This window comes from Aquarana catesbeiana, linkage group LG04 (genome assembly GCF_042186555.1).
Source record: "Aquarana catesbeiana isolate 2022-GZ linkage group LG04, ASM4218655v1, whole genome shotgun sequence".
Lineage (NCBI taxonomy): Eukaryota > Metazoa > Chordata > Amphibia > Anura > Ranidae > Aquarana > Aquarana catesbeiana.
In genome coordinates, this window is record NC_133327.1 from 513,051,399 (window position 1) to 513,195,577 (window position 144,179).

At 44.3% G+C, this 144,179-nt stretch overlaps 1 long non-coding RNA gene across 1 annotated transcript; it reads left to right on the forward strand.

Moving 5' to 3' along the window:
• The first annotated feature begins 17,861 nt into the window (after positions 1-17,861).
• LOC141141561 (uncharacterized) lies at positions 17,862-102,458 on the forward strand. The gene is made up of 4 exons (XR_012244131.1): positions 17,862-18,083; positions 95,079-95,147; positions 96,685-96,916; positions 98,805-102,458. It is a non-coding gene; the product is annotated as an uncharacterized lncRNA (long non-coding RNA).
• The last annotated feature ends 41,721 nt before the right edge of the window (positions 102,459-144,179 follow it).

Here is a 144,179-nt window from a genome sequence, read left to right on the forward strand (position 1 = left end):
CTTTGCACTTCCTGGTTCTCCTCCCGTGGGAGTAGGCGTGTTTCTAGCCTCTCCTAGACTCCTGGGAGCTAGTCTCAGGCTTCCCAGGATGCCACTGAGCATGTGCGGGAACGAGCGGTGAATTCACCACATCCAGGAAATAAATGCTTGTGGGCTTCAAATGCCCACAATGAAGATGGAAACCGCCTGCAGTGAATAATATAAGTTATTCTTTCCGACGAAATCTGACACAGGCGGACATATTACACACAATATGTGAGTATGTAATGCTGAGAAGAAACGTTTGTGAATGAACTCAAAAAAAAAAAAAACGATAGATAGGTGGACCCCCGCTTTAAGTTGAATGTGTTTGTAAGTCGGAATAGGTACATTTTTTAAGTGTAGCTCCAGCCAAAAAAACTATTGTTAAGCTTTTTGGATAGCATAGGGAAGGTTAACACCCCTGTAATGTTTGTTTTGCTGTCTGTGCCCCTGTTCAGAAGATTTCACCTCACTTTCTGTCCCTGTGACAATTGGATTTTGAAAATTTTGGGTTGTTGTGGAAACAAGCCTTGGTGATAAAGCATCAGTGGAGGTACCTTTTTTCCATAATAACTCTTACAGGTGTGAATTTCCCTTCCTATGGGTAGATTTCCTCTCACTTCCTGTTGTGTCCCTCTGTAAGTATGAGTCATTTGTAAGTTGGATGTTTGTAACTAGGGGACCGACTGTACTTGGTAAAGTTTTCCCGAAGCCTTGGCACGGGGAATGTAAACTATGCATAAGCTGCAATACTTATATACTTGTTTACTTCATATCGGGGACACCCCTGTGGTTTAACTGGTGGTGGGAGGGTTTGCGGGGGTCCCTGAGAAGCGTGGTTCCCCAGTGGACCTGCGGGTACCTTCATCAACAGATGTTGTAATGTATTATCTTCTCCCCCCCTTCCCCCGTCCTTTGTTTTTTATTTTGCAGGTTACACTGTTTATGTTTCTAGAAGGTCTGTGCCCTGCCAGGAGCTAGATAAGGAAGTATTATATCTTTTTAGGGCAGGCGGATCAGAATGGCTGTCATATGATTCACCCGGTTTTCATGAGGAAGCTGCAAGCCTTTCGGAGACGTTCTGAATTTTCCAGGGTGGAGGAAAGTCACTCCCCCTGACTTAGGGGATGAGGGCGGCAACACCTTCTCCCCAAGTTTTACTCAACGTAACGATATGTGCAAGACTTACTTAACATGCTCATCTTTCTCTGTCCTTTCCCCCCCTTCCTTCCACCCCCACTCTCTCTCCCATTCTACAGGTCAGCTCAGATTCATGACTGTCTAGGGGAGGTCCCAGCAACGACTCTCAAGCTCGAGACAGCAGAAACCATCCCAACACACTATCTGTTCAGATGGCCTAACCACCAGGGGTAAGCTTCCTTTTTACTTATAGTGTCTCTACCTCTCTGATCCCTGACAGAGCCTGCTATGGTACCATGTAAACTGCTCATCCTTTCTCACAATGCCCAGGGGCTAAACTCCCCCATCAAAAGGTGGAAACTATTCCACCAATACCACAGTGTGATAGGCTTCTCCAAGGGAGTTAACTACTCAGTTTCTGCAGTTGGCAGGGATCCAGAGGGCCGATACCTGATGACCACGGGCACAATAGATGGAGGGACCCACACCTTCCTCTCATATTACGCCCCCAACAAGGGCCAAGGGAAATTCTTTGAGAACATGCTTTCTAAATTGAGCCCACTCTTTAAGGGAACGGTGGTTGTGGGTGGGGACTTGAACATCTCTTTCGATTCGGTCCTAGATAAATCCTGTGCACAAAGATCCTTGGCTAGACGCCCCCCCAGACAAAGTCTCAAAATTGCTCAACAATTAAACGCTCTAGGGATGGTAGATATCTGGAGAAAACTCAATCCATGAACAAAAGATTACACCCACTATTCGGCCCCGCACAGGACCTATGCCAGGATAGATCACATCTACTTACAAGCTACCTCGATCCCCCTTGCTATACAGTCCCAAATTAAGGACACATCACTATTAGGGATGAGCTGAACACCGCCCCCCCGGTTCGGTTCGCACCAGAACCTGCGAACAGACCGAAAGTTCGTGCAAACTTTAGAACCCCAATAAAGTTTATGGGACTCGAACGTTTGAAATCAAAAGTGCAAATTTTAAAGGCTAATATGCAATTTATTGTCCTAAAAAGGGTTTGGGGACCCGGGTCCTGCCCCAGGGGACATGTATCAATGCAAAAAAAAGTTTTAAAAATGGATGTTTTTTTCGGGAGCAGTGATTTTAATGATGCTTAAAGTGAATAAAAAAGTGAAATATTCCTTTAAATATCGTACGTGGGGGGTGTCTATAGTATGCCTGTAAAGTGGCAAGTGTTTCCAGTGCTTAGAACAGTCCCTGCACAAAATGAGATTTTTAAAGGAATAAAAGTCATTTATAACTGCTTGCGGCTTTAATGTAATGTCAGGTCCCAGCAATATGGATGAAAATCAGTGAGACAAACGGCATGGGTACCCCCCCCAGTCTATTGCCAGGTCCTTTGGGTCTTGTATGGATATTAAGGGGAACCCCACACCCAAATTAAAAAAAGGAAAGGCATGGGGCCCCCAGGCCCTATACTCTGAACAGCAGTATACAGGCGGTGCAAACAAGACAGGGACTATAGGTTTGTTGTTAAGTAGAATCTGTTTGTAATTTTGAACTGGTACATATTTAAAGTGTAGCTCCAGTCAAAAAAATCTATTTTTAAGCTTTTTGGAAAACATAGGGAAGGGTTATCACCCCTGTAACATTTGTTTTGCTGTCTGTGCACCTCTTCAGAAGATTTCACCTCACTTTCTGTCCCAATGACAAATGTTTCTTGAAAATTTTGGGGTTTTAGTTAAACAAGGATTGGTGATAAAGCATCAGTGGAGAGGAGACACGTTTTTCCCATATTAACTCTTACAGGAGAGAATTTCCCTTCCTAGGGGTAGATTTCATCTCACTTCCTGTTGTCTCCTTCCGTTTGCAAATAGGAGTCGTTTGTAAGTTGGATGTTTGAAAGTAGGGGCCTGCCCTATATACTCTGCAGAAATTGGGGCCTTAGGTGTTGGTGTTGCCACAACACTGTAAGCCCTCACACTTACTCTTGGTGGGTGCAGGAACGGGCCGTGCTGTGAAATATTAGATCAAGAATTGTAATTACATGCCATTGTTGAACAGGGGCAGAAAAATTGGGCCTTTGGTGGTGGTGGTGGTGTTGCCACAACACTGTAAGCCCTCACAGTTACTCTTGGTAGGCACAGGAATGAGCCCTGCTGCAAAGTATTGCATCAAAAATTGTAATTACACGCCCCTGTTAAACAGGGGCTGAAAAATTGCCACAACACTGCAACCCCTCACAGATACTATAGTTGGAGCGCAGGAATGAGCCCTGCTGCAAAGTATTGCATCAAAAATTGTAATTATACGCCACTGTTAAACAGGGGCTGAAAAATTGGCCCTTGGAAAGTGGTGGCGGTGCCCAGAACCAAAAATGTTCAGCATGAAAATTGAGGAGGAAGAGGATTGTGACTCAGCATAACAGGATAGTCACTCAGCATCAGCATAGGCAGTCTTGAAGGGATCTCGCATTAAAAAAAAAATCAATCAGTTACATCAGCATCAGGTGCTTGGTAGCTGGTGATCCAAGACTGATTCCTTTTTATGAAGGTCAGCCAATCGACCGATTCGGTGGACAGGCGCACCCTGTGATCGGTTACAAAGCCTCCAGCAGCACTGAATGTGCATTCCGAAAGAACACAGGACTCAGGGCAGGCCAGTAGCTCAATTGCATACTGTGCAAGCTCTGGCCAGTGATCCATCCTCAAGACCCAGTAACCCAGAGGATTTTCGGTGAGAAAGGTGTCCAAGTCTGATCTTGCCCCTAGGTAATCTTGCACCATGTGAATCAGATGCTGGCGATGGTTGCTGGAACCGATCAGACCTTTGGGCTGCGGACTAAAAAATTGTCTGAACACATCGGTCAGACGGCCACCTTCTCCACCGCTCCTTCTGTGACTGACTAAAGCCTCAGCAACACGTTGTCCAGGAGGACCAGGAAATTGTAACCTCCCAGGCTCTGGAAACGCGTTGCACAAACCTTTCTGCAAGGCCTCCCGAAGATGTTTCATCCTCTGCTCCCTCTGCGATGGCAAGATAAGGTCCGCAACCTTACCCTTGTAACGTGGATCAAGAAGGGTTGCCAGCCAGTAATCATCCTTCCCCTTGATACCACAAATACGAGGATCCTTCCGCAGGCTTTGCAGGATCAGGGAGGCCATGCAGCGTAGGTTTGCTGAGGCATTCGGTCCAGAGTCCTCTGCGTCACTAAGAACGACATGACCTGCAGCCACCTCCTCCCAGCCACGTACAAGTCCATGGGTTTCTTCAGACTGTAAATGATCCCTTGAAGACTGCTGCTGATGCTGAGTGCCAGGCTCCACCTCCATGCTGACACAATCCTCCTCCTCGTCCTCTTCCTGTGTGATTGGCGGACATGCAGGAACACTGTGTGGATAAAGGGGGCCTTGAGAGGTAAGGAAGTCCTCCTCTTCCTCCCTCTGTTCTGCCTCAAGTGCCCTGTTCATTATTCCATGCAGCGTGTGCTCCAACAGGTGGACAAGAGGGACAGTGTCACTGATGCATGCACTGTCACTGCTCACCATCCTCGTGGCCTCCTCAAATGGTGACAGGACAGTGCATGCATCCCTGATCATGGCCCACTGGCGTGGGGAAAAAACCAAGCTCCCCTGACCCTGTCCTGGTGCCATAGTCGCATAGGTACTCATTGATGACCCTCTGCTGCGTGTGCAGCATGGCCAACGTTGAGTTCCACCTGGTGGGCATGTCACAGATTAGGTGGTTCTAGGGGCAGGTTAAATTCCTTTTGGAGGTCAGCCAGCCGAGCACTGGCATTATATGACCTGTGGAAATACACACAGACTTTCCTGGTCTGCCTCAGGACATCCTGTAAGCCCGGGTACCTGCCCAAGAACCGCTGCACCACCAAGTTAAGGACGTGAGCCAAACAGGGCACATGGGTCAGTTGTCCCTGTCGGAGGGCGGAGAGGAGGTTGGTGCCATTGTTGCAAACCACCATACCTGCCTTAAGCTGGCGTGGCATCAACCACTTCTGAACCTGCCCCTGTAGAGCTGACAGAATCTCTGCCCCGTGTGGCTCCTGTCCCCCCAAGCACACCAGCTCAAGCACCGCATGGCATCTTTTTTGCCTGCATGCTTGCATAGCCCCTTGAATGCCTACGGAGCACCGCTGGTTCTGAGGACAAATCAGCACAGGAAGGGGCCATGGAGGAAGAAGAAGAGGTGGGGGTGGAGGAGAGAGGTGTGGCAGAATTACCACTAGTAGAATTTTGTAGGCATGGTGGCGGAACAACCTCCAACACTACCGCACCCTGTCCTGCATCCTTCCCAGCTGCCAGAAGAGTCACCCAGTGCGCGGTGATAGGTAATGTCCCTGTCCATGCCTGCTGGACCATGAGTCAGCGGTAATATACACCTTACCGCTGACCGCCCTGTCCAGCGAGGCCAAGACACTGCCTTCCACATGCTGGTAGAGAGCCGGAATCGCCTTACGTGAGAAAAAGTGGCATTTGGGAACCTGCCACCGAGGAACAGCACATTCCACAAACTCACAGAAGGGGGCAGAGTCTAGCAACTGAAAAGGCAGCAGTTGAAGTGCTAGCAATTTAGCCAAACTAGCATTCAACCGCTGGGCATATGGATGGCTGGGAGTGAACTTCTTTCAGCGGTGCAGCAGCTGGGGTGGGTAAATTTGCCTGGTACAATCTGATCGGTGTACTGATAGCAGATTGCCAGCAAGTAGTTGGCTGTGACACACCTAATTTTACACCTTCATTCCTCTCAGTGCAGGTTTCAGAGAGGACTGAAGGTATAGTGGGGTTGGAGATCCCAGCTGATGAGGAGCAAGTAGCAGTCCGCTTTGTTCTTTGGTGTGGGTCTCTTAGGTACGCTTGCCAACGAACTGCATGGCAGGTCGACATATGTCTGGATAAGCATGTGGTGCCCAAGCGGGTGATGTTTTGGCCACGCGAGATACCCTTGAGACATATGTTGCAAATAGCAGCGGTGGGATCTGATGCACTCGTCTCAAAAAAGGCCCACACCAAAGAACTTTTGGAATAATGCGCAAAGACAGCAATGCCCTGCACATGCGGGGTGATGCAGTCAGTGTGCTGCCCTTAAGCTGGCCCCTGGAGGGAATCCTGCCTTGTTGGAGATGTGCCTCCTCCTCCTCTCGGGCACCCACGTGGAGTCAGTGACCTCATCATCTCCTCCTTCCTCATCACTGGAGCAAACCTGGCAGTATGCTGCAGCTGGGGGGACATGACTGCCAGATTGCTGTCCTTCTTGGACACCCCCTCTCTCTGGGCTCACGTTACTGCCTTCCTCTAGCTGGGTACCATCAACGGAGCCTTCAAAACGCTGGGCATCCTCCTGGAGCATGTACCCAACACTGTGGTCAAACAGTTCGGGGCACTCCTCTGGAGGACATGGTGGGGCTAGAGAAGGAGTGACTGATGCCATTGAGCCGAGGGAAGAGCCGTTGGCAGCTGCTTTGCCAGACAAAGTACCCTGAGCCTGGGTGAGAGAGGATGAGGAGGATGAGGGCGGCTTGGTCATCCATTCTACCAAGTCTTCCGCATGTTGCGGCTCAACATGGCCAGCTGCCAAAAAAGGACAAGCGTGTCCCACGGCCACGCGCTGATGAGGATGCACCGTCTCCATGACAAGCACTGTTGCCTCTAGACACAGAGCCTGCTTGCCCTCTTTTATTGGCTTGTGACTGTCTGCCTCTTCTTGTAGGCCTTCCAGACATACTAATGGCCTGCAGTGAGATGTAGCTGCACAAAGCTGGGATGTATATATATATACTGATACTGCAGCTAGCAGAATCAACTGCCTGCCTGTAGTATTATTAGTATGAGAACACCAGCAATTGTCTTCAGGTAGCTTTAGGTGCACACTGTGCAGAGGATACAGTACACTAACTGTAAATACTGTAGATGCCTGCCTGTGGTATTAATAGGATCAGAACAACAGCACCAATTTTCTTCTGGTAGCTTTAGGTGCACACTGTGCAGAGGACGCACTATAATAACTTGTAAATACTGCAGCTGCCTGCAGTACTAATAGGATCAGAAGAACACCACCAATTTTCTTCAGGTAGCTTTAGGTGCACACTGTGCAGAGGATGCACTACACTAACTGTAAATACTACAGCTGCCTGCGGTACTAATAGGATTAGAAGAACACCACCAATTTTCTTCAGGTAGCTTTAGGTGCACACTGTGCAGAGGACGCACTACACTAACTGTAAATACTGCAGCTGCCTGCGGTAGGATCAGAAGAACACCACTAATTTTCTTCAGGTAGCTTTAGGTTCACACTGTGCAGAGGATGCACTACACTAACTGTAAATACTGTAGCTAATAGGACTAATGGGATCAGAAGAACACCAGCAATTTTCTTCAGGTAGCTGTAAATACTGTAAAAATACCTGCCTGCCTGTCAGTAGGAAGAGAATAAAAGGAATCTAGCTAAACTGATTACAGTGTGTGTGTGTGTGTGTGTGTGTGTGTGTGTGTATATATATATATATATATATATATATATATATATATATTTATATATACACACACAACACCTAGAATGCATATATATACACAATACACTGTAGGTGCAGCTGACTCGCCTGCCTACTCTATCTGACTTAAATCAAATGACACTGTCTCTCTGTCTATCTCTCCGCCACCACCGCAACCCACTACACAAGGCCGCCACGCTGGCGACCTTATTTAGTGTGGGGCGTATACTAAACCCCCTGAGCCATAATTGGCCAAAGCCTTGCTTTGGCCAATTACGGCTCTCTGTACAGTCTGCTCTGTGATTGGCCAAGCATGCGGGTCATAGTGCATGCTTGGCCATTCATCAGCCAGCAATGCACTGCGATGACGTGCCACTCGAATTTGGCGAGAACGGCCCATAACGTTCTAAATTCGACGAACAGTCGAACATAGGATGTTCGAGTCGAACATGGGTTCGACTTGAACTCGAAGCTCATCCCTAATCACTATCAGATCACTCTATAATGTCCTTGACAATGGAGTGTACACGGGGAGTACAGCAGACCTACAAATGGAGACTGAACGAGTCATTATTGAGCAACCCAGTACACTGCACTCTGCAAGAGACATCGATTAAGGAATATTTTTGAACCAATGACACGGGAATAGTCTCACCCTCGACGCTTTGGGCGGTGCACAAGTCGGTGTTGAGGGGGGAGTCTGATCCAGTTAGCCTCTAAACTGAAGTGGTAGAGAAAGGCTGATACCCAAAAACTCACGGACAATTTCCTAGCTGCGAGCAAGGCACACAAACGTCGGAATCCCTCTCCAAACTAAATTTGGTCCATGTCCAACTGAACCTAGCCCCAACCACTTCGGCCGAAAAACATCTGCCAGGTTCCAGACAGACAGGAGCCAGGTTCTACTATCGATCGAACAAAATAGGGGACAAACTAGTGACAAAATTGAGCCCTAAGACACAGATCATCTCTACCCCTAAAATCGGAACAGTGACGGGGGATCTAACCCAGCACCCGTTCACATCATGAAGACCTTTCAAATCTTTTACCAAAAAGTATATACAGATAGCTCCCCCCCTTGCCTTCTAAAATAGAGGCCTTTGAAGGACATCCCCGTACCAAAACTTATTGAAAACCATAGAGAGCTCCTTGATGAGACCTCTTCGGAAGCAGAAGTTATGGACATAATCAAATCGCTTAAACAAGGCTCAGCCCCGGGCCCAGACGGCTTCTCTAGCGGTTTTTACAAAAAATTTGGCCCCCTGCTAGCTCCCTATATGACACGATTTTTTAACTCACTACGGGATGGAGCCCCCCTGGACAGAGATCTCAACACAGCCTTTATCTCAGTAATCCCAAAACCAGGGAAGGACTCCAGTGAGGTTGGGAACTACCGCCCGATCTCCCTTATAAACAATGGTATCAAAATCATGACAAAAATTCTGGCTACCAGATTGTCTAGTCTTATAGCGCAGTATATATACAAAGACCAGGTGGGCTTCATTAGGGCCCTGATCTGGTACGAAGAGCTATAGATATAATTTCTCTATTGAATTCCCAATGGTCTACTCTCAATAGACCTGGAGAAGGCCTTTGATTCTGTAGCTTGGCCTTTCATGTTTGAGATTCTGGAAAGATTGGGATTTGGCCCCCATTTCATGGGTACCATTCGCTCACTCTATTCTACCCCTAATGCGCAAGTACGACTTAAGGGTCATTACTCAGAAAGCATAAATATCAGAAAAGGCACCAGGCAAGGTTGTCCCCTTTCACCGCTGATCTTCGTGATAGCCATTGAATCTTTAGCCATAGCTATCAGATCAAACCCAGACATCAAGGGGGTTTCATGTGGTTCCCAGGAACACAAATGCGCATTATTTGCGGAAGATATGTTACTATTCATAACATCTCCCTTGGTCTCCAATCCTGTCCTTCTCAAAACGTTCCAACAATTTAGCAAGGTCTCGGGCCTATCCATTAATACCAAAAAGTCACCAGCATTCAACATTTCAATCCCTCCACATCTTCTAAATCAACTAAAACACAATCTACCCTTTACCTGGGCTTCCACTTCGATACAGTACTTAGGGATTACTCTCCCAGATAATATTAATAAACTTTATAAAGCTAACTACCCTCCGATGTTTCGGAAATTGGAGGATGACCTCAAAATCTTGGCTAGATGTGATCTGTCCTGGCTTGTTAGGATAAATGCGGTGAAGATGACCCTGATGCCACAGATTCTCTACCTATTCTGATCCCTACCAATTCCCATTCCCAAAAAGGAAATTACCAAATTTCAATCTAAAATAGTGGACTTTGTCTGGGGGAAGAAAGGTCACTGTCTCTCTAGAGATATCCTTTTCAGAAATAAAAACCAGGGGGGTCTGGGCCTACCAAATGTCTGGTGGCATTATCAAACGGCACAACTAACCCAGCTATCTGCAGTATACTCCAGGGTATCCAAGCCTGACTGGATTGCACTGGAGAGACAAGCGGTCCCTCACCACACAATAGATTACCTTCAGTGGTGCTCACCAAAATTAAAACCCCCAATATTAGCCCCTACCCTTTCCCACTCAATGGCCCTGTCGGACACTCTACATGAACAAGCCTCCTTAATCTCAACTCTAAAACCTCTATCTCACCTATTCCGTAACCCAAAATTCCAACCGGGGATGAATATTCAAGCCTTTAGATGGTGGTTGAATAAGGGCTTATTCAGAATAGGTCACTTCTTTACCTCATCGGGCCCTATTACCCTAGGGGTTTGCTTTAGCAAGCTTGAGATGCCTGACATGGAGAGGTTTCACCTCTCCCAGATCAGGCACTTCCTTCACTCCCTCTGGATGGATAAATCGCCCCCCCCCAACCCCACCATCTATGAACAGTGGTGCTCTAACCTCATGGATCAGAGGGGTGGTATTTCCTCACTAGCTCAGAACAAGACCATGCCTGCCTATGCCCAAGCTTGGGAGTCTGACCTGGACCTCCACCTGGACCCAGAGGAATGGTTCTACTCCTTCAGACACTCCTATAAAGGTATATTGAATACAGGCTTAGTAGAAGCAAATATTAAGTTACTCACCAGGTGGTATTGTGTCCCCACAAGACTAGCGAGGATTTATCCAGATGCTTCACCCCTATGTTTCAGGGGTTGCGGTCACTTGGGTGCCATCCATCACATTTGGTGGACGTGTCCGTGGATTCGCGGGTTCTGAAATAATTTTTTTGCTCTAGTACGAAAAGTCACAGGGACACCGATCCCCCAAGACCCTAAAATAGCGCTACTGAACCATAGAATCAACAACACTCACAAACACACGCAAGCTTTAATCTTCTTTATGTTACTGGGTGCCAAAATATCCCTGGCAAGGGTCTGGAAGAAACCAAGGGTTTCTATCCAAGCGACAAAACACAAGATCTCCTGGATAATGACCCAGGAACAGATGACAGCAACGCTCCTAGACAGGACTCAAAAGTTTTTTTGCCATATGGGAACCTTGGGCGATATACACCAGGGTGCCACTATATCCAGGTCATATTTCACCCTAAACAGCCTTTCCACTAGAGGTGACCTCCCCAGTCCTCCCCTCCTTCCCCCCCACTCTTTCTTTTCTCCTCTTCTTCTCTTCTCTGCTTCCTACCCACTACCAGGTAAGCTCCTGACGTGAAGGGACATCAAGGGCTGATGCCTGTTATTTAGCACAAGATGAACATATACTGAGAGTGTAGAATGAAGATATCCCCAGGAACAGAGGTAACCTCTACAAACGGAAAGGATACCTCATGAGTAGCCTGAGTACAGGGTCTGGGTACGCCTTCATATATACATGGGAGAGAGGTTAGGAGATGCTCAAAGGGCCCAGCAAGAGCCAAATGGGTCACAGTGAGATCCCAAGGGGGTGACCCGTGAAGCTCTCTGGTACCAATTTGGTATGAGACTGACTCTTCCGATCTCTCCAGAAGCAACTCCCATTGTCCCTAACATACATCCTCGAGCTAACTACATTTCTTTGTTACATTGTTTTAGCGAGGTTGTTCCCTATAGATCTCTGAAACATCTTCAGTAGCTGTTCAACTTAGAGGTATTAAAAATCCCAAGCTGTGCTCTTTTATACATTTATAGATCTTTTATATATAGTTTTTTGATTGTTGATGTACTATATATATGCCTTTATCCTTTCTGATAGGGTCATGTTGGCGCAGGTTATAAGATAACGATTGTAGAATGATCATTTGTACTTTTCTCTTAAAATTCTCAAACATTGAAAGAGAAATAATTGTTTTGTTTACCCTTACAGTTATTCAGGCAATAACCGGAACTGGGATAACTGATGATAATATTTTTTCACTTATCCCAATGATGTCTGCGTTTGACAGTGCTAATAACATGTTTTGTCTATATGCACATACCTTGCCCTTTAATTTTCCAAGCCTCAATCTTCATTTAATTAACACAAAAATGTTTAGTATGCACGTTACCCAACTAAAGTAAATACTTGCAATGTGTAGCAGAGAGATAGATGCATTATTATAAATTATACATTGAGGCTGTTTTTTAATTAAAGTAGAAGACTATAGATAGGAGATTCAGGGAAGGGAAAATATTTATTTCACCAATTTTCTTTTTAAGGAAGAGAAAGTACATTTTACAGAATTGTAAACTGTAAATGACTGAAATAACTTTTGTTGCAAGAAAATAATGATTAGAATGTACCTATTTGTGCTAAGGGGATCGCGGAAAGGTCACAAAAACAATGTGGAAATGTGCTAACCTGATACCAACTGTCCAATCAGTATAATTAATATTTTATCATAATTAAAACACAATGTTCCAGCAAATCAACTAATTATATAACACGATGTAAAGTTCTGTGTTCATTGAGGTTTAAAAATAGTGACAGACTCACAGTTAAAGGCATAGACATAGGCTCACTAATTAGTGCAAAGTCCCATGGACCAATGAACCATACGATGGCTTAGAGCTTAGCTGAGTTTTAAAAATCTGACTTAAAATATTACTGTAGTAATTATTAGGATTTACAAGATTGACATTCAGCTTTTTTTTTTATTTGTTTCAGAACTTCAGCCTCCATGCTATATTACTTGACAGGGGTTTACTATTAAGCAAAACAACAATCCATAATACCAGTGTGGAACTAATCTCCAGTGCCTGAATTTAAGCTGTTGCTCATACTTGTTATATGAATTTATATTATGTGTCATAATAAAGAACAATATTCTTCACTTTTGTGGTGGTTTTTGTAAGTCATTATCGAAAAAAAAATATTTAAAAAAAGGAAGATAAATATGTTATTATTGAACTGACTTTGTAAATGCTATTTGTCGGACTATTATGCCAATCATCTAGTTTCAGTATGTTTTGACCAGGTATTTAGATAAAAAGTTTTGACTTCACTAGCCATTAGTGGTGTACCCCAAAGTTCGTTGTTGGGACCCCTACTTTTTAACATATTTATAAATGATAAAGAGTTTGGGATTAAATGTACATTTTCAGTGTTTGCAGATGACACCAAGCTATGTAGTGGAATGACATCCTTAAAGGATGTCTCCAACTTACAAGCTGGCTTTACTGCACTGTATATCATTGGGCAACTATGTGGCAAACTATGTGGCAAATAAGGTTTAATATTGATCATTGTAAAGTTATGCTCTTGGGCCTAAAAGCATGCATGCACCATACATACTAAGGGGAGAACAGCTGGGAGAGTCAATGCTGGAGAAGCATCTGGGTGTTCTGATTGATCAGAGACTTAAAGTGTTTGTAAAGTCAGAAGGTTTTTCATCCTAATGCATTCTATGCATTAGGATAAAAAGCCTTCTATGTGCAGCAGCCCCCTCAGCCCTCTTAATACTTACCTGAGTCCCCTCTCTATCCAGAGATGTCCACGACTGCCTCGGCCGTCCTGGACTCTCCCTCCTGATTGGCTGAGACACAGAAGCGGCGCCATTGGCTCCTGCTGCTGTCAATCAAAGTCAGTTAGCCAATCAGAAGAGAGAGGGGCGGGACTGAACCACACCTCTGTGTCTCAGGTGCCCCATAGCAAGCTGTGGGGGCACTCACCAGAAGGGAGGGGCTAGGAGAGCCGAAGAGGGACCCAAAAAGAGGAGGATCAGTTGTTCCCTGTGCAAAACCATTTCACAAAGCAGGTAAGTATAACATGTTTGTTATTTTTTTAGCAAACATAAATTACTGAGACTTTATAATCACTTTAATAAAAGCAAGCAATGCCAAGCAGCAGTTTCTAAAGCTAGCAAAATACTGTACTTTCTTGTATTAAAAGAGGTATAGACTCCAGAGAGAAAGAGGGACATAATTGTACCCCTGTACAAAGCATTAGCAAGACTTTATGCAGAATATGTCGTTCAGTTTTGGACACCAGATCACAAAAAGGAAATTGGAGAACTGGAAAAAGTGCAGAGAAGGGCAACCAAACTGAGAAGATGCAAGAAGGAGCTGAGCTATAAGCAGAGATTTATTCTCTCTTGAAAAGAGGCGATTAAGGGGGGTAATTTGATCACCATGTATAAAAACATAGGTGGTCCATATAGTGAACTTGGTGTAGAGTTATTCACATCATCACAAAGGACGCGCTTTACACCTGAAGTAAAAGAGATTTAACTTCAACATATGGAAAGGCTTCTTTACAGCAAGAGCTGTGAAAATGTAGAATAGGCCCCCTCAAGAACTGGTTCTGGCCAGCTCAGTAGAATGTTTTAAAAAAGAGCTGGATGCATTCCTAATTGAACAAAACATAACTGGATATTACCATTTATAGGTAATAACACCAGATTTTTTGATCCAGGGAATATCTGATTGCCTTTCGGGGATCAGGAAGGAATTTTGTTTCCCCCCACTGGAGCAAGTTGGACCATGCTTTACAGAAGGATTTTTTGCGGCCTTCCTCTGGATCAACTATGGGTAAAGTATTCTGTATATGGTGGTTTTATTTTAATTTACTCTAGTTCTTTATTTTGTTCTATTGGTTGAATTAGATGGACTTGAGTTTTCTTTCAACCTGGCTAACTATGTAACTAGCTACATACAATGATTCTGAATTTAAAGCAGTGTTAATCCCAAAAGCAAACATTTATTATATAACAGTTTACCAAATACTAAATATGATGGCTTTTTTTAAGTTTAAAACTGATTTAATGAATATTCAAACTGCCAAACAAATACCATGCAACAAAAAGCAGCGGTACAGGCAGTGGAAAAGATACATAGTTATAGTGTTCTTTTGCAAGGTATTTGCGCAACAGAGGAAGAAATAGAAACTGATGCAGGGCTTGTGGACTCTAGCAGGTCTGCTAAAGTAGATGCAAACCCTTACTGAATGCAACGTAGGTAGCATAATGCTTTCTATCTTGGAAAACCTTTTTTTTTTCTTTTTTTTTTTTTCAACTTTTTAACTTTTTTCTTCCTTTGTTACATTTTAAAGCTGTTAATGTCTTGCCACTTCTTTACAACCTGTCCCTGTTCACATGCACTACAGTGATAGCAGGCTGCATGTTTCTGGCATTTCTGGGAAGCTCAGATAATACTACTATGCTAAAGCTTTTATGAGATTTTAGTGATGGGGTGGGTTTAGTGGATGGGTTACATCTACCTTACCAAACTGTGCTTGTTCTTTGAATTGCAGTGCCACGGTATGTATTAATCCATTCACCCAAAAATTCCTTTTTACAACCAGTAAATCTGTCCGCAACAACTAGTTAGCTCTTCAAATTTTTTTTTCCCCTTTTTTTATATTATATGTTTTATCCTGCATCAGGCATTGTTGCTGACAGTTTGCTTAAGAGCCTCCATTTTTTCACAGCACCTCTCTGAATCCTTTGAAAAAAGGTAAACACATTGTGCATCTGAAACATTGCACACCCTCATCCCAGGTGCAGCCCCTGGCACTTTGGTGCATCATAACCCCTTGCTGTATCCCCATATACCTATAAACCATAACCCCCTGCTGTATCCCCATATACCTATAAACCATAACCCTCTGCTGTATCCCCATTTACCTATAAACCATAACCCTCTGCTGTATCCCCATATACCTATAAACCATAACCATTTGCTGTATCCCCATATACTTAAAAAGTGTTTGATCCTTATTTAGTTAAAGTGGAAGTAAGCCCTTTTTGGAAACTTGTACCTACAGGTAAGCCTATAATAAGGCTTAACTGTAAGTACTTTGAGTATCTTCTAAACTTGCACTGTTTAGAAGATATTCACCGGCGCATGCTCTTTGAAGGGATGACATACTCGTGCTGTCCCTTCAGAGCTCTGTGCCCCGGTCCGTGACTCCCGCGCACATGACGTCATCGCGGCACGGCCAGTCAACCGCCCATAGGACACAAACCCAGAAGGAAGATCGGGTGAAGATGGAAGCGCCTTCAGCAGTAACAGGGAGATGCTGGAAGGCTTCGTTCTAAGGTAAGTATTTCTTAATCGCTTCCCGACCGCTGCACGACGATATACGTCGGCAGAATGGCAGGGGTGGGCAGAAGGGCATACAGGTACGTCCTCTTCAAGAAGCGTCACTGCGGGCGCACGCGCCCGCTGCGTTCTTCATGAACAGGGGTCCCATGGACTCGATGTCCGCTGGGTGCCCGCGATCGTGTCACAGAAAGGTAGAACAGAGAGATGCCTTTGTAAACAAAGCATTTTCCCGTTCTGCCTAGTGTCATGACAGAGATCACTGCTCTCCATCATTGAGAGCAGTGATCACTGTCATGTGTGTTGAAGCCCATCCCCCCACAGTTAGAATCACTCCCTAGGACACACTTAACCCCTTCATCGCCCCCTAGTGGTTAACCCCTTCACTGCGAGTGTCATTTACACAGCAATCAGTGCATTTTTATAGCACTGATCGCTGTATAAATGACAGTGGTCCCAAAATAGTGTCAAAAGTATCCGATGTGTCCGCCATAATGTCGCAATCACGATAAAAATCGCAGATCGCCGCCATTACTAATAAAAAAAATTAATATAACGCCATAAAACTATCCCCTATTTTGTAGACGCTATAAATTTTGTGCAGACCAATCAATACATGCTTATTACGATTTTTTTTTTTACCATATGTTGAAGAATACATAACTGCTTTAATGAATACATAACTGCTTTAATGAATATTAAAACTGCCAAACAAATACCATACAACAATAAGCAGCGGTCTAAACGGCCTAAACTGAGGAAAAACTTTTTTTCATATATATTTTTGGGGGATATTTATTGTAGCAAAAAGTTAAAAAAAATTACTTTTTTTTCAAAATTGTCGCTCTTTTTTTGTTTATAGCACAAAAAATAAAAAACACAGAGACGATCAAATACCACCAAAAGAAAGCTCTATTTGTGGGAAAAAAGGATATCAATCTTGTTTGGGTACAACATTGCACAACCAGGCAATTGTCATTTAAAGCGACCCAGTGCCAAATCGCAAAAAGTGCTCTGGTCAGGAAGGGGGCAAATCCTTCCGGGGCTGAAGTGGTTAATGTGCTCTTACAGGGTTTGGAAAAAAAATGTGGTTTACTAACGCTTTAGTTGTACACAAAATTAATGTTTTGATTTTCCTCTATAACATCTGCAGTGCGTGTTTGGTAGTCCTCTGTGATCCAGGTCTGACTCTTTTTATTAACAGTCATCTTCTCTGTCACAAATCCCCTATGCTGCACCGAAGGCCCTTTTGCCATCCCTGCCCATGTTTTACCGGGTCAGAGACAGTTTTATGAGAAAAATTAAAAAATTTAAATATGTAAAACATTTTTTTTAATAGTTAAAAATGATAAAACGTACATCTGTAAATACTGCTAAATTACATTAAAATATTGTTGGTGGGTGGGAAAATGTTAACCACTTCGGCTCTCACACCTGTTTACCCCCTATGGACCAGACCATATTTCACATTTCTGCTATGTGTCTGTTCATGAACTTTGTAATTACTTATGATAAAGAATTGATACATATATTGTTTTTGGGGGACAAATGGGACTTTCTCATGACCCTAAAGTCCTCTGAGAATTTTTAAAATGTATTTGCATTTTAAGTGGAAAAAGAATAAAAATCTGAAAAAAAATGTATTTTTACAAGTTTAATCAGTAATATTTTGATCACAAGTACCATTTATGTGAGGAAAACATTCATTTTATTCTGCTGCTTGTTCTATTCTATTTCTTTAGAAACACATGGAGGAGTGGCTATCCATTGGTGCGCAGCTCCTGTCTCTTTGGTCGTCCATTGGTGCGCTCCTGCCCCTTCGGTCATCCATTGGTGTGCAGCACTTATCTCCTGGAAGTGAGCTATGGAATTTACTCCTTACTGATGCCAGCTGGTCCACCTGGGAATCCTTAATAGTGTCCCTGCTGTTTTCTACTATGCCTGTTTTGACCCCCCCTGAGAAGGGCGGTCGCAGGCTTTTTGGTAAGCCTCCATTATCTATTGTAAGGTGACGGGCAGCAAAAGAGGTGGAGCGGTTCTTTCATTGGTATACCTTCACTTATGAACTTTTTTGTTGTCACATTATGTGTTTTATTATGCACATATTTTCTTTAAGAGCCCTTGCACACTGGAGCGGTTTGCAGGCGCTATTGCGCTAATAATAGCGCCTGCAAACCGCCCCGAAAGTGCCGCTGCTGTCATCCCAGTGTGAAAGCCCCGAGGGCTTGCACACTGGAGCGATGCGCTGGCAGGACGGTAAAAAAAGTCCTGCCAGCATCTTCGGAGCGGTGAAGGAGCGGTGTGTATACCGCTCCTTTACCGCTCCTGCCCATTGAAATCAATGGGACGGCGCGGCTATACCGCCGGCAATGCGCCTCTGCAGAGGCGCTTTGCGGTGGTATTTAACCCTTTCTCGGCCGCTAGCGGGGGGTAAAACCGCCCCGCTAGCGGCCGCATACCGACGGTAAAACGCCGCTAATAATAGCGGCGTTTTACCGCCGACGCCGCCCCCCGCCCCAGTGTGCAAGGGCTTTAACACATTAATTTTTTGTATGGACTTTTTTTTCACCTATTTTTTTCACTGGATATTTTTGATTGATGATACATATTTCACTTTAGTGTAAACATATATATTATGTTCACTTTGTAAATCATTGGTTTATTATCCGGCGCTGCACTTTTATTTATACATATATGATTAGAAATGTTATTTGATTGCAAAATATATAGTTTATATAGTGGCGTCACTAGGGTTGGTGTCACCCGGTGCTGAAAAAATTGGTGTCACCCCCCTCCCCCCCGCCCTCCACCAAATATAGTCCCCCCTCAGTACAGACCCCTCTCCGCTAAGTACAGATCCTGCAGTATAGATCCCCCTCCCTCAGTATAGATCACCCTCACTAACAACAGACCTTAACCCTCAGTGCAGACCCCCCCATCAGTACAGACACCCCCCCATCAGTATAGACCTCCAAACTCAGTGCAGACCCCCCATCAGGGTAGAATCCACCCCCTTAGTGCAGACCCCCCCATCAGTATAGAATCCCCCTTTAGCGCAGACCCCCACAGTTTAGACACCCCCCCTTTAGTGCAGACCCCCCCATCAGTATAGAATCACCCCCTTAGTGCAGACCCCCCATCAGTATAGAATCACCCCCTTAGTGCAGACCCCAATCAGTATATAACCTCCCCTTAGTGCAGACCCCCCATCAGTATATAACCTCCCCTTAATGCAGACCCCCCATCAATAGAGACACCCCCTCTTAGTGCAGACCCCCATCAGTATAGAATCCCCCTAGTGCAGACCCCCATCAGTATAGAATCCCCCTTAGTGCAGACCCCCCATCAATAGAAACACCCCCTCTTAGTGCAGACCCCCCATCAGTATAGAATCCACCTAGTGCAGACCCCATCAGTATAGAATCCCCCCTAGTGCAGAGCCCATCAGTATAGAATTCCCCCTAGTGCAGAGCCCATCAGTATAGAATCCCCCCTAGTGCAGAGCCCATCAGTATAGAATCCCCCTAGTGCAGAGTCCCCATCAGTATAGAATCCCCCTAGTGCAGATTCCCCATCAGTATAGAATCCCCCTAGTGCAGAGTCCCCATCAGTATAGAATCCCCCTAGTGCAGAGTCCCCATCAGTATAGAATCCCCCTAGTGCAGACCCCATCAGTATAGAATCCCCCTAGTGCAGAGTCCCCATCAGTATAAAATCCCCCTAGTGCAGAGTCCCCATCAGTATAGAATCCCCCCTAGTGCAGACCCCATCAGTATAGAATCCCCCCTAGTGCAGAGCCCATCAGTATAGAATCCCCCTAGTGCAGAGTCCCCATCAGTATAGAATCCCCCTGGTGCAGAGTCCCCATCAGTATAGAATCCCCCTAGTGCAGAGTCCCCATCAATATAGAATCCCCCTAGTACAGAGTCCCCATCAGTATAAAATCCCCCTAGTGCAGAGTCCCCATCAGTATAGAATCCCCTAGTGCAGACCCCATCAGTATAGAATCCCCCTAGTGCAGACCCCATCAGTATAGAATCCCCCTAGTGCAGAGTCCCCATCAGTATAAAATCCCCTAGTGCAGAGTCCCCATCAGTATAGAATCCCCCCTAGTGCAGACCCCATCAGTATAGAATCCCCCCTAGTGCAGAGCCCATCAGTATAGAATCCCCCTAGTGCAGAGTCCCCATCAGTATAGAATCCCCCTAGTGCAGAGTACCCATCAGTATAGAATCCCCCTAGTGCAGAGTCCCCATCAGTATAGAATCCCCCCTAGTGCAGAGCCCATCAGTATAGAAGCCCCCCTAGTGCAGAGCCCATCAGTATAGAATCCCCCTAGTGCAGAGTCCCCATCAGTATAGAATCCCCCCTAGTGCAGAGCCCATCAGTATAGAATCCCCCTAGTGCAGAGTCCCCATCAGTATAGAATCCCCCTAGTGCAGAGCCCATCAGTATAGAATCCCCCTGGTGCAGAGTCCCCATCAGTATAGAATCCCCCTAGTGCAGAGTCCCCATCAATATAGAATCCCCCTAGTACAGAGTCCCCATCAGTATAAAATCCCCCTAGTGCAGAGTCCCCATCAGTATAGAATCCCCTAGTGCAGACCCCATCAGTATAGAATCCCCCTAGTGCAGACCCCATCAGTATAGAATCCCCCTAGTGCAGAGTCCCTATCAGTATAGAATCCCCCCTAGTGCAGACCCCATCAGTATAGAATCCCCCCTAGTGCAGAGCCCATCAGTATAGAATCCCCCTAGTGCAGAGTCCCCATCAGTATAGAATCCCCCTAGTGCAGAGTACCCATCAGTATAGAATCCCCCTAGTGCAGAGTCCCCATCAGTATAGAATCCCCCTAGTGCAGAGCCCATCAGTATAGAATCCCCCCTAGTGCAGAGCCCATCAGTATAGAATCCCCCTAGTGCAGAGTCCCCATCAGTATAGAATCCCCCTAGTGCAGAGCCCATCAGTATAGAATCCCCCCTAGTGCAAAGCCCATCAGTATAGAATCCTCCTAGTGCAGAGTCCCCATCAGTATAGAATCCCCCTAGTGCAGAGTCCCCATCAATATAGAATCCCCCTAGTACAGAGTCCCCATCAGTATAAAATCCCCCTAGTGCAGAGTCCCCATCAGTATAGAATCCCCCTAGTGCAGAGTCCCCATCAATATAGAATCCCCCTAGTACAGAGTCCCCATCAGTATAAAATCCCCCTAGTGCAGAGTCCCCATCAGTATAGAATCCCCTAGTGCAGACCCCATCAGTATAGAATCCCCCTAGTGCAGAGTCCCCATCAGTATAGAATCCCCCTAGTGCAGAGTACCCATCAGTATAGAATCCCCCTAGTGCAGAGTCCCCATCAGTATAGAATCCCCCCTAGTGCAGAGCCCATCAGTATAGAATCCCCCTAGTGCAGAGTCCCCATCAGTATAGAATTCCCCTAGTGCAGAGCCCATCAGTATAGAATCCCCCTAGTGCAGAGTCCCCATCAGTATAGAATCCCCCTAGTGCAGAGCCCATCAGTATAGAATCCCCCTAGTGCAGAGTCCCCATCAGTATAGAATCCCCCTAGTGCAGAGCCCATCAGTATAGAATCCCCCCTAGTGCAGAGCCCATCAGTATAGAATCCTCCTAGTGCAGAGTCCCCATCAGTATAGAATCCCCCTAGTGCAGAGTACCCATCAGTATAGAATCCCCCTAGTGCAGAGTCCCCATCAGTATAGAATCCCCCCTAGTGCAGAGCCCATCAGTATAGAATCCCCCTAGTGCAGAGTCCCCATCAGTATAGAATTCCCCTAGTGCAGAGCCCATCAGTATAGAATCCCCCCTAGTGCAGAGCCCATCAGTATAGAATCCCCCTAGTGCAGAGTCCCCATCAGTATAGAATCCCCCTAGTGCAGAGCCCATCAGTATAGAATCCCCCTGGTGCAGAGTCCCCATCAGTATAGAATCCCCCTAGTGCAGAGTCCCCATCAATATAGAATCCCCCTAGTACAGAGTCCCCATCAGTATAAAATCCCCCTAGTGCAGAGTCCCCATCAGTATAGAATCCCCTAGTGCAGACCCCATCAGTATAGAATCCCCCTAGTGCAGACCCCATCAGTATAGAATCCCCCTAGTGCAGAGTCCCCATCAGTATAAAATCCCCTAGTGCAGAGTCCCCATCAGTATAGAATCCCCCCTAGTGCAGACCCCATCAGTATAGAATCCCCCCTAGTGCAGAGCCCATCAGTATAGAATCCCACTAGTGCAGAGTCCCCATCAGTATAGAATCCCCCTAGTGCTGAGTACCCATCAGTATAGAATCCCCCTAGTGCAGAGTCCCCATCAGTATAGAATCCCCCTAGTGCAGAGCCCATCAGTATAGAATCCCCCCTAGTGCAGAGCCCATCAGTATAGAATCCCCCTAGTGCAGAGTCCCCATCAGTATAGAATCCCCCTAGTGCAGAGCCCATCAGTATAGAATCCTGCCTAGTGCAGAGCCCATCAGTATAGAATCCCCCTAGTGCAGAGTCCCCATCAGTATAGAATCCCCCCTAGTGCAGAGCCCATCAGTATAGAATCCCCCTAGTGCAGAGTCCCCATCAGTAAAGAATCCCCCTAGTGCAGAGCCCATCAGTATAGAATCCCCCTAGTGCAGACCCCATCAGTATAGAATCCCTCTAGTGCAGAGTCCCCATCAGTATAGAATCCCCCTAGTGCAGAGCCCATCAGTATAGAATCCCCCCTAGTGCAGAGCCCATCAGTATAGAATCCTGCCTAGTGCAGAGCCCATCAGTATAGAATCCCCCTAGTGCAGAGTCCCCATCAGTATAGAATCCCCCCTAGTGCAGAGCCCATCAGTATAGAATCCCCCTAGTGCAGAGTCCCCATCAGTAAAGAATCCCCCTAGTGCAGAGCCCATCAGTATAGAATCCCCCTAGTGCAGACCCCATCAGTATAGAATCCCCCTAGTGCAGAGTCCCCATCAGTATAGAATCCCCCTAGTGCAGAGCCCATCAGTATAGAATCCCCCCTAGTGCAGAGCCCATCAGTATAGAATCCCCCTAGTGCAGAGTCCCCATCAGTATAGAATCCCCCTAGTGCAGAGTCCCCATCAGTATAAGCACCCCTCTCCCCTCCTATAGCGCCCCCCCCCCCCGCACATGTCTATCTGCTAATCTACTTAGAGTGCACAGTACAGTACCTCAGTACAGCGTGGCCGCGGACGTATGCACACAGAGGTGTGTGTCACTTGGAGCTCCTCCTCCTCACTGGATGTAAACAGAGGAGGAGGCAGCTTCAGTCCGCTCCACGGGGGACACAGAGTGAGCGAGACGAGAGGCACAGGGCAGAGGGCGGTGTCAGCGGCTGCGGTTCAGCTATATATGGGTGTCACCCCTCTGGCGGGTGTCACCCGGGTGCGGTCCGCACCCCCCGCCCCCACCTTGCAACGCCACTGGTGTGCGCCGCTAAAGTGTTTGGGTTTGACTTGAAAAAAAGGTGGCAACCTTACTTTCAGAAAAAAAGCAGATTATGGCCATGGGGTTGTATGTTGACATTTCTGCTGCTGCCTGCCATTTCACCTCCTGTCCTTGGAAAAAGGCCCACAGGAAAAGGCCAAAAAAGCACCAATGGGGATTGAAATTAGTTTTCCAGCTCACACATTCAAATCTGGGTCTCCCTTTCCAGCTGCTATTATTTCTTTATTGTGAGACCCAGCTTAATAGCGATTAAGCAACCTAGGGTTATACTGCTGCCTACAGAAGAAATGGACACATTGAGGCTACAACCCTCCCACTTCATTCTTGCTGTGTCCTTAGAAAAAAATTGGTTTCTTTTCCTTCTGCTCTATTTTTTTTTAATTGAATTGGATGAATATTTTTTTTTACTATCAACAGCTACTGGTAGATTTATGTCAGATATGGAAATCCTGGAAATATATACAGTTATTTGTTATTGAGCACTTCCTACAGAAACTACTGGGGGGTGTTTGATGGAAATGCAATTTACTCCCTTGTTACAGATGTTAAAGAGGAACTGCAGTCTGTACACGTAATTTGAAATAAAAACATCTTTGCCATTCTGAAGCTTCCCTCTAACCACTTTGCATATTATTTTATACATACTGTGATTCTGTACTTGCCAAATATGCTGCAGAAATCTCCCTCCACTAAGTCTGGCTGCATCCATTTTAACTGTGGGCAGCTAAAGCTGCTGGCTGTTCACTTCCTGGTTTTACACAGACACACAGAGGCACATCTCCAGCTCTCATTGGCCCTCTTATGACTCATCCCCCTCTCTTCCTGGCAAACTCCCAAGAGTGAGAGAGCGAGAGAGCTGTGCATGATGTCATAAGCCTAGGCTAATGACCAGACAAGAAACAGGAAGTGGGCTGTATAAGATATTTACTGACAGAAAAAAAATGTTTTACTATCAAAAGTTAAAACAACAAGGGCAGAAGATTTAATAGATGGAAAGATGAAAACATGACTAAAGGTCCACTTTAAAGTGGACTTCCGCCTAAAAAAAAATTTAAAAGTCAGTAGCTACAAATACTGCAGCTGCTGACTTTTAAAATAAGGACATTTACCTGTCCAGGGCGCCTGCGATGTCCTCACCCGACTCGTCCCTCAGCTCTGGGTGGAGGTGACAGCATCTTAAGTAAGGGTATCAGGACGTGAAGCCTTGCGGCTTCACAGCCTGGTTCCCTACTGCGCATGTGCAAATCGCGCTGGGCGTTCTGAGTGGTCCCTGCTATCTTCTGGGACCTGTGTGTCTCCCAGAAGACATCGGGGGGGGGGACGGAGAAGGAGCCAGACATGGCGTAGATCGTCACAGATACTGCAGCGATCTTTCGCCGGAAGTGGGAGCAAATACCTGTATTAGACAGGTATCTGCTCCACCCCCCCCCCCCCCCCCATGAAAGGTGCCAAATGTGACACCAGAGGGGGGAGGAATCCGGACAGCGGAAGTTCTATTTCTGGGTGGAACTCCACTTTAAAGAGTGTATGAACCCAACATTTAATATTTCTGATATGTGCCTGCTGTACTGTGTACTTGTATGATAAAGTATCCTGTTTTCTTTGAATTACAAAAAAGGATAAATGGCGCTAGAACATACAAACATGCATATAAAGAGTCCAAAGTAAATGTGAAAAAACAAATGTGAAAAAACATCCAGGGTGTGATAGTCAATAAAATTATATATATATATAGAAAAATTGTATGTATATATATATATATATATATATATATATAAAAAAAGTCACTGAAATTAAAGATCTGATAAAAAGCACCAGCGGCAGCTCACTTGAGAGTGGAAGCAGGCAACTCTGAAAAAACAATGTAAAAAACAGCAAGAAGCGCCAATCTAAGTGCAGTATCATGAAACTTTAATGAGATAATTATAAACGGACAAACAGCCAAATGGCTACTCACAAAGATGAAATAGGTTAAGGCAAGGACAAGTAATGGGTCCAGGGACGTCCTCCTCAGATGTGGGCAAAGTGCATGGTGCAGGTTCTCCTGGAAGCGCTGTCCACGTTAGGATGTGCAAGTAGTCACCGGGGTCATCGCTGGGTGCTGGGCTGCAAAACGATGGAGGTGTCCGCAAAGACAACCAGCGTCTAAGCGGACATGGAGAGCCAGAGCCGTCGCAGTAGACAGGAACCGGAAGACAAGCGTGGAACGCAAGGCACTTAGTCCAGGAACCAACAAAGCGGAAGTGACGTATGGACGTGTTGGATGACGCGTTTCAATGCTTCCGCATTTTCTTCAGATCCGATTTGAGAGAAATTCTCAGGAGAAATTGTACCAGACTGGAAGATTACAGTTCTCAATGTACCATTCTTTCTAAAAAGTTCACAGATAAGGGTTATCCCCTTAGTACCATCAACGAAGCAGCCTCCTTCTATCTGACTGACACTTTACCCAACCCCAAGGCCCAGAAAACAGAACCTACCACTAGATTTATCACCCAGTTCCATTCTAGTCATAAAAGAATGGAACGGATCATTAAAAAACATTGGTCGATTCTAGCTCAAGATCCTCACCTAGCACCTTCCTTACCCGCTGTTCCTCAGTTTGCTTATCGGAGGGCCCCCAATGTCAAGACTAAGATTGCTCCCAGCAAAATCCCAGTTCAGAAAATATCATCTACATCTAAACAACTTACTCTTATTCCATTGTTAGGCATGTACCGATGCAAGAAAGCATTATGTCTTACTTGCCCCCATGTCACACATGGTCAGAAATCTTTCTACACCAATGGGAACCAATATATCCTAAAATCATTTTTCAATTGTTCCACCACCTATGTCATATATTGCATTTCCTGTCCCTGCGGGCTGTTGTATGTAGGCAGAACCATCAGGACCCTACGGGCCAGGTTTGGGAAACACAGAAGAGCAGTACAGGCCAATAATCCCCTATATAGTACCACTCGTCATTTTACCACCCATCATCAACAAAATATTGCAGACCTAAATGTGTGGGTTATCGAATCTATACCAGATCAATTCACTCCTGCAGAAAGATTCCAGCGCCTCTGCAGGCAAGAAACTTTCTGGATCTTTACTTTAAACAGTTTGGCACCTAATGGTCTCAACGAAGATATAGAGATCAATACAGTCATTTAGTTCAGTATGACCTAGTTTTAGGACTTATGCAAGTTCCTATTTCCCCTCTTATCATCATTTTCTCATTTATCATTACTTCATTTCATGTCATTCCCTTCCTTACTGCTACCTACTATTATTACTTTCCTCTCACTTTGGCCATACCCTTCCAGTCTATAGCCATATTCAGTTTCTGCTACCTTTGGGTATTTTTCTCCTACTCTGTTCTGAATTCATTAACAATAATATTTCCATCATGTGTGTTGTGTGTGTACATGGGGGTGTATACATACAAACACACAAGTTCATCGACAGGTTTTTAGGTTTTCATAATTTCTTATTTTTTAAGGTTACTATATTCCTCCATTTGTATGTAGATGTCCCCTTTTTTTAGGTGTAGTCAATATGTATGTTTCCTACATTTACACATGTGTGACTATTGTAGACCATATACAGTTTTTAATCAACTGCTCCCCTTTTAGGTTTCACTTTTTTTATATATATATTTTTATATATATATTTTTTTATATATATTTCTCGCTCAGATCTTTTTCCCATTTTTTCTCTTTCTTCTTTTTCCACTTATTATTATTATTTTATTATTTCTATTATAATAATTTTTTATATATATATATATATATATATATATATATATATATATATATATATATATATGTTTCTATATGTATATATTTTTTTCTTCTCTCTTTTTTATTACCAAGGTTTTTCTTTATTTCTTCCAACAACAATTTTTTATAATTTTCTTATATTATTCATTATTTATTATTTATTATTTTTACTTTATATTTTATTTCATATATTTTTTATATATTTTTGTATATTTTTAATATATATTTTTTGAATTTTATTTATTTTTGAATTTTCCTTATTTTATTTTATTTATTCATCCTTTTCCGTTTTTCTTTTTCTTTTTCTTTTCTTTTCTTTCTACCCTTTTTTTATAACTCACTTTCACATTTTTCTGGTGTTTTTGAACTCATTTTCTTCATCTCATTGTTATTGTATTTAGTATATCGTGTTTTGTTTTTAGCTGTTTGCCTAGTTACTGACTCCATAGCTCCCATAAAAGGACACCTGTTGTATTAGCCTATCGGATCTGAAGAAAATGCGGAAGCATTGAAACGCGTCATCCAACACGTCCATACGTCACTTCCGCTTTGTTGGTTCCTGGACTAAGTGCCTTGCGCTCCACGCTTGTCTTCCGGTTCCTGTCTACTGCGACGGCTCTGGCTCTCCATGTCCGCTTAGATGCTGGTTGTCTTTGCGGACACCTCCATCGTTTTGCAGCCCAGCACCCAGTGATGACCCCAGTGACTACTTGCACATCCTAACGTGGACAGCGCTTCCAGGAGAACCTGCACCATGCACTTTGCCCACATCTGAGGAGGACGTCCCTGGACCCATTACTTGTCCTTGCCTTAACCTATTTCATCTTTGTGAGTAGCCATTTGGCTGTTTGTCCGTTTATAATTATCTCATTAAAGTTTCATGATACTGCACTTAGATTGGCGCTTCTTGCTGTTTTTTACATTGTTTTCTTTGAATTGCTTCCTTTGTGTGAAAACCCTTGTGTTCCTGCCAGTCCCTTTGCTTTCCTATTTAAAAAATGACCACACTAAGTAATAGGACACACTGTGGTCAGTTCTCTACCTGTGCTGGGACCTCAGACTGCTCTCCTCCAATGATCAAACTTGTTAGACTTGATGGCCTTTCACTGGGAAGTTCAATGTGCTTTTGCTTCTCCTCCCCCCTGCTCTTATGCAGCTGGGAACAGAGGTAAAAAAGTCATTTATATTTTTTTCTTTTTATATCTTTGCACAGATGCTTTGCCTTTCATTTCTATTTTAACCTGAATGGGTTGTTTTACAAGGTGATTGTATACAATCACTTTAATCATGCTGCAACAAATTAAACTGTTTCCTTTGTTTCTGACAGTCCTTTTGGAGACAGCCAGGGTAATTTCACTGTATTTCTATGCCCTCAGCAGCCTGGCGCTGTTATGTTAGACCCCATTAAAATTTCCCACCACTTGCTTGCTGTCTGGAACTTATGTCCTGTACACACGACCGGTTTTGCCGTCGGAATAAACTCTGAAGGTTTTTCCGATGGAATTCCGCTCAAGCTGTCTTGCATACACATGGTCACACCAAAGTCCAACTGTCAAGAACGCGGTGAGGTACAACACAACGGGACTAGAAAAAGGAAGTTCAATAGCCAGTGCGCCACCCTTTGGGCTCCTTCTGCTAATCTCATGTTTATCTCAAGTTAATAGAAGTTTGGTGAGAGACGATTCGTGCTTTTCAGCTTTCGTGCTTTTCAGTCCGTTACTGCTCTTCAGTTTGTGCTTGTGGGTTTGTATCTGCTTTTCAGTGCGTGTAGTCAGTTCACATCTGTTTTTCAGTGTGTTCTTGTCCGCTCGTTTCTGATTTTCAGCTCACTCTTCACAGGCCTTGCTGTTCTTCAGTGTGTTCTGTTAGTTCATTCTGACCAGCCGACCGTTTTGAAGCCATGTTGTGAGTACGTACTCATCGTAGAGTTCGTGCTGTGTGGGGGCTTGGTGTTGGGGTTCATACTTGGACCCAAGCCCAGTCCATGAACAGGGTGGGGAGGAGTTCATGGACCAAGAATTGGTTACTCCAGGATGACCAATTCTCTCATATGCCTTTGCTTCGTGAGATCCAGGAGAATAATCCTGATGATTTCAGGAACTTTCTCAGGATGACGGAGCCCATTTTTTCACCATCTGTTGGCTTTGCTGCCCCTTATATTAGCAGGCAGGACCCCTGCATGCGGCAAGCCATCACTCCGAGCAGAGGCTAGTCGCCACGTTGCAGTACTTGCCGACTGGGAGAAGTCTGCAGGACCTCAAGTTCTCGACAGGCATCTCCCCCCAGGCTCTGGGGATCATTATCCCAGTGACCTGATCTGCCATTATTGAGATCCTGCAGAAGGACTATATTAAGGTAAGATTTCTCCTTTAACATCATATTATATGTATTTAATGTTTGCTAATGTATTGTATTTCTTTCATCATTCCCTAATTACCATGATTGTGATATGCTGTGAATGTCCCCTTTATCCCCATGCATGCTGGAAGTTTTTAATGCTCCTTTTTTGGCCTACATGCATATTTTCCTTCGCTAACCTCACCAGCATGCCCATATACACCTAGCCTAGTCACTTAACAATGTATTTTGTCAGCTCCATTGTACTGCTTTACCGTAAACACCCCCTAAAATGTGTACAAATGTTATTGTCCTTAAATTCAGGCAGAGTGCCAGTGGATTTTTTTTGGGGTCCCAAGCTCATTTAGAACCCCCCCTAAAATGTTTACAATGGGCCATCAGAGGGGGGAGGAATCTGATAAGTGGACCTTATATTTTTGTCTTTAAATACTCCTTAAAATAAATGTTATACTGATGTTGGCCAAGAATGTTTTTGTTTAATCTGCTTGCAATGTTATGTGCAAAAGTACAAATTTTTTTATTTCTGGTTTGACTCCACAATTTCCTTCAACGCCACAGGAATGGCAGACTGTGTCCTCCCATTTTGCCGACCGTCGTGCCACCACCCCATTCGGGGTCTTACTATTACAATTATAAGGGTTCTAATAGTATAGTGTTGATGGCGGTGGTGTCGGCACAATATGAGTTGCTCTAGGTGGATGTGGGGAAGAATGGCCAGATGTTGGATGGAGGAATCTTCACCCAGACCGAGTTCTACCAACGTCTCCAGACTGGCGGCCTGAAATTGCCACCTGCTGCAGACAATGTTGAAGGACTCCCGTTCGTCTTTATTGATGATTAAGCATTCGGTCTGGGCGAGCACCTGATGAGGCCATTCCCCCAGAGGACCCTCACCCCGGAGAGGAGGGTTTTTAACTACCAGCTGGCCAGAGCCAGAAAAGTCATTGAGAATGCCTTCGGGATAATGGTCAGACGGTTCCACCTGTTTCTGACAGCAAAACATATGGCGGAGTACAAAATTAACCACATCATCTTATTCTGCTGCATATTTTTAAGGAAAAATTCCCAAAATTATGTTGCCTCAGTTGGGCCTGAGGCCGGACTTCCTGCGAATCCCCTGACGGGCCTGGATACTGACCATCCTGGCTTGGCCCCCCAAAGCGCCTGTGAAGTTCGGCAGAAATGTGTAAATTATTTTACGGGCAGGGGGGCTATTGCTATGCCAGACAATGTCTAAATAAGTTTTTAATAAAAAATATGTATATATATCTGATAAAATCTTGAAATTTCTTTATTGCTTGTGTTTCTTTTTAGCTGTCTCCTAGGTTCTCCTAGTGCACTTGTAGTGCCAAGTGTATTTTCCTTTAGTAAATAAGCCAAATTGTTACTGTAAACACAAAATTACTTACAAAACTGGTATTAAGCATTGAAAGAAGAAGCCACACATTGTTGATTATCAAACTTTTTACTCTGTGCACATGTGCGTTATAAAATTTTTGGGGAAAATAATTTTTTTCTCAAGTTTTTTACAATTTTTTGTTTTTTGGTATAAACAGGCATGTTTCAAAACATAACATACACAACTCTGGAACTTACAAAGTTCAACGTAGAAAAAATTAAGGCAATATCAGACATTGTAGTATATCTAAAATTTGTTGATATTGCCTTCATCAGATGGGGTGATGTCACCCCTGTAAAAGCCAAATTTTGAAGATGCACGCAAGTTTGGGAGTCAAATTGGGTATTTCCTTCCTGATCCCATGCCTAATATCTATATGTGCTATCTCCCATCATGGGGGGATTAATGGACGTGTTTTTGGGGTGCAACCCATTCCTCTCACCTACTACAGTTACGAAGAAGGGGTTGCACCCACAAAACACGTACATTGATATCCCCTGATGGCAGATAGCACATGTTGACACATCATGTGCATCTTCAAAATTTGGCTTTTAAAATGTAAAAAAAAATTTGGTTTAGTACAACAAATGGTAAAATTGGTGGCATTTGGAAGATATTTAGATTCTCCCCAACACATCAGTCATGTTCTTCATTTGTTGTTCCATAACATTGAGTTTATTCCTTATGATGTCAATTTCACGATTCCACACCATGATGTCCTGGATTATCCTTTGTGCACTGTCACTTGTGAAATGTTCAGCTTGCTCTTCCACAACCAGCACATCACCTAAAAATTTGAGTAAAAACATGTATTATAAATATGCAGGCTTACATATATTACCTGAAGCTGGGGTGTCAGACACTCACCTGTTGTGGTGACAAGGTCGCCAAATTCCTCCACCTCTCCTTCCTCCAGATCCTCTGAGTGTGGTCTTGTGCTGAGTTCCCCTTCTTTGTGAGGTGTGGGGTTCCTGGTGTCCTCTGAGTGTTGTCCTTTGAGTCTTTTCTCCCCTAAGAGAATGAAACAAAAGGTATACTTAGCACACAGATATTTGAGTCCAGAAATAGGAAAATGAAACATTGCTGGGAAGTGGGGTACAATTGTCTGTTTTGGGCAGCGTTCCAAGCTGAAGACATGATTTTTTTACCTTACCAAAGCTGGAATACTTACCTTTTTGTGACAATTTTCACACATGGGGACACCCCAAGTATCCACTGGAGCACCTGTGTGGGACACCTTAAAAAGTTTGTTCTTGTGTACCACACTAGTGCTCCTGAGTCCAGGTGTGTAAACAGCCTGAGTGTCCTCTCCTTACATTACACTGAATCAAGTTTGCAATTCCTTCTAGTTTTAAACACATCTAGACAACAATGTACTAAACTTCTTTTAATACAAATTATCATGACCAAATGTAGTTAACCCTGTATCTGGCAAAAACATCATATTTAGTTGGCAAACGAACAATGTTTACTATGACCGATTACTGTGCCCATGAACATGGAAATTTGTCAGTTTACACCCGCCTACCTCCGATCTGATCTGACAACAAGAAATGATGGATGGGCCTCCATTCCCCTTCCTCTGGCCGGATCAGAGGGCACTTGGGTGTAAACAGACAGCATGAGCGGACATAGACCTGTCAGTTGCCTGCTCAGCTCAGCAAGGGATCCACGGACAAACCTCTGCTGAGAAAAACTGGATGGGGCCCCTGTGAAGATTGCAACTAGAGTGCAGATAATTTTTTTTCCTGCAACCCGTGGGACACAGATGGGGGAAAAAAATGAATGGGGTTTAAACTCTTTAATAATTTAGCCAAAATGGGGGAAAAAAAGTGCTTGCTTTATATATACTTTAGTTTTACACATAATTAGAACATCTAACAGTGTTATGTTATTGCAGGAGCTTTCCCCCCACTCTCTGTCTTGGTGTCACCAGGACAGGAAGTGGGGGAATCTCCCTCTGAGCATATAGCCAGCAATTGTTTATATATAATATGGACATTATAAGGCAACAATTGCAAGCTATTTCCCCACAGTGAGATTCCCACACTTCCTGTTCTGGTGACACTAAGACAGGAAGTGAGGGGAAATTTCATGCAATGATATAACCCTGTTAGATGTTCTAGCTATGGATAAAAAATGATGTATAAAGCAAGCACCTTTTTTTTCCATTTTGGCTAAATTACGTGTAGCGCACTACTCCCTTGGGAGCTGCTGTTAGTTTATACCTTTCTGTTAGTGGCGTTTTGTTCTCCTCCTCTGCACGAATAACATCAGCAGACAGTCCAGAACAATTGAACATTAAACTTTATTCTTTTCCTTGCAGCATGATAGAAAAGAACGTGCAATATTTACAGTCTGCGTCTTCAGGAAGTATGAGCTGCCTCTTAATCTTTAGTTCCTTTAATAGTAGTTCTATCCTTTTCTCTTAATGAACCGACAGGTGCCTCTCTGAAAAACACCTTGGAATTCGGATGTTAGAAGTACCAGGCTTCACCTGCCTATCTCGACTCCTGCAATCCTCCCTGGTCAGTTCAGGAAAAGTCCGGGCGCACCCCGATCTACTCCATCCTTTTAGCAGCTACTTCCCGCTCCGCATGTCCAGAACCATCCCAGCCGGTGACGTCTGACCCATTGCTCCCATAGTTTCTTTAGGTGACTTTTTGTGGATGAACCATCCAGCACTGAGGTCTCTGAACCCTCAGGCCTTCCGGTTCAAGTTCTTGCTATCCAGCATTGAGAGCATTACACTCCCAGGCCTTCAAGCCTGGACCCTTGCGGGTCACATTTTTGCTGCTTCACTCCAATCTCCCCTCTGGGAAAAATCCCATCTGACCAGATCCACCCCAGGAGCATTTGACCCCTAGTTCATATAGGCCTGATAGCCCCTGCCCATTCAAATTAACAATCGGTCCAGGGTGGCCCACATAAACTAACTGCATCCTGCATCCAACCCACCTTCCCTCCAGAACCTCTCACTGGAAGAACAGGGCATCACTCAAACAGAATACAGGTGGTCACCCCCCCCCCCTTTCTATTCTGTCATTTCTCCCAACCAATTTAACCCAACCAGGCCTAAACCAACAGGGCAAAACACTGGCAACTTTACCTGACACTTATCCTAACTAACTGATTTAGCACACACCTAAGTTGGTGGGGGCTACATACACCCCCTTCTTGAATCATAACTGTCCCCAGCTGTGGAAAAGGAATCTACAGCTGGAGAACAGTCCTACCTACCTCCTAACACGAGGCATCTCATATGTCCATATATATATGGTGATGTGTGTGTGTCACAAAATTTTACAAATGAAATATTTGCACAAAATTTACAGTTTCAACAATATACAATCGTCTAATCTATAGGTCCCTATAGCTATGTTCCATCCTAAGAGAACCAAGCCACTGCTCTCGAGAGAGAAATGCTTTGGTTGCTCTAGGCCTTCATTGGTGGTCTTCTCATAAACTCAGACAGCCGTCTTCTCCAAAGGGTACCTGTAAAGAAACACAGAACATCCTATTCTGTATACTATATACAAATCTGCATTTTGTTTGCATGGGTGACTCTACCAGGACTACCATCCCCTCAAAAGGAGTCTGGAGAACTCCTGCAGGATAGAGCCTGAGCAGACACGCCAGATTAGTTACACTTAAGTCCATAAGCCAAATACTTTCTGAGTGGCTCCAACGGGAGTCCCTAACAATTTTTTTTTCACAAAAACTAGCAAAGAGAACTGACAGGGACAGCAGGGGAAGAGTGTCCACACTGACCAGGTAGGCACTAAAGCTGTTGCCCTTTGTTACAAGTCAATGGGATAGCCCACCTTAACCCATCTGCGCACTTGCAGTCCAAGGCTAGTCCACCATATCTGTATAGCGCTCTACAGATAATACCGGGGGTCCGGCAGTCTTTTCCGCGTGTCTCCCTCCCCTCTGACCGAGATTGAATAACTTTTTGTATGCTGACCAGGTTTCTGAACCAAGACACAATCCTTGTATATGGCCTGTCCCTGCCGCCATTCTCTATAAATGTCCTGAAACCTTATCCACATCTCATGGTCAGGTGTCCTTTGGGGTTTAGGCACCTATAAGTGGTCCCAAATAAGATCCCCTTTCCATTGTTCCAGGGAAGCCTCCACAATCTCCATAATTTCCTCAGTCATGTAAGGGTAGTCTAACCCCCACTCCTGGGCAACCCTCTTCTGGACGTCCCTTTGGAACCGCGACAGCCATGGCAGTTCCTTAGTCCTTCCCTGCCCAGGCAGCACACTAGAGTCCAAGGCTTTAACAGCCCTTTGCTGATACGTGGGTGCCTTGTTATGAGGGGCACCTATGATGCATGTAGTAGGGGGTACTGGGGGTGCAGGAAATGTGGCTATGCTCTCTGGAGCCCCGATTGATGCACTTAATGAAGTGGAGCTTTCCACATACCATTCCTCCTCCTCACTAGAGCCACATTCCTCTGGAGAGGACCATACGAATAAATGATCTAAGGACTCGTACTTCTCCAGCACTTCTGGTGAACCCCAGTCCATGGCCCGGCCCTTGCTTCCCCTGCCCAGCTCACCTGAGGGGTCCCCCTCTTCTACCAGCAGCTCCTTCTGGACAGGTTCAGCGAAGGGCTTACAAGAAGAGGTCAGCATTTCAGGGAGGTTTCACGGGGATTGCCCAACATCACTAACAGCCCCCGGGTCCCTGACCAGACCACAGGCCTTCCCCACAGATCCTACCTGGACCTCTGGCGTATCCGACTCCTGATGGGCAGGCTGGAACTTCTCTGCTGCAGTCTCTGAGATGACTTGGCCCTCTCCGGCCCTCCAGAGGTTTGAGGCTTGAGGCGTGTAGAGTCCGATGGTGCTGTTTACGTGGTAGTAACATACCTCCTGCTATTCAGGTCCCAGCCGCGTAAATTGTAGGCCGCAAGCGATAACTCCCAAGGTAGGTATCCGGCAGCCGGGACAAAGCAAACACAGTCTCTCCACTCCATCGATTACTCCCAACGCTATCCCACTGGTGACTTCCAGGCGGATGCCGGTGTCTACGAGGACCTGTTCCTGCTTGTCAGTAGATTGCTGCATGCTAGTAAAGCTCTGTGCCATCTTCCTCCGCTGTGTGCACAGTGCATGGCACACTGGTATCTCTTCCTCCTGGGCGTGGCTCCACCCCCTCCTCTCGCTGGTCCAGCACCGCCAGGAACTGTAACTCTTCATTTCTACGATGCACGCCAGCGAGCCCTGGTGGCAGGCACAATAGAATTGCAGGTTAAGCAGCAATTACTGTTTCACAGTGAAAATGTCCTTTTGTGATGTCCCAACTGTAAGAGAAATGTTCCCTACTTGTCTCCAGCCATACCTCTCTTGGTGTCCATGTTTTATCCACGAATTACAGTGACATCCACAACTCCCGACCATATTCTCAACTGTGTAGCAGGATCGTTTTTGCAAACAGTGGTGGTGTTGGCGCTGTACCCACGCCAGAGACTTCTGTATGAATGGCAAGGTGCCGCATGCGATGGTCCCTTAGGATTACACGAAATACAGTCACTGATTTGCAGATTCTGTCTCTGGAGTTGCTAGGGGTAACGGACTAACAGAAAATTGAAAATCTCGGTGGGACCGCCATGTAGCGCACTACTCCCTGGGGAGCTGCTGTTAGTTCATACCTTTCTGTTAGTGGCGTTCCGTTCTCCTCACCTGCACGAATAACATCAGCAGACAGTCCAGAGCAATTGAACATTAAACTTTATTATTTTCCTTGCAGCATGATAGAAAAGAACGTGCAATATTTACAGTCTGTGTCTTCAGGAAGTATGAGCTGCCTCTTAATCTTTAGTTCCTTTAATAGTAGTTCTATCCTTTTCCCTTAATGAACCGACACCTTGGAATTCGGATGTTAGAAGTACCAGGCCTCACCTGCCTATCTCGATCCTGCAATCCTCCCTGGTCAGTTCAGGAAAAGTCCGGGCGCACCCCGATCTACTCCATCCTTTTAGCAGCTACTTCCCGCTCCACATGTCCAGAACCATCCCAGCCGGTGACGTCTGACCAATTGCTCCCGGAGTTTCTTTAGGTGACTTTTTGTGGATGAACCATCCAGCACTGAGGTCTCTGAACCCTCAGGCCTTCCGGTTCAAGTTCTTGCTATCCAGCGCTGAGAGCATTACACCCCCAGCCCTTTAAGCCTGGACCCCTGCGGGTCACATTTTTGCTGCTTCACTCCACTCTCCCCCCTGGGAAAAATGCCATCTGACCAGATCTACTGGCACCTTTACCTGACACTAATCCTAACTAACTGATTTAGCACATACCTAAGTTGGTGGGCGCTACATACGGAAGAGGTAAAACCACATTTTATTTTTACCTTCTGTGTCCCATTGTGAGGTCTCATAGAGACAACAGGTAGTGAGAGAGAAATGCCGTGGGAGACAGTTGCCACCAGACCCGGACTCCCCACTGGGAGGTTTCCTCTCTTTTCCTGCTCTGGGGAATCAGGGGTATGATGCTGTGTTCATACACTGCTGATTGTGTCTGTTCATTGTGTCTGTGCTGAATTATCCTCCTGGAAGTGGAGGACATGGGATGGGGGAGGACATAGATTGGAAGAGATGGGACTGAAGGAGGAGGACCTAGGATGGAGGAAATGGGACTGGAGGAGGAGGAGAAGGACATGGAATCGGGGAGATGAGACTGAAAGGGGAGGACATGGGTTGGGACTTGGTGGGACTGCCAGTGGGCGGGCCCTGGGGAATGTTGATGGTCAGGTCCGGGGATGAGGAGGGGCCCATGCCCAAAACTGTGTAAGGGGCTCCAAAACTGTGTAAGGGGCCCTGAGTACCGACAGCCTTTGCGGCTGTCAGCCTATAGTTCTCAATGAATTACCAGGTTGCTGTTGAGTCCTATAGTAGTTCATTGTTTTTTCCTGTCAGTATGAAACTGCCTGTCCATATGCTGTACAGGCAGACAGCTTACACTGACAGTCTGTAGGAGTCCTACATGGTACCCACGATCTACTAATCATGGGTGCAATAATTTCTAGGCTCCTACAAAAAAAATTGTAAATACACTTTTTTATTATCTGCAAAAAATGTGCATTTATTATTATTTTTTTAGCTTATCTTTTAATTCCACTGGCTGGAATTTGTGAAACAGAAATTTTTTTTATATAATAAACTTGGTACTGTAAGATGTTCTTTTGTTTAACCACTTCAGCCCCGGAAGATTTGGCTGCTGAATGACTGGGTCACTTCTTGCGATTCGGCACTGTGTCGCTTTAACTGACAATTGCCTGGTCGTGCGACGCAAACAAAATTGACGTCCTTTTTTTCCTACAAACAGAGCTTTCTTTTGGTGGTATTTGATCGCCTCTGCAGTTTTTATTTTTTTGTGCTATAAACAAAAAAAGAGCGACAATTTTGAAAAAAACACAATATTTTGTACTTTTTGCTATAATAAATATCCCCTTTTTTTAAAAAATGCTAATTTTTTCTCAGTTTAGGCCGATATATATTCTTCTACATATTTTTGGTAAAAAAAAAATCACTGTAAGCGTATATTGATTGGTTTGCGCAAAAGTTAAAGCATCTACAAAATAGGGTTAGATTTATAGCATTTTTATTATTATTATTTTTTTTACTAGTAATGGCAGCGATCTGTGATTTTTATCATGACTGTGACATTATGGCGGACACATCAGATAATGTTGACACATTTTTGGGACCATTGGCATTTATACAGCGATCGGTGCTATAAAAATGCATTGATTACTGTATAAATGTCACTGGCAGTGAAAGGGTTAACACTAGGGGGCAATCAAGGGGTTAATTGTGTTCCCTGGGAGGTGATTCTAACTGAAGGGGGAGGGGACTGACTAGAGGAAGTGATGGATCGTGGTTTCTAGCTAATAGGAACACACGATCTGTCACTTCTCTCAGAACAGAACAGGGAAGTGTGTGTCAGCCACGAGCATCAGCACCCCCTCTGTGCAGTGGGCGCAGGTGTCTGCTATCCCGATACCACGAGCCGACGTATAGCTATGACGGTTTGCAGGATCATGCCGCCTTGTCGCAGTAAAATGACAGCGGCTTATCGGCAAGCAGTTAAGATAAGTGTCAAGTGATATTGTATATACTTTATTATGGTAAAGAATAAAAGAATGGTTTCAGAATTTCCTTTTTTTTTTTTTAGATAAACATGAAAAACTGCATATGAATACCTTGCTTTTCATATGCAGGCAGTAGGTGGTGCAATCAGCTATTTTTCACATGTTTTCAGAGGAGTGGCTTATTGCAGCTTTCAAACAGGAGAAAATGTGAAAGTATTCAGCTTTTGCTGTGTTGTGGGTATTTTTTTTTTTTTTTGCTTTGTAAAAAGAGCTTTGTAGAACAACCTCTTTAGATAAATAGTAAAACAATTACATATAAATTGTTACTTTTGAAGATATATCAATTCAATAAAACTATACAAAATAAATCATTGTTAGGTACCTTGTGAAAGGAGGGGGGTGTAAGCAATTAAAGGTCTTAGCAGTCATCCTACCATCTTTAATGTCCATTCTATTTACATGTGCCAGAAGTTCAGCTTTAGAGTTATACAGGTGCCACCAACATCAATTACTTAGAAATGGTTGGTCTGACCCATTTATTTGACTAGTGGAAAAGGGTGTGTCAGGGGCTACTCCAAAATATTAACCCACGACAACAAGAATTGTTGTGGACTATCTCGGTACCCAGGGATTTAGACAAGGTAAATATAAAAAGTATACATTTATTGAAAAAAGAACATAGATAAAAAACATTAAGTACAACAATACATAAAATAGTTATTGCATACAGTTACAGGTGGTTCAAAAGAGAACAGATAAACCCCACTGATATATGGGGAGTAAAGATGTAGGTCCATACGTAATCCTCTACATGTTTCGTGACACAAGTAGCTTCTTCAGGAGGAATCGGCCATAAACATCTATAGAAAAATACAGCCTCATAATTATGTTATCGCAGATAATGAGAACAGTAGAAAGGACAAAGAGTACAATCTTACATAGATACATGAAATAAGATAATTTTGGAGTGCTATAGTCAGGCATAGCTTACCAGTGGGAGCCCAAAGTGGGCACCATACGGCACAATTTGAGGCAATCTAAATGGGTAATTCCCCCGCGGTGCAAACGGGAGGCACTAAAAGGTGCAATAACTGAAATCAAAAGATATAAGAAATATTCTAATGTAGGTCTAAGGGGAAAGGGAAACATCAATTCAATCAAAGGACTAACACACCCGATAGATAGCATGTAAGTAGTATGGCACACGGGGATCAAAGTCAGAACTCAAAACACAGCCGTGTTCCAAGGATAAAGGCTTGTTTGAAAAAAGGGATGTTCAGTAGGGATGAGCCGAACACCCCCCGGTTCGGTTCGCACCAGAACCCGCGAACGGACCGAAAGTTCGCACGAACGTTAGAACCCCATTGACGTCTATGGGACTCGAACGTTCGAAATCAAAAGTGCTCATTTTAAAGGCTAATTTGCATGGTATTGTCCTAAAAAGGGTTTGGGGACCCGGGTCCTACCCCAGGGGACATGTATCAATGCAAAAAAAACTTTTAAAAACGGCCGTTTTTTCGGGAGCAGTGATTTTAATGATGCTTAAAGTAAAAAAAAAAAGTGAAATATTCCTTTAAATATCGTACCTGGGGGGTGTCTATAGTATGCCTGTAAAGTGACGCGTGTTTCCCATGTTTAGAACAGTCCCTGCACCAAATGTCATTTTTAAAGGAAAAAATCTCATTTAAAACTGCTTGCGGGTTTAATGTCATGTCGGGTCATGGCAATATGGATGAAAATCAGTGAGACAAACGGCATGGGTACCCCCCAGTCCATTACCAGGCCCTTTGGGTCTTGTATGGATATTAAGGGGAACCCCGCACCCAAATTAAAATAAGGAAAGGTGTGGGGCCACCAGGCCCTATATACTCTGAACAGCAGTGCAAACAAGACAGGGACTGTAGGTTTGTTGTTAAGTAGAATCTGTTTGTAATTTTGAACATTTTTAACGTGTTTAGCTCCAGCCAAAAAATCTTTTCTAAGCTTTTTGGAAAACATAGGGAAGGGTTATCACCCCTGTGACATTTGTTTTGCTGTCTTTCCTCCTCTTCAGAAGATTTCACCTCACTTTTTTGTCCCAATGAAAAATGTTTTTTGAAAATTTGGGTTTTTTTGTGGAACAAGGATTCATGCATCAGTGGAAAGGAGAAATTGTTTTCCCATATTAACTCTTACAGGAGAGAATTTCCCTTCCTAGGGGTAGATTTCATCTCACTTCCTGTTGTCTCCTTCCGTTTGCAAGTAGGAGTCATTTGTAAGTTAGATGTTTGAAAGTAGGGTCCTGCCCTATATACTCAGCAGAAATTTGGGCCTTAGGTATTGCTGTGGCCACAACACTGTAAGCCCTCACAGGGCCCTGCTGTGAAATATTAGATCAAGAATTGTAATTACATGCCCCTGTTGAACAGGAGCTGAAAAATTAGGCCTTAGGCACTGGTGCTGGTGCCACAACACTGCAACCCCTCACAGACACTCTAGTTGGAACGCAGGAATGAGCCCTGCTGCAAAGTATTGCTTCAAAAATTGTAATTACACGCCCCTGTTAGACAGGGGCAGAAAAATTGGGCCTTAGGCACTGGTGCTGGTGCCACAACACTGCAACCCCTCACAGACACTCTAGTTGGAACGCAGGAACGAGCCCTGCTGCAAAGTATTGCTTCAAAAATTGTAATTACACGCCCCTGTTAGACAGGGGCAGAAAAATTGGGCCTTAGGCACTGGTGCTGGTGCCACAACACTGCAACCCCTCACAGACACTCTAGTTGGAACGCAGGAACGAGCCCTGCTGCAAAGTATTGCATCAAAAATTGTAATTACACGCCCCTGTTAGACAGGGGCAGAAAAATTGGGCCTTAGGCACTGGTGCTGGTGCCACAACACTGCAACCCCTCACAGACACTCTAGTTGGAATGCAGGAACGAGCCCTGCTGCAAAGTATTACATCAAAAATTGTAATTACACGCCCCTGTTAAACAGGGGCTGAAAAATTGGGCCTTAGGCACTGGTGGTGGCGCCCAGAACCAAAAATGTTCTTACAAGCTATCAGCGTGATGATTGAGGAGGAAGAGGATAATTACTCAGGGATAGTCACTCAGCATCAGCATAGGCAGTCTTTGAAGGGATCTGAGATTTCAAAAAAAATTATTCGGTTACATCAGCATCAGGTGCTTGGTAGCTGGTGGTGATCCAAGACTCATTCATTTTTATGAAGGTCAGCCGATCGACCGAGTCGGTGGACAGACGCACCCTGTGATCGGTTACCACGCCTCCAGCAGCACTGAATGTGCGTTCCGAAAGAACGCTGGATGCAGGACAGGCCAGTAGCTCAATTGCATACTGTGCAAGCTCTGGCCAGTGATCCATCCTCAAGACCCAGTAACCCAGAGGATTTTCGGTGGGAAAGGTGTCCAAGTCTGATCTTGCCCCTAGGTATTCCTGCACCATATAAAACAGACGCTGGCGATGGTTGCTGGAACCGATCATACCTTGGGGCTGCGGACCAAAAAATTGTCTGAACGCATCGGTCAGACGGCCACCTTCTCCACCGCTCCTTCTTTGACTGACCGAAGCCTCAGCAACACGTTGTCCAGAAACAGGAGTTTGTAACCTCCCAGTCTCTGGGAACGCGTTGCACAGACCTTTCTGCAAGGCCTCCCGAAGATGTTTCATCCTCTGCTCCCTCTGCGATGGCAAGATAAGGTCCGCAACCTTACCCTTGTAACGTGGATCAAGGAGGGTTGCCAGCCAGTATTGGTCCTTCTCCTTGATACCACGAATACGAGGATCCTTACGCAGGCTTTGCAGGATCAGGGAGGCCATGCAGCGTAGGTTTGCTGAGGCATTCGGTCTGGAGTCCTCTGGGTCACTAAGAACGACATGGTCCGCAGCCACCTCCTCCCAGCCACGTACAAGTCCATGTGTTTCTTGGGACTGATCCCTTAAAGACTGCTGCTGATGCTGAGTGCCAGGCTCCACCTCCATACTGACACAATCTTCCTCCTCCTCCTCTTCCTCCTCGTCCTCTTCCTGTGTGATCGGCGGGCACGCAGGAACACTGTCTGGATAAAGGGGGCCTTGAGAGCTAAGGAAGTCCTCCTCTTCCTGCCTCTGTTCTGCCTCAAGTGCCCTGTCCATTATTCCACGCAGCGTGTGCTCCAACAGGTGGACAAGGGGGACAGTGTCACTGATGCATGCACTGTCACTGCTCACCATCCTCGTGGCCTCCTCGAATGGTGACAGGACAGTGCATGCATCCCTGATCATGGCCCACTGGCGTGGGGAAAAAAAACCAAGCTCCCCTGACCCTGTCCTGGTGCCATAGTCGCACAGGTACTCATTGATGGCCCTCTGCTGCGTGTGCAGCCGCTGCAGCATGGCCAACGTTGAGTTCCACCTGGTGGGCATGTCACAGATTAGGCGGTTCTTGGGCAGGTTAAACTCCTTTTGGAGGTCCGTCAGCCGAGCACTGGCATTATATGACCGGCGGAAATGCACACAGACTTTCCTGGCCTGCCTCAGGACATCCTGTAAGCCCGGGTACCTGCCCAAGAACCGCTGCACCACCAAGTTAAGGACGTGAGCCAAACAGGGCACATGGGTCATTTGTCCCTGTCGGAGGGCAGAGAGGAGGTTGGTGCCATTGTCGCAAACCACCATTCCTGCCTTAAGTTGGCGTGGCGTCAACCACCTCTGAACCTGCCCCTGCAGAGCTGACAAAACCTCTGCCCCAGTGTGGCTCCTGTCCCCCAAGCACACCAGCTCAAGCACCGCATGGCATCTTTTGGCCTGCGTACTTGCGTAGCCCCTTGAACGCCTACGGAGCACCGCTGGTTCCGAGGAAGAGGCCATAGAGGAAGAAGAAGAGGAGGGGGTGGAGGAGAGAGGTGTGTCACAATCAGCATTTTGGAGGCGTGGTGGCGGAACAACCTCCAACACTACTGCACCTTGTCCTGCATCCTTCCCAGCTGCCAGCAGAGTCACCCAATGCGCCGTGAAACTTAGGTAACGTCCCTGTCCATGCCTGCTGGACCATGAGTCAGCGGTAATATGCACCTTACCGCTGACCGCCCTGTCCAGCGAGGCATGGACATTGCCTTCCACATGCCGGTAGAGAGTCGGAATCGCCTTCCGTGAGAAAAAGTGGCGTTTGGGTACCTGCCACTGAGGAACCGCACATTCCACAAACTCACGGAAGGGGGCAGAGTCTACCAACTGAAAAGGCAGCAGTTGAAGTGCTAGCAATTTTGCCAAGCTAGCATTCAACCGCTGGGCATGTGGATGGCTGGGAGCAAACTTCTTTCGGCGGTGCAGCAGCTGGGGCAGGGAAATTTGCCTGGTACAATCTGACGTCGGTGTACCAAAAGCAGATTGCCCACAAGTACTTGGCTGTGACACACCTAATTCTACACCTTCATTCCTCTCACTGCAGGTCTCAGAGAGGACTGAAGGTCTAGTGGGGTTGGAAATCTCAGCTGATGAGGAGCAAGGAGAGATCCTCTTTGTTCTTTGGTGTGGGTCTTTTAGATACGCTTGCCAACGAACTGCATGGCAGGTCAACATATGTCTGGTCAAGCATGTGGTACCCAAGCGGGAGATGTTTTGGCCACGCGAGATACGCTTGAGACATATGTTGCAAATAGCAGCGGTGCGATCTGATGCACTCGTCTCAAAAAAGGCCCACACCAAAGAACTTTTTGAATAACGCGCAGAGACTGCAGCGCCCTGCACATGTGGAGCTTTGGGGTGTGATGCAGTCAATGTGCTGCCCTTAGGCTGGCCCCTGGAGGGCATCCTGCCTCGTTGGTGATGTGCCGCCGCCTCCTCCTCCTCCTCCTCCTCCTCCTCCTCCTGCTCCTCCTCTCTCCTATCAGGCACCCACGTTGAGTCAGTGACCTCATCATCCCCTCCCTCCTCATCACTGGAGCAAACCTGGCAGTATGCTGCAGCAGGGGGAGCATGACTGCCAGATTGCTGTCCTTCTTGGGCACCCCCTCTGTCCGTGCTCATGTTACTGCCTTCATCGAGCTCAGTATCGTCATCAGAGCCTTCCAAACGCTGGGCATCCTCCTGGAGCATGTACCCAACACTGTGGTCAAACAGTTCGAGGGAATCCTCATGAGGACATGGTGGAGCTAGGGAAGGAGTCACTGATGACATTGAGCTGAGGGAAGAGGCCGCTGCTTTGCCAGACAAAGCACCCTGGGCATGGGTGAGAGAGGATGAGGAGGATGAGGACGGCTTGGTCATCCACTCGACCAAGTCTTCCGCATGTTGCGGCTCAACACGGCCAGCTGCCGAAAAAAAGGCCAAGCGTGTCCCATGGCCACGTGCTGATGAGGATGCACCGTCTCCACGACCAGCACTAGACACAGAGCCTGCTTGCCCTCTCTTATTGGCTTGTGACTGTCTGCCTCTCCTTCTTGGCCTTCCAGACATACTAATGGCCTGTAACTGCACTAAGCTGGGATAGAACACCTGTAATTTTCTTCAAGTAGCTTTATATACTGTAACCAGACAAGCCTGCCTGTCAGTAGGAAGATAACAGGAACGGATCTAGCTGAACACTGTGAGCAGGACGCACTGTACTAAATGTAAATAGTCTAGCTGCCTGACCGTGGTACTAATAGGATCAAATAGAACACCTGTAATTTTCTTCAGGTAGCTTTATATACTGTAACCAGACAAGCCTGCCTGTCAGTAGGAAGATAACAGGAACGGATCTAGCTGTACACTGTGAGCAGGACGCACTGTACTAAATGTAAATAGTCTAGCTGCCTGACCGTGGTACTAATAGGATCAAATAGAACACCTGTAATTTTCTTCAGGTAGCTTTATATACTGTAACCAGACAAGCCTGCCTGTCAGTAGGAAGATAACAGGAACGGATCTAGCTGAACACTGTGAGCAGGACGCACTGTACTAAATGTAAATAGTCTAGCTGCCTGACCGTGGTACTAATAGGATCAAATAGAACACCTGTAATTTTCTTCAGGTAGCTTTATATACTGTAACCAGACAAGCCTGCCTGTCAGTAGGAAGATAACAGGAACGGATCTAGCTGAACACTGTGAGCAGGACGCACTGCACTAAATGTAAATAGCAGGAACGGATCTAGCTGAACACTGTGAGCAGGACGCACTGCACTAAATGTAAATAGCAGGAACGGATCTAGCTGAACACTGTGAGCAGGACGCACTGCACTAAATGTAAATAACAGGAACGGATCTAGCTGAACACTGTGAGCAGGACGCACTGCACTAAATGTAAATAGCAGTAACGGATCTAGCTGAACACTGTGAGCAGGACGCACTGCACTAAATGTAAATAGCAGGAACGGATCTAGCTGAACACTGTGAGCAGGACGCACTGCACTAAATGTAAATTGCAGGAACGGGTCTAGCTGAACACTGTGAGCAGGACGCACTGCACTAAATGTAAATAGTCTAGAAGATAACAGGAACGGATCTAGCTGAACACTGTGAGCAGGACGCACTGCACTAAATGTAAATAGCAGGAACGGATCTAGCTGAACACTGTGAGCAGGACGCACTGCATTAAATGTAAATAGTCTAGATAGAAGATAACAGGAACGGATCTAGCTAAACTGAATACAGTGTATATATATATATGCAACACCTGGGATGCATATATATACACAATACACTGTAAGTGCAGCTAACTGACTGACTGTTCTGCCTAATCTATCTAACTCAAATCAAATGACACTGTCTCTCTCTCTCTCTATCTCTCAGCACACCGGAACACACACTACACAGGGCCGCCGTGCAGGCGGCCTTATATAGTGTGGGGTGTGTACTAAATCCCCTGAGCCATAATTGGCCAAAGCCACCCTGGCTTTGGCCAATTACAGCTCTCTCTACTGACGGCGCTGTGATTGGCCAAGCATGCGGGTCATAGTGCATGCTTGGCCAATCATCAGCCAGCAATGCACTGCGATGCCGCAGTGAATTATGGGCCGTGACGCGCCACACGAATTTAGCGCGAACGGCCCATAACGTTCGCAATTCGGCGAACGATCGAACAGCCGATGTTCGAGTCGAACATGGGTTCGACTCGAACACGAAGCTCATCCCTAATGTTCAGTGGTCAGACGTGACCAGCAACAGGTCCCCTAGAGCCATTGGGCTAAAGAAACAGGTGCAATGAGTACATGTAAAGATATGAGCCGTTAGTCCACATCATAAATAATAGACCACAAAATGTGACAATAACAGCAAGTGCCAAGCAGCTTCCTGTCATAAAAACACAGGTAGCGCTGGCAGTAGCTGAGCAGTCTTACTTTGGGATGCTTGTAATAGAGCCTATTCCCGGGTGGCAGCCATCTGAATGAGGGCTGTCCTAAGCATCCTTTTAAGAGCCTCCAACACGGCCCACGTCACCACGCCGGCTGGCACCGGCGCCTGACGTCACTGGGTCCATCTCGCCCACTGCGCATGTGCGACGTGCGCACATGCCTGACCCTCACAAAAGAACGGCCAAAGGCCTTCATCAAGGGAAGAAGGGGAGAGCAATCCACAGAATGGGGGCCAACTTCCTAATGGAGAGATGCATATCCGCCGCTGGGGGGAGTATATCACCTCAACCCGCTGTTGATCCCATGGCAAATCTTGCCTGACAACAAGATTTCAACAAGAATCAGTTTAAACAAACAGCGAAGAGTTGTGTGTGCCAAAGCAATGACCGCAGCAATTATTGCATCCCAGTCAATGCCAAGGCACACATGTTATTGATAATAAAATCAATTTATCTCCAGTCATAATCTCACCACAAAGGATAACAAAGGGTTTTGTATGGATCCTAAAATTGAATAAAGAGTATTTATCCACTTCAGCCCCGGAAGGATTTACCCCTTTCCTGACCAGAGCACTTTTTGCGATACGGCACTGCGTCCCTTTAACTGACAATTGCGCAGTCTTGTGACGTTGCACCCAAACAAAATTGACGTCCATTTTTTCCCACAAATAGAGCTTTCTTGGTGGTATTTGATCACCTCTGTGGTTTTTATTTTTTGCGCTATAAACAAAAAAAGAGTGACAATTTAGAAAAAAAAAAAGCAATATTTTTTACTTTTTGCTATAATGAAACAAATTTCCTTTTCAGTTTAGGCCGATATGTATTCTTCTACATATGTTTGGTAAAAAAATCGCAATAAGCATATATTGATTTTTTTGCGCAAAAGTTATAGTGTCTACAAAATTGAGGATAGATTTATGCCATCTTTATTATTATTTTTTTTTTATTAGTAATGGCGGCAATCTGTGATTTTTATCATGACTACGTCATTATGGCAGACACATCGGACAGTTTTGACACTATTTTGGGACCATTGTCATTTATACAGCGATCAGTGCTATAAAAATGCACTGATTACTGTGTAAATGACACTGGCAGGGAAGGGGTTAAACACTAGGGGGCGATCAAGGGGTTAAGTGTCCCCTAGGGAGTGATTTTAACTGTCGGGGGATTGTCTCACTATCACTAGAACATGACAGATATCACTGCTCCCGATGACAGGGAGCAGTAGATCTCTGTCATGTTGCTAGGCAGAACAAGGAAATGCCTTGTTTACATAGGCATCTCCCCGTTCTGCCGCTCCATGACACGATCACGGGACCCCGTCAGAATCCGCGGGCACGATCATGGAGTATGCGGCAGGTGCGCATGCACCCCGCCGGCGGCACGTGAGTCCACAATGCCGCAATGCCCAGCCGTGCCATTGTGCCGACGTACATCGTCGTGCGCTGGTCGGCATGTGGTTAAGGAATATGTACTTCACAAATCACAATGAACACTCGTCATGATTATCAAAAGGACAGGTGAATGAGCTGAGGGGAAAGAGTGACAGGAGGGGCGGAGGGGGGGGGGGGGGAGTGAAGGAGGAAAAAAGAGAAGAAGGAAAATACAGAAATAAAAACAGGCAAGAGGCAAAAGCCCAAAGAACAGTAAACAGAAACCAGGAACAAAAACAAAGCCAGAATCAGGAAATAAGCCATTCACAAGAAGGGTTTATATGAAAGGACTTCATTAAAGAGGAAGTAAACCCTGATGGGTGTTACTTCCTCTTTGTTTCCCTGCAAAGGTAAAGCATAATGGGCTACTATGCTTTGCATAGTAGCCCATTATGTGACACTTACCTGCAGGAGAAGCCCGCGATGTCCCTGTCTTCGTCGCTAGCAGCGAGCGTCCATTCTTTACCCCTTTTCCTTCCGGGGCTGTGAACTCCGGCTCTGTGACTGGCCGGAGTCGTGTGATGTCACGTGACGTCAATCCCGCACATGCGCGCGGGAGCCGCCTTTAACGGCATGACCCGAGCTAGAAACGGCACAGCGTGCCCTTTCTAACTCTGGCGCATGCACAGAAGAAATCGCCCTAAGTGATTTGCAGGTCTGGGAGATATTTCAAGCACCTACAGGTAAGCCTTAATCTAGGCTTACCTGTAGGTTAAAGTGATTGTAAAGGGTTTACAACATCTTTAAGGCCCAGAGGTATAAGAGCATTGAGTCGCTCGATCCAGATAGTTTCACGTCTCAGGATCGCTCAATCCCAATTGCCCCCCCGTGGGGCTTCTGGAATAATTTCCAGGACCAGGAATTTAACAACTTCAGGTTGGAATTTATGGTGTAAGCCTATGTGGCGGCCCACTGTGGTAAGTTTTCCATTGGATGAATACTATAAATGGTCTTCCATTCTCTGCCTTAGTTCTCTAATGGTCTTACCTACATAAAATGCATTGCAGGCACAGACCATTAGGTAAGCAACTCCCCTCGTGCCACAATTGGTGTGCTGTGCAAGAAAGAAGGTTTCCCCATTGGGAAGGATAAAAGTTGTGCCTTCCTGAATCCATGGGCAACGTGGGCAGTGGCCACACCGGAAAGTACCCCGAGGACCCCCATCACCCATGGATTCACCCGATAATGGCTACTAGTAAGTCTGTCCCTCGGTGTGTTTGCTGTACGGAACACCAGTTCTGGATTAGGCCTTACCTATTTGCCCAGAACATGGTGGTCTGTTAGAAGATGCCAATGTTCTGACATTAGTGTAATAGTTGGTTGCGATGAGTGGAGAATTTGGTGACTATTTTGACTGTTTTAGATGGTTCTACACAAGGGGGCTATATAGCAATGATGATATGGTCCGTGCAAAGGCCCTATTTTAGGCCTTCCTGAGATTAATGTGGGTAAAGCCCCATGCTAAAAGGCGCTCATGTAGAGCAGCCGCTTGGATGTAGAAATCCCTGTCTTCTGTGCAGTTGCGATGCAGCCTTAAATATTGGGCGTATGGGATACTGCGTATCAGGGGACACGGATGAGAGCTGGAGGCATGGAGCAACGTGTTGTCTGCCATGAGTTTTCCGATATAGGTCCATTGCTATTTGACCGGTGGGGTTTTTGATGATCTTTAAATCGAGAAAAGAGATATGATTATAATCATAAGCAAATGTAAAATGTAGGTTAAACTGATTAGTATTTAAACATTCGATAAACTCGATTAGTGATGATTCTGTACCTGTCCAGATAACAAATAAATAATCAACGAACCTGTACCAACATAGCACATGGTTCAAAAATGATTGTAAGGTCTCATCCCCGAAAATTGGTCTCTCCCATCCCCCTAAATAAAGGTTGGCATAGGAGGGTGCACAGGAAGTACCCATGGCCACTCCCTGTGTTTATAAGTAGATCTGGTCCATGTACTGTATGTGAAATATTTTTTGGTCAGGATAAACTGCAGTAGTTTCAAAATGAATTGATTAAGGGGCCATGTATTAAGATCCTACTCCATCAAGAAGGTACCAGCCATCCGGACGCCTTGCCCATGGGCGATGCTCGAGTAGCGAGCTTCAACATCTATAGCCACCAGAAGGGTGTCCGGTGGGACCTGGACCCCCTTGATGTGTTGAAGCAGGTCCTTTGTATCCTAAATGTATGACGGTAAACTCAAGACATGCGGCATTAGAAATTTGTCTACAAATTTGTTTGCGTTTTCTGTAAGGGACCCTATGCCGATACTATGGGTCTCCCAGGTGGTGCCCTATGGTTTTTATGGGTTTTGGGTAGCGTATAGAATGTCGGTAGCCATGGTGTTTGAGTATTTATAAATTTGAGAGTGGCCTTCCCAAAATGCTCCAATGCACAAGTTGCGAAATTCAACAATGAATTGTTGTATCAGGGTATGGTCGATGGGTGTATACCAAGTTGCATTATGTAGGACATCCAAGCACATAGTCTGATATTGATGATGTGTCATAAGTACTATATTCCCACCCTCATCAAATTCTTTAATTACCAGGTCCGTGTGTTTCTGGAGTTTAGTCATTGCCCGAATGTTTTTTAGTTAAATCTGAAGGTAAATCAGGCCATTGTTGTTTCTTAAGTGATTTGTTCGATTCATAAAGAAAGGCCCACACAGATGGACAGACCATCAGGTCTGGAAATGTACGAGACTTTAGTTTAAATTTGCCGGTGTTCCTGTTGGTCTTCTCACTAGTCGCCCCCTCCTCATAACGAAGCATCAAGTCTCGTAAGGCTCTAAATTCTTGCATCGAAAAATGCTTGATTCTTTCAGCTAGTTCCTTTTCTAGATTAAGTTTTTTCCTGTCCTTTTCAAAAATGATCTAAAGGTGAAGTTGCGGGCAAAGAGATAGAGGTCTTTGATGGTTTCAAAAAGGTTAATTGGTTCAAATGGGTAGAAGCCCAAACCTAACTGTATTTATTTATTTATTTCAGGTACTTATATAGCGCTGTCAATTTACGCAGTGCTTTACATATACATTATACATTCACATTAGTCCCTACACCCTCAAGGAGCTTACAATCTAAGGTCCCTAACTCACATTCATACATACTAGGGCCAAGTTAGACCGGATCCAATTAACCTACCAGCATGTCTTTGGAGTGTGGGAGGAAACCGGAGTACCCAGAGGAAACCCACGCAGACACAGGGAGAACATGCAAACTCCAGGCAGGTAGTGTCGTGGTCGGGATTCGAACCAGTGACCCTTCTTACTGCTAGGCGAGAGTGCTACCCACTACACTACACTGTGCCGCCCATAGATCTGTAGAATTCTCTCCTCTTCAGGGGTCAAAGTGAAAAACATAAGGTTAATAATTTTAAGGGTTTGTGGAGTGTTGGTGGTTTCTAAAAAAGTAGATTTTGGGATGTGCTCGGTATCAGAGTTTTTAGAACAAACGCGTTCAGATTGCCCTGTCAAGTGGGTTTGGTGTCGTCGGGACAAAAACATCAGAGTTGGGAAAAAGTGTTTTGGTGTTAGACTGAAGTATTTTTGGAATAATACTGTGTAGGGTAGGGTGCAATACACCACTAGTTGGGGCTTGTGCCCCCAAAGGTGTAGGTTGTGATGGTTTTTGTGATTTACCCCTCTTAGGGTCCTTCATAGGGTGCCTGTCACCAGTGAGTGATCTCTTGTGGGGGATACCCAGTGCGCGTGCCTTCGTTTAACGTGATAGAGCCTGTGAGGAGAGAGAAGATACAGAAGAGTCAGATTCTATTAAGTCCATCAAGTTGGTCGTCTCTTGTGGTAAACGTGTCTGCATATTATTTCTTCTAGCGAGCAGCTTGCCTGTCCATTTATAGGCATATCCTTCTGAAAAGGCAAGCTTGTCTTTGACAAACTTGCCTTGTTTTTTAACTATAATTTCTTTATTGAGTTCCTCTAAGTGTTCTTTTACCTCTTTCCATTTAGCAGGGAAGGTAGTAGAGTCTATGATGTTAGGAAATTGTACATTTAAGCGCTCAATTTCACCATCTAGTGCCACCATATCAGCATGGTGCTGGGAGGTTAGCTGTGTCATCAATTCAACACTAGATTTTGTAAGAACATGTTCCCAAGATTTTTTTAAATCAAGGGATGGATCTTTGAACGTTGGAAATACTTGAATACAGGGACCTATAGGACACACTTTTTCTTTAACCACTTGACCACTGGGCACTTAAACCCCCTTAATAATAAGACCAATTTTCAACTTTCAGTGCTCTCACAATTTGAATGACAATTACTCAGTCATGCAACACTGTACCCATATGAAATTTCTGTCCTTTTTTCACACAAATAGAGCTTTCTTTTGGTGGTATTTGATCACCTCTGGGTTTTTTATTTTTTGTGCTATAAATGAAAAAAGACCGAAAATTTTGTAAAAAAAATGCATTTTTCAGAATATATTCTGCTACTCCTCCTGAGTATGGCGATACCACATGTGTGAGACTTTTACATAGCCTGGCCACATACAGAGGCCCAACATTGAAGTAGCCCCTTCAGGCGTTCTAGGAGCATAAACTACACACCTCATTTCTCAACCACCTATTACACTTTTGAAGGCCCTGGAGCACCAGGACAATGGAAACGCCCACAAAGTGACCCCATTTGGGAAAGCAAGCACCCCAACGTATAATCTATGAGGCATAATGAGTCTTTTGAACGGTTCATTTTTTTCCAGAAGTTTTTGAAAAATGTGAAAAAAAATGAAAACGCATTTTTTTTTACACAAAGTTGTCCATTTATAAGATATTTCCAACACATAGCATGTACATTGCAAAAATGACACCCCGAAATGTATTCTGCTACTCCTCCTGAGTATGGTGATACCACATGTGTGAGACATTTACACAGCCTGGCCACATACACAGGTCCAACATTGAAGTAGCAACTCCAGGCGTTCTAGGAGCATAAATTACACATCTAATCTCTCAACCACCTATTACACTTTTGAAGGCCCTGGAGCACCAGGACAATGGAAACTCCCACAAAGTGACCCCATTTGGGAAAGCAAACACCCCAACGTATAATCTATGAGGCCTAATGAGTCTTCTGAATGGTTCATTTTTTTCCAGAAGTTTTTGAAAAATGTGGAAAAAAAATGAAAACGCATTTTTTTTTACACAAAGTTATCCATTTATAAGATATTTCCAACACATAGCATGTACATTGCAAAAATGACACCCCGAAATGTATTCTGCTACTCCTCCTAAGTATGGTGATACCACATGTGTGAGACATTTACACAGCCTGGCCACATACACAGGTCCAACATTGAAGTAGCAACTCCAGGCGTTCTAGGAGCATAAATTACACATCTAATCTCTCAACCACCTATTACAATTTTGAAGGCCCTGGAGCACCAGGACAATGGAAACTCCCACAAAGTGACCCCATTTGGGAAAGCAAACACCCCAACGTATAATCTATGAGGCATAATGAGTCTTTTGAACGGTTCATTTTTTTCCAGAAGTTTTTGGAAAATGTGGAAAAAAAATGAAAACACATTTTTTTTTACACAAAGTTGTCCATTTATAAGATATTTCCAACACATAGCATGTACATAGCAAAAATGACACCCCAAAATATATTCTGATATTCCTCCTGAGTATGGCGATACCACATGTGTGAGACTTTTACACAGCCTGGCCACACAGAGGCCCAACATCCAAGAAGCACCATCAGGTGTTCTAGGGACATAAATTATGCATTCCATTTTCCTTACAATCAATCACATTTTTGAAGGCCCTTCATATTTCTAACACAGCATGTACATACCAAGAATTACACCCTAAAATACATTCTGCTGAGTAAAGGGTAAACAAAAGATTACCTGTGATTTTAGTAGTGCAATTGTCCACAGGAGGAGAGCCCTGATCCAGGCAGCAGGCAGAGACGTGGTCAGCGACAGTGAATGGAATTGTCCAGGGAGCAGGCAGGAATATTGTCCATAGTCAGTACAGGCAGGGATACTGTCCATATACAGTCCAGGGTCAGTGCAAGTAGAGACGTTGCCAGCAGTGCCAAAATATTGGTCCTGGTAGTAAGCATGAACACGGTCCAAGTAGCAGGCCAGGAAATAATGGGGACAGGGGTAGAGGCTTCTCCCACCCAAATCTCTTTGAAGCCTCCGAGTATCCAGACCCTAATCCGGGAATGAGAAAACTAAAAAAATCAGTTTTCTTCATCTAAAAAAACAATTCTGGAGCCCCTCACATATGTGAGACCCCTGTGTTCCTACTAGCATAGCAGGGTAAAAGATCAATCCAAGAGGCAGGCAAAAAACGTGGTCAAACAGTCCAGGGTCAGTTCCAGAGCAGGCAGAGGTAGGTACAGTTTAGCGTTAGCCAGAAGCGTGGTCATATAACAGGCCAGGGTCAGTTCCAGAGCAAGCAGAGGTAGGTACAGTTTAGCGTTAGGCAGAAGCGTGGTCATATAACAGTCCAGGGTCAGTTCCAGAGCAGGCAGAGGTAGGTACAGTTTAGCGTTAGGCAGAAGCTTGGTCGTATAACAGGCCAGGGTTGGTTCCGGAGAAGGCAGAGGTATGTTTAGCGTTAGGATGAAGTTTGGCTGTATAACAGACCAGGGTCGGTTCCGGAGAAGGCAGAGGTATGTACATTTCAATGCAGTGGCATAAGGGGTGTGGAGGAAAATGACAGGAAATGAGAATTACATTTACCATACTTCCCTGATAATGTAGAGAAGTATGGTAACGGCGGAAACATCCAACTATACAGAGGCCTGGTTAGGAAGGACAATCGGGACAATAATACGTGGTGTCTCTTCTAATTCCTCCACTGGAGCACACCCGGCATTTCTTTTGACGTCTGCGGCCTGTTTCACGGGGGGGGGGGGGATTTTGTCAGGAAACTGGCGCTCGTGAAGTCTGCTCATGGAATCAGAGTGAATAGTTTCTGGTGGGCTTTTAGGGTACAAAAGGGCGGAAATAACTTCTTCTTGGTAGTGGAGATAGGATACAGGGTTCTCTGTAGATTTTTGGTAAATAACATAAGTGTTATACATGGCCAAACTGAAAAAATAAATGGACACTTTTTTATACCAGTGGCGGGATTTTCTTGTGGGAAGGTAGGGTTCAATCATCTGATCGTGGAAGTCCACTCCCCCCATAAACAAATTATAATCGTAAACACAAGCTGGTTTCTGGACTGGGCCATTCCTTCTGGGCACTTCCATGTAGGTGTCATTATGAATTGTCGTCAACATGTGGACGTTTCGTCTGTCCCTCCACTTGACAGCCAATAGCTCCTGGTTCTGCAAAGATGCCGTCTCCCCTCGTTGTAGCCTTTCATTGACAAGTTTTTGCAGGAAGCCCTTTCTATTGGCTCTTACTGTACCACATGCTGGGGTGTCTCTCTGGTGAAGATTGCGGAAGAGGGGCAAGCTGGTATAAAAATTATCCACATAAAGATGGTATCCCTTTCCAAGGAGTGGATAGACAAGCTCCCAGACCACTCTTCCGCTGGCTCCAATTTACTCTGGGCATTCAGGGGGATGCAGTTGGGAGTCCTTCCCTTCGTACACCCGGAAGGCGTAGATGTACCCCGTGGCTCGGTCGCAAAGTTTGTACATTATTGCCCCATATCGGGCCCTTTTGCTGGGGATGAATTGTTTGATGCCCAGCCTGCCTGAAAATTTTGCAAGGGACTCATCCACGGAAATATTCTGGGTGTATAACTGGGGAAATTTTTCAGAGAAATAATTTAGGAGTGGCTGAATTTTAAATAGTTTGTCAAAAGCTGGGTCATTTCGGGGAGGCACTGGGTATTGTCATTGTAGTGGAGGAACCGCATAATCATTAGGTATCTGGATCTTGGCATAAGGGATGAAAAGAGTGGCATGTGGTGGATGGGTTTGGTAGACCAATAGGAGTACAATTGTTTTTTTTTGTGAGTCCCATAGTAAAAGTTAGGCCTAAGAAAATTTTAAATTCCTCTATGGTTAGTTCTCCCCACTCAAAGGGACGGGTGTAACTAGAGCCAGGGTTGCTTACTATGTATTGCTGAGCTTAGAGGTTGCACTGGGCCACAATGGACGATAGTAAGTCTTCAGTGAAAATCAAATGAAAAAAAATCAAGCATGGCAAAATCATCGGTGTTCATCTGGACACCTGGCTGGGCGATGAAAGGGGGGATATTTGCTGCTCCGGAATTAGGGGGAAGCCACAGGGGGTTTTGAAGGGCATAGGGAAGGCTGGCATGGCCCCTATCCCTTTGGTGCTGAGATGACACCCTATTGGTGTCTGGCCTTTGTTGTAGTGGCTCTGCTCTTGAGGTGGATGGCACTGCTCTCGAGGTGGACGGCACTGCTCTTGAGGTGGATGGCACTGCTCGCGAGGTGGATGGCCCTGCGCTGCTGGTAGTAGGCTGCTGCTCCACGCCAGAATGCCTTCTTTTCATGGGCACACATTCCTCTTTCGATTCTGTATCAAAACCTCTGCTTATCACGGGTTCATAGGCCGAATCCGAATCGGACTGAGACTCAGAGAGCTCCCCGCTGCTTTCATCGGTCATGCTTAGACGCTGATAGGCCTCCTTAGTAGTAAAATATTTTTTTGCCATACTGGTGGCTGATGAGGCTGCACTGCAGAGCACTGTGGTGGAACTGGTGGGCACAGGCGGCACAGGTGCTGGTGGGCACAGATGGCACTAATGTGGCGCAGGTGGCACTGATGGGCACAGGTGGCACTGATGGGCAGAGATGGCCCTGGTGTGACACTGGTGTGCACTGTAGTGGCACTGGTGTGGCTCTGGTGGCACTGATTAGCACACAGGAGGCACTGGTGGGCACAGGCGGCACTGGTGGGCACAGGCGGCACTGGTGGACACTGGCGGCACTGGTGGGCACAGGCGGCACTGATGTGGCACTGCAGTGGTGCAGATGAGCACTGATGGGCACAGGTGGCACTGGTGTGGCACAGAGGTGGCACTGGTGGCACAGGTGGTACAGATGGCACTGTTGTGGCACTATTGTGGCACTATTGGGGCACTGCTAGAATGATAAAACTCACAGTTTGGAACACGATCTGCTCTCCTCTCACGCTGCATCGGTGTGAGGAGAGGAGAGCAATGAACTTGTGATGACCCCGTTTGACAGTTTTGTTGACATTTGTGATCTCTCCGTCATTGGACGGAGCGATCACGTGGTAAAGGGCTGCTGTCATTGGCCCTTTACCGCGATCTGTGTAGCGCCGGGTCCCGTGAACCCGGTGAGCATGGATGTTCCCGTGTGCTCGCCCCAGCGGGCGCGCGGGAACGATTCTCCAGGAGGATGTCCCTGGACACCCTCTCAGAGTTAACAAACCGCCCTGTAGCCTTCATTCATCGCATAGTAGCCCATTATGTGTCACTTACCTGACACAGGAGCCTGCGATGTCTCCGCTGTCCCCTCTTCCACGAAACGTCCATCTTCATCTTCCTTGCGGGTATCGCGGCTCCGGCACTGTGATTGACCGGAGCTGTGACGACGTCACTCCCGTGCATGCGCGCTGGAGCCACCACTAACGACACGATTGCCATTAGAGAAGCCACGCTCAGTACGCCCGTGCGCCGTTGTCTACGGCGCATGCGCCATAGACATCGGTGCCTGTTTTTTTGTAGATATCTCCCAAACCGTGTAGGTTTAGGAGTTATTTCTTGCACCTACAGGTAAGCCTTAATCTAGGCTTACCTGTAGGTAAAAGTGGTCTGTAAGGGTTTACAACCACTTTAATGTAAAGTTCAAAGTATTGGGTATGCCAGTGGAGATGGGACTTCCTGCTTAGGAGGTTAAACATCATATCCAGAAAAAACTTTAGTGTCATCTTCAGTTTTGGTGTCTGTCAGGCAACCTGCTTGAATAGTGGACATAAATCCCACCCTGTTCTCATTATCTGCGATTACATAATTATGAGACTATTTTTCTTTAGATGTTTATGGTCGATTTCTCTTGAAGAAGTGACTTGTGTCACGAAACATAGAGAGAGATTACATAGTAGAGGATTACGTCTGGACCTACATCTTTACTCCACTGTGATGGATATATTGAATTCCATATTTATATCAATGAGATTCAAGCAGACCATTGCAAGGACTCCATTTAAACTGCCTTGCCCCATAGGATGTATGTATGTATGTGTATGTATGTGTATATATATATATATATATATATATATATATATCCACGTGTATATGTGTGTATCTATGTGTGGGTATATATATTTATATATGGGTATATGTTTCTTAATATCATGATAGAACATAGCTCACCTTAGGAATGTAGTTACATTGATGGGAACCCGAGAAGGCCCCCAGGTGTTAATTGAATCAAAGAGTATTGGCAGACCTTAAGGCATCCATTCTTCAGGGGCCATTAACATGCTTCCAATACACTGGTGGGAACCAGGAAAGGTCCCCAGGTGTTAATTGAATCAACTCACCAGGGGACCATTAACATACTACTGTCGGGACTGTTTGGGCTGGGAGATCAAAGGAGATTGTTCATTAATTCATAGACTGTTAGGCACCAAGGGGTCTCAATGTTCCAGCAATGTCCGAGCATGGACTTTCAGACAGCTTCAGATGTGACCAATCAGAATTGAAGGCAGCTGTAAGCCAATTAGTAAAGAGGCTTCAAATATAGCCAACCAGACTTTGAGACATCTCTGACCCAATCAATATGTTGCATCTGTTGATTGGTGGAGAATGCATATAAAAGAGAAAGAGAGCTAAATGGTTTTGCCCTGTCCAGCCCGAGACCATCTAGGGGATATGCTGTCTGAGTAATGTATACTGGTATCTCTTTCTTTCTTTCTAACCTTTTTGTATCCTAGGATTTGTCTTATGATATTGTATATCCTGTGTATGACCATTGTAACCATTTCTGAGTTTGGCCTAGATTATCTTGGCAGCCTAAAGCATCACTGTACTTGTGGCATCACTTGAGATATATGATAAATTCTAATTATTCTAACTTTCTTTTCTGTGTAAATAAATGTAATTGTTTATCTTTTTTCCCTGCTATCGTTCATTTTTATTCTTACATAAACAAAGGTTTAATCACTTATATTTGTATCGTTAATCGTTTAAGTGAGGTATAAATATTTCCGAAACACCCCATATACCAGTGGGGTTTATCTGTTCTCTTTTGAGCCACCTGTAACTGTATGCAAACTATTTAATGTATTGTTGTACTTAATGTTTTTTATCTATGTTCTTTTTTCAATAAATTTATACTTTTTATATTTACCTTGTCTAAATCTCTGGGTACTGAGATAGTCCACAACAATTCTTGTTGTCGTCGGGCAATATTTTGGAGTAGCCCTGACCCACCCTTTTCCACTATCCTAATTTCAAGGATGATGGTACCCACCCCTATCTCTTTTTTTACTACCTATATTGAGGCAACATCCTATATGTCATTTATTTGACTGTATGTTTATAAAAATATGTTGCTAAATTAGCTTGAAGATCAGGTTTTGATAAACAGGTTTTTAAAAGGTCACACATGCAGGAAAATAAACAAAGTGATATTTTGTGCTTTCTTACTTTTGCTCTGAGACATGAAAGTAAAATAATGTTGCATATATCAATATCTGATTATAAATTGTCAGTTTATTATTCAGCCAAGATCATAACATGACTGGAAAGGATAGAAAAAACACAAAGGAAAAATGAAGCAAAAACAAAAAAGGGAACATGAATGTAAAGCAGATATAGGAAAAAACTAGAATAGAGAGGAGAATACTGAAAAACTGAATTAATTGGACAAAAAGCTACAGTTATATATTTAACACCTGACAAAGGATTTTGACTTCTCGGTTGTTAACTATGGACATAAATAAAAAAAAAATAATTTTCTAAATTAGCAGAGATCTATGGTAACAGCTTAAACTGTAATTTTATAACATCATTGTATTAGCAATACAAACAGTAGTTACTATTGACAACTCAATATAAGCTTACTTGAAAGCTCCTTTCATGTTGTGATTACTGCCTGTCTGCTGGCCACCTCTTTCCACAACTTCCTGGATTCCCTGCATGCTGTGCAGCTTCTGCTCTGCTGTTTAATTTCAATTTCTAAGGACTACATATTCCATGGTAACGTGCTGTCTGCAGGTCATGATTCCTGTTCTGACTCTGCCACCTGAAACTCCTCTCTTAGAGTGGAACTTCAGTCATTTTTTCAGCTGTCCATCTATTAAATCTTCTGCCCTTGTTTTAACTTTGGATAGTTAAACATTTTTTTTTCTGCCAGTAAATACCTTATCCTTCCTGTTTCTTGTCTGGTAAAAAGCCTAGGCTTATGACATTATGCACAGCTCTGTCTCTCACTCTCATGAGAGTTTGCCAGGAAGGGAGGGGGGATGAGTCAAAAAAGGGCGAATGAGAGCTGGAGGTGTGCCTCTGTGTGTCTGTGTAAATCCAGGACGTGAACAGACATCAGCTTCAGCTGCCCACAGTTAAAATGGTTGCAGCCAGACTTAGTGGAGGGAGAATTCTGCAGCATATTTGGCAAGTACAGAATCACAGTATGTATGAAATAATATGCAAAGTGGTTGGAGGGAAGCTTCAGAATGGCAAAGATGTTTTTATTACAGATTATGTGAGCAGACTGCAGTTTCTCTTTAATCTCTGTAGTTCAGAAGGCAGGCTCTGTGAAATGTGTGACTCAACAGTGCCTACTCACAGGATATGGTGATGACAGTTCCCAGAATTTAAGCAAAGTAAATGTGTAGCAATTCTCACAAATTAAGTTTACAAACTTCAAGATGATTCACATTAATAAGAATACACTAGAATAAACTGATATAAAATGTGGAAATTAGAATAATAATTCATTTTGATTATGGATATGCTTTATCCCTTTCATGACTAAGCCTATTTCTGACATTTGGTGTTTACAAATAGGGATGAGCTTCGAGTTCGAGTCGAACCCATGTTCGATTGTTCGTCGAATTGCGAACGTTATGGGCCGTTTGTGCCAAATTCGAGTGGCGCGTCACGGCCCATAATTCATTGCGGCATTGCAGTGCATTGCTGGCTGATGATTGGCCAAGCATGCACTATGACCCGCATGCTTGGCCAATCACAGCGCCATCTGTACAGAGAGCCGTAACTGGCCAAAGCCAGGGTGGTTTTGGCTAATTATGGCTCAGGGGGTTTAGTATATGCCCCACACTATATAAGGCCACCTGCGTGGCGGCCTTGTGTAGTGTTTTGCGGTGGCGTAGATAGATAGACAGAGAGACAGTGTAATTTGATTTAAGTTAGATAGAGTAGGCAGACGAGTCAGTTAGCTGCACTTACAGTGTATTGTGTATATATATGCATCCTAGGTGTTGTGTGTGTGTGTGTGTGTGTGTGTGTGTGTATATATATATATATATATATATATATATATATATACACACTGTATTCAGTTTAGCTAGATCCGTTCCTGTTATTCTCTTCCTAATATACTGATAGGCAGGCGTTTTTACAGTATTTACAGTATTTACAGTTAGTGCACTGTGTCCTTTGCACAGTGTGGACCTAAAGCTACCTGAAGACAATTGCTGGTGTTCTGGTCCTATTAATACCACAGGCAGGCAGCTGCAGTATTTACAGTTAGTGTACTGTGTCCTCTGCACAGTGTGCACCTAAAGCTACCTGAAGACAATTGCTGGTATTCTTCTGATCCTATTATTACCACAGGCAGGCAGCTGCAGTATTTACAGTTAGTGTACTATGTCCTCTGCACAGTGTGCACCTAAAGCTACCTGAAGACAATTGCTGGTGTTCTGATCCTATTAATACCACAGGCAGGCAGCTGCAGTATTTACAGTTAGTGTACTGTGTCCTCTGCATAGTGTGCACCTAAAGCTACCTGAAGACAATTGCTGGTGTTCTGATCCTATTAATACCACAGGTAGGCAGCTGCAGTATTTAGTTAGTGTACTGTGTCCTCTGCACAGTGTGCACCTAAAGCTACCTGAAGACAATTGCTGGTGTTCTGATCCTATTAATACCACAGGCAGGCAGCTGCAGTATTTACAGTTAGTGTACTGTGTTCACATACTAATAATACTACAGGCAGACAGTTGATTCTGCTAGCGTCAGTATAATCAGTATATATATACATCCCAGCTTTGTGCAGCTACATCTCACTGCAAGCCATTAGTATGTCTGGAAGGCCAACAAGGAGAGGCAGACAGTTACAAGCCAATAAAAGAGGGCAAGCAGGCTCTGTGTCTAGAGGCAACAGTGCTGGTCGTGGAGACGGTGCATCCTCATCAGCACGTGGCCGTGGGACACGCTTGCCCTTTTTTTCGGCAGCTGGCCATGTTGAGCCGCAACATGCGGAAGACTTGGTAGAGTGGATGACCTAGCCGTCCTCATCCTCCTCATCCTCTCTCACCCAGGCTCAGGGTACATTGTCTGCAAAGCAGCTGCCAATGCGACCTCTTCCCTTGGCTCAATGGCATCAGTCACTCCTTCTCTAGCCCCACCATGTCCTCCTGAGGAGTCCCCCGAACTGTTTGACCACAGTGTTGGGTACATGCTCCAGGAGGATGCCCAGCGTTTTGAAGGCTCCGATGATGGTACCCAGCTAGAGGAAGGCAATAACGTGAGCCCAGAGAGAGGGGGTGCCCAAGAAGGACAGCAATCTGGCAGTCATGTTCCCTCAGCTGCAGCATACTGCCAGCTTTGCTCCAGTGATGAGGAGGGAGGGGATGATGAGGAAGTCACTGACTCCACGTGGGTGCCCGATAGGAGAGAGGAGGAGGCACATCTCCAACGAGGCAGGGTGCCCTCCAGGGGCCAGCTTAAGGGCAGCATGCTGACTGCATCATACCGCAGCGCTCCGCATGTGCAGGGCGCTGCTGTCTCTGCTCGTTATTCCAAAAGTTCTTTGGTGTGGGCCTTTTTTGAGAAGAGTGCATCAGATCGCATCGCTGCTATTTGCAACATATGTCTCAAGCGTATCTTGCATGGCCAAAACATCACTCGCTTGGGCACCACATGCTTGACCAGACATATGTCGACCTGCCATGCAGTTCCTTGGCAAGCGTAACTAAAAGACCCACACCAAAGAACAAAGTGGACCTCTCCTTGCTCCTCATCAGCTGGGATCTCCAACCCCACTATACTTTCAGTCCTCTCTGAAACCTGCACTGAGAGGAATGAAGGTGTAGAATTAGGTGTGTCACAGCCAAGTACTTGCTGGAAATCTGCTATCGGTACACCAACGTCAGATTGTACCAGGAAGATTTCCCTGCCCCAACTGCTGCACCGCCGAAAGAAGTTCGCTCCCAGCCATCCACATGCCCAGTGGTTGAATGCTAGCTTGGCTAAATTGCTAGCACTTCAACTGCTGCCTTTTCAGTTGGTAGACTCTGCCCCCTTCCATGAGTTTGTGGAATTTGTGGTTCCTCAGTGACAGGTTCCCAAACGCCACTTTTTCTCACGGAAGGCTATTCTGGCTCTCTACCGGCATGTGGAAGGCAATGTCTTGGCCTCGCTGGACAGGGCGGTCAGCAGTAAGGTGCATTTTACCGCTCACTGATGATCCAGCAGGCATGGACAGGCATGTTACCTATCTTTCACCGCGCACTGGGTGACTCTTCTGGCAGCTGGGAAGGATGCAGGATAGGGTGCAGTAGTGTTGGAAGTTGTTCCGCCACCATGCCTCCAAAATTCTACTAGTGGTGATTCTGCCACACCTCTCTCCTCCACCCCCTCCTCTTCTTCTTCCTCCATGGCCTCTTCCTGTGCTGATTTGTCCTTGGAACCAGCGGTGCTCCGTAGGCGTTAAAGGGGCTACGCAAGCACGCAGGCAAAAAGATGCTATGCGGTGCTTGAGCTGGTGTGCTTGGGGGACAGGAGCCACACTGGGGCAGAGATTCTGTCAGCTCTGCAGGGGCGGGTTCAGAGGTGGTTGACGCCATGCCAGCTTAAGCCAGGAATGGTGGTTTGCGAAAATGGCACCAACCTCCTTTCTGCCCTCCGACATTCACAACTGACCCATGTGCCCTGTTTGGCTTACGTCCTTAACTTGGTGGTGCAGTGGTTCTTGGGCAGGTACCCGGGCTTACAGGATGTCCTGAAGCAGGCCAGGAAAGTCTGTGTGCATTTCCGCAGGTCTTATAATGCCAGTACTCGGCTGGCTAACCTCCAAAAGGAATTTAACCTGCCCAAGAACCGCCTAATCTGTGACATGCCCACCAGGTGGAACTCAATGTTGGCCATGCTGCAGCGGCTGCAGAAGCAGCAGAGGGCCATCAATGAGTACCTATGCGACTATGGCACCAGGACAGGGTCAGGGGAGCTTGTTTTTTTTTCCCCATACCAGTGGGCTATGATCAGGGATGTATGCACTGTCCTGTCACCATTTGAGGAGGCCACGAGGATGGTGAGTAGTGAGAGTGCATGCATCAGTGACACTGTCCTTCTTGTCCACCTGTTGGAGCACACGCTGCATGGAATAATGGACAGGGCATTTGAGGCAGAACGGAGGGAGGAAGAGGAGGACTTCCTTATCTCTCAAGGCCCCCTTTATCAAGACAGTGTTCCTGCGTGCCCACCGATCACAGAGGCAATTTTTCAGACAATTTTTTAATCCGCAGCCCCAAGGTATGATTGGTTCCAGCAACCATTGCCAGCGTCTGATTCACATGGTGCAGGAATACCTAGGGGCAAGATCAGACTTGGACACCTTTCCCACCGAAAATCCTCTGGGTTACTAGGTCTTGAGGATGGATCACTGGCCAGAGCTTGCACAGTATGCAATTGAGCTACTGGATTGTCCTGCATCCAGCGTTCTTTCAGAACGCACATTCAGTGCTGCTGGAGGCTTTGTAACCGATCACAGGGTCCGCCTGTCCACCAAATCGGTCGATCGGCTGACCTTCATAAAAATGAATCGGTCTTGGATCACCAGCTACCAAGCACCTGATGCTGATGTAACCGAATATTTTTTTTTTAATGTGAGATCCCTTCCAGACTGCCTATGCTGATGCTGAGTGACAATCCTCTTCCTCCTCAATTTTCATGCTGATAGTTTGCAAGAACATTTTTGGTTCTGGGCAATGCCACCAGTGGCTAAGGCTCAATTTTTCTGACCCTGTTTAACAGGGGCATGTAATTACAATTTTTGGTGCAATACTTTGCAGCAGGGCTCATTCCTGTGTTTCAACTATAGTATCTGTGAGGGGTTGCAGTGTTGTGGCAGCAGTGCCTAAGGCCCAATTTTTCTGCCCCTGTTTAACAAGGGCATGTAATTACAATTTTTAATGCAATACTTTGACGCAGGGCTCATTTCTGTGCTCCAACTAGAGTATCTTTGAGGGGTTGCAGTGTTGTGGCACCAGCACCAGTGCCCAAGGCCCAATTTTTTAGCCCCTGTTTAACAGCGGCGTATAATTACAATTTTTGATGCAATACTTCGCAGCAGGACTCATTCCTGTGCTCCAGCTATAGCATCTGTGAGGGGTTGCAATATTGTGGCATCAGTGCCTAAGGCCCAATTTTTCTGCCCCTGTTCAACAGGGACATGTAATTTCAATTCTTGATCTAATATTTCACAGCAGGGCCCATTCCTGCACCCACCAAGAGTAACTGTGAGGGCTTACAGTGTTGTGGCATCACCACCACCAAAGGCCCAATTTTTCTGCCCCTGTTTAACAGGTGCATGTAATTACAATTCTTGATATAATATTTCACAGCAGGGCCCGTTCCAGCGCCCACCAAGAGTAACTGTGAGGACTTACATTGTTGTGGCACCAGCACCACCACCACCAAAGGCCCAATTTTTCTACCACTGTTCAACAATGGCATGTAATTACAATTCTTGATCTAATATTTCACAGCAGGGCACGTTCCCCACCAAGAGTAACTGTGAGGGCTTACAGTGTTGTGGTAACACCAACACCTAAGGCCCAAATTTCTGCAGAGTATATAGGGCAGGCCCCTACTTTCAAACATCCAACTTACAAACGACTCCTACTTGCAAACGGAAGGAGACAACAGGAAGTGAGATGAAATCTACCCCTAGGAAGGGAAATTCTCTCCTGTTATGCCCCGTACACACGGTCGGATTTTCCGATGGAAAATGTCCGATCGGATCGTGTTGTCGGAAATTCCGACTGTGTGTGGGCTCCATCGGACATTTTCCATCGGATTTTCCAACACACAAAGTTTGAGAGCAGGCTATAAAATTTTCCGACAACAAAATCCGATCGCGTCAATTCCAACCGTGTGTGGCCTGCTCCGACGCACAAAGTGCCACGCATGCTCAGAAGAAATTCCGAGACGGAACAGCTCGGTCTGGTAAACTTAGCGTTCGCAATGGATACAGCACTTTCGTCACGCTGCAATGTTAAAAATGGTTTAATACAGCGCACTCTCTTCTTCTTTATAATGTGAGAAGAATGAAGTCGTTTTGCTGCTCATATTCACACAGACTTCTCACAAACTTCTTTCTTTACTATTTATCGGGATTCCCTCAATATATTTTGATTTGTCACATCTGACAACATTATTTTTGTGTTGTATTTTTTTTTTGTTTTGTTTTAAGGCAGATTATTTTTTTTTTGGTTTGTATTTTTTTCAAGGCTGATCTTTGTTTTATTGTATTTTTAGTTTTACTCCAGAATATTTTTGTGTGTGTTTTGTGTGTCAAGTTACCACAACACCATTGATATGTTTTTATATTTAATCTGTAGGAGATTGTTTGGTGTTGTTGTCTCTTGTTAATTTCACATTGTACTTTAGAAATGTACCTGAATCGTCACCAACAAACTATCCTTTTTGAATTAAAACACACATAGGAGAGTATAACTGAAAAAAAAAATTCATTTATTAAGGGCTCACAACTAAACAAAGAGGGAGGCAACGCTGGAGAAACAGCAGAAATGGGTGAAGCCTTGGACCCCCAGGGCATACATCAACTATTTTCAAGCAAAATTGGTGGCCTGAGGAGTCCTTATCTCAGGGAGTGCAGTCTGGTCCAGAAGTCCCAGAGACATCCGGAAAGCAGCAGATGACATCTGTGTCCCCAGGCTGTGGTCATACAAGAGACTGCATCTTTTGCCAGACCAGACTGAACACAGGGTCATCACTCTCTTGTTTTCCTTCCACGCTGTGGCTCTGGTGGTAGAGTTGTGGCAGCAGGAGGAGGAGGAGGGGCCAACTCACTCAGGTGGGTATTGGGTGTTAGTTCCCCACTCACCCCCTTACTTAGGGCTTTATACAGAAGGTCCTCACATAGCTTGCGTTGACCCTCCTGCATGCCCTGCAGTTTTGTGGCAGCCATGCAGGCAAAGGCCTCTTCAGGAGTGGGTAAGGCTCTGAGGGACGCAGAAGCCTCCTGAATGAGCCTGAGCGCAGAATCCTGCATGTGAGTCGCCTTCCTCGCTCTTTTGTATGGAAGGCGAAGGGGAGGAACCTGTGATTCGGTCAGGCTTCGACTTGTCCCAGGCTTCTCCTGGCTGACACTTAGCCCCGCCTCCTCCTGGCTGCAACTTAGCCCTGCCTCCTCCTGGCTGCCACATTCCATAGCCTCCTCCTGGCTGAGGTCTTCCTGTGTATAAAAAAGGGACATTGTTTTAGTATTTTTTTCATCAATCACACACAATTTTCACCTCCTGACTGTTGCAAATTGAATGTTAACAAATATAACAGACTATCATTCTGAGCCCAGCATTTTTCATTCTTGTCCCAATTTTAGGTGCCCACTACTGTCTGTTGATATGTAAAACACTTTTTGCAATCAGCAATTATTGATCAATAATGACATCTAGTAAACATAATTTATTTATTGACCAGAAATCTGTAGAACAATGCTATACCTGACTCCAGCTGGGCTCCTCCACTTCTTCCTGGCTGGAAGGCCCAGGTTGGACATCGGAAGCCTCAACTGGGGTGGAAGGAAGAGTGGAAGGAAGAGTGGAGAGGGATTCCCTGACTTCAGTGTGGTCTGACAGAAATCGCAGTCTCTCATAGTACCACAGCCTGGGGACATAAACGTCATCTGCTCCAGCTCCGGATCTCTGGGAATCCGTGACCTTCTTGCGCTCCCTTAAACCAATTTTGGTTTTTAAATAAGGGATGGTTGCTGTGGGGACCACCGGCTTCACCAACTCCAGCAGTTTCTCCAGCGCTGCCTGCCTCTTTTGTTTATTGTTGTAATGGGGATGTCTCACCTGCCACAGACAGGGCAGCTCCCTGTACTTGTCTATGAACAGGGGGAGGAAATTGTGGTCATTGAAGCCATCCATTTTCTCTGCAAGACACAACACAAGACAAACCCTAAGGTCAAGCCAAACTCTCCTAATCTTGTTACAATATAGGCTTCAGTTTCGAAGCAGTATAGGCCGAAGTTTAGATCTTACCTTCGTTATCACAATCTGCGCCTCCGATGCTCCCCCGACGATCGTACGTAATACGCACGCATGTTACGCTTTATACACACTGCGCACGCGTGTAACTCCGCCTGCACCTGAGGTTCTTTCTAGTCTATTCCCCGCCCCTTTTCGTTCTGCACAGTGGGGGAAGAGCACATGGCGGAAACACAGCAGGTGCGTGCTAATTACAGCAACGAGGAGGAGGAGGAGGAGGAAAGCCCGGATCCGGAGACGTCCCGATCCAGAAGGAGAAGATTTAAGGCATCAAATATGTCCTTTGGGGAGATGTTGGAGATGGTGGACATCCTGAAGAAGGCCGACTATGATGGGAAGTATGGACCTTACCCCAACCCCAATGTCACAAAGGCCAAGATCATGGCGAAAGTCAAAAGTCTGCACTGGAATTTTGGGGTACGACGATCGAAAGATCAGCTCAGGAAACGGTGGTTGGACCTCAAATTATGAGAACATGAGCAGTACAGAAAGATCCAGAGAGTGCTGCAAAAAAGTAAGTAGTTGTGCTGTGTTCCTATTCTTTTTGTCTTTATTACGTTCGTGCTGCTCCATGTGCTTTTCTTAAAAGTGTACATTTTAAAATGGCAACTTTCATGTTCATGGGCGCATTATTTGTTTGTATCAAACATTTTTCTTTCGGCCTATAAAACACCATTGTTTTGGCCATATGCATTTGGCCACATTTTTTACGCCCTACTTGTATGAAACTAATTTGGTTGTGTAGATGGCTTTGTTACTAGAATGAAATGCAAACTAGATTCTGTGTAAGGAGAGGACACTGAGCAGCTGTTTTCACATCTGGACACTGGAGCACTAGTGTGGGACACCAGAACACCATATTTTTTAGGGGGCCACACAGGTGCTCCAGTGTATACTATAGGGGGTCTCCATCTGTGAAGCTTGTACCAAACAGGTAAAGTATTGCAGCTTGACAAAGGACACTGAAAATGCTACATTTTGGAACTCTGCCAAAATAGACAATTGTACCACACTTCCAAGCAATGTTTCCTATTTATCTGTGTGCTAAGTATATCATTTTTGTTTTACATAGGGGAGAATAGACTCGGAGGACACCCCTCATCCGAGGAGACCAGAGCCCCCCCCTGGAAGAAGGGGAAATCCCCCCAACACAAGAAGAGCAGGAGGAAGAAGACGTGGTGGAACTAGTCACCACAACAGGTGAGTGTCTGCGACCACAGGCTCAGGTAAGAGTTGGATGCCGGCATATTTTTAATACCTGTTTTTGTTTGGTTTCTCTCTTTTTAGGTGGTCGTGATGTTGTGGATCCAGATCCTTTCACATCAGAAAGTGCCCAGATCCTGATCGGGGAGATCATTGGAAAACCTCCAGAAAAACAGAGTTTAAAACCCCTCCAAATCACTTTCTTTTTTTGTGTGCTACAATGTTCCAAATGTTTTAGCGATTTTTAGAAAAGCCAAATTTGGAGGATGCACACAGTGTGCCAACATGTGCTATCTGCCATCACGGGAGATAAATGGACGTGTTTTGGGGGTGCAACCCCTTCCTCAATAATAAAGTAGCTGAGAGGAAGGGGTTTCTCCCCCAAAACACGTCCCTTGATCCCCCGTGATGGCAGCTAGCACATGTTGACATTCAGAAATTTGTGTGCATCTTCCAAATTTGGCTTTTGCTGGGGTGACTTCACCCCATCTGAACGCAATATCAAACACAGTTCCTAAATACTCATGTCTGATATTGCCTTCAAGTTCTACCAAATGTGAACTTTGTAAGTTCAAGATTTGTGTCTTTCTTGTTGGTTTTACACATGCCTGTTTTATCTTAAATGGACATTTCTATTTTTGATAATGCCACCCCAAAAATTGTTATACAACAAACATGTTGGTTTGTTTTAAAAACCTTTTCTAAATGCACATGTGATTGTGCAGGTATTAAAAAGATTGTTAATCAAGAATGTGTGGATTATTGTCTCAACGCTACAACACTTTTGTGGTGATGTAATTGCTGTTTTCTGTGACAATGGGGGTTATTTCCTAAGGGCAAATCCTCTTTGCACTACAAGTGCAGTTTCAGTGCAGTTTCAGGTGCACTTGTAGTGCAAAGTGTCTTTGCCTTTAGTAAATAACACCCAACAATGCTTTGTAAGGTTACACAATCACGCCATTTTCTGGACTCACCACATTTCTGTCAGGGTCAGCTAAAACAAACACAAGCAGTAAATGTCACCAAAGATTTGCGAATTTATTATTTTTTATTGGATCAAGGTTTCACAAATTGTCTGGCATATTGGTGGCCCCCCTACCCGCAAAGAACTCAAGGTATCTTAACCAGACATCACGGGCACTCAGGGAGGGTAAGCCAGGACGGCCACTTTCAAGTGCCGTCAGGGTTGTTTCATTTATAATTCCGGCCTCAGGCCCAACTGAGCTAGCATAGTTGGCAGAATGTTGACTTAAAAAGTTATATAGAACACAGCACGCCAGGATTATATGATTCAGTTTATACTCCGCCATATGGATGGGTGTAAGAAATAGGCGGAACCGGCTGGCCATGATTCCAAATGTGTTCTCCACCACTCTTCTGGCTCTGGCCAGCCAGTAATTAAAAACCCTCTGTTCCGGGGTGAGGGTCCTCATCGGGAATGGCCACATAAGATGGTCCCCCAGCGCAAATGCTTCATCCGCAACGAAGACGAATGGGAGTCCTTCCACATTCTCTTCTGGAGGTGGAAAGTCCAAGCTGCCATTCTGGAGATGCCTGTAAAACTCTGTCTGGGCGATGACTCCACCATCGGACATCCGGCCATTCTTCCCCACGTCCACATACAGGAACTCGTAATTAGCCAACACCACCGCCAACATCACAATACTATTGAACCCCTTGTAATTATAATAGTACGACCTCGAGTTGGGTGGTGGGATGATGTGGACGTGTTTCCCATCAATTGCCCCTCTGCAGTTAGGAAAGTCCCACCGCTGGGCAAAGTGGGAGGCCACAGTCTGCCATTCCTGTGACATGGAAGGAAACTGTTGAGGAAAACAAAAATAAATTAGTATTTTTGCACATAAACATGGAAAGCAGTTTAGACACAAACATTCTTGGCCAACATCCAGATAACATTTATTAAGGGGAATTTTTTCAACACCAAAGTATAATGTACACCTATCATACCCCCCCCCATGGGCCATTTCTAACATTATAGGGGGGGAGCTCTTGGACAGGTAACCCTCTCCACTTCATTGAGAGATGAATGCCTAAATAATGGGTATTACTTGGAACAGCCCCTCCTTAGTTACACTATTGGCAGACCACTGGACAGGTAAGAAGTGTCATAATACAAAGATATAAATACACACTGTACACATTTGAGCACATTTGGACATTCTGCTATTACCTATCAAGATAATAATAGAATTCAAAAACTTTAAACAGTACCATTTGAAAGTATACAGGCAGGCCCTTGCACTACATGCTTTGGGAAATTCATCCATAAATCTGACCACAAAAGAGGTGGGTATAGTGTGTATGGGTTTGGCAAAGTCAGCAGATAGATGATTGAGGATAGATAGAGAATTGGGATCAGCTGACTTAGCAGTTGGGGGGAGGGAGGGTTAAAAATGATTTGGGGACACCACAAAAAAAAGCCTCTGGCACTTTGCCTGAATTTAAAGCACAAATCACATTTCTAAACATTTTAGGGGTTGTTTGGGGTAAACCACTACTATGGAGCTGATAAAATACATTGTTAAGTGACTACATGATGTGAATATAGGGCAGGAGACCATGCTGGGGAGGTAAGTAAAGGCAAATATGTATGAAGGACAAAAAAAAAAAAAAACATAAAATTCCAGCATGCATGAGGACAAAGGGGACATTCACAGCATATTACAATCATGGTAATTAGGGAATGAGGAAAGAAATACAATACATTAGCAAACATTATATACAATAAAATATGATATTAAAGGATAAAAATCTTACCTTCATATACTCCTTATGCAGGACCTGGATGATGGCAGAACAGGTCTCTGGGATAATGATCCCCAGAGCCTGGGGGGAGATGCCTGTCGAGAACTTCAAGTCCTGCAGGCTTCTCCCCGTCGCCAAGTACTGCAGGGTAGCGACGAGCCTCTGCTCCGGAGTGATGGCTTGCCTCATGCAGGTATCCTGCCTGCTGATATAGGGGGTCAGCGAAGCCAAAAAACGGTGAAATACGGGGTCCGTCATCCTGAGAAAGTTCCTGAAATCATCAGGATTATTCTCACGGATCTCACGGAGCAAATGCATATGAGAGAACTGGTCACGCTGAAGCAACCAATTCTTGGTCCATGAATTCCTCCCCACCCTGTTCATGGACTGGACTTGTGTCAAGGTCAGGACCCCAACACCAAGCCCCCACACAGCATGAACTCTACGAGGAGTACATATACACAACATGGCTAGAAGACGGTCAGCTGCTCAGAACAAAGTAACAGAACACACTGAAGAACAGCAAGGCCTGTATAGAGCGACCTGAAAAACAGTAATGAACGAACAAGTACACAATGACAAGTCACGCGTAGCTTGTTTGCACGCACTGAAGAGCAGATACAAACCCACAAGCACAAACTGAACGCAGAGAACAATCTGAAAGCCACGAGTCTGAAAAAGTGCGAATCGTCTCCCACCAAACTTTTACTAACACGAGATTAGCAAAAGGTGCCCAAAGGGTGCCGCGCTTGGTTCTGAAATGGCCTTTTCTAGTCTCGTCTTACGTGGTTGACGTCACCGCATTCTTGGCAATCGGAAATTCCGACAACTTTGTGCGACCGTGTGTACGCAAAACAAGTTTGAGCCAACATCCATTGGAAAAAATCCTAGGATTTTGTTGTCGGAATGTCCGATCAATGTCCGACCGTGTGTACGGGGCATAAGAGTTAATATGGGAAAAACGTGTCTCCTTTCCACTGATGCTTTATCACCAATCCTTGTTTCACTAAAACCCAAATTTTCAAAAAACGTTTGTCATTGGGACAGAAAGTGAGGTGAAATCTTCTGAAGAGGTGCACAGACAGCAAAACAAATGTTACAGGGGTGATAACCCTTCCCTATGTTTTCCAAAAAGCTTAAAAATAGATTTTTTGGCTCAAGCTACACTTTAAAAATGTACCAGTTCAAAATTACAAACAGATTCTACTTAACAACAAACCTACAGTCCCTGTCTTGTTTGCACCGCCTGTATACTGCTGTTCAGAGTATATAGGGCCTGGAGGCCCCACGCCTTTCCTTTTTTTAATTTGGGTGTGGGGTTCCCTTTAATATCCATACAAGACCCAAAGGGCCTGGTAATGGACTGGGGGGGTACCCATGCCATTTGTCTCACTGATTTTCATCCATATTGCCGGGACCCGACATTATATTAAAGCCGCAAGCAGTTTTAAATGACTTTTATTCCTTTACAAATGTCATTTTGTGCAGGGACTGTTCTAAGCACGGGAAACACGCGCCACTTTACAGGCATACTATACTATAGACACCCCCCAGGTACGATATTTAAAGGAATATTTCACTTTTTTTTTCACTTTAAGCATCAATAAAATCACTGCTCTCAAACAAACGGCCGTTTTTAAAACTTTTTTTGCATTGATAAATGTCCCCTGGGCCAGGACCCGGGTCCCCAAACCCTTTTTAGGAAAATAACTTGCATATTAGCCTTTAAAATTAGCACTTTTGATTTCGAACGTTTGAGTCCCATAGACTTTAACGGGGTTCTAAAGTTTGCGTGAACTTTCGGTCCGTTCGCAGGTTCTGGTGCGAACCGAACCGGGGGGTTCCCTATTTACAAGTTAAAATCCATATTTTTTGCTAGAAAATTACTTAGAGCCCCCAAACATTATATATATATATTTTTTAACAGAGCATCTAGAGAATAAAATGGCGATTGTTGCAATATTTTATGTCACACGGTATTTGTGCAGCGGTGTTTTAAATGCAACTTTTTGGGAAAAGGGACATTTTCATGAATTTAAAAAAAACTAAACAGTAAAGTTAGCCCAATTTTTTGTATAATGTGAAAGATGATGTTACACCGAGTAAATAGATTCCAAACATGTCACGCTTTATAATTGCACGCACTCGTGGAATGGCGACAAACTACGGTACCTAAAAATCTCCATAGACGACGCTTTAAATTTTTTTTATGGTTACCAGGTTAGAGTTACAGAGGAGGTCTAGTGCTGGAATTATTGCTCTCACTCTGACGATTTGCGGTGAAACCTCACATGTGTGATTTGAACACCGTTTACATATGCGGGCGCAACTTCTTTTCTGCGCAAGCTCGCGGGAATGGTAACTTGTGTTTTAAAAACAATAGATTTTGATCACTGTTATTGCTGTCACAAGGAATGTAAACATCCCTTGTGACAGTAATAGGTGGTCACAGGTACTCTTTATGAAGAGATCGGGGGTCTAAAAGACCTCCAATCGCTCCTTTGCACTTCAAAGTATTCAGATCACCGTTTTCGGCGATTCTGAATACTGAGTAAACAGGAAGTGATGTTGTGACGTCGCTTCCATGTTTGCAATCAGGAGACTGGAACAAAGTCATTTCCTGCTTTGTGCCAGTCTGTCCCTAGCTGCAGGAAGTGGCAGATTGTGGATCGGTTCTCCTGGTCGGACGGGAGTCCTGATCAGAGCTGCGGGAGGCGGTGGGAGGGGGGGACGTCCCCTCCTTCTCCTCCCGCTCCTCCGGGATAACAATCAAGTGGCTTTTAGCTGCATCGGTTGTAATCCCTGGAAAGCCGATCACCCACTCTAAAAAACGGTACCAGGATGATGCCTGCAGCTGCGGGCATCATCCCGGTATAACCCCCGAAAGCCGAGGCTGCACATCTGCGTACGCTTGGCGGGAAGGGGATAAATTATATATACCAATAATTAATTGTTTGTAATCCCAGAACCACTTAGTGCAGTGATATTGGTACTGATCTTCAACAGCTAAATTACCAATGTCCTAAGCACTTTGAAGCAGAACGTCACTCTCTTAATCAACATTGACTATTTTTAATCCTTGTGCTGTTAGCATAAATAATTCATATTTACTTGTTTTACATTTTTACAATTTTAATTTCTTCAGTTACTTCCTGATTTCTAGGACTAGGCAAATGATATTATACATCCCAGGAAGGTTCAGGAGGGGAGGAGAGGTTTTCTCAGCTAAGTACACCCTCCTAGAGAGGGAGTTTGAAGCAGTTCATACTGAGCAGTACGTGGTAAGTAAGCAGTAAACAGAGTGGTGGACTGTTTTTTAATTGAGACGTTTAAGCTGCTGTTGACCTGGCTTTTGGAACCCCTGGAGCGGTTGGGGACTTTAACCCTCCATGGGACACAGTTTTTGGGTGGACGCCCTAATTATTCATCATCCTAAAACCCTTGCTTTACATGCTCTTGACAAGAGGATAAAAAATTAGATACAGCAATAGAAATGCTGGATCTTGAGAACAGCCTCACTATTGATGAAATGACATCTCTATGCATCCAGAGTTTCTGTGTGGAGAGTGCTAAAGGTTGGCTTTCATGGTGTTATCCTATAACTAGTTGCCTACCTTTGGCGTGTTACACACATCCATAAAATCCCCTCTTCTGTATGCATATCCTGTACGTCCAGGAGACTGCCTGCAGTTTCCTAACTCCCCGGCTCCCTGCTCCTTCCCGTGCACAGCCTCATGAGACCAGATGTCTGTAGAAAGATGAGCTCCCAATCCTACGATTGGGAGCCAGTCAGAATGATCACTGTGACAGCCAATTACAGTGATCATTCAGTGTAACATTTGTAAACATTAACAAAAGTAACACATTAGCTGTCTTTCCTCTGTTCCCTGACAGACATCAATCCATGGGTGAGAGAGCTGCAGCTAACACAGAAGAATGTTTATTGTGTGCATAGGGAATTAGTTAACTGTTAATTAACCAGGACATGCCATTATTTTACTATTTAACCCAGTCATTTCAGTAGATCACTCTGTGTAAGCATTATTTAACAGTTTCATCTCCTGTTCCAGGTTTGTATTTTTAAATGATTTTTTGGAAAAAAAAATATTATACAGCACATGTATACATTGTTATCTTTAAGAGTTTACTGTTAAAAAATATGTGGTTTAGGGAATATCTGTTTTATTTTAATATCTGTTTTATTTTTAGAAAAATCTGTAAGGTGAAATTACACAGGTCCCCCTCCTCACCGGTCCCGCTGACCTGGACCGCCGCTATCTCCGGTTCTAAGCCCCGGTATATCCGCGTCAGGAGTCCGGGGCTTAGAAATCCTCTCTCCTTCCTCGAGTCTTCTCCATAGCTGACAGGATGGCTATGCGGCTGCTGATTGGTCGGCGCCACCCATGTGACAGCGCTGCCCAATTAGAATGCTCCAAACGTCACTCCTGATGAGGGACGTTTTGGACATTCAGCAGAGAGGATTTCTAAGCCCCGGACTCCTGGCAAGGATATACGGGAGCTTAGAAATGGAGATAGCAGCGGTGCAGGTCAGCGGGAACAGGGGGTGAGGAGGGGCTCCTGAGTAAGTTCGCCTTACAGAGTTTTCTGTAAAAGTGAACTTACCCTTTAACATGCTTTGTACCCAAAATGTGCGGTAAGTAGAACAAGCAGCAGAATAAAATTTATAGGTTTTTCCCACAGTAATGGTACTTTTTATGAGTTTTGACAGAGGAAATAGACATTTTATTTGTTTATTTATGCTCATGGTTTATAATACACGCATGGTATTATCACACAGTATGAACACATTTATTTATTTATATGTTAATTTTGAGTGCTGCACCTTTGTGAAAAAATACATTGCCATTACTAATACCCAGTTTAGGATTATAGAATGGTGTTTAGAAGCTCACTTAGGGATAGCAAATTAGTGCTACCATAAGCACGGAGTCTTTCCTTTTTATTAAGCACATTCTCCTGCCTGCATGCCTGGGTTAAGGGCAGATGGATTCCATAAAGTAGATGTTACATGTGTGCAATGTACATGGTTGCATCGCACTAGTGCAGGCTAAGGGGTTAGAGAAGCTGGTGGGCAGGCAATACTGTGTGGTTGATTTACTAAAGCTGGAGAGTGCAAAATCTAGTGCAGCTGTCTATGGCAGCCAATCAGTTTCTAACTTCAAAATGTGTGCAAAGCAATATTGCGCTATGTGTATATAAAATAAATAAAATTACACAGATGATCTGTGACAGACAGCAGCACTCACAAAATTGTACACTTCATACCAAAAAAACAAAATCAATGTGTAGCGCTGTCAAACATAACCTTATTTGAATAAAGTGCATAAAGTCTATCTATTATATGAAAATAAAAATGAAAATGAAAAAAAAGGGGAAAGATAATAGTCCAAATATCCCAGCTAGACATCCATAGAGTGAACTGGAAAGTGTGTTGATCCAGTATTCAACCCGGTGCTCCCCACAGGATAGATAGGGCAAATATATCTGCTTACCAGATATTAAGACCTCCCAAGGTCCATATGCACATCAGTGAGCTTTCACCCGTCACTACGGGTATAACCACATCAGCTGTCCAGCCTACTTGGTTGGATTCCACAGGTGTATCCCCCACAGCTACCAACAATCAAGGGAACTCCAGAGTCGGGTCACACAGTGTGCTTATGGAAGAGGAAGATAAACTCATTGCGCAACATTCTTTAAAAGCACAGAAGAGTTTATTGAAGGTTCTACTTACAGCAAAAAATGATAAAATAGGCTCAAACTGAAACACTCATTTGTCGCGCACCCTCAGAAATCACTGCTGCTCTGTGCCTAGCCTGACATATGTTTCATCCAATTAGACTTCTTCTGTGAGGCAGTAAGGGTCAGCGGTGCTCACATCACTTCCTTATATCCAGAAAAAAATCTAATGCCGAACACTAGAGAGCAGTGCAACTGCCAAACAGTATTGGAACCAGCGTGAACCGCAACGCCATGTTGTTGTAGTCCAAAACTTCTCCTATGGCAGCCATACTCCAAGAGATCCACTGCGCTCTATTTCAGCGACAATTGACCGAATATATTGCTGTTTGAAACTGCACATAAGATCAGTCCACGCACATATTTGTAAATAATCAAATATTATGTTCAGTTATTCATAGTGCAATTGGTCCTATCATGACCATATCATACCCATCAACTAATGCTTATAATCCCACTATCAACATAGCAGTAACTATCTTGTTCAAAATTAATTTGTGCACAATTAAACACAAATCAATAATTAATATACCGGTATTTAATATAATAAAATGATGGATGATAGATAATAAAATTGAATAAATGCAATAAAATAAAATGTAGTCCCAACTAATTAAATTATTTAACTATTGTTGATGAAACTATTAATATCCCACTCAACATTTAACCCCTTTGGCTGATGAGATCTGAGTTCATATATGCAGTGAGTTTCTCGCCTGGATATATGTCAAATCATATTACTGCCCTTCCAATGTGGTATACCAAACTCTACCACAACTTCATTGGAGTAGATAAACTACATTCTTCATATTACATGATATGAAGTTTTCTCTGATATGATTTATCCGTAACTGTAGATGAAAAAGTTGTGGTCCTAATAGAGTTGGAACCCACATATTTGCATACAGGGCACTTCCGACAAGGGAAAAAAACCTTTCAATTTCACGAAAAAAGTGGGCCTGATTGGTGGCTCCACAACATTGGGGGCTATCAGATGTCTTAATCCTGGTGCCTTCCTAAAAATAACCTTTGGCTGTTCAGGGAGAGCAGGACCCAGAATCTCATCACTCTTTATTACTCTCCAATGTTTTTTAAGGTATTGGTTGACCATTCTATGCTGACTAGAATAGGTAGTATGGAAAGACCTTTCATATCCACCCTCCCTAACAGATTCATCCTTAGGGGCTAGAATGATCTCCCTATCCAATGTCACTACTTGCTGGATGGTAGCATCCAAATTGTCCTCTGAGTAAACTTTCTCCAAAAATCTCTGCCAAATTATCTCCGATTGTTTCAGAAAATCTTTCTTATCAGAACAATTTCTTCTACACTTTAAAAATGGGCTTTTCAAGATACCAGAAAGCCAATTGGGATGATGGCAACTGGACATTGGTATGTAGCTATTTCTGTCTGTTTATTTTTTAATATAATTCTTAGTACTGAAACCGTTACGTTTCCTCATAACAACTAAATCCAAGAAATGAACTTCCATCTGACTGTACTCATAATTCCATTTAATACCTAAAAGATTTGCATTTAATTCTTCCATAAAGGTCAATAGTGTGTCCTCTGTACCCTTCCAAATAAACAATGCATCGTCAATGTAAAAACGCCAGAATATAAGCTCTCTTCTTGGTGTATTGAAAATGGCCCTTTCTTCCCAGTGGACCATAAATAAATTGGCTACACTGGGAGCAAATTTGGCCCCCATAGTCCAAAAGTAATTATGACCCATACAGAAGTCCAATGTAATTAAAATGAACCTCCTATGAGATCTTGGTATATCATGATTATCATTTAAAAAGAACTTCACTGCTTTAAGAGCCTCATCATGTGGAATTATGGTATAAAGTGAGGATACATCAGCAGTTTCAAGTATGCAATCTTCCTCCACTGTCATCTCATTAAGAGCTGTTATTGTGTCTTTAGTATCCTTAACCACTTCAGCCCTGGAAGGATTTACCCTCTTCCTGACCAGAGCACTTTTTGCAATTCGGCACTGCGTCGTTTTAACTGACAATTACGCAGTCGTGCGAAGTTGTACCCAAACAAAATTGACCTCCTTTTTTCCCACAAATAGAACTTTCTTTTGGTGATATTTGACCACCTCTGTGGTTTCTTATTTTTTGAACTATAAACAAACAAAGAGCCACAATTTTGAAAATAATGCATTATTTTTTACTTTTTGCTATAATAAATATCCCCCAAAAATATAAAAAAACCCTATTTTTTCCCTCAGTTTAGGCCGATATGTATTCTACATATTTTTGGTAAAAAAAAAACGCATTGATCATATTGATTGGTTTGCACAAAAGTTATAGCATCTATAAAATAGGGGATAGTTTTATGGCATTTTTATTTTAATTTTTTTTATTAGTAATGGCAGCGATTTTTTATTGGGACTGTGACATTATGGCGGACACATCGGACATTTTTTACATTATTTTGGGACCATTGTCATTTATACAGCGATCAGTGCTATAAAAATGCATTGATTACTGTGAAAAAGAAACTGGCAGTGAAGGGGTTAACCACTAGGGGGTGATGAAAGGGTTAAGTGTGTCCTAGGGAGTGATTCTAACTGTGGGGGGGGGGAGGCAGTGATCTTTGTCCTGTCACTAGGCAGAATGGGGAAATGCTTTGACCCGCGGTTACGGTCCCGGAGAATGCATCGGGCATGCGCACGCCTGCAGCACCGCTTCTTAAAGGGGATGTACCTGTATGCCCTTTTGCCCACCAGCGCCATTCTGCCGACGTATATCGGCGTGCGCTGGTTGGGAAGCGGTTAAGATATGCTGGTGTGTTAGTCACCAGCGGCTGTATGAAAAAACCAATGTACTTCCCGGCTCTAGAAGTCACGGACTCAATCCCACTAACTATCGGGCGACCTGGGGGTTTTTCAAGCAACTTATGAATTTTTGGGAGTTAGTAGATCACTGGGATTCTTGGAGATATTGGGATCAAGTAAGATCTCTTTTTTATTCAGAATACCATCCTCAAAAACTCCTTTAACCAACCGTTCCAAGGCCATTTTATATGCCCTAGTGGGGTCTCTTTTCAGAATGCGATAAGTATTCCTGTCTGATATCAAATTATTCATCTCGCGAGGGGGTGAGGCCAGCTACAGAGGCTGATCGAAGCAGCTTGAGAGAGCTCTGCTACAAAGGCTCCCATTAACCATTTAAGGACCGTGCCTCTTTTTGAGATTTGTTGTTTACAAGTTAAAAACTGTATTTTTTTTGCTAGAAAATTACTTATAACCCCCAAACATTATACTTTTTTCTAACACCCTAGAGAATAAAATGGCAGTCGCTGCAATACTTTCTGTCACACCGTATTTGCGCAGCGGTCTTACAAGCGCACTTTTTTTGGAAAAAATACACTTTTTTGAATTAAAAAATAAGACAACTGTAAAGTTAGCCCTTTTTTTTATATTGTGAAAGATAATGTTATACTGAACAAATTGATACACACGCTTCAAAACTGCGCCCGCTCGTGGAAACTTTTACCCTTAAAAATATACATAGGTGACGTTTAAAAAATTCTACATGTTGCATGTTTTGAGTTACAGAGGAGGTCTAGGGCTAGAATTATTGCTCTCACTCTACCAATCGCGGCGATACCTCACATGTGTGGTTTGATTACCATTTTCATATGCGGGTGCTACTCACGTATGTGTTCGCTCCTGCACGCGAGCTCGGCAGGACGTGGTGCATTTAAAAAAAAAAATTTTCTTATTTATTTTACTTTTTATTTTTACACTGAACTTTTAAAAAAAAAAATGTGTCACTTTTATTCCTATTACAAGGAATGTAAACATCCCTTGTATTAGAAAAAAAGCATGACAGGGCCTCCTAAATACGAGGTCTGGGGTCAAAAAGACCTCAGATCTCATATTTACACTAAAATGCAATAAAAAAAAATTTTGTCATTTAAAAAAAAAAAATGGCCCTTTACGAGCTATGGGCAGAATTGACGTTTTGACGTCGCTTCTGCCCTGCAATGGTATGGAGACGGGTGGGGGCCATCTTCCCCTCACTCCATGCCACTGAGGTGGGAGGATCCACTCTCCTCCACCACTGCCGACGGCTCTGGTAAGCAGCGGAGGGCACTGGAACATGGCGGGAGGGGGGCCCCTCTCCTGCCGCCGATAAAAGTGATTTCGCGCCGAATACACCGCAGAGACCACTATTTCGGAAACCAGACCGGAAACCAGCTAGCTGCTGCCATAACAAAGATATTCCTCTTCATAGTTAGGACGTATATCTGTGTGCGGTGGTCCGGAAGTGGTTGAAGCAACCCACCGCAACCTAAAGCTTCCCTGAGAGCACAGACAGGCACAGGGGACATCGGAGATCACCTGGGAAGAATGAGGAAGAGAAAAGAACGCGGGGGACCCCGAAAACTAGGAGATTTCTTCAGCCCGGCCCAGGACACATGGAGAAAACTAAGATGGCCCTGGCTCCATCTCATCTCCACACAGCATAAGGCAGCAAGGTGAACATGCTGCAGAAGGAAATGTATCACAGGCAGAACTAGCAAGGAAAGTTCTGCATGCTCAGGATGACACCAGCAGCCCTCTGAAGCAGAAGAGGAAAATCACTTAATCTAAGGAGAATGTAAGTGCTATTATACATAACAATGCTATTATAATGGAACAACACCCCTATGATGCACAACTTACAGCTATACCCACTACAGGTCAGCCTGTCTCTGACACAACTATTAAGGACATAATAATGCCTCTAAGAGGAGCACTGCAGTATGATATGAAGTGTTTTATAAATCAATACAAAAAAGAAATAGATGCATTAGGAGAAAGAGTGGAGTATGTGGAAAATAAAATGTGCGATTTTACGGATGCACACAATGAGCTGGTAGACGCACATTTTGAATTAGAATATGAAATTAAAAACCTCAAATTGAAGGTAACTGATTTGGAAGATCGTTCAAGAAGGAACAATGTAAAATTCTGAGGTATTCTGCAGAATGTTAAACCTTCTGATTTGAAACGCTTCCTAAAAGAGATGATATCTACTCTACTACCTGAAATCCCACATCAAGAGCTTATGATAGACTGAGCACATAGACTACCTAAACCCAAATATATACCAGAAACGCTACCCAGAGATGTGATTGCAAAAATTAATTTTCTCGAAGTGAAGGAGCAACTAATGTATTTTGCAAGACATAACACACCACTACGTGACCCATATGCAGGAATAATATTGTACTCGGATCTTTCACAGGCAACTATACAAGCACGCCTAAATCTCAATACAATAACTAAAATTCTTAGGAACCACAAAACCATCTACTGTATAAGTGGGGTTTCCCTACAAAACTAATTCTGGAAAGAGATGGAAAAGAATATACCATCATGAATATGAAATATGGCCTGAAACGTTAAAAAAATGGGGCTTATTACCTCCAAGTGAAGATAACGCATGGGAAAAGGCCACACCGGGAAAAATCCCACAACAATGGCAAACTAAAATAAATGACACGCTTTCTTCATTGCCTTTCTATGGATCTGCCTCTAAATAATACATACTGAAATATAAAAATCTGTCCAATCACAAGGCAAAATAGCCTCTCAGGAAGCTCAGCTCAGGGAACCCTAATAAGAGACTTATTGTTTGTTTTTCAGTTGAACTGTTTCTATGTTAACCCCAAAAACAAGTACATACAAACTGTACATGGGAGTATATTTTTATCTCCATCTTTTTTATATTACCAAGTTTATTGTTACCTTGACTTTTTTGTTGAACAGATGGCAAACAGAACAGACATCTAGGTGCAGAGCTCCGCAGCCACGGAGGGGATAATATCCTCTATATCCATTCTGGGCAAATATAATCCTACCTCCGGGTCCTCCTAAAAAGCCCTGGCAGATGATGACAAGGCACAGAAACCAATCAGGACTCCAACAACAAATAGAAACACCCGTTAAGATCACCGGCATGGCTGCACGCTTGGAGAGAGCTTCCAACATGGTGACGCAGACAATAGACACTGATGAGGCTCTCAGGGAGCACGCCAACTTCTCTGCCCTGATGCAGGCGATCACCCGTTGCCAGACTGCGCTCACATCCAAGATTGATTCCCTGCAACTAGAGATGGATCTCATGCAGAAAGACTACGATAAAATCCGCAATCGGGATGGACGAGGCCGAGCGCCGGGTCGGCAATACGGAGGGCTCGGTGCGAGACCACTCGGCCACCCTACACACCGTTCAGGTGAGACTAAAGCATCTCGAATCCAGGGCTGAGGACGCCGAGAACCAGAACCGGCCACTGCAGTTGTTTTGTCTGGGGATTTCAACATGGTCCCCTGTCTTAATGTAGATAAAATGTCTCAGGATCCAGCTATAGACTCTCCACTCTCCTGCTGGACCTCTGCGTTTGGTCTTACAGACGTTTGGAGGTGGAAACACCCCCCAACTAGGGGATACACTTGTAATTCAGCCATATACATAATTCAGCCACATATATGTCAGTAACTCTGTCTTAGCTAGGGTATGGGAGGTATATGCCCTTCCCAGAGGTATCTCAGACCATGCCCCTGTCTTATTGCCGCTACAAGTCACAATGTCCACCGACAACTGCCTATGGCGACTTTTCAGGTACTGGATCTTGGACGAGCGGGTGGAGCCAATTGTAAAATCGTCCATTTTGTTGTACTGGTCTTCTGACCCCTCCCTGGAGAAATCACTCACTTGATGGGAACGTTTTAAAACTTATATAAGGGGACAGTATCAGTGTGCTATTGACTCGGCTCGTAAGTCCTACCAGACCTCCCTTGTCCAGGCTGAGGCTGCTGCCCAGACATTGGAGGCACAGTATGTGGCAACTAGGGAGGAAAGTCGGAGGGTGGCTCTGTCTGCAGCTCTGTGGGAGGTCCAGCTCCTTAGAGTCTCGGCTGCCAAAAAACAATTGCTGTACTGATCACAGAGGGTGTTTGAGCAGGGTGAGAGGATGGGCACATGCTTGCATGGCTCTCCAGGGAACAGACAGTTTCTGCACACGTGGCCAATGTCAGGGATAACAGAGGGAGACTGCTATCAGATCCTGGTGATATCAATTCTTGTTTTGCCTCCTATTATGCTGTCTTGTATTCCTCCAGGGTCAGGTACTCTCAGGTTGAACTCCACTCCTTCTTGGAGACTATTAAATTCTCCATGCTATCTGCCGAGGCCTGGTCGAGCCTGGTAGCTCCATTCACTCTGAAGGAAATTCAGGTCGCAGTGACATCCATGCAGGCGGGCAGGACTCCTGGGGAGGATGGCCTCCCGGCTGAATTCTTTAAAACACATAGAGCATCCCTGGAGTCCTCATTTAGGGAGATATTGCTGGTATCCCTTAAAGATGCTCAGCTACCACCCTTTATGTTGCGTGCTGTCATAGTGGTTATACCCAAGCCAGGGAAAGATCTATGTTCATCGTACAGACCCATTTCCCTACCAAATGTGGACGTCAAGATTCTTACAAAGGTTTTGGCAAACCAACTTAATAGAATAATACTTTCCTTGATACACGGAGATCAGACAGAATTTATGCCAGGTAAAGGCAATGATATTAATTTGAGATGGTTGTTTGCGGTGATTGACTGGGTGGCTGGAGGGGGTGGGGGGCAGAGGTGGTTGCCTCCCTGGATGCCAAAAAAGCCTTTGACTCGGAGGAGTGGGATTATTTGTGGACAGTAATGCATAAATTTGGGTTTGGACCGGTCTTTATGTCATGGCTACAGCTGTTACGAGTGGCATTCTGTCTGCATCTTTCTGATCCACTGGCAATGATGCTCCAGTCTTCCCATAGAGTCACTGGTATATCAGTGCCCCCTATAGTAGAAAAGGTATCGATGTACACGGACGATACCCTCCTATATCTAAATGACCTTCATCAATCCTTGGCGGCGGCCTAGAGGTCATTGAGTCATTTGGTAGGTTCTCGGGTATCAAAATAAATTGGGACACGTCAATGCTGTTCCCCTTAAACCCGATAGCACCCCCCCTAATCTACCAGCCCCTCTCCAATGGGTAGATAAATTCAAATACTTGGGTATATATGTCCAAAGAAACCTGCTGGATTATTTTGAGGCTAATGTGCGTCCAGTTCTTCAGCGGTTCCTTCAAAAATGTAATACATGGAAGACCCTACCACTCACACCAGTAGGCAGAGTAAACCTAATTAAGATGTCCTTCCTCCCTAAATTTCTCTATGTGTGTAGATATACCCCTATTAGTATTCCTAATTCCTTTTTCAATAAAATTGACCAAGCTTTTATCTTTTGTATGGTAGGGCACAGTCCCCAGAATAGCTAGGTCCACGCTCCAGCTGTCGCTATCAGAGAGCGGCTTGGCACTACATAACTTCAAGAAATATTATTAGGCAGCTGTCCTAGTCTTGGTGGTTTAACAGGATCAGTCTAACCCCTCAGTAAACCTAGAAGCGTCAAAATTAGGATCTTATTCTGAACTTAGTAATTTGGTGTATCGAGTCCATCAATCCAGCACACAAATTACCGCCCCCATGAGAACCACGGCACTGGTGTGGAGGCAGGTTTTGGGGTCTCTGGCAGAGCCCCAGACTTTCTTTCCCTATATTCCCCTATGGTGTAAACCAGAGCTGGCCCACCTGAGGACTGTGCCTGATCCGCACATTTGGGCTCGATATGGGGTAAAGATCCTTCGAGATATAATGCCTGAAAGGCACCTGCTCTCCTTCAGCAAAATGAAGAATAGATTCCTGCTTCCTCCATGGATGTACTTTAGGTTCTTGCAACATTGGCACGCGGTTCATGCACAGTTCCTGGATCCAATTACCCTAACTCCACACTCTGTTAAAAGGCTCCTTACTGCTTGTAATATAGAAAGGACACTATCCTCTATTTTAGGGATGAGCCGAACACCCCCCGGTTCGGTTTGCACCAGAACATACCGAACAGACAAAAAATTCGGCAGAACACATGAACACCATTAAAGTCTATGGGACACGAACATGAATAATCAAAAGTGCTCATTTTAAAGGCTTATATGCAAGTTATTGTCATAAATAGTGTTTGGGGACCTGGGTCCTGCCCCAGGGGACATGTATCAATGCAATTTTTTTTTTTTTAAAACGGACGTTTTTGGGGAGCAGTGATTTGTTTAATGCTTAAAGTGAAACAATAAAAATGAAATATTCTTTTAATTTCAATAGTTTTTTATTGAGTTTTTATAAAGAAGTTTACAATAAAGTTTTGCAGTGGTTCATTTTGTACATTAAAACTTATAACAAGGTCCCATAGACATAGTGCCTAATGTGCGTCTCATACAAACTTTAACTTAGAGAAGATATCATTACTGAACTTACTTATAAGTGTTAATCCCCACATTGGACAACCCAATTGGGCGCATACTGTGTCCAGGGGAAGGTGGCGACACTGCCATCCACGGTTTATTAACGTAGTGATAAAATCTTGAACAAATTTCTGTTAAGCACAACTTTATATGCGTATCCAAACCAATAATTTTCATGGGTATCCGATAAGGCACTTACAGAGTAAAATAGGTAAAACACGACTTTGATATATTTTATGGTTCCACTATACACTTTTATGGACCGTTCATACCCTTATTTTAATACTCCTAGGGAGTATCGTATCATCTGTTAGTGGGATTAGCATATGACTTAGGTTTAATGTATGACCACATTTGTGAGTCAAGAACAATGGTAACAAACAAACGAAACAACATTAGATTAGTAAGAAGGAAAAAGGAAAGGAATTGGATTCAAGATTAAGAATATTCGTTAGCATCTGCTCAGGTCTTCTTCCTTGAGGAGGCCAAAGGAGATCCATATTGTCCAATTGGAGAAATATTTAGCCACACATCCATTTTTAAAGGCTATTATCTTTTCATATTCTGCTACTGTGTTAACTTTGGTAATTAGTTCTCTCACACTAGGGATTACATTGGATTTCCTGTTTTTCACTATCAGGGATCTAGCGGCGAATATAATGTGCATTGCTATAGATCTTACCATTGTAGGATATTCTGACATATTAATACTCAAAATTGCTTTCTCTATGAAAGGCCTGGTAATGACCCCAGTAACTCTCGGAATCAATTTGAAAACTTCAGCCCAGAACCCACGAAAATGGGGGCATGCCTATACCATATGCGCCAGTGTTCCAACCTGACCACATCCCCTCCAGCAAAGATTTGATTGTGTATTTGAGAATTTAGCAACTATGTATGGTGTATAGTGCCATCTTGCATGGAGTTTTTGTGCCAGTTCATCATAGTTCGAGCATCTTGAGAATTGGTGGTTACATTGTATCACATTGATCCAATGCTTGTCTGTAAAAGTCTTACCCAATTCTTGTTCCCATTTGTGGGTTAGACTTGAAGTATACTGACTTGGAATTAAGTAAATCATATATCAGGGATATACCTTTTGCTTTGGGATTAGTAGAGGTTAGATGATTCCAGAGTGATGTGGGGATTGGAAGATTGCTTGTAATTAATTGTCTAAATATGGATGCTATTTGAGAATACGTTAAGAACTCAGAGGCCGGTATATCAAAGTTTTCCTGGATATCTAGAAACGCCATTAGTGTGTCTCCCTTTGTAAGGTCTTTTAAATGGAGAGTCTTTCCTTTTGTCCAGTGTCCCAGGTAAATGTTTGGGATTAACCAATGTAGAGATTCCAAAGGAATGGATACCTTGGTAGTTTGTACCTTGGGTGTAGAACCTCTTTTAAATGTGCCCAAGCATTCAATGAAGCTTGTATGGTTGGATGGTCTACTGGAATGTTGGACTTTGACACGTTTTGTGCTAACAAAAGGGCTTTTAGTGAGTAGGGAAACAGCCAAGACTGTTCTAATTGGCCCCATGGTTTAATGACAGGCTGATCGAACCAACCTCTAAGTTGGTCCAAAAGCGCCGCTGAATAATAGTCCTTCAAGATTGGGATACCCAGCCTACCTATTGATCTATGCTTCTTTTGCATGGAAAGGGGGAATCTTGCTCTTTTGCCTGCCCATATAAAGTTTGAAAGTTGTTTTTGCATAGCTGTGAAGAAAGAAGATGGGATGGGGATCGGAAGTGCTCTAAAATAGTATAATAATATTGGTAAAAGTAACATTTTATATGCTGCTAAGCGGCCGCTCCATGATAAGTAGTGTTTCTAAATTTTAGCTAACTCCTGTTGAAATTTTGGAGTTAGTGGTAAAAAATTAACATCGAATAGTTTTGAAATAGGGGATGTTAGTTGGACTCCTAAATAAAGGATGGAGTTGGAAGCCCATGGATATGAGAGATCTCTTTTGATGTCTGACTTAGTGGGGTTATCTATTTGCTATACCTAGAATGTTGGATGATGCAATAACCTTGTAGTATGCTATCTTGCCAAATTGTAGAAGAGTGTCATGAGCAGCTCTAAGAGAAGTATATGGGTCAGATAATGTGACATCGTCAGGGAAAAGAGAGATTTTATGTTGTTGGTTTCTGGAATAAATTCCTTTAATCATGGGGTGGGCTCTAATCTTTTCCACTAGGGGCTCCATAACCAAAGCGAAGATTAAAGGGGACAGTGGACACCCCTGTCTAGTTACGTTGGTTATTCCAAAGTTCCTGGAGAACATACCTTCCGTGTATACATATGCTGAGGGGGAGTAATATAGTGCTAAAATGGCTTTTTGAATTGGACCAGTTAAATTAAATTTCTCCAAGACCTTAGATAAGTACCCCCAATGTACTCTATCAAAGGCCTTCTCTGCGTCCAAAGTAAGAAGCAGAGAAGGCCTTTTGGATTTTTCAGCAGAATGAATGATATTGATCATTCTTCTGGTTGCGTCATTTGCTTGGCGGCCTAGTACAAAACCCACCTGATCTTAATTAATAAGTTTCGGTAAAAGTGTGGACAGTCTGTTTGCAATTAATTTGACATATAATTTAACATCCACATTCAGCAAGGAAATGGGTCTGAAGTTTAGTGGAGTTGAAGGTTCCTTGCCTGGTTTAGGCAAGGTAATTATTGTTGCTGTTAGCATTTCAGGTGGGAAGGAGGCTTTAGACATTGCGGCATCAAAGACTTTAGATATAAAAGATTTAGATATGGTAATAGTTCGTTATGGTACTATTCGGAAGAATAGCCGTCTGGACCAGGTGATTTGTTGTGCGGCATACTCCTAATCAATTTTTCAATTTCAGGGACCGTAAATGGTAGATTGAGCGAGGATAGCTCTGTCTGGGAGAGTTTTGAATTTGAATTGAAGTAAGAAAGTCAGTTATCATGTCTTCAGAGGGTTGGTGTGTGTCTGGGTCATCCTTAAGGTTGTATAGGGATTCATAGTAGTCGCAGAACACGTCTGCAATTTCTTTTGGATTGGAGACTAATTCTCCTGCTTTGGGGTTTTTCATACTTTGGATTTTTTGTTTAATAATTTTATCTTTCAATTGGCTTGCCAACAGTTTCCCTGCCTTATTTCCACACCGGTAGGTATTGGCTGTTAATGTGCGGAGGCGGTTCTCCTGCTGGCAAACCAGGTGGGTATGTAATTCCTGTCTAGCATAGAATAAAGAATCCCTAATTTTTTGTGCGGTACTTTGTTTGTTGCTAGCTTCTAAGATTTGGATTGTGGTTAACAAGTCATTGAGCCACTTCTTCTGCTGCCTCCTAAACTGACTGCCCATTTGTATCAGTAATCCTCTCACATAGGCCTTGTGCGTATTCCATAGTATGAAGGGATCCCCCACCGAGTGAGCATTGAATTGAAAAAAATCCTTCAAAGCAGTTCTAATGATTTTTGAGTTTTCCGGTTAGGATAGAAGATATATATCATTTCTCCATCTATTTGCTCTTGTTTTGGTGCTTTGATCCCCCACACTAATGGAAATGGGCGCATGGTCAGACCACATTATAACATGTATATCAGATTTTACTATCTTTTACAACATAAATTTATCCACCAAAAACAAATCGATACGTGAGTACGTGTGATGCATGCTAGAAAAGAAGGTATAGTCCCTTTCCGATGAGTATTGGCATCTCCACACATCAAAAAGGTTGGATGACGCAAGAAAGTTGGTCTTCTTTGTTGGGAACGCATGGGGTTGGAAAGGTCCATGTCTTTGTCCGGTATTGCGTTGAAGTCACCAAGCAGAATAACATGACCTTGTTTTAAGGACTCTACTTTTTTCCAGATCATCTTCAGGAAATGAGTTTGGTTCTTATTTGGTAGATAAACATTGACTAACGTGTATTTGGTTTTGGAAATTTCACATATTAAGATAATGTACCTGCCAGATGCATCAAGGTGCGTACCTAATTTGGTGAATGGAATAGAGTCTCTGACTGCTATGGCGACGCCTCCTTTCTTTTTGGGACCGTTCGCAAGATACACATGAGGGAATTTTTGGTGGTGGAAAGGGGGTGGTTTGTGGGACATAAAGTGTGTCTCTTGGAAACAAATGACATCACTCTTAAGTCTAATTGCTTCCTTCCAGGCAATTTGCATTCTGTGAGGGCTGTTCAGTCCTTTCACATTGAAAGAGGTGATGTTTAGTGCCATCTTAGAAAAGTGTAAAAATATTTTACATACCAAGTTGTGGTGGTATTTTAGGACTGTTTGGCTGTCCAATATCCGAAGTCAGTTGTTTCATTCTGGGTGTAGCTGGAAAGTGGGGTTTGAGTCCATGAGCTACGGCTTTGTAGACCTCTGTGGTCTTCTGTCAGAGGCTGCTTGTGAATATCCTGTGGGAAGAAAGGCGTTAAGACAAGACAAGAAGTAGAGGTAATCTAAGATATAAAAACAGGCGATTCCATTGGAATCTGTGCGGAAAAGCAACCACTGTAACTTGGGGGGAAGAAAACGATTAAATCAAAACTGTGTGGCATTCTCCGGGGCCATCAAGGGAGTTATAAGATGCTTCAAGATGCTCTAGGGTTCATGTTTCTGCATCAGAATTTGCCCTTGCTGATGGAGGTAAATTTTGCCTGTATTCCACCATGTTTTGGGGTTTCAGAATTTGCCAATCTTTCAGGAGTTTGAGGCCTTCTTTCATCGTCGTAATCACGGAAGATACACCATCTTTAGTGACCAGTAGCTTGGCAGGATATAACCATCTATATGGATGTAATGGTTGTTCAGCGGCTTAGCGATAGTGGCCAGCTGCCTGTGTTGCTGCATGGTGAATGCAGAAAGATCTGCAAAGAAGGAAAGATCCTGCATCTCCGAAGGCAGATCATCAGGAGTCTGGATGCAGTCATGAATTGATCCTTAATATGGTGGAAGTGTATTCGGACTATCATGTCCCTGGGAAGATGAGATGGGATATTTTTAGGTCTAGGCAGTCTATGAATACGGTCGATGACCAGATCTTCTAACAGCGCTTCCAGGAGTGCCGCTTTCAGGAGATCTATGAAATAATTTTTCAAGTCAGGGGGTTTGACCGATTCGGGGATACCCCAAATTTGGACGTTGTTCCTTCTTGATCTATCTTCCAATTCTGCTAATTTGGTTTTAATTTGCATTATCTCGTCATCTCTATGATTCTGGGCATTAACCATATCGTTGAATGTATTTGCAAATTCTCCCATTTTTAAATCGATGTGAGTGACTCTATTTGATACCGCATTTACTTCTGATTTAAATTGTTGTGTAATAGCCAGCATGTTAGCATGCAAGGTAGAACGCAGGGAAACCAGCATATCCTTAAGGACAGTGTCCATGACAGGCTGGTTTGATGTGGGAAAGTCTGTTATGGAGTCTTGTAGCTCCCTAGTATCATCCATTGAAGAGTTAAAGCCACTTACCTCCTCATTATCTGCAGTCTCCATAGACAACCTTTGTCTGCTCTTTGCTGGGCTGGATGAAGCTGATGGAGGTGAGGAGTATGTGTCGTATTCATGTTTGGGGTTTGTGTTGTTGCGGCTTCTATTCGGTATAAAAGCCGCTCCATGCTGCTTGTTTTGGCCGCGAGTGTCCTCTCTCCTGCCGCCGGCACCATCTTGGCTGTGAGAGCCGCGCGGCTGTGTAAAATAATCGGTCATTTTCCCCCGGGACAGGACACTATTTTCTCCTGCGGTATGGCATCAGGGAGTGTGCCCACTGTTGCTCTAGCTTATGGGCAAAAACAAGGCTTGTGGTCGCTGTAAATCCCCTTGTTGGCCCGGAATGAAGCGGAGCTCTTTTAATGTGCTGCCATCTGCTCCGTCGGCTAGCCATGCCCCCCCCAAAAATGAAATATTCCTTTAAATATCGTGCCTGGGGGTGTCTATAGTATGTCTGTAAAGTGGCGCATTTTTCCGTGTTTAGAACAGTACCACAGCAAAATTACATTTCTAAAGGAAAAATTGTCACTTAAAACTGATCGCTGTTGTAATGAATTGTCGGGTCTCAGCAATATAGATAAAACTCATTGAAAAAAAGAGCATGGGATCCCCTCAGTCTATTACCAGCCCCTTTGGGTCTGGTATGAATATTAAGGGGAACCCCGAACCTAAATAAAAAAAAAATTGCATGGGGTCCCCCTAAAATCCATACCAGGCCCTTCGAGTCTGATATGGAAATTAAGGGGAACCCTGCACCTAATTTTTAAAAATTTGCCCGGTGGTTGTGGGGGTCTGCGGGTGGGGGGCTTATCGGAATCTGGAAGCCCCCTTTAACAAGGGGACCCCCAGATCCCGGCCTCCCCCCTGTGTGAAATGGTAGCGGGGTACAGATGTACCTCTACCATATCAAAAAAGTGTTAAAATGTTAAAAACGACAGGACACAGCTTGGGGACAAATCCTTTATTAAAAAATAAAAAAATAAAAATGTCCCTCGATGTCCATTCATCTTCTTCTTCACGCTGCGACGGACCGAAAAAAGAAAAAAAAAATCCGCCACTGATCTGCCTCCATGGGACGCTCCCGCTGCGTGATGCTTCAGCGCTTTTGACAGTTCTTATATAACTGAGGGCATAACCGGGAGGCCCAGCCCCCCTCTGACTTTTTTTTTTTTACCCTTCAGCATGAATCGCATACTCAAGGCCCCTTCAAGCAACTCAAGAGATCAAGCAGCGTTCCTTTCATCATTCAGGTAAGTATTTTCCATAAAACACAGTGAAAAAATATCGACATTAATCACAGAAACACATTTCCCACCACCTCCCACCACCTTATCTTAACCTCCACCTACCAAAATTCCAAAAACAATCTGCCTCCTCCACTCCCAGCACCTTCCTATCATATAGCAAAACACAGTACAACTTGCTTAACACCCAGTCTTTGCAGTCATCTTCAGACACCATAAAACTTCTTTTCCTGTAACCACATCTTGCCTCCCAAACCACTTCTTTTACAATCACAGATAAAATCCACCCCCTCCTCCTCACTTCAGATCCACCACCAACCAAACCATATAAGCATAACTCAGGTGTAACTTCTTTCACTTCCAAAACATTTTTTGCAAAACCCACCAACCTCCCCCAAACACCTTTCACAAAATTACATTCAAAAAACACGTGCCTTAGGGTTTCCATACCACCACACCCTTCCCTTACACACCTCTCACTCCTTACCAAATCTCTTATTTTAAGGAAAACCATTGTTAGTAGACACTCATGAAAAGATATCCAAACAATCTCTTTTTGCTTATTGGTCACCCCTTCTGTCTTTAAATTCCTCCAGCAGACTTCTGTTTGTTTTGTCTTTAGGTCAGCAATATTTGTCACCACCTCCTCCTTCCTTAACCATTTAACCAAAAGGTCTTTGTTCACTGCCCCCTCACCTAAATCCTTCAGCCAATACTCATCATTCTACATCTTTCTTGTGGTATAGTAGGGAGGAGACACCAAGGCCACAGGCCTTGTCAAGTCCCGAACCCCCCACCCCCACCCCACCACAAACCATCCCATCAGATATCTCATAAAGCACATCTGCCCTAAGATCTTAGCAAAGGCTTTGTAATCTACGTTAAGTAGTGTAATTAGGCGCCAGTTTTTTACATCCTTCTCATCCCCTCATTTCAAATAGAATTCCACAGGGATTCCGTCTCCTCCTGGAGTTTTGTTTTTAGCCATACTCTTTAAAATCTTCTCAACTTCCAACTCTTCCACCTCCTCTGCCAGCCAAGCACCTTCCTCTTCCTTCAAGCCTTCTGATAATATATCACAATACTCCTCCACCTCTCTGATTGTAGCACCCTCTTCACCTCCATATAGGTCCTCATAGAAATTCCTTATCATGTCTCTCATCTTCTTCCCTCTCACTTCTTCTTGTCAATCCATCATCACCTTCATCACCTTCTTTGGGCTAAAAGCCTTCTTGAAAAAGAAGCGGGAACATTTCTCATCTTTCTCCATCGTCTGGACCTTCTCTCTAAAAATGATCCATTTCCCTTTATCCTTGATCATTATCCTTCTCTCTTCTTGTGCTTCTTTTAGTTCCTCCTCCACCTCCATACCCAACCTCTTGCACTGATACAAGAAATGTATCCTTGCCAACAACCTCCTCCCTGCCTCCCTCCTTTCTCTAGCTTTCTCTGCCCCTACCTTTTTATAAAAGGAATCCACTTGATTTTTCAGCCAGTCCCACCATACCAACAAATCCTCAAAATCATCTCTTTTCCTTTCCAGAGACCGGAAGAAAGAAACAAAACGTTCAGAAATGTTTTCATCATTCAACAGTGACATATTCATTTTCCACGTACCTCTCCCCACCTCCACTTCCACCTCCAACTTAAAAGAACAGGAAATTAAAGAATGATCGGAAAATAACACAGGAAACACCTTATAAGCTTCCCCTTTCAAAAATTGCGATAAAAAAAATAAAGTCAATCCGAGACCTCACCGTCCCCCTATCAGACAGGTAAGTAAAAATTGTGTTCCTCCCCTCCACCTCCCTGGCTACATCATGCATCTTAAAGTCATCTATTATGTCATTCAAAAGTCTAGATGAAATATCCATCCCACCATCACCACGGGTCCCCTGTCGGTCTTCATTCCTCCTCACACAATTAAATTCGCCCACCAGGACTTTTGGAACCCTCCCAGTTAAGCATACTCTCAAGGTCTTCAAAAAACTTACTCTTTCCTTTTTTTCAGCTGGAACATAGCAGTTAATCACTCTCACATGCTGCCCCAAGAATTCAAGCGTTACAATCTGCAACCTTCCAGGAACAAACACTTCATGCGCTATGATGTTAACATTTGGATTTTTCACCACAACTCCAATCCCCCCACTTCTAGATTCGCATGCATATGCCCACACAGAAGGACCCCATGACCATTGAGCCGCAGGATCACTCATTATGCCACACTCTTGTAAGCATAAAACATCTCCATTAAATTTACTCATTTCCTCAAAGACCGCCACCCTCCTCACTCTTGCAGCAATGCATCTAACATTAATAGATCCTATTGATAGAGCCATTAAAAAAAGCAGAAAAAACATAGCCATAACAAAGCCTTAAAAATCCATCCTGCCTTCTACTTCATCCATCCCAGACAGACTCTTCTGCCTTCTCCGGGGAACCGGAGAGCTGGCGGACTCCTCCTCATAATCCCCATTCTCGGACATTATTCCACCCTCCACCCTTCCACCCCACCAGACCCTCTAGATCTTTTGATAGTGGAAGTGTCTGATAACTCCGGCAGAGTAAAGGAATCCTCAATCCTCTGGCCACATTCAATGTCACTGACAGTGTCCATATCACCTTCCTCAGATTCACTATCTGACAAACTACCAAAAAGGTGTGATGCCAAGCTTGGCTCACCTGTAGTTGGTACATCCGTTTCCTGAACTGTCTCTTCCTTTCCCAAAGGGGTGTCATCACTCCGTCTTCCATCTTCCTGTCTTCCATCAGGGGGCCGCAGAACTTCACCACCACCATCTTCACCCGGCAAGACATCCGCGACACCAGAGCTAGCACCACCACCTGCCACTTCATTCACAGTCACTGCGGTCGTGCCACCTGCTCCCGCCACATAACCTGCCTGCCCCTCGGGCGCATCTTCACTGGCCGGGTGCTCTGGAAGATCACCAGGAGGGTCCGCCCGTACATCAGCAGCACTCCCAGTACTCTCCTTTGCACCATCTCGCGGCCTCCGCTGCCTGCTTTCTCTCTTTTCCTTCCCCTCAGTCAGCACACTAGACAACCATTCTCTTCTTGCAGCCTGATATTGTCCACATTCTTTTGCCATATACCCAGCTTTTTTGCAAATATATACCCTGCTTTCCTTGCATTCTCGTGCGACATGACCTCCTTTCCCACAAAACCAGCACTTCAACTCTTGGTCACACTCACTGCTAACGTGTCCATACCGCATACACTTTCTGCAATATCTTGGGTAAAAAAGAAACCCCCTTTACCCTCCGATAGTAAATACCACGGGAGGTCTTCTGACTCCTCCCACACAGCTAGAGTCCAACTTGAAATTTCCAAAAAAAGGTACTTCCCAGACCAAATTTTAAAGTTATTGAAAACCTTCTCTCCACCTCTCAGATTGTCACAGTAGTTGCTCAGAAACGCTCTTACTAAATTAACATCCGCAAAAGGATTGTACAGGTGAACTGTAATTATCTTTTCCTCCTGCATAAACAAAGGCTGCACCACAAACTTCCTCCCGACTTCGCTTTCCTCCACCAACTTGAACTTCTCAAAGACATTCCAACAGACCTCAGTTGAATAGAAAGTAACATCATATAATCGTTGGTTAGGGAAGTCTTGTAAACATAAGATGTCTCTTACCCCTAGGCCAAGAACGCCCATCAAAAGATCCACCACCACGGTCCTCAACGTCACGACATCGGAAAATCCTGGCTTCACCACAAATCGAAGTGAGTCCCGAATTCCTTGGACCACCATTTTGGAATATAGAACGTGCCGATCACCTTCAGACCTGATCGCTTTCCTGTGGGGGCCCCCACAACGGGAAACCCTCAGTTCCGCCAACCGCCCAAAGATAAAGTCACCTTCAAAAGGGCGCTTGCTCCTCATTGCCCGGGGACTAAGCCTAAAGCCAATAGCAACAAGGGGGGGCCCTCCGAAAAGGGACGCTCCCCCCAAGGCGGACTGTCGGGTTCCCCCGGCACCTTTCAACCAAGTTACAAGCAAGCAGAACTACACTTGATCTTAGCCAAAAGGCAGAGAAGCACTCAGCCCCCCTCTGACACCACTGGAAAGCCATGCAAAAAGTCCTCGTGGTGTCAGAGGGGGCGGGGTCACCAGGGGACATCACCGGGTGGCCCCGCCCTCAGTTATAGTTGTCAAAGGCGATGAAGCCGTGTGACGCTTTTTTTTTGCTGTTTTTTGTTTTGTATATTCACATCTGCACTCATCTACACTTGGTCACACATGTCTAATAACATTTGCGAGCGTCACATTTCCATAATTATAAGAATTGCATTTTGCAGAGGATAAAGCTCCAAAATTTTCTCATAATAATTTTCCTCATATATATGTATCCAAGAACTCTCGGAAAAAGAAAGAAGTAATAACGATAATAAGACTCGGTGTCCTTTCAACCATTAGAAGTCAAGACTGATAATCAAGGAAGATTAGTTGCAAATATTGAGAATGAAAACGACACTATTGTCAATATATTTGCCCCCAACAAATTATTAATCTCGCATTGATAATCCAATTTGTTCAACAAAACAATCCCCCCTCCCTTGTCTGCGGGGAGTATTATGAGATTTCTATTTTCACAAAGGGTACGTACACTATCCTGTATGGAAGTGTCTGATCTATTCCTAATTTGAAAGCCTTCAAGATCCTTTATCATAAGATCTCTAAATACCAATTCAACCAGAGGGTTGAAAGTAGAAGCATTGGATAATCCGGTATGTATTATACCTTCATGATTCCCCACTGACAGGGGGGTCCTGGATTATTAAGAAAATATATTTTAATGCTCAACTTCCTCACGTACTTGTTAATATCACTATTGTTTGGGACCTTTCGCTAAAATAGAACGAGCTGGTGGTGGAGGTTGATAAGTATGATGAGGATAATTAGAATAATAATACGAAGTTGAACCATATTCTCTAGGGGTGTTACGATACTCATTCTCATAATTCCTCCTAACCCTAGGGGAGACCTCGGCCTCCACCTTGGAGTATATACATCGATAGTCAGTGGGGTATAGCTGTTATGCAAAGGTAATGGGCTTCTATATCCAGGCGACTCATTTCTAAATCTAAAATTGCCATCAGGACTGGGCCTCTTAGGAGCTGTTATTGCGTCTTTAGTATCTTTAAGATATGTTGGTGTGTTAATCACCAGTGGCTGTAGGAAAAAGCCAATGTACTTCCTGGCTCTAGAAGTCACGGACTCAATCCCACCAACTATGGGGCAACCTGGGGGTTTTTCAAGTGACTTGGGAATTTTTTGGAGGTAGTAGATCACTGGGATTCTTTGAGATATAGGGATCAAGTAAGCTATCATTCCAATTGGCTTTCTGGTATCCCGAAAAGCCAGTTTTTAAGGATTAGAAGAAATTGTTCTGAGAAGAATGATTTTATGAAACAAAATGAGATAATCGGGGAGAGATTTTTGGAGAAAGGTTACTCAGAGGACAATTTGTATGTTACCATCCAGCAAGTAGTGACTTGGATAGGGAGATCATTCTGGCCCCTAAGGGTGAAACTGTTAGAGAGGGCGGATATGAATGGTCTTTCCATACTACCTATTCTAGTCAGCATAGAATGGTCAACCAACAGCTTAAAAAACATTAGAGAGTATTTAAGAGTGTTATGATTCTGGGTCCTGCTCTCCCTGAATAGCCAAAGGTTATTTTTTAGAAAGGCACCAGGATTAAGACATCTGATAGCCCCCAATGTTGTGGAGCCACCAATCAGGCCCACTTTTTTCACGAATTTGAAAGTTTTTTTTCCCTTGTCGAAAGTGCTCTGTATGCAAATGTGTGGGTTCCAACTCTATTAGGACCACAACTTTTTCATCTACAGTTACAGATAGATCAAATAAAATAGATAACTTCATATCATGTAATGCGAAGAATGTAGTTTATCCACTCCAATGAAGTTGTGATAAACAATATGTAGGGAGGACAAAGAGAGCATTACACATCAGAGTGGGTGAGCATTTAGCTAACATCAATAAGGGATTCCCAAAACATAACCTCTCTAGGCATTTTGCGTTAAAACACAATAAGGATCCATCGCAATTGAAGGTGGTGGGTATTGAGCTTGGTACACCACATTGGAGGGACAGTAATATGGTTCGACATATATCCAGATGAGAAACTCACTGGATATATGAACTCAGATCTCATCAGCCAAAGGACTTAAATGTTGGATGGGATATTAATAGTTTTATCAACAATAGTTAAATAATTTAATTAGTTGGGACTACATTTTATTTTATTTATTTTATTGCATTTATTATATTTTATCATCTATCATCCATCATTTTATTATATTAAGTAGATTAATTATTTATTTGTTTAATTGTGCATAAATGAATTTTGAACAAGATAATTACCGCTATGTTGATAGTGGGATTATAAGCATTAGTTGATGGGTATGATATGGTCACGATAAGACCAATCGCACTATGGATAACTGAACATAATATTTGATTATTTACAAATATGTGCATGGACTGATCGTATGTGCAGGTTTAAACAGCAATACGTTCGGTCAATTGTCACTGAAATAGAGCGCAGTGGATCTCTTGGAACATAGCCACCATAGGAGGAGTCTTGGACTACAGCAACATGGTGTTGCGGTTCACGCTGGTTCCAATACTGTTTGGTAGTTGCACTGCTCTCTAGTGTTCGGCATTAGAATTTTTTCTGGATATAAGGAAGTCATGTGAGCACCGCTGACCCTTACTGCCTCACAGAAGAAGACCCATTGGACGAAACGTACGTCAGGCTAGGGACAGAGCAGTGGTGACATCTGAGCACCTGTGGAGGGTGCTGGGCAAACGAGTGTTTCCATTTGAGCCTATTTTATCATTTTTTGCTGTAAATAGAACCTTTAATAAACTCCTGTGCGCTTTTAAAGAATGTTGCGCAATGAGTTCATCTTCCACTTCCATATGCACACTGTGTGACCGGACTCTGGAGTTCCCTTGATTGTTGGTAGCTGTGGGAGATACACCTGTGGAATCCAACCAAGTAGGCTAGACAGCTAATGCGGTTATACCTGTAGTGAGGGGGTGAAAGCTCACTGATGTGCATATAGACATTGGGAGGTCTTAATATCTGGTAAGCAGAAATATTTGCCCTTTCTATCCAAAGAGATCCCAGGCAAAGAGATCCCAGGCACATTAAATCTCAAGCATGGTTCTTTTGTCAGGGTGTAAAAGGGATGACTGACAATCATTTTGTAAGTTCAAAACATAAACTGGTTTATTGAGCATTGCAAGGAAGGTGAGGTGCCATTCTAAGATTGATATCTAAAGTAACAGACTAGGCTCTTATCTTTTTTTATTCTCCAATGTCTGACAAAGCCTCTATTTGTATTGTCTAAACAGAGACTATGCTGGCTGGACACCTAAAGAACTTTGGAAAATGAGGTTTGAGAGGTATCACAATCTCTATGTTCCAAGGCAGGACAACATAGAAGGGTTCTTGTGTATACTTCTGTATACAGTCAATCTCCATGTCTCAGGTGCATATCTTTACTACGAAAAATAAATAAACAAATAAAAGAGCTTTTCTGCCTTCTTTGTTATCTCTCCCTAAATAAAAATGGTCATCTAAACAAGTCATAAGGGTTACCGCCTGTTAAGCACTTTGCCTTTAAGTACCCTAAAGAAATTTCAGCTTCAAATAGCTGATATCATTAAAAGAAAAAAGTTCTTTAAAATGGTTTTGTTTTTGGTCTCAAAGACAACTGCTACCAATGGTGGTGGTGATACATGAAGGTATACCGATTTAGAACACTTGCCTTCTATTTTTTTTTTTTTTTCATTCAGAATCCACATTACTGCAAGTTTAAGCTTTTTTTTTCCTGTTATTCTTCTTGCAAAAATTAATAAACAAGAATAAAAATAATAAATAACTCCATAACAACATTCATCCACAACAGATATATGAAAAGCTCAGCTTCTATATAGGTTTTTATTTTATTAATTCATTCAACAATTAATTAATCCAAAATATTTAACATATATCCACACAATAAAAATACATTATTTTTATCTATCCCCACTGCATGCAAGCCTTCTGATTTATTTTTTCCATTAATTTTCTCATAAATACTAGCACTGATAGCCAGAGAGATGCTTACATACATTTAGATACATACATTAGTCCTCACCCGGAAAAACTAATTCAGTGTTTGAAAGATGGTGTAGACCTAAAAAACATTCACTGCAAGTCTTCATCTCTTTCATGTAGTATTAATCAGGACTATTACAGTTTTAAGACCAATGAAATAGAAATATGTTTTAAAGTGTGCTGGTCATAAAGTAATTACACAACCAGGTAAAATGAATAAGTTTCTCCTTGGCTGTCTGGTTAATTTCTGCTGTAAATGTTCTTCGGAGTTTATTTTCCCAGTTGTGGTATAAAAAAAAACATAATTTAAAGTAACATGTACATAAAAATATAAATGCCCTTTTTAGCTCTTTAATGTTAAAGAATAAATAATTGCTTTGTGTGAATTCAAATGGCAGTATCCAAAAAGATGTCAATGGAAGTAATTTTTAAATAAAGATTTAATAAAGATACAATATGTGCGCTTTACGTGTGATTTTAGCTGTGCTTCCATTGAGTTTCTTTAGGACATGCAGTTTCAGATTTTACATACCAGTTTATTCAATAAAACTTGTGCTGGATATATACGAAAATGTACTTGGTTCACTGACTGTATTAAAAAGAAACTGCAGTCTGCTCACATAATTTGTAATAAAAATATCTTTGCCATTCTGAAGCTTCCCTCCAACCACTTTGCATATTATTTTATATATACTATGATTCTGTCAAATATGCTGCAGAAATCTCCCTCCACTAAGTCTGGCTGCAGCCATTTTAGCTGTGGGCAGATGAACCTGCTGCCTGTTCACTTCTTTGATTTACACAGACACACAGAGGCACACCTCCAGCTCTGCAGCTTTCATTGGCCCTCTTATTACTCATCCTCCCTCCCTTCCTGGCAAACTCTCACGAGAGTGAGAGAGAGAGAGAGAGCTGTGCATGATGTCATAAGCCTAGGCTAATAACCAGACAAGAAACAGGAAGTGGGCTGTATAAGGTATTTACTGGCAGGAAAAAAAAGTTTACTTTCCAAAAAAAAAAAAAAAAGTTAAAACAACAAGGGCAGAAGATTTAATAGATGGAAAGTTGAAAAAATGACTGAAGGTCCACTTTAGGTTATTTACTGTACCTATATCAAAAACCTGCAGATTCGAGGACAAGTCAGTCAGATGCAGTACATATTCCCTTGTTGTCCAAAATTGCAAATTTCTTTTTTGGATGTATCAGGGACAATTTATGCCTGTCTTGCTGGGACTAACATTTCTAAATAATTGTATAATTATATTCATCTAGGACTAAAGTCAGGGATCCAAATAATTGTTTAAAGCTGCGTGGGGGAATTTCAAGGAATGCTGTCAGTCAAATCTTCTCCATTGAGCTTCAGTAAAGTAAAGAATGTGAAATGGCAGGACAAAGGATGGAGGACCTAATCTTTAGACTTCCTCTATAGGTACCCATTGTGGTGCCTGATTCCTCACTGCATGGTTCTAATTAGACTAGTTGTGCTAAACAGTAATAATTTAACAAGTTAGGCATTCCAAGCTCCCTCGCTTGTTACTAACTTTAAACTATCTAAGCTTCCAAACTGAAACATATGTATAACAACTTATAAATTAAGAACAGTCCTTTGTTGGAGGTAGCATCCTTTGCCTTTAAAGGTACAGGAACACATTGGAACTCCAGATGTGCTCAAGGCACTGAAGACCCTCACAGTGTGTCTGCACCAAATCAAAAAACAAAAAATGTAAGTGCTCCAAATCAATTGACAACTAGCAAAAGAAAGTTTCACATGGGTAGGGCAATATGCTAAACAATATATGCATTCACTATATTAGAAATACAGTTTCAAGTCACCTGAGGCCAGATGAAAGATGCACACTGGTGTCAGGAGTGACCCTACAGCTGACTGCTGCGGATGGAGCTCTGGGTGATCAGGAAAGCAGGCCCTCTGGAGCACCAACACGGATTACAGTGGGAGCTGGAGCATGAGATTCCTCAGGGAGCGGAATCTAAGAGCCAGCAGGTGTTTAACAGGGCCCCTGAAGGTGAGGATGGACTTTGTTGCAACTGACTCCAGGTCACGGCCCCCAGGGTCTCCCAGCTCATGCTCACGGTAGGCTACTGGAGGATAGAGAGGAAGCAGCAGACTGGAACAAAAAGGGGAAGTCAGGAGATAAGCCAAAAGGTTGGGGCAACGAGCAGACAGGGGTAGTCAAAGAACACGCCAGGGGTATGGGTATGAAGCAGACAACGATAGTCAAGAACAAGCCAAGGATGGTAAACAGAATCAGATGTAGAGCACACAGGAAGCCAAACACACAATATTAATCAGCGAAAATCATTTATATTTTCACTTATACACATCTGGGTTTCCTCTGTTGCAGTCCACACAGTTCTGGTCTTATCTGGTACATGACACGCCTTCACACCGTAACCCTATGGAGGTACTCTTGATGAAAGCAAGAATTGGCCTTGCTGTCAAAAATTGAAATGAGATGCACTTGTCAAACAGGTGCAGAAAAATTGGTCTTTGGATGTTAATTGTGGCCATGAAACCTGCACCCAAAAATTCTTCCAGATTAAATCAACGCCCACAACGACAGGCAGCCTAGAAGTCCTGCAGAGATTCCATATCCCAAAAACATTTAATCAGCAACATCGGCATCAGGGGCTTCATAGCTGCTTGTAATCCAGGACTGATCCATTTTGATAAATGTCAGACGGTCCACGGAGTCTGCGGACAGATGCATTATATTATCAGTAACAAAACCTCCAGCAGCACTGAATGCCCATTCAGAAAGCAGGGCAGCCAAGCAGCTCAATTGCATACTGGGAAAGTTCTGGCCAGTTGTCTATTCTCATGACCAAATAAGCCAGTGGATCATCGACTGGAAAGCTCTCCATCTCTGTTTTCGCCCTTAGATATTTGTCTAACATGTGATGCATACGCTGCCGATGGGATATGGAAGCTGACAGCCCTGGGCGACAAGGACTATTAAATTGTGGAATGCATCACTGAGGTGGCCGCCTTCTCCACCGTTCCTCTCTTAACCAACAGAAGCCTCAAATCTATGTTTTTTCCCACGACACTGTAAACTACCAGAGTTGGGAAAAGCTTTAGATAAACTCCTCTTTAAGGTGTCCTCAAGAGATTTCTTATTCTGCACACTATGTGGGGATGGAATGAGTTCTGAGACTTTCCCCTTGTAACGGTGGTCAAGGAGGGTTGCCAACCAATGGTGATCCTTCTCCTTTACACCACGTATTCTTGGGTCCTTTCACAGGCTTTGAAGCATGAGGGAGCCCATGCACTGCAAATTTGCAGAGGCATGAGAAGCATACTCCTCTGGGTCACTGTGGATTATAGTATCTGGAACTGCCTCCTCACAGCCACGTACTACTCCCAAGGGTTCTGGGGATGGAAAACCATCTCTTACTGTTTGACGTATGTCTTACTCTGCTTCAATGCCTACAAAACTGTCAGAATCCTCCCTCTCCTCTTGTGTGTTTTGTGGTGTAGGAACAATAGTGTCTGCATAAAGTGGGCCTTGAGAGGAAAGGAAGTCCCACTCTTCCTCCCGCTGCTCTGCCTCGAGTGCCCTGTCCATAGTGCCACGCAGAGTCTGCTCCAGCAGGAACACAACACAGTGTCATGGGAACGTCTGCCTCTCCTTGTTGTCCTCCATGATGGGATGCTTATTAACAAAATGTAAGATATATGTGGAAATGTGTACGTGGATGCACTTTAATCAATGGAAAGTGGTGTTTGGTGCACTTTAACTTGAGTACTCACTACACAGACACAGTCCACTGATACTGTCAGTAACTGATGCAACCAGAAATGTGTGGACTGAGATAGGGAAGACCAAATGCACCTCTGATGTGACAAGCAATAAAATAACTAGCAACCAACCACAGTGACACAAACCAAGTAACAAGTAACTACCCAAACCAAATGTATATACAAGTGACAGATATAATCCTAATAGTAAACAAGCCAGGGTCATACACGGGAGATCAAGCAGATGGGGCAAGGAGCAAGACAGGACAGGGAGAAGGTGGAAGGGATCAGGCTGCAGGGCAGGAGTCCAGGAATGGATGCAGAGTTCAGGATAACAGGAGGAACTGATACAGGGTTCAGGATAACAGGATCACAGGTACAGGATAAAGGTCAGGGCTCAAGGAACAATACCAAGGCGATGAGTGCAAGCATCAGCCGGGTATAAGTACACCTCCTACAATCAGTCTCAGGTGATGCCTGATTGCAGGAGATGATGTCAGCTCCAGACTACCGGGAGACATCCACTGGTGGACACCAGTACTGCGACCCATAGATCTGACAGCGCCACCAGCAGGTGAAACCTTTCCTGACCGTTCCCCCCCCTCGAAGGAGCAACCTCCAGACGCTCCAACTAGTCATAGCTGCAAAAAGTCCATTACATCAAGCCGGCAGCGGACAGAGGCACATCAAGCTAGGCAATGGGCAGAGGTACATTAAGCTGGGCAGCGGGCAAAGGCACATCAAGCTGGGCAGCAGGCAGAGGCACATCAAGCTGGGCAGCAGGCAGAGGCACATCAACCTGGGCAGCGGGCAGAGGCACATCAAGCTGGGCAGTGGGCAAAGGTACATCAAGCTGGGTAGCAGGCAGAGGAACATCAGTCTAGATGACAAGCAAAGGCACTGGAACATCAGATGGGCCACGGGCACTGGAACATCGGGTTGGGCATCTATGGGCCGCAGTACTGGTGTCCACCAGTTGGTGTCTCCCGGTAGTTTGGAGCCGACATTATGGATTATCAAGCATCGGATCATCAGATTGGAGAGCAGGCACTGGAACATCAGGTCGAACAGCGGCCACTGGAACATCATGCTGGGCATCAGGAACTGGATCATCAAGACGGACTTCGGGCATCGGATCATCAGACTGGAGAGCAGGCACTGGAACATCAGGCCAAACAGCGGCCACTGGAATATCAGGCTGGGCGTCAGGAACTGGATCATCAAGTCGGACATCAGGCATCGGGTCATCAGACTGGACAGCAGACACTGGAACATCAGGCCGGACAGAGGTCACTGGAACATCAAGCCGGGCATCAGGAACTGGATCATCAAGCTGGATATCAGGCTTTGGATCATCGGACTGGACAACAGGCACTGGAACATCAGGCCGGGCAGCGGGCACTGGAACAATAGGCTGGGCAGTGGCAGCAGCGAGCTGGGCATCAGGAACCGATTTAGCAAGCACCATATCAGCAGGCTGGGTAACAGGCACCGGTTTAACAGGCTGGGTAATGGGCACTGGCCCAGTAGGCTGGGTAATGGGCAACGACTTAGCAGGCTGGAAAACAGGTACCGGAAAATCAGGCTGGATTGTGAGCACCGGAACATCAGGCTGGACCGTGGGCACCGGAACATCAGGCTGGACCGTGGGAACTGGAACATCAGGCTGGACCGTGGGCACTGGAACATCAGGCTGGACCGTGGGCACCGGAACATCAGGCTGGACCGTGGGCACCGGAACATCAGGCTGGACTGTGGCCACTGGAACGTCAGGCTGGACAGCAGGCAGAAGATTGGCAGGGTTAGGTGGGTCATCAGGTTCAGGACCATCAGAGGCTAGCCTAACCCAATTGGCAATCATGGAGGCAGGCTGGAGCAGATCGGCTAGTGTGGGGGCAGGCTGGAGCAGATCTGCTGGTGTGGAGGAAGGTTGGAGCAGATCGGCTCCTGTGGAAGCGAGCTGGAGCAGATTGGCTGGCATGGAGGCAGGCTGAAGCAGATCGGCTGGCATGGAGGCAGGCTGAAGCAGATCGGCTGATGTAGAAGCAGGCTGGGTTAATGGCAGGATTGTATGGGTTGGGAAAAACTTCAGTTTCTTCTTTGGTTTAGCCACTGAAGTTCTGTAAGGACCTGCAGGGCTGTAAGTAGGAAGTGCAGCGGATTGAAGAGAAGAGCTGGAGTACTGTAAAAAAGAGGGAGCAGTGGCTAAGGGGGATTTTTGTGGGATTGTTGCAGGCAGAAGAGAAGAGGCAGATGGGTTAAAGGCAGGATAGGTGCAGCAAGTGGAAACAGGGTACTGATACTTGGTTGGTAGCAGGGTATATTGGGCTGAGACTGTGGTTGTCGTGGGTGATGGAGAGAGAGACATTTGAGCAGGCAGGTGTCTGGCAGCAGGAATGGATTGTTGCAAGTTGACTGAGGCTCAGTGCAATATATCTGACCATGCTTGTAGTAATGGCTGAACAAAATTCAATTTACAAGCTGCTGCTGACAAGAGACTGCACTGCGTTGACACACTCCACTAGCACCTGTTTGGAACATGCTGAATAGTGCTCAAAGAAATATGCTGAGTCATCCTCCAATAGCCACACTAATGATTCTACCTGAGCCATACTGAAGGGGGGAGAAAAGCCATCACTGCCTTTAGGAATACTGGACAAAGTTAGCTCTGCACACACCTTAATCAAAGGCTGAACATTTTCAAACAGCATACTGCCCTGATCAACTAGAGAATGAGCAAGACTGATACACTCTAAAAGTTGATCTCTGGCCCACTCCTTCAATACCTGATGGCAATAACTATCCTTTGTTACCAGTACAGAAAGATAGACGACTACTTCCAGATGCATTTTAGCAAAAAACAACAGAACCAAGATGGCTCCTCTGTGCAGCCACTTCTGGTCAGGGATGGCCTTGGTATTATGTTAGTAACCGATGAGACCAGAAATGTATAGACTGCAATAGGGAAGACCAAATGCACCTCTGATGTGACAAACAATAAAATAACCAGCAACCAACCACAGTGACACACATAAATAACTACCCAAACCAAATGTATATACAAGTGACAGATATAATCCTAAATGTAAACAAGCCAGGGTCATACACGGGAGATCAAGCAGATGAGGGCAAGGAGCAAGACAGGACAGGGAGAAGGTGGAAGGGATCAGGCTGCAGGGCAGGAGTCCAGGAACAGATGCAGTGTTCAGGATTACAGGAGTAATGGAAACAGGGTTCAGGATAACAGGATCACAGGTACAGGATAGAGGTCAAGGAACAATACCAAGGCGATGAGTGCAAGCATCAGCAAGGTATAAGTACACCTTCTGCAATCAGTCTCAGGTGACACCTGTTTGTAGGAGATGATGTCAGCTCCAGACTGCTGGGAGACACCCGCTGGTGGACACCAGTACTGCGGCCCATAGATCTGACAGTGCCACCAGCAGGTGAAACCTTTCCTGACAGATACACAATAATATACTGCAGTAAAACTTCACTGACGCACTGCAATATTCTGCATCAAATGTGCAGTAATGCACAGAAATATACAGCATTAAACGTGCACTAACACACAGAAATATACGGCGTTAAACTTGCAGTAATGCACTGAACTATACTGTGTTAAACGGAAGGTAACGCACTGAAATATACGGTATTAAACTTGTAGTAACATACAGAAATATACTGCGTTAAACAGCACGTAATGCACTGAAATATACAGAGTTAAACTTGCAGTAACGCACTGAATTTTACTGCGTTAAACGGCATGTAGCGCACTGAAATATATGTCATTAAACTTGCAGTAATGCACTGAAATATACTGTGTTAAACGTGCACTAACACACAGAAATATACTGCGTTAAACGGCATGTAACGCATTGAAATATACAGCATTAAACTTGCAGTAATGCACTGAACTATACTGCGTTCAACGGAAGGTAACTCACTGAAATGTACAGAGTTAAACTTGCAGTAACAAACTGAAATATACAGTGTTAAACGGCAGTATTGCACAGAAATATGCTGCATTAAACTATACTGAACTATACTGCAGTAAACCTGCCCTGACAAAACAAACTGACACTAATGTAAAAATGAATGGTCACTACACTCACACTGACTGAACTATCAGTAGATTCACACTAAAATGACACTAAAGTAAAAATGAATGGTTACTTTGTTCAGTCAGTCTGAGTGTAGTATCACTAGATGCACACTAATGTAAAGATGAATGGTGGTCACTACACTCACACTGACTGAACTATCACTAGATTCACACTAAACTGATATTCTACACTGACAATAGAATCAGAATAGCACACTATAGCACACTGTCTAGTAGCACTGAACAGAGCCCTGTTCTATCTCTCTCCACACCGATATCACACAACAAATGGCTGCTATTGAAAGAATACTTTGATAGTGTGGGTCGAGACAAAGAGCAATGAGCCATGATTGGATAGAGTCATCATGACAGTGTCCAATCATGGTTCTGACAGTGCTCTGTGCCCTGATTTGGCAAAGCTTTTATTGCTTTAGCCAACCAGGGATTCCAATGCACTATGCAGCGGCACTGTGCATTGTGGTCATTTGATGGGATGAACAAACGGTAGAACGCCTCAATAATTTGGGTGTTCGTCAAACCAGTGAATGGCCAGTGTTCAAACTTATGCTCGGGCCGAACCATTCCCCCATCCCTAGTCCTCACAGAGCCCTTACTCAACATCATCGAGTCTGTCTGGCATTACATAAAGAGACATTTAATTGTTTTTAATAAACAATTAAAAAATACATTTTTGAAAGCATTCTTACTTTACAGCATTTCTTCACACCTGTCTAAAAAGTGTCAAAAGTGTCAGTTAGATTTGTGCGCTGCAATATCACAGTCCCGCTATACGTCGCTGATTGTCGCCATTACTAGTAAAAAAATGTAAAATAAATGTGCAATATTGCTACCATTACTAGTATATATATATATATATATATATATATATATATATATATATATATATATATATATACACACACACACACAGTATCTCAGAAAAGTGAGTACACCCCTCACATTTTTGTAAAAAAGTAATTATCATTTCGAGTGACAACACTGAAGAAATGACATTTTGTTACAATGTAAAGTAGTGAGTGTACAACTTGTAGAAAAGTGTCAATTTGCTGTCTCCTCAAAATAACTCAACACACAGCCATTAATGTCTAAACCGCTGGCAACAAAAGTGAGTATACCCCTAAGTGAAAATTTCCAAATTTGGCCCAAAATGTCAATATTTTGTATGGCCACCATTATTTTCCAGCACTGCCTTAACCCTCTTGGGCATGGAGTTAACCAGAGCTTCACAGGTTGCCACTGGAGTCCTCTTCCACTCCTCCATGAGGACAACACAGAGCTGGTGAATGTTAGAGACCTTGCGCTCCTCCTCCTTCTGTTTGAGGATTCCCCACAGATGCTCAATAGGGTTTAGGTCTGGAGACATGCTTGGCCAGTCCATCACCTTTACCCTCCACTTCTTTATCAAGGCAGTGGTTGTCTTGGAGGTGTGTTTGGGGTCGTTATCATGTTGGAATACTGCCCTGCTGCCCAGTCTCCGAAGGGAGGGGATCATGCTCTGCTTCAGTATGTCACAGTACATGTTGGCATTCATGGTTCCCTCAATGAACTGTAGCTCCCCAGTACCAGCAGCACTCATGCAGCCCAGACAATGACACTCCCACCCCCATGCTTGACTGTAGGCAAGACACACTTGTCTTGGTACTCCTCACCTGGTTGCTGCCACACACGCTTGACACAATCTGAACCAAATAAGTTTATCTTGGTCTCATCAGACCACAATACATGGTACCAGTAATCCATGTCCAAAGTCTGCTTGTCTTCAGCAAACTGTTTGCGGGCTTATTTGTGTATCATCTTGAGAAGAGGCTTCCTTCTGAGATGACAGCCATGCAGGACAATTTGGTGCAGTGTGCAGTGTATGGTCTTCGCACTGACAGACTGACCCTCCACCCCTTCAACCTCTGCAGCATTGCTGGCAGCACTCATACGTCTAGTTCCCAAAGACAACCTCTGGATATGACGCTGAGCACGTGCACTCAACTTCTTTGGTCGACCATGGCAAGGCCTGTCCTGAGTGGAACCTGTTCTGTTAAACCGCTGTATGGTCTTGGCCACCGTTCTGCAGTTCAGTTTCAGGGTCTTGGCAATCTTCTTATTGCCTAGGCCATCTTTATGTAGAGCAACAATTCTTTTTTTCAGATCCCCAGATAATTCTTTGCCATGAGATGCCATGTTGAACTTCCAGTGACCAGTATGAGAGAGAGAGCGATAACTCCAAATTTAACACACCTGCTCCCCATTTACACCTGAGACCTTGTAACATTAACGAGTCACATGACACTGGGGAGGAAAGACTGCTAATTCCGCACAATTTGGACATATATGAATATATTTAAAAAAATATTTACAAAAATGTGAGGGGTGTACTGACTTTTATGAGATACTGTATATATATATATATATATATATATATATATATATATATATATATATATATATATATATATATATATATATACCATAGTTTGTAGATGCAATAACTTTTGCGCAAACCAATCAATATACGCTTATTGGGATTTTTTACCAGATTCAGTAGAATACATATTGGCCTAAATTGATGAAGAAATTCATTTTTTTTACTTTTTTTTAATGGATGTGTTTTATAGCAGAGAGTAAAAAATATTGTTTTTTTTTTTTTTTTATTATCAGTTGTTCTTTGTGTATAGAGCAAAAAAAAAGCAAAGAGGTGATCAAATACCACCAAAAGAGAGCGCTATTTGTGGGGGAAAAAAAGGGCATACATTTTATTTGGGTACAGTGTCGCATGACCATGCAATTGTCAGTTAAAATAACGCAGTGTATATTCAGGACAGATCCCAAAAAGATTATTCTCTGAGATGGAACAGGACTAGTTGGCACTTCTTTCAGTTGATGATACATCCAAACTTCTCCAAGGCTTGATTCAAAATCCCACTGTGTTCCAGGAGACTCTAAAAACACTGAGTCACCAAGAGAATGTCAATAAGTTAATGGTAAACCTGTCACCCCTGTCAGAGAAACTTCTATATGGGTATTCACGTGTATGGACCGAGGTAGATCAATCACGATGGGAAAAACAGAAAAAAGCCAACAGTGAAGTACAACTGGTACTAAATGTACTGTAACTCTGTAAAACAGGCATCAGTGTATGTTCCGGGTTGGCTACTGGACGGTGTGCGTTCCACGGACGGCAGAAGTTGTGTCACTGGTTTGTGAAACCACAAATGCGTCAATGTGTTTCATCCCTCCTCCAGGGCTTCACCAAGGTCCTCTCTTGTATCAAGTTCCTCTCTTGTATGTCACTTGAACACTTTATCCTGAACCACAAAGCACCTTAATTTAGAGCACTTAGCATTTTATATATTATATATGTATATATTTTAATAATATTGTCACAGTCAATTTTCTTTGAGCACATTATCAAGTTGTTGTTCAATATTCTGCTAGCGCTGTTAATTCATGTATTAATTTTTTGAGGTTTTAGCACCTTTGTAATAGCTGCTGTGGTTTATTTATTGTTTATTCACTCACTATTCCATTCAGTGCGAGTTCTATTTAGTATATACACAGCTTTTAGTGTATGCTAAACGCCACTAGCAAAAACAAACAAAAAAAACTTAAGCAAAAGTTAAAATTTAAAATGGCACTATCAGAGAATGCCTATCAGACGTTTGGCTCGCAGAAATGCGCATGCACACAGAAGTATTAGCAGAATTGTGAACATGCATGCACTTGCGCACAGGAATGCACATGGGCTCTCATGCACGGATGCGCACTCAGTGCATGCAGCCCATGCGGAGTGCCCCTTTAACTTCATCTGGATCTCGGTGCACAGTTACTGTTCCTGACCTGATGTTCTGCCAGCCTGCCTGGGACCACATCACCTGCTGCAAGCACTCTAATCAACACCTGCTGGCACTTGTGTTCCTCCTGCACCTAGGTACCCTCAGTTCCATCTCTAGTGGGACCTGGGCTGGAGATACAAGAGAGGCCTACCTCGTCATTTCAGTCTCCGACTAGATACGTGAGAGGCACCCCGATATTACCCACATAAAACACAAGTGTTTTTAACATGTGCACTATTCTCATTAAAGTGTGCTTATTGGTTATAACCAGGCAAAGAGTTTTACCATATGTAGGAGCTGCAAAGGCATGCACAATACAATCTAAAAGTTAGGAGATGACTTTTACAAGAAAATAATAAATGATAATTTTTCACCCTGATAATTTGCTAAAGTTACATTTACCAAGGTAAAAGGATAACATAGGAGAATGGGTAATGTAATTTAAATTAAACTGTCAAGGTGCAGGGATCTAACACAAAACGTGAATCAAGAAGGAGTCATAAATGCATAATTGATTGAAAATATAAATTACTGTTTAACTGCCTTGTTAGTAATCAGTCAAAGAGATGAGTGGATAACCGTAAAAATATTTATTTAAATACAGTTGTACTATGTAGATCATAAATATATGTTATGGCATTTCAGACTAGTTGATTATTTATTCATAACAATCAGGACACACCAGTACTCAATTTAATAAGAAAATGACAGTAAAGTATATCTAAGGCCCATTGAGTGCCCCCACAGCAAGCAGCTTGCTATCAGGGCAGTCGAGCTGCAGCTCCCTGTGTCCATTCAGACACGGAGCCGTGACCCGCCCACTTTCTCTGCTCATTGGCTCACTGACTTTGATTGACAACAGCGAGAGCCAATGGCACCGCGCTGCTGTCTCATCCAATGAGGAGGGGAGCCCCAGGCAACCAAGTCTCTCATCTAACATCACTGGATCTAGATGGACCTCAGGTAAGTATTAGGAAGGCTGAGGGGGGCTGCTGCACACAGAAGGATTTTTATCTTAATGCACATAATGCATTAAGATACAAAAGAAACCTTCTGCCTTTACAACCACTTTAAATCTCTTTTTATTATTTTTTTTGTAAAGAGATGCAGACAAATAATACAACATTGCAGTGTATTTTCAATATTAAGCCAAGGTAAAAAACACAGGGACATGACCTTCAACTAGTAGCAGAAAACTTCAAAACTAGTCTTAGAAAGTATTATTTTACCGAAAGAGTAGTTGATGCTTGGAAGAGATTTTCAGCAGAGGTAGTGTGTCAGTTAACAGTAGGTGCAGGGGCGTAACTACCACCATAGCGACCCATGCGGGCGCTATGGGGCCCACAGCCGAGTGGGGCCCAGTGAGGATAAGAGCACTCCCGGCACAGTCTCCCAGCCAGGGGAAGAGAGAGGAAAGGAAGAGGCGAGCTGTCCGCATCAGCAGAGAGCTGAATTGCCCGATGTAAGAGCTTTCATTAGAACTTCCAGTGTTCCCGGGGCTCACGTCACATAGCTCCACCTTTTGGCCCGGTGCCTTTGATAGACAGAACGCCGATCCAATGCGGGACATGTGACGTCATCAAAGGCGTTGGGCCATGAGGTGGGGCTATGTGACGATGAGCCCCAGGAAGACAGGAAATTCAAATGAAAGCTATTACAGCGGGCAATCCAGCTCTCTGTTGATCCGGGTGGCTTGCCTCTTCCTCTGCATAGGTGGGGCTGTATGGGGCACAGGCAGACCAGGCTGTATTGGGCACAGGTCACGCTGTATGGGGCACAGGTCACACTGTATGGGGCACAGGTCACACTGTATTGGGCACAGGTCACGCTGTATTGGGCACAGGTCACGCTGCATTGGGCACAGGTCACGCTGCATTGGGCACAGGTCACGCTGCATTGGGCACAGGTCACGCTGTATGTGGCACAGGTCACACTGCATTGACACTAGGGCAGCTGTGGGGGGGCTGTTTGCAGGGGGGCCCCATACAACATTTTGCTATGGGGCCCTGCTATTTCTAGTTACGCCCCTGAGTAGGTGGATTCAAACATGTTTGGGAAAAACATAGATTCATACTCAGACAAAAAAGTTGCATTGTCCCCAACCTTTAGTCCTGGTGACAATGATCATTAGGGCAAATAAAAAGAGTGAAGCTCCCCTGCTAAATCACAGTCAACAATAAAAACCTTACAGCGTTCTAGTCCTTTTCTACTCTATCCAAACCTAAACAGGAAACTTCTGGGTTTAAATCACTTTAACAAACTTGGGATAGTACAGTGAATTTTAAGTGAGCAGATATTTTGAAATATTATTGCACTGTTTACAGCTAATTTTATATGACTTTCACTTTTTAGAGGCTTATTTTTCAATATTTATAATTTATTTTATATTTATATTTATATGTAAGCAATGCAGAGCAGTAGCGTTCAAGCAAGATAATATTAGGCAAGGTATTGTTGTACAGCATAAAGATATATTCGATAAAAATAACAAGCACAGGTACAACGTTTAAAGTAATAAAATCAGTAGTTCTATGTTCAACGCCAAAGAGAAGTTTGTATAAATATATGTGACATTCTAGGACCCAACAAGTGTTCAGTGGCATTCAGAGTCTTCTAATATGTGCAGAAAAATTGAAGAGCACAGATCAGAAATAAAAAGCATAATGGTAGATGGGGTGTGGGAAGGAGGAATGAAGGAGGGGGAAGAGGAAAGGGGTAAGCGAAAAAGGAAAAAATGAGGAGGGGGGAGATATCCCATCTCTCTCAGGACATTCATCATGATAACATTATATATGTAGATACGAGAGTAGTAGGGATAAAACTGGGATGCAAGTAAATAAGCCAAGGAGTCCATATTTAAGGAACATACTATGCGTGTCTTCAAAAACTGCTATTTATTTTTTATCATGGATTTCCAAGAACTAACTATTTTGTGATCACTGCAAACTTGAAAGAGATCAGCTTACTATGTTTACAGGGGATACCTTGCATTGGACTTAGTTGATAAGATTCTGATCCAAAGGCTGGCATGACCACCAAATATGGTTTATAGTCCCCTCTAAGCAGCAATCCCAAAAGCAATACGTAGAAGAAGCACATAATTTTATTACCACTGTTAAATGTGACAGCCAGCTCCTGCTAGGTAGGTAGCCTGCACCCGCCACCATCCTAACAGCCAGTAACTTATCCCTGTAAGTCGCCTTCAGCTGTCAGCTGGGGATTCCTGACTAAGAGATGAATGTAAACAAACAGCGGGGATAGTGTACCCTTTAGGTTATGAATTTCATTTTCCATTTCGGCTTTATTGATTTTAAATTACAAGTTCAATAGTATAGACACCATTTTAAATATGCATATATCAGCACACAATAAAGATTGTTAGAATGCTATAAAGTGAATTGCAAAATATAGAAATGGATCTTATGAACATCTAAACTGGTGTGAATAAAAATTCTAACAAGAATGAGGCTAGGGTTAGTTTTAGAACGGTGGAGTTATTAATCTCCGAGATATAGTGAGGTTAGAGGTTACTTTTGTTAAAGGAGTTATTATTTTATTTTTGCAGTACAAATGTGTAAGTCAGTGGTTCTCAACCTTAGTCCTCAAGTACCCTCAATGGGCCATGTTTTCAGGTTTTCCTTTATTTTGCACAACTGCTTTAAACCAATATCAATGACATATACACATATATTTTTTTATATATATTATTGCAAACATTTGTTCATGTGCACATCATTGGTTCAGGTCTTTAATGACATCTGCAAATCTTGGAGGGGTAGAGGAATTCTACTTGTGTGTAATGTTATGTGTTAATGTAATGTTAGTTGCATACAAGATATGTAAATGTACTGTTCTTACTGAAGAAGAGATGTCATCCACATTAATGTGGAGGATAGAAAGTTCAATAGAGGGGCTAACTGATTAAAGTACTTGGATCCAATATGATCTCAAGGACATGCAGTGCCATAGTGTGTGAATTAGGGATCCTGTGGAGTCACAGAACTTCCAGCACTCTGGGGGAGGTGATAGGAGGGGATTTTTTAAATTATAATGTGAGATATCATCTGTGTAACACCTCTTATAGCAGATCCCAATGACTGGTGCATTGAGTGACCTTATCAGAAAATGTTATGGTTATTTTTTATTTATTATCAGGAACAAAACTGCCAAGATCGTTTTCCTATTTTACCATTGTGGAAGTTTTAGAGAATTGAGATGTACCTAGTTTGTTGTAAGAAAACAAAAAGGAAAAAAGATCTAACCTTGGTTTTTAAGGTGACAGGCTCATAGAACTAAAGTATTTCTATTTATATCTGATATACCATTTATAAGGGCTGGTATGGATTTTAAAGGGGACCCCATAAAAAAGTGGCATGGCCACCTCCCCCCGAATTCCAGTTCCTTTGATTCTGGCATTGATTTAAAGGGGGATCTCACATTAAAAAAAAAACAGGAAAAAAAAGTGTGAGATCCCCCCAAATCCATATCAGATCCTTAACTGATTATGCAGCTTGAGTGGCCAGAACAGGGGGGATGGGTATGCAGCAGTATTTAACCAAAGCCTGTGAAGTGAAGTACAGTGCAGTGACCTATGAGTTATATATCTTGCTTTTTGATTTTCAACTGAGAGGAAGAAAGCCTCTTGTGATCTATGCTTTGTGAGAAAGGGTAGATATATAGCTTTCTGTATATAGTCTCCTGCTTGGCATAAGGGTATGAATCCAGTCCAGGGAGGATTACATGGCTGAACATGGGTTTTACGCTTGAACTCGGTTCAATAAAGAAAGTGTTTGCAGGGAGAGCTTGTTGCTAATAATTTCTAAAAACCGCTATTGTTACATTGAACCACATGCATACTCCCTGTGCTGGACAGACCTGGATCAGGTAGAGATAGGCCACAGAGTGTCTGCAGGAACAAATAGTTGCTGCTGCTGATTACTGAAAACGTATACATTTACAGTGAGTCACAGGAAGAGAGTATATTGAGTGGCACATATTTTAGGGGAACCAGAAAAATTACACTTGTGAATAGTATAACAAAACTTTATTCAGTTAAAACAAACACAGGCTTAAAACGCTGCATTTCACATATTATATATTAGTGGCAAAAAGCACAAAAAGCTTTCTTTCATATAGATCACATCCAACAAAGCACCCCCCACCACAACAAAAAGGAGAGCAGGGAAGGTGTAAATAATGCTTAAATGTGGTGAGTTGTATTTAACATGTAATCACTGGCCACATATGTTCCATTGTTCTTTGTTGCATCCTTGGGTATTATAAGTATTTAATCCTATATGGTTTTGTTTTTTGGTGTTATATACACTTTGGTTTGTGTTTATTTTTGCCTATTTTCAATATCAGGGAACTTTGGATGGTCCCTGAAGAAGAGCAAAATGCGCTGGCCAGTTGGACACCACGCATCGCATTTAAACATTATTTACACCTGTGTTTGTTTTAACTGACTAAAGTTATGTTATAGTATTCATAAGTGCAATTTTTCTGATGCCCCTAAAATGAATGTCGCCTAATACACTCTCTTTTAATTAATTAATGGGATGGGCACTGATATGGTCTCAAACTACACCACTTGTATTTTATTGTTACAGCGAGTCACAAAAACACTCACTGTAAGGTCTATTCACAAAGGGATATTGCATAAGATATTTGGGTCATGTGACACAATTAACACAAATATTTCATGCGATATGAAAAATGTCAGTTAACTACAGGTTTATGTGGTATTTACAGCAAAAATAAGAAACATTCAGTAAATACCGCATAAACTTGTCTCAAAGTAAATTCACAAAAAAGTAAACAAAAAAATGTGTTAAATAAGTTGTGGACTAATCATGCCGTATATAAAGAATATTAGTCGGTTGTTAAGGAGCCGGCACCTACCGGCATCCTTAACAACCAGCGACAAGCAGAATGTAAACAAAAGAGCCAAAAACTGTAAAAAAAGACAGTGGTCTGTTGGGTCTGGTATGGATTTTGAGGGGGGCCTTACACACAAAAAAAAAAAATGATGTGAGCCCCCCAAAATCTTTATAAGTAAAATAAATTCACTCTAATGTTGTTTAAAATCTGCCAGTTACTTTTGACATGCTTTTGACATGCATCCTAACAATTGTGCTTAAATACTGTGAATAGGTTCAGTAAAATATTTGCATGGCTTCTTCTCTATATCAGTACAATATTTTGTTTTTTTTTCTGTAAAATAATACAGAATTACAGATTACAAGCTGCCTGATATCTCTTCTTTTCAAAATGTGGCTCAGTAAAAGTGCTTTTAAGGTTGTTTTTTTTATTGTAATTATAATTACCTTAAAATATTGTTTTTTTATTAAAAGTTGACTGGTGTCTCTCCTATTCAAAATGCAACCTAGTACAAATGCTTAATTGCTTACTACCTGGTCTATAGACAAAATGATGTCCATCGGGAGCACTACAGTTCTTGGTGGAGGTCATATGATGTCCTCCCTGTCACTCACCTTGCTCATGTCCTAGGGACTGTCCATCACCTGCTGTGTCCACCAAACACAGTGGATGACAGATCAATCTACCGGGCTGGCCCGGGTACAATGTGTTTGCTGTGAGCAATCAATAGTAAACATCACTGTTATAAGTAATCATCTGTAAAAAAAATCCTGATCACTTCCCCAGAGTAGTAAAATGCCATTATGGTAACACTGCACTGCTCTGGCTACAGTATGTAAAAAAAACAAAAAAATGATAAAAAAAGAAAAACATTTAGAAAAAAAAGAAAATTTAAGTTATTGAAATTATTATTATTTTTTTTTTACATACTGTCACCAGTCAGCAGGGGCATTGCTAGATCTTCAAAAGATCCGGGGCTAGAGCCCATAGCAGCGAAGTAAAGAAAGTTATACGCTTGGGTGGGCATACACATGTATATAATATATATATACATACACACACACACACATATATATATATATATATATTTATACATATTTATATATATATATATATATATATATATATATATATATATATATATATATATAAAATATGTTTATTATCATGTTACATATCTGAGTGCAGGTTTCCCCTTACATCAGAGTCCCCATAGAGCCCCCCCTTACATAAGGGTCCCCATAGAGCCCCCCTTACATCAGGGTCCCCATAGAGCCCCCCTTACATCAGGGTCCCCAGAGAGCCCCCCTGCTTACATGATGGTCCCCAGAGAGCCCCTTCCTTACATCAGGGTCCCCAGAGAGCCCAAGGGCTCAGAAGTTGGCTACATAAAGAATGCAGGGCTCAGCTGTGCCCATCTATGCAGGCTTGACCAGTGCCCATCTATGCAGCCTTGACCAGTGCCCAGCAATTCAGCCTCACCTGTGCCCAGGAATGCAGCCTCACCTGTGCCCAGCACTGCATCCCCCACTGTAGTGTTCTCTGACCCCTGCACCTCACCGTAGTGTCCTCTGTCCCCTGCACCCCACCGTAGTGTCCTCTGTCCCCTGCACCCCACTGTAGTGTCCTCTGTCCCCTGCACCCCACTGTAGTGTCCTCTGTCCCTTGCGGCCCACCCCACTATAGTGTCAAAAAGAAGAAACTGCACTATATGAGACCAAATACATGGTATTAATTCACTACAGGTACTGCAATGTCCTAAATAGGAGGATTCAAATGCCTAGAAAAAATCAATTTACTTCGCAGTAATCGATCTATAAAATATTGTGCAAATCATCACATCATAAAACCATAAGAAAGTACATGAAGAGGTTGTTATTCTCTAAAAAATGTCTGAGCTGGTATTATTGCTGATCACTCAATGGTCACATTATAGGAATGTCTCTCCTTCATATATAATAGTGACTTCAAACTGAAAAACACCATAGGAAAAAGTGATGTAGGATAGGAAAGTCCTTCCACCTGGAAAATAACTGCCTCTTACCAGCTGCCCAGATCTCTTTTTTAAGGTGGTGTTCCGGCCGAAATTATACTTTTTAAATGAAAATACCCCTATAATACACAAGCTTAATGTATTCTAGTAAACTTAGTCTGTAAACTAAGGTCTATTTTGTTAGTTTATAGCAGTAGTTTGTTATTTTATAAACTTACAGCAGGCCGTGGCCATCTTAACTGTGAGTATCTGAAGCCAGACTGTATTTCTTCCTGGATCTCATCCTTGCAGAACTCGCACATGCTCAGTGCAGCAAAAGCAGTGTAATAGGTTTCAGGTCAGGTTTCCATAGCAACAGCAGTTTCAGAGGAAGTTGCCGCCCCTTCCCAGAAGGCATTGCAAACAGGAAATGATGCAATGGGCCGCGGCCAGGGAGGAGGAAGTGAAAAATGAATACAGCAGATATACAGTAGGTGCTGAGAAAAAAAATAAAAAAAATATCCAATTTGTTTACAGTGCACAGTTTAGTGAGGGATGCTGAAGAGTTGTAAAAGTGGGTGGAACTCCACTTTAAGGAGATCAATTCCGCTTTTAGGCTTATAACCCAGCCACAGTCTCTCAGTGAAACAATTACATGGCAACTCTCCTCCTCTCTGGTCTTTCCTGAATGTCTCTCAGTCAACAGTTAACCCAATGAAAAGGAGAAAACTACCATAGTGTAAAACTGTAAACTTCTTTAATAATGTTAAAAAGTATTGCACTTACAGAAAATACAAAAAAGAATGGCATCTACTAAACATCCGAGCTGGCCGGCTCTCTTGAAAGAACACCTGTAGCTTCCGGGACTGCACGTTGTGTTAGTGGCATCAGCACGCCGCCCCTCCCTATGTCGTTTCGTCAAAGGTGACATCGTCCAGGGGCCACCCCACTGTAGTGTCCTCTGCCCCCTGCACCCCACCGTAGTGTCCTCTGTCTCCTGCACCCCAGCGTAGTGTCCTCTGTCCCCTGCACCCCAGCATAGTGTCCTCTGTCCCCTGCACCCAACTGCAGTGTTCTCTGTCCCCTGCACCCAACTGCAGTGTCCTCTGTCCCCTGCACCCAACTGAAGTGTCCTCTGTCCCTTGCACCCAACTGCAGTGTCCTCTGTTCTTTGCAACCAACTGCAGTGTCCTCTGTCCTTTGCAACCAACTGCAGTGTCCTCTGCCCCTTGCACCCAACTGCAGTGTCCTCTGTCCCTTGCACCCCACTGCAGTGTCCTCTGTCCCCTGCACCCCACTGCAGTGTCCTCTGTCCCCTGCACCCCACTGCAGTGTCCTCTGTCCCCTGCACCCCACCGTAGTGTCCTCTGTCCCCTGCACCCCACACACAAACACACACTGTGTAGTTACTCTCCTACGTTACACAGGTGTACAGCAAGCAGAGCATCTGAGATCGGCATCACAGGGCTGGATGGGGGCAGGAACGACTGAAGTTAACTGTTCACGTTAACAGGCTGGTGATTGGTTGCTAGGATTGCCCAGCAACCAATCACCTGCTGTTCCCGCCCCTATCCAGCCCTGTGATACTGGCCTCTCCTCTTCATTGGACAGCGGCGAAAATGTCCGCGGGCCGGGTACCCGCATTCAGTGGTGGCAGGCCGGGTGCCGACCCCTGACCTAGAGACTCAGGGCTACGGCCCCAGATTCGGGGCTATAGCCTCAATAGCCACCCCCTAGCGATGCTTCTGCCAGTCAGTGTCCCTGATCACCGCCACACCAGTCATATGAAGCTGTACTGTTCTGGTGACAATATGCAAAAAATAAATGAAAAAAAACAAAACACATTTTATTTAATCTCTTCCTTTTCCAAAAAATACCTTGGACTGTCTACTTTCCAAAAACCGATTTGGGGATATTTGTACTGACGCTCATGGAATCGTTGCATTTGCACATGTTCTAAGTAACAAGATTGTTTTTATCGGATTTGCTGTAAGTGTAAAACCCCCCTTTTTTTACAATAAACCTATCATAGAGTCACACTATGTGCAGTTATCAGATTTTCATGTATATCACCATGGATCACTGCAACATTTGATGCGATTCATGGCACACCTTTGGAGTTCCTTGCTTTGATGCTTGAAACATTTTACGGAAACATCTGGTGGAGTACATTTTCCAAGGGACCGTTCCAGTTGCGGAGGAATCCACTGAGGCTCTTCCCTCAAGATTGCCTTTGACCCACGTGCTATACGGTACGTGTGTCCACTGAGTCTGGAAAGTGTGCCAACCTTATCACTTTCATAGCACCTTTAAGGCCAAGTGGGACATTACAAGAGAGACTTTCACTTATTTGTTAATGTTTATTTGAATTTCAATATGGACTTCCTTATTATGTTTTTTCATTCACCTTGAAACTGTTTTTTATGTTTATTTTTCACATCACATTAATCCATACCCACATTTGCCAATTGCAGATTGGTTGTTTTTTCGCTTTATAAGGTTTTTGGATCAATATATGTTTTATTTGTTCATTAATTAGCGCCACACAATTATTCTTTTTTTTTTTTTTTTTTAATCTTTATTTAGATTTTTCACAAGGCCATACAAAACGTGAGAGAGTAGCCAAAAAAAATAGACAAAAACATTCAATTATCCCAACATCATCTCTCAGAAACCTCCCCACTACCCACCCTCCCCTCCCCGTACCCCTCCCCCCTTCCCCCCCGCAGACATCTGTTGCTGTTTCCTTTACTAGGGTGAAACTACTGGATTACCCCTTGGGGTCGGATTACTTCATCGTCAGTTCGGCATAAGAGAGCGAATTCCTAAAGGTCGTCCAAATTGCCCATCTTCCTCCCCTCGACGCATCATCTTTAAATAACCCGTCTTTCTCCCCTTTCTCTAGAATATGTATTTCCTGTATTTTGAGCAACCAGTCCCTGACCTTGGGGCCTTCAGTATTCTGCCAATTCTTGGGAATTTCGCTTTTTGCTATATTTAATAGTACTGGGATTATAGACATATTGTACTCCCGATTGCCTCCTTCCGAGCTGTGGAACAAACATATCCATGGGTCATATGGTATTGGTTTACCCGTTATCATCTTAATTATTTGAATTACTTTCTCCCAAAACTTTTTGACCACTGGGCAGCTCCACCAAATATGAGCCATGGATCCCGGCATCTCACATCCCCTCCAACAATTAGGCGACCTATCTGGTTGGTATTTATTGATCTTTACGGGCGTGGCGTACCATCTGGATAGGCATTTATAGTTTGACTCTATCGTTTTTATGTCAGTTGCCGTGCTGTGTGTAGCTGTTAATATGTTGCCCTTTGCATTTTCTTCTAATGGTACCCCTAAGTCCTTCTCCCATTTCTTAATGAATGGCGGCGTTTCCAACTCCTCCCTGATCGATAATATTTTATATATGGCCGACATATATCCTTTCAGCTTATTACTGTTAAATATCTTCTCTATTGGTAATAGATTGTTTTCTTCCCTTATCGGAGCCGGGAGACTTTTAACAAAGTGCGAGAGTTGGGCGTATCGCCATCCATTGAGTCTCATTAGCTCTCTACGTGAGTCTAAGTGCTCGTAAGTGCCTATTTTCCCTTTCTTCATAATGTCCTTAACTTGTGTTTTGTTGTTTAAAATCCAGTTACCCTCCACTTCCTCCATCCCCGGGGGGAACAGCTCGTTGTTTTTTAAAAAAATCAATGGTGAATTGTACTCCCACCCATTTAATGTGTGCTTCCAATCCCAAATTTTAAAAGTGTGTTGTGTAATAGTGTGTGTGTTTGGACCTAGTGTTCTACAACGAGGGGGATTCCAAAGTACATTGTTCAAACGTGCTCCACTTAAACCTATCTCCAGGTTGACCCACCTTTTGGTGGTCTCTCCCTTGACCCAATCAACTGCCCGTGCGATTACTATTGCGTTATGATATTTTTTGAAGTCGGGGAGGGCCAGCCCCCCTTGTGCTTTCCCTCTACATAATTCTTTGTGTGCAACTCTAGATTTCTTATTCTTCCAGATAAATCCCTTTATTATTTGTGTTAACTTTTTAAAGTAAATTTGAGGCAATGGGATAGGCAACATTTGCATCTTATAAAATACTTTTGGGGCCAGCACCATTTTCACTGAATTGATTCGCCCTATCCATGAGATCGGGCAGTGACCCATCCTCTTAGCTTCTGTTCGGACTTCGTCCAGCAGAGGCACAAAGTTCAGGGCGTATGTCCTCTGCACAGAGTTCGACAACTTAACCCCCAAGTATTGGATATTGTCCCTTACTGGAAAGTGGAAAGTGTCCCTAATCCAGATCTCGTCCTTCTTTTCCATGTTGACATTCAAAGCTTCAGATTTTCCCAGGTTGATCTTATAATTTGATAACTCACTATATTTCTTAACAACCGATAATACATTAGGGATCGAAATCCTCGGATTTGTGATGTATAAGAGGACATCGTCGGCATATGCAGCCAGTTTGTGTTCCTCTTTCCCTACTGTACACCCCTTAATGTCCGGATTTTTTCGGAGGGTAGCTAGCAAAGGCTCTAATGTCAACACAAATAAGAGGGGGGACAACGGACAGCCCTGTCTAGTGCCGTTTTTCATTTCAAACTGAGCTGAGGGGGTGTTGTTAACTTTAACAAAAGCGGAGGGGTGGTCGTATAGAGCTTTAATCCATTTTAATATTTTTTCTCCCACCCCCATCGCTTGCAACGTTTTGAACATGAAACCCCAGTCTACCCTGTCAAAGGCCTTTTCGGCGTCAATTGACAGGAATAGACCTGGGGTTCCGTTGCTCTTAAAGGCCTCTACCAGGAGCAAGGACCGCACCCCATTATCTCTGCTCTCTCTCCCGGGGACAAAGCCCACCTGATCCGGGTTGACCAGATGCGCCATTCTCCCCTTAAATCTGGATGCGAGCACTTTTGCGTACAGTTTAATGTCTGCATTTATAAGCGCTATAGGTCTATAACTGGAGCAGAGGGTGCGGTCCTTGCCCTCCTTAGGGATCAGGGTCACTGCCGCCAGCAGGGCACCTTCACTCATCTCGCCCTGGGATCCAAGCTCATTCCAAAGCCTACACATCCTCGGGATCAGCGTTTCTCCAAATGTTTTGAAGAAGCCAGCTGTAAAGCCGTCTGGGCCTGGGCTTCTCCCAGAGGGAGTAGATCTCAGGGCGAGACGAATTTCTTCCTCTGTTATGGGTCTGTCCAGGTCTTTTGAGTCCATTTCGGACAGTTTATTAAGCCCTGCCTCTGTAAGGAAGGCCTCTGCTCTTTTATTACTCCCTCTGCTGCAACCTGTTTTACTCACTGAGTATAGGGATGTGAAGTAATGCCTAAATTCTTCTCCAATTTCTCCCGAGGCGTATTTCAATACTCCATTTTTATTTTGAATCTTATCTATAAAATTTATGTCCCGTTTTTTCCTCAAAATTTTGGCCAGGTGTTTTCCTACTTTATTGCCCCACTTGAATTTTTCTCTTGTATATCTGTTCGTTATGTATTGCGTCTCCTGTTCCATTAAGTCCCTTAATTCGTCTCTCTTGGTGGTTAGTTGCATCAGTAGTGTCTTATCTGGGCCTCTATAGGCTTTGTGTAACTGCTCTATCCTAAAAATTTCTGCAATGAGAGCTTTTTTTCTTTTTATTCTTTCTTTTTTCTGCCCTGCGCCTATCGAGATCAGTATCCCTCTTATGTACGCCTTAAAGGTTTCCCAGACCATCGTCCCCCGTGTTTCGCCCGTATCATTGGTTAGGAAAAAATCATCTATATCCTGCTGGATTCTTTCTACGTTTTTGGGGTCTTTAATTAGGTTCTCATTTAGGCGCCAAGTAAACGGAGGTTTATGCACTTCTTTTAGTTTTAATTTCATCGTAACGGGGGCGTGGTCTGACAGTGATCGGATCCCGATCTTGGTCTCTACTACTGAATCCACCAATCGATGATCCACCAGGAGATAGTCCAATCTGGAATGTGTGTTATGCACGGGGGAGAAAAAGGAATAATCCCTGACCCCCACATGCTGAATCCTCCACATGTCTAACAACTGACATTCATGCAGTTTTTTCCCCAACTCTTCGCTGGGTGTCTTTACTCATCCCCCGTGCATTTGATGAGCTATCTAGTGGTGGGTCAAAACAGAAATTGAAGTCCCCTGCTGCGATCACCTCCCCTTCTCTAAATTCCAGTAACTCATTTAGGACCCTCATCAAAAATTTTGATGGGTCTCTGTTCGGGCAGTAGATGTTGGCAAGGGTGAGGATTCTCACTCCTATCCTGATTTTCAAAAACAGGAATCGCCCCTCAGGGTCACTCTTCCTATCTATCAAGCGGAAATTAACATTTTTCCCGAAACCAATTGCCACCCCCTTTGCTCGCTTTGTTGGAGAATCACTGTAGAACCAAGATGGGAGGTATTTAGAATAGAGTTTTATATTTGCATCCCACGAAAAATGGGTTTCCTGTAAAAAAACTACCTCTGCTCTGTGGTGGTACAGCTCTCTTAGTAGTTTATGTCTCTTGTTAGGGGAGTTTAGGCCCCTAACATTGTATGTTAAACATAAAAAGTCCATTTGACCAAAACCTTGTGCCTTATTTGCAACTTTGTGGGAAAAAAGCGAGCTCTATGAGTATCCTGTCTGCACAGGGCGACACCCCCCCTAGCCCCCCCTCCTCCCCCCAACCCCCCCCCCCTCCTGTCCCCACCTCCCCATGCCCCCTCCCCATCTCCCTCCCCCCCCCCCCCACCCCCCCTCCCACCCCCCACCCCACCCCCCACCATTACTAGGCAAATGGATCGCAGGGCGGCCATCTCTGAGCGCCCACTCTGCGACCGATGTGCCCTGGGGTGGGTCCCGGTAAAAGGCGGCTGCGGTGACTACTCAAACCTTTATAACTTGCGCCTGTTCCCTCCCTCTTTTTCCCTCCCCCGCCCCCCCCGCACCCCCAGCCAAACCCCCACACTCACCACCTCCCCCTCCCCCCCCAAGTACACTACGGGAAGACACTTTCAGGGATGATAGGGACCCCAATTTCTAGTTTCTCACAGAAGTCCTGTAAGTCCTCCATTTGTCTCAAATTACAAGTCCTGCCCTCTTTTGCTACGTTCAGGGACAACGGGAACCCCCATCTATACTTTAGGTTTGCATCTCTTAGTAAGTCCAGCAGTGGCTTCAGCTGTCTCCTTCTTGCCAATGTCCCGGCGGATAAATCAGAAAAAATCTGTATCTCTTGATTGTTGAATTTGACCGGCCGGGCCCCTCTTAGTTTACTCCAGATATTGGCTTTGTCCTCAAATTGATGAAATTTCACAATGATATCTCTGGGTGCATCTCCTCTTAGGTTATGAGGTTTCCTGATCCTGTGGACACGGTCGATTTTCAGTTCACTATCCGGGTTTCTTCCCAAGAGGGGATTGAAAAGCTCTTTACAGACTAAAAACAGGTCCTCATCTCTGTGCTCAGGCAGTGATCTAATTCTTAAATTTTGTCGTCTGTTTTGGTTTTCTTGTTCTTCCATCTTATAAAGCAGCTCTCTGTGTCCCCTCTGTAGTGTTTTTACTTGTTTTTTTAACATGGCTATTTCTCCACCTTGCTGTTCCACCCCCCTCTCCATCTCCTCCACTCTTGCTAGGAGGTGTCCCAAGTCAGTTCTTACATTCAAGATTTCTGCTTTAATTACTTTTTCTAGCTTTTCAAACATATCTTGAATCTCCATTTTTGTGGGGAGCGCCTCTCTTGTCGGATCTGCCTCCATATTTAAAGCTGGAAATCCTTCTGCAAATGTCCCAGTGGTAGCTGCACCCCCCTGGGCTCCTTTGCTTTTGGTAACAGCCTTTTTTCTATCTTTAGCTTCCTTTGGCTCTAGTTGTTTATTATCCGTGCTTGGGCTTTTCAGAAACTTTTGAATAGTACTCGAGTTCAGACTGTCTCTTGATTTATTGGGGTCCGTCGATCTTTGGGGGCGCCCTCTCATGTTCAACCCCGCTCCCCCCTGGCCGCCTGAGCCTTGATTGACCTAGTTAGGTCCCACCACCTGTTGTTACAGTCTGGCTCAAGGCTCCGCTTCTACCCGTGCAGGGACTTTAACACAGGGGTGGATACCCAACCCGGAGGCCCTCACTTTAGAGAGGGCACGATAGTGCACCCAACGTGTTGTTCAGATTAAATTAACTGATCTAACCCGGCTTTTAACAATGCTCTATCGTTGGGGCGGGAGCCCAAACGTCTCCGACCACGGTCTCCCTTAGACCCAACTTAGGTCCACCTTTGAGAGAAATGCAAAAATATTATGTCCTTGGGGGGTGCTTATGATTTAGAGTCGCTCGGGCTAACCGAGCACCTTCTTAGCGATATCAGGTAAGTAGCATACCCCCACTTTAATTACAGAATGTCCACTCTAATCACAGCAAAGGTATAATGTTTACACCTCTTCTTGTACCCTTTGCAATGCTTTAGTTGGCTTTTCTTCCACACATAATTTTAATATAGCAGTTAGACCAGTTCATGTGACATTGATGTCAGCCAGGCTGATCCTACCTGACTCCAGGTGGGCTCCAGAGGACCTCTTGCAGGGACGATATCCACGTGCCGGGGAGGGACCTTTACCAACGCCAATGCCGTGTTCAGCGTAGAGGAGTAGAAAAGGGGGGGGGAGGCGGGGGTGAATCCTCTCCCCGCACGGTTCACCGCACTGTCAGATTGCCAGGCAGTCCTGTCTGTGCTGCCGTAGTCCCTCAGATTGTCACAGCGCGAGTAATGCAGAGGAGGAGCGGATTCCGAGGAGTCCTGTGGCGACAACCTCGCGGGGGGGGGGGACCAGAGGCGCCGGAGGTTGGTGAGGTATGTCTCCCTTCCGTCTGCTGAGCCAGCCGCACAAAGGACGGCACTGATCCCCGGTGTTCGTCGGGCGGCTTCCCCCGCTCACTCTGGTCAGCCGGCCGACGAGCCCGCCTATGGCTGGGGGGGAGGAGGAGGGGGAGAAGCGATTGACGGCCACGGTCTCTCACCCCGGGCTTTTAGGACGCTGACCTCCAGAGCGTGCAGCTCTCACCGCTCTCATCGCCCCTGACACCGAGCCCCGCCCCCAGATCACAGCACGTTACGTCATGTCTCCCCCTTCCGATTTAGGGATATTTGTACTGACGCTCATGGAATCGTTGCATTTGCACATGTTCTAAGTAACAAGATTGTTTTTATCGGATTTGCTGTAAGTGTAAAACCCCCCTTATTTTACAATAAACCTATCATAGAGTCACATTATGTGCAGTTATCAGATTTTCATGTATATCACCATGGATCACTGCAACATTTGATGCGATTCATGGCACACCTTTGGAGTTCCTTGCTTTGATGCTTGAAACATTTTACGGAAACATCTGGTGGAGTACATTTTCCAAGGGACCGTTCCAGTTGCGGAGGAATCCACTGAGGCTCTTCCCTCAAGATTGCCTTTGACTAGGGATGAGCCGAACACCCCCCGGTTCGGTTCGCACCAGAACCCGCGAACGGACCGAAAGTTCGCACGAACGTTAGAACCCCATTGACGTCTATGGGACTCGAACGTTCGAAATCAAAAGTGCTCATTTTAAAGGCTAATTTGCATGGTATTGTCCTAAAAAGGGTTTGGGGACCCGGGTCCTACCCCAGGGGACATGTATCAATGCAAAAAAAACTTTTAAAAACGGCCGTTTTTTCGGGAGCAGTGATTTTAATGATGCTAAAAGTAAAAAAAAAAAAAGTGAAATATTCCTTTAAATATCGTACCTGGGGGGTGTCTATAGTATGCCTGTAAAGTGACGCATGTTTCCCATGTTTAGAACAGTCCCTGCACCAAATGTCATTTTTAAAGGAAAAAATCTCATTTAAAACTGCTTGCGGGTTTAATGTCATGTCGGGTCATGGCAATATGGATGAAAATCAGTGAGACAAACGGCATGGGTACCCCCCAGTCCATTACCAGGCCCTTTGGGTCTTGTATGGATATTAAGGGGAACCCCGCACCCAAATTAAAATAAGGAAAGGTGTGGGGCCACCAGGCCCTATATACTCTGAACAGCAGTATACAGGCGGTGCAAACAAGACAGGGACTGTAGGTTTGTTGTTAAGTAGAATCTGTTTGTAATTTTGAACATTTTTAACGTGTTTAGCTCCAGCCAAAAAATCTTTTCTAAGCTTTTTGGAAAACATAGGGAAGGGTTATCACCCCTGTGACATTTGTTTTGCTGTCTTTCCTCCTCTTCAGAAGATTTCACCTCACTTTTTTGTCCCAATGAAAAATGTTTTTTGAAAATTTGGGTTTTTTTGTGGAACAAGGATTGGAAAGCATCAGTGGAAAGGAGAAATTGTTTTCCCATATTAACTCTTACAGGAGAGAATTTCCCTTCCTAGGGGTAGATTTCATCTCACTTCCTGTTGTCTCCTTCCGTTTGCAAGTAGGAGTCGTTTGTAAGTTAGATGTTTGAAAGTAGGGTCCTGCCCTATATACTCAGCAGAAATTTGGGCCTTAGGTGTTGCTGTGGTCACAACACTGTAAGCCCTCACAGGGCCCTGCTGTGAAATATTAGATCAAGAATTGTAATTACATGCCCCTGTTGAACAGGAGCTGAAAAATTAGGCCTTAGGCACTGGTGCTGGTGCCACAACACTGCAACCCCTCACAGACACTCTAGTTGGAACGCAGGAACGAGCCCTGCTGCAAATTATTGCTTCAAAAATTGTAATTACACGCCCCTGTTAGACAGGGGCAGAAAAATTGGGCCTTAGGCACTGGTGCTGGTGCCACAACACTGCAACCCCTCACAGACACTCTAGTTGGAACGCAGGAACGAGCCCTGCTGCAAAGTATTGCATCAAAAATTGTAATTACACGCCCCTGTTAGACAGGGGCAGAAAAATTGGGCCTTAGGCACTGGTGCTGGTGCCACAACACTGCAACCCCTCACAGACACTCTAGTTGGAACGCAGGAACGAGCCCTGCTGCAAAGTATTGCATCAAAAATTGTAATTACACGCCCCTGTTAGACAGGGGCAGAAAAATTGGGCCTTAGGCACTGGTGCTGGTGCCACAACACTGCAACCCCTCACAGACACTCTAGTTGGAACGCAGGAACGAGCCCTGCTGCAAAGTATTGCATCAAAAATTGTAATTACACGCCCCTGTTAGACAGGGGCAGAAAAATTGGGCCTTAGGCACTGGTGCTGGTGCCACAACACTGCAACCCCTCACAGACACTCTAGTTGGAACGCAGGAACGAGCCCTGCTGCAAAGTATTGCATCAAAAATTGTAATTACACGCCCCTGTTAGACAGGGGCAGAAAAATTGGGCCCTAGGCACTGGTGCTGGTGCCACAACACTGCAACCCCTCACAGACACTCTAGTTGGAATGCAGGAACGAGCCCTGCTGCAAAGTATTACATCAAAAATTGTAATTACACGCCCCTGTTAAACAGGGGCTGAAAAATTGTGCCTTAGGCACTGGTGGTGGTGCCCAGAACCAAAAATGTTCTTACAAGCTATCAGCGTGATGATTGAGGAGGAAGAGGATAATTACTCAGGGATAGTCACTCAGCATCAGCATAGGCAGTCTTTGAAGGGATCTGAGATTTCAAAAAAAATTATTCGGTTACATCAGCATCAGGTGCTTGGTAGCTGGTGGTGATCCAAGACTCATTCATTTTTATGAAGGTCAGCCGATCGACCGAGTCGGTGGACAGACGCACCCTGTGATCGGTTACCACGCCTCCAGCAGCACTGAATGTGCGTTCCGAAAGAACGCTGGATGCAGGACAGGCCAGTAGCTCAATTGCATACTGTGCAAGCTCTGGCCAGTGATCCATCCTCAAGACCCAGTAACCCAGAGGATTTTCGGTGGGAAAGGTGTCCAAGTCTGATCTTGCCCCTAGGTATTCCTGCACCATGTAAAACAGACGCTGGCGATGGTTGCTGGAACCGATCATACCTTGGGGCTGCGGACCAAAAAATTGTCTGAACGCATCGGTCAGACGGCCACCTTCTCCACCGCTCCTTCTTTGACTGACCGAAGCCTCAGCAACACGTTGTCCAGAAACAGGAGTTTGTAACCTCCCAGTCTCTGGGAACGCGTTGCACAGACCTTTCTGCAAGGCCTCCCGAAGATGTTTCATCCTCTGCTCCCTCTGCGATGGCAAGATAAGGTCCGCAACCTTACCCTTGTAACGTGGATCAAGGAGGGTTGCCAGCCAGTATTGGTCCTTCTCCTTGATACCACGAATACGAGGATCCTTACGCAGGCTTTGCAGGATCAGGGAGGCCATGCAGCGTAGGTTTGCTGAGGCATTCGGTCCGGAGTCCTCTGGGTCACTAAGAACGACATGGTCCGCAGCCACCTCCTCCCAGCCACGTACAAGTCCATGTGTTTCTTGGGACTGATCCCTTAAAGACTGCTGCTGATGCTGAGTGCCAGGCTCCACCTCCATACTGACACAATCTTCCTCCTCCTCCTCTTCCTCCTCGTCCTCTTCCTGTGTGATCGGCGGGCACGCAGGAACACTGTCTGGATAAAGGGGGCCTTGAGAGCTAAGGAAGTCCTCCTCTTCCTGCCTCTGTTCTGCCTCAAGTGCCCTGTCCATTATTCCACGCAGCGTGTGCTCCAACAGGTGGACAAGGGGGACAGTGTCACTGATGCATGCACTGTCACTGCTCACCATCCTTGTGGCCTCCTCGAATGGTGACAGGACAGTGCATGCATCCCTGATCATGGCCCACTGGCGTGGGGAAAAAAAACCAAGCTCCCCTGACCCTGTCCTGGTGCCATAGTCGCACAGGTACTCATTGATGGCCCTCTGCTGCGTGTGCAGCCGCTGCAGCATGGCCAACGTTGAGTTCCACCTGGTGGGCATGTCACAGATTAGGCGGTTCTTGGGCAGGTTAAACTCCTTTTGGAGGTCCGTCAGCCGAGCACTGGCATTATATGACCGGCGGAAATGCACACAGACTTTCCTGGCCTGCCTCAGGACATCCTGTAAGCCCGGGTACCTGCCCAAGAACCGCTGCACCACCAAGTTAAGGACGTGAGCCAAACAGGGCACATGGGTCATTTGTCCCTGTCGGAGGGCAGAGAGGAGGTTGGTGCCATTGTCGCAAACCACCATTCCTGCCTTAAGTTGGCGTGGCGTCAACCACCTCTGAACCTGCCCCTGCAGAGCTGACAGAACCTCTGCCCCAGTGTGGCTCCTGTCCCCCAAGCACACCAGCTCAAGCACCGCATGGCATCTTTTGGCCTGCGTACTTGCGTAGCCCCTTGAACGCCTACGGAGCACCGCTGGTTCCGAGGAAGAGGCCATGGAGGAAGAAGAAGAGGAGGGGGTGGAGGAGAGAGGTGTGTCACAATCAGCATTTTGGAGGCGTGGTGGCGGAACAACCTCCAACACTACTGCACCTTGTCCTGCATCCTTCCCAGCTGCCAGCAGAGTCACCCAATGCGCCGTGAAACTTAGGTAACGTCCCTGTCCATGCCTGCTGGACCATGAGTCAGCGGTAATATGCACCTTACCGCTGACCGCCCTGTCCAGCGAGGCATGGACATTGCCTTCCACATGCCGGTAGAGAGCCGGAATCGCCTTCCGTGAGAAAAAGTGGCGTTTGGGTACCTGCCACTGAGGAACCGCACATTCCACAAACTCACGGAAGGGGGCAGAGTCTACCAACTGAAAAGGCAGCAGTTGAAGTGCTAGCAATTTTGCCAAGCTAGCATTCAACCGCTGGGCATGTGGATGGCTGGGAGCAAACTTCTTTCGGCGGTGCAGCAGCTGGGGCAGGGAAATTTGCCTGGTACAATCTGACGTCGGTGTACCAAAAGCAGATTGCCCACAAGTACTTGGCTGTGACACACCTAATTCTACACCTTCATTCCTCTCACTGCAGGTCTCAGAGAGGACTGAAGGTCTAGTGGGGTTGGAAATCTCAGCTGATGAGGAGCAAGGAGAGATCCTCTTTGTTCTTTGGTGTGGGTCTTTTAGATACGCTTGCCAACGAACTGCATGGCAGGTCAACATATGTCTGGTCAAGCATGTGGTACCCAAGCGGGAGATGTTTTGGCCACGCGAGATACGCTTGAGACATATGTTGCAAATAGCAGCGGTGCGATCTGATGCACTCGTCTCAAAAAAGGCCCACACCAAAGAACTTTTTGAATAACGCGCAGAGACTGCAGCGCCCTGCACATGTGGAGCTTTGGGGTGTGATGCAGTCAATGTGCTGCCCTTAGGCTGGCCCCTGGAGGGCATCCTGCCTCGTTGGTGATGTGCTGCCGCCTCCTCCTCCTCCTCCTCCTCCTCCTCCTCCTCCTCTCTCCTATCAGGCACCCACGTTGAGTCAGTGACCTCATCATCCCCTCCCTCCTCATCACTGGAGCAAACCTGGCAGTATGCTGCAGCAGGGGGAGCATGACTGCCAGATTGCTGTCCTTCTTGGGCACCCCCTCTGTCCGCGCTCATGTTACTGCCTTCATCGAGCTCAGTATCGTCATCAGAGCCTTCCAAACGCTGGGCATCCTCCTGGAGCATGTACCCAACACTGTGGTCAAACAGTTCGAGGGAATCCTCATGAGGACATGGTGGAGCTAGGGAAGGAGTCACTGATGACATTGAGCTGAGGGAAGAGGCCGCTGCTTTGCCAGACAAAGCACCCTGGGCATGAGTGAGAGAGGATGAGGAGGATGAGGACGGCTTGGTCATCCACTCGACCAAGTCTTCCGCATGTTGCGGCTCAACGCGGCCAGCTGCCGAAAAAAAGGCCAAGCGTGTCCCATGGCCACGTGCTGATGAGGATGCACCGTCTCCACGACCAGCACTAGACACAGAGCCTGCTTGCCCTCTCTTATTGGCTTGTGACTGTCTGCCTCTCCTTCTTGGCCTTCCAGACATACTAATGGCCTGTAGCTGCACTAAGCTGGGATAGAACACCTGTAATTTTCTTCAAGTAGCTTTATATACTGTAACCAGACAAGCCTGCCTGTCAGTAGGAAGATAACAGGAACGGATCTAGCTGAACACTGTGAGCAGGACGCACTGTACTAAATGTAAATAGTCTAGCTGCCTGACCGTGGTACTAATAGGATCAAATAGAACACCTGTAATTTTCTTCAGGTAGCTTTATATACTGTAACCAGACAAGCCTGCCTGTCAGTAGGAAGATAACAGGAACGGATCTAGCTGTACACTGTGAGCAGGACGCACTGTACTAAATGTAAATAGTCTAGCTGCCTGACCGTGGTACTAATAGGATCAAATAGAACACCTGTAATTTTCTTCAGGTAGCTTTATATACTGTAACCAGACAAGCCTGCCTGTCAGTAGGAAGATAACAGGAACGGATCTAGCTGAACACTGTGAGCAGGACGCACTGTACTAAATGTAAATAGTCTAGCTGCCTGACCGTGGTACTAATAGGATCAAATAGAACACCTGTAATTTTCTTCAGGTAGCTTTATATACTGTAACCAGACAAGCCTGCCTGTCAGTAGGAAGATAACAGGAACGGATCTAGCTGAACACTGTGAGCAGGACGCACTGTACTAAATGTAAATAGTCTAGCTGCCTGACCGTGGTACTAATAGGATCAAATAGAACACCTGTAATTTTCTTCAGGTAGCTTTATATACTGTAACCAGACAAGCCTGCCTGTCAGTAGGAATTTAACAGGAACGGATCTAGCTGAACACTGTGAGCAGGACGCACTGCACTAAATGTAAATAGCAGGAACGGATCTAGCTGAACACTGTGAGCAGGACGCACTGCATTAAATGTAAATAGTCTAGATAGAAGATAACAGGAACGGATCTAGCTAAACTGAATACAGTGTATATATATATATGCAACACCTGGGATGCATATATATACACAATACACTGTAAGTGCAGCTAACTGACTGACTGTTCTGCCTAATCTATCTAACTCAAATCAAATGACACTGTCTCTCTCTCTCTTTATCTCTCAGCACACCGGAACACACACTACACAGGGCCGCCGTGCAGGCGGCCTTATATAGTGTGGGGTGTGTACTAAATCCCCTGAGCCATAATTGGCCAAAGCCACCCTGGCTTTGGCCAATTACAGCTCTCTCTACTGACGGCGCTGTGATTGGCCAAGCATGCGGGTCATAGTGCATGCTTGGCCAATCATCAGCCAGCAATGCACTGCGATGCCGCAGTGAATTATGGGCCGTGACGCGCCACACGAATTTAGCGCGAACGGCCCATAACGTTCGCAATTCGGCGAACGATCGAACAGCCGATGTTCGAGTCGAACATGGGTTCGACTCGAACACGAAGCTCATCCCTACCTTTGACCCACGTGCTATACGGTACGTGTGTCCACTGAGTCTGGAAAGTGTGCCAACCTTATCACTTTCATAGCACCTTTAAGGCCAAGTGGGACATTACAAGAGAGACTTTCACTTATTTGTTAATGTTTATTTGAATTTCAATATGGACTTCCTTATTATGTTTTTTCATTCACCTTAAAACTGTTTTTTATGTTTATTTTTCACATCACATTAATCCATACCCACATTTGCCAATTGCAGATTGGTTGTTTTTTCGCTTTATAAGGTTTTTGGATCAATATATGTTTTATTTGTTCACTAATTAGCGCCACACAATTATTCTTTATATTTGTACTGTCCTGGCATTTGAGGGCTTCAATAAATGAGATAGACAGGTAGTACATCAAGATTGATCAATATGCAAGTATATATACCATGATTTGTAGACTCTAACTTTCACATAAACTAAATATTATTCATGGATTTGGGTTATGTTTACCAAAAAAAAAGCAGAATACATTCTGGCCTAAATTCATGAAGAAAGATTATTTATTTGCAAAATTTCTATTATATATAGATATATCTATATATAGATATATCTATATATCTATTATTAGTGGCACTTTACCGTTGCTTTAGCTGCGCTTTTCATACGCTAGTGATGCGCTTTTAACCCCCGTTAGTGGCTGAAAAAGGGTTAAACCCCCGCAAAGAGGCGCTGCATGTCAATACACCGCTCCTAAAGCGCCTCAAAGATGCTGCTTTCAGGATTTTTTTTAGCATCCTGCCAGCAAACTTCTCCAGTGTGAAAGCCTTCTTTGGGAGAAACAGTTTGGCCCAAGCATGAGTTCGGGGCCAAACATTGGCTGTTCACCTGTTTTACGAACACCCAAATTATTGGGGCATTCCACCATTTGTTCGGCCCGCCGAACGGCCACAATGCTCTGTGCCGCACAGTGCATTGGAAGCCCTGATTGGCTGAAGCAATGAAAGCTTTGCCCAATCAGGGCACATAGCACTGTCAGAGCCATGATTGGACACTGTCATGATGACGCTATCCAATCATGGCTCGTTGCTCTTAGTCCCACCCCACACTATAAAAATATTCTTCCTCTAGTGGCCATTTGCAGTGTGATATTGGCATGGGGAGAGATAGAACAGGGATCTTCTCAGTGCTACTAGCAAGTTAGTGTGCTATAGTGGGCTATTGTGATTCTATTGTGAGTGTAAAATATCACTTTAGTGTGAATCTAGTGATAGTGTAGTGCACCCGTTCATTTTTACTATAGTGTCACTTTAGTGTGAATCTAGTGATAGTGTAGTGTAAGTGTAGTATGACCGTTCATTTAATTTTGTTTAATTTTTAATGTAATTTTTTTTGTCAGGGCAGGTTTCCTGCAGTATATTTCAGTGTGTTACTGCACGTTTAACGCAGTATATTGCAGTGCATTAGTGCACGCTTACTGCAGTATGTTTAAGTGTGTTTCTGCACGTTTACCGCAGTATATTGCAGTGCGTCGGTGGATGTTTAACGCAGTATATTTCAATGTGTTGCTGCATGTTTACCACAGTACATTGCAGTGGGTTAGTGCACGTTTAACACAGTATATTTCAGTGTGTTGGTGCGCATTTACCACAGTATTTTGCAGTGTGTTAGTGCACGTTTAACGCAGTATGTTTCAATGTGTAGCTGCATGTTTACCGCAGTACATTGCAGTGGGTTAGTGCACGTTTAACACAGTATATTTCAGTGCGTTGGTGCAAATTTACCACAGTATTTTGCAGTGTGTTAGTGCACGTTTAACGCAGTATATTTCAGGGGGGTTATTGCACATTTACTGCAGTATATTGCAGTGCATTCATGCCTGTTTAATGCAGTATATTGCAGCGCATTAGTGCACATTAAACGAAGTATATTTCAGTGCGTTAGTGCACGTTTAATGCAGTACATTTCAGTGCAGTATATTTCACTGCATTGGTGCACATTTACCGCAGTATATTGCAGTGCGTCAGTGCAGTTTTACTGCAGTATATTGTAGTGTGTCAGTGGAGTGTGTCTGTTTAGTGAGCACTCAAGTTAAAGTGCACCAAACACCACTTTCCATTCATTAAAGTGCATCCAATTACACATTTTCCCTTTTGTATTATATTTCAGTAATAAGCCCTCCCCATCATGTCTGGGAGGACAACAAGGAGAAGCAGACGTTTCCATGGCACTGTGAGGGGGCCAGCAGCATCTGTGTCCACAGGCAAAGGTGGACGTGGTTCGTCCTCAGGCAAGGCATCATTTCCTCTGTTTAGTGATGTTGCCCGTGCTATCCAGCCACAGCATGCAGAGGAGGTGGTGGACTGGTTTACTAAACAAAATAAGCTAATACTGCATCCTGTGAGCCACCACTAATAAATGGACCATACAGGTCTCAAAACCAATAACTCTATATTGAATTAGCTGCTTGCTAGCGTTACACATGTCACATAAACCATGCACAAGATCAATGAATATATATAAATACGCTGCACTATCCAAATAGAAGATCCAGCACAAAGCGCTAAATGTGCTATACAATATTAAATAAAGTGCTAAGTGGCAATATGTGCAATATTAAAGTGATAATGTGCTTATATGTGAACAACTCTGTGATAACATATAAATATAAATAACTATGTTATATATTGCATAAAATCAAAAATTGCAGAGAAAATGATAATCCCAGAATAGTACAAACGAGAAATACATAACAATGAAATGCATTAAAAAATATATATAGAGTGCTATATATTAATGTGCAATAATTAGTGCAGTAATAAAATTAGTCCATAAGTGCTCCAACAATCCATGCGATTCAGTGAAATGTCAAAAAAGGTTGCTGTGTCCACACACAAGTGCACCCCCCTAGGTGATATCTGCTCACCTTAGGGTGTGTGACCTTGCTGTTAGGCTTGGTCAAAAAACACCTTTGAACCACTAAAGGGTTCTATGGTGCATCCGGGATCCTGAGTCGATCATATGTCACTACGCCTCAAAGGAATGCGATTTTTAACCTCGGTATACCAAATAGAGAGGGCTGGTCCTGAAGCGGAAATGCTGAGAGGGCTCTCCTTGCGGCTGCGTGCCTGGTGTCCCTGAAGGTGGAAACAAGGAACATGAAGCCCAGAGAAGCAGGGATTTCTGGCTGTGCCACAGATGAGAGACGCAGGTGTGGAGATCTCTCCGTCATCTGGTATCCACCTGCGGAGAAATCTCCACAGCTGCATCTCTCATCTGTGGCACAGCCAGCAATCCACCTTCAGGGACACCAAGCATGCAGCTGCCAGAGTGGCTTATTTTGCCTCCTTGTCCACTGCTACTCTTGCCATAGCCCCAGCATCAGGCATGGAGGAGTCAGCTGAGCACAGCATCAGCCACTTGCCCCTTGACCATGCACGGGCATTACTTGATTCAGATCTTGGTTCTGAGGTTGAGGAAGGTAGGAAATTGAGCCTACAGAGAGGGGAGAACACTGGTAAACAACAAATGTGGCAAAAACACCAGCCATTTGGGTACCACATGCTTGACAAGGCATTTAGCCTCCCACCACTCAGCCCGTTGGCAAGAGCACCTGAAAGCCACACGAATGGACACAATTCTGCTCCTCCTCACCTTTCCAGTCTTCCCTTGCTATACCTCATGACCTCTCAGCAGCCTCCATTGACAGGGATGATGGTATAGCGAAGGATGTCACAGGTCCTTGCAGCACATCTGCCAGTAGCACACCACCAGCTGTTGACTATAGTAGGCAAATTTCTCTGCCCCATCTGCTGCAGTGAAAAAAAATACAATCACTGCCACCTACATGTCCAGCGTCTAAATTCAAGCTTGTCTGTTCAAGCAACTCCTACCTTTCTGTTTGGTGGATTCTGCCCCCTTCCGTAAATTTGCAGAATGTGCTGTACAACAATGGCAGGTTCCCAGTCACTATTTCTTTTCACGTAAGGCAATTCTAGCTCTGTACCATCACGTGGAAGGCAATGTTGTGGCATCCTTGGGCAAGGCAGTCAGCCACAAGGTCCACTTTACTGCTGACGCGTGGTCCAGCAAGCATGGTTAGGGACAATATATTTTGTTCACAGCACACTGGGTACCTCTGCTTGCAACTCGGAAGGATACATAACAAGGTTCAGTGCTGCAGCTTGTTGTGCCATCCCGTCTCCATACAGCTAGTGGTGATGATGTGAGATTTGCCAGCTCCACCCCTCCTCCTCCTCCTCTATGCCCTCTGCTGAATTGTTCTATGAACTACCAGTACTCCCTAAGTGTTCAGGGGGATATTCAATGAGTCAGGCTAAAAGGTGCTATGCACTGCTTCAGCTGGTCTGTGTGGGGGACAGGAGCCACACAGAACACAGAAATTCTTGTAGCTCTGCAGGAGCAGGCCCAGAGGTGGTTCACGCCACACCAGCTGGAGCCAGGAATTGTGGTGTGCTATAATGGCACAAACAAAATATTTGGGGGGCACACCCTAAAAGAAGCATTAAAGATGGTGTAGCCATAAGACCATACAGCAGAACAAGATATTACAGCACACACATGCAAAAAAGACATTTACCTCCAGCAAGGCTAGTTTAAAACACCTAAACATTTTCAAAAAACATGGGGATTTGGTCACACCATATTGCTATACGGTGCTAAGCCCACTTACTGCGACAAAGTATCCCATGATTAGTGTGTCCTACACTATCCGGAGATTGGGAGATCCTGCTTCTCTGAACCATGAGAGCAATACACTCTTCTATATGGAAGAACTTTGAGGTCTCCCCCATGACACAAGTGGACACTAATGAGAGGTACTAATGAGGGAGTGGGGTGCTCCTCACCCAAAAGGATTTGATCAGAATCCATACAATAGACAAACAAAATATTTGTGGGGCACACCCTAAAAGATGCATTAAAGATGGTGCAGCCATAAGACCATACAGCAGAACAAGATATTACAGCGCACACATGCAAAAAAGACATT